At 41.0% G+C, this 122,247-nt stretch overlaps 1 protein-coding gene across 1 annotated transcript; it reads left to right on the top strand.

The window, feature by feature from the left end:
• The first annotated feature begins 2,564 nt into the window (after positions 1 to 2,564).
• prkcz (protein kinase C, zeta) lies at positions 2,565 to 116,443 on the top strand. Its single transcript, XM_071896400.1, has 18 exons — positions 2,565 to 2,696; positions 14,918 to 15,039; positions 16,297 to 16,386; positions 18,587 to 18,637; positions 65,973 to 66,058; positions 75,515 to 75,646; positions 78,453 to 78,543; positions 82,923 to 82,978; positions 83,355 to 83,549; positions 88,120 to 88,217; positions 88,662 to 88,748; positions 91,122 to 91,257; positions 91,484 to 91,571; positions 92,836 to 92,955; positions 97,882 to 97,961; positions 99,578 to 99,667; positions 108,547 to 108,662; positions 116,356 to 116,443. The coding sequence occupies exons 1-18, from the start codon at positions 2,620 to 2,622 to the stop codon at positions 116,441 to 116,443; spliced, it is 1,803 nt and encodes a 600-aa protein (XP_071752501.1). The 5' UTR covers positions 2,565 to 2,619.
• Positions 116,444 to 122,247: the final 5,804 nt, after the last annotated feature.

The raw sequence follows: 122,247 nt of genomic DNA, 5'->3' as shown, positions 1-122,247 counted from the left end.
TCTGAACATGCAGCACAACTCCTAGTACAGGCTTTTGTAATGTCACGCCTTGACTACTGCAACTCCTTACTGGCAGGGCTCCCGGCATGTACGCTCAAACCTCTGCAGATGATCCAGAACGCGGTGGCGCGTCTGGTCTTCAACCAGCCCAAAAGAGCACATGTCACTCCGCTGTTCATATCCCTCCACTGGCTCCCAGTTGCTGCCCGCATCAAGTTCAAGTCCTTGATGCTCGCCTACAAAGCAGCAATCAAAACGGCTCCCACCTACCTGAACTCCCTCATTCAGGTCTACGCTCCCTCCCGCCCACTACGCTCTGCCAAGGAACGTCACCTGGTGCTGCCACCACAACAAGGCCATAAGTCTCTAGCCAGACTCTTCTCTTCTGTGGTTCCTCGGTGGTGGAACGAGTTACAAAACTCCATTCAATCCGCAAAGTCCCTCTCAATCTTTAAGAAAGGGCTAAAGACCCAGCTCTTTAGCGAACACCTTCTCACCTGACGGACTGTGTAATTGCTAAAAAAAAAAAATAATAATAATAATTTTTTATCTGCCTCTATGCACTGCCTCGTGGCACCTATGTCCTGTTGGACTAGAACTTAGCTTTATGGCACTTAAAAGCATCTGCCAAATGGGAAATTGTAACTGTCTGCCTGAACTACCTCGCAGGCTTCACTTCATTAGTTTCAGAAAATAGTCAGCTATATACATTTGTGTTGCACTAAACATTTTTTTTAAGATTTAATAACTAATCTTGCTTTAATTTCAAGACAAGTAAAATTATGTTTGGTAAGCCTGCCCAATGTGGCTTTAGTGTTTTTGGTAAAAGTTGGTGAACTACAAAATGTTTTTTTTTTTTTTTTTAGATTAGATTCAACTTTATTGTCATTGCACAGAGTACAAGTACTAAGACAACGAAATGCAGTTTAGCATATAACCAGAAGTGCAAAAGAAGCAGTAAAAGTGCAGTGCAATGTAATGTACATATATATATATATATATACATATATATGTGTGTGTGTATATATATATATATATATATAAATAAAATAAGCTATAAGGGTAGTATGAATGTGCTAAGATATATACAGTATGAACAGTGGATATGAGAATCCAAGATATATGAATATGCAAGATGTATATAATAATATATATAGTATGGTGTATATACTGTACAGTATGAACAGTATTAACAGAATTATTATATAATATATATTGTGATTTGTAAATTGCACTTTATAAATACTGTATAATATAATTTGAAGAATTTTACACGCAATAATGCAATAAGACTACAGCACTACCCTGCACAAACTAGATCGGACAGATATTTGAATGGTAAATTAGTGACTGAATTGATTGTCTGCAAGTTTATTCTTCAACCAGCAGGTGGTGTTAAATAATCTACTTTATTATTTTAGTGGAGGCCTCTTGCACCTTTTATCTATTCTCCATAGATATATTTATATTTATTTGCTGCACTATTTAACTTAATCTGTTGTTTGTCCATGTATTGCACCTTGATGTCCCAATTTTCCCTGTTGGCATAATAAAATTTTACCTTACCTGTTACTGAAGTGGTTCATGGCAAAATTGATGATTGATCCATTGATTGGTGGATGATCTAATGAGAAGAATTAAAAGCATTATGTCATATCATATAATCATTCACCAGCTCAAACTGAAAGTATAATCTCGTTTTGTAAGGTAGAAAGGTCAGATAGCCCACACCAGGTTTACTTATTATTCACTCAGTCCCTGTATGTAGGACTGTCCTTGAATTTGTGTATTATTATTATATGACATGTTATTTTTTCAATGTCCTGTCAGAATAGGTTAATGTATAGTAATAGAACACAATAGGACAGGCTGTTAAGTTTAGACTGAGGACTGGGCTTTGGAATTGGGTGAAAAACTTTTGAAACATATTCACAAACAGGGACTGGAAAGACCCCGCCTTAATATTATTGGAAAGTTACCGTGATGAGATACACAAATATACCATAAAGGTCAATAAAGTCACTATTAACTCATTGAGTCTCTATAAGAATGTTATAGTGATACCATAGGGGAAAAATACCATAGGCCTAATGTATGAGTTAATTATAAAGTTTCTATTGACTACCGCAGACATATAAATCCCTATAGGAATATTATATTGATTTTTGTTAGGGCGAACAATAAGCCCCATTAGAAAACAGTGGGACAGGTGCATTTGGATTCCGGTAACCATAGTGAGCCATAAGAAACGGCGTCAAGTTAGCTACAATAAGACCAGAAGTACGGCGGTTTTGCTTTCAAAACAAAAGCATCACTACCCTAAAGACCGTTGCAACACATCTTCGTCCGTAAACGTTTTATTCTGAAATGTGTAATCGGAAGTGCTGTTGTTACTCAGGCTGGCTTGACAACTGCTCCCCGAAAGAAGCCTCTAATGTTGACTAAATGTAATTTAGAAACCTCCAGGTAGCCCAACAAGTTCTCTATCGAGTGTATTGGACGAAACTTTACTCTTGGTCGTGTCATGGAAACTTTTCTCCTTCGACGAGGCCTGGTGATACAGCTATTCGGGCTTATCTAGTTAACGTTCGGCTAGTTGTGAAGTAAAGCTACTGTACAATGCCTACGCCAGCCTCAAACGGATCCATAATGGACTTGGACTCGGAGTTGGTGAAAATTAAAGCACACTACTGCGGGTGAGTAGCTGTAGCAGACGAGTTTGTTGCAATGTAGCACACAGTAGCTAGTGGGGACGGTGGAATGGTGGAAAACACCTGTGGAATGGAGACTTCCAGATATATGCTGGAGTAACGTTATGACTCCACATTTAGCATCTTAACATTTTCATCAGGGTTCCATCATTAAGAGACAAAGCTAGGTTCGTCAGGGTGAGACACTTCACTCCTACTGTACCTGAGCCATGTCAAACTTTTACATAGAAATAATCAATTCTACACTGGTTGCCTATGGAGAAGTCTTAAACCCAATCAGATTCCACACACTTATGCATTATTATGATGATATATTTCTATACAAAATAATATAATATAATATATATTTATTTATTTATTTTATTTTATTCCGCTCCAGTGTGGGAGCATTTTAGTCAAAGTGGGGTGGGTCACCCTGCCTTTAAGGGCTGCTGACTCTAAAGTGTTTTGTGAGTTTTAGAGTCCCATAATGGTCTAAATGCTGTTTCAGAGGCTTTTCCAGCAACTATTGGCAGCTTAAATATTAAAGTAATGGTATTGGTATATTAATTTAAATAAAGGTTTAAAATGACGCACTTGAGTAAGTATGAAGTTTCTATCATATTCTTGACTCAGTTATCGTGTTCAAGAATTTGTCTACACACAGGCAGACAGACACACAGAAAGCACCATGACGACGTAATGTCCCGCATACCATGTACCATGGTGGCGGGACATAAACATTGACAGAATTTCTGTCATAAAGATTTATGTCAATTTATAGAGGTGGGTAAACGGTATGCCGCCAATAAACAGGTGGGTAAATTGAGGTGGTTTACCCTCCATTAGCCCACATGTCCTTTCAATACCAATACACAGGATCTAATGTAACTATCCATTGTATTGTGCTATTTTGTTTAACATTATTTGTTTAGGTAGATCTATTTTGTATTTTAGCATTTTCTTCATTTCATTTCGCCAAGATATGTAAGATAATGTCTGGAAAATGTACGCTTTACTCTAGCGAGCTAGCTAGCTAAGTGGCTACAGCTGTTTGGACGTTATGTGGGTATGTGATAGGTAAGCTAGCTACATGTTGCTAGCTACATGTTGTAAACAACAAAATAACGTTGAATGGGATATCTTCCCGCACAAATTCTATTTGTGAAAGGACAATAGAGGGTATAAAAGCTCCTGGTAAGAAATCCCGACATAGCTGTAATACATGACGAACAATACAAAATAAAAACAGCAAGACCTAGTCTCAATTTTTACGGAGCCAAGTTATTATCTTGTGCGCACAAGATAATTAACTTGTGCGCACAAAGTGATATTTTTTTTATCTTGTGCGCACAAGTTAATTATCTTGTGCGCACATGATAATTAACTTGTGCGCACAAGATAAAAAAAATATCACCTTTCGGGACTTTAGGGGCTCCATACAATTTACCTTTTTTATTTTTTTATTTTTTTTTGGCTTCATCAGGCTTAATACTTCTCTCTTCCATCTTCCATTCAAAGACAAAGTGAGAAACAAAAATTTAATGACTGGTAAAACTGAAGAATCAGCTTTTTACCAAAATGTGATTGGTTCTCATGACGCCACCAATGTGCTAATTTGCATAGGATTAAGTTTATTCAACATTTGCTCTTCATCGCTGGCCTGGTTTGTGTCACCACCTGTCCCATCATGCCGTGCACGTGCAAGTACTCACTTCTCATAGACAATGAATGGAGGTGAATTGTTGGCTTGGTGAAGTTGCATCTAGTATGCCACGAAACAAATGGCTGTCTGGAAGGTAGGAAAAATGCATTCAAACATCCAAAAAGTATGGTATGCTTTGGAAAATGGTCGGTAGTATGTAGAGTATATGTGAATTGTAGTAAATGGGCTAAAGCCATAGACTGTAGGCTAAAACATGCAAAAACACCGGTCACGGGGCCTTATGCTCTGGTATTGAGTAATGGTAGGAGGTGCATATGCCTTATGAAGAGAAGTGTCTGAAAGCAGGTCAGGGTACAGTGTGTATTTTAATGGGGAATTCAAGACAGAATAGGGGCCATTGCCAAGGGCCAAATCCATTTGTACGCCTCTTTAGTTATGCTATATTTCGTTTGTTGGAGCCTAAAAAGACTGATGTCATAAACATGTTATTCAACATCACTGCTTTTTCACAGATTATCAATGTAAAAGTCAGATATTTCATTCATTACAGCTTTTAAATGACTGATTTTTCTTAAATATGCACCTTGCTTTTACTTTAGGAATGTCTGCTATCTAAATCATTTTCTTCTGACCGCCTTTCAAAAATGTTATCTGTCTTTAAAGGAGTGCCCCATTGCTCTGTACGCCACAGTCTTTTATACTTCACCATGTTAGAAATCAAGGCCAAATGTGTCAAATGCAAATCTTCATCTCTGGGTTGATGAAAAGAACCATTCTTGTTGTGCTTGTTAAAATCCCTTGAGAATGTCCAAACTGCTTTTATCATTGTTCAGGCTATCTTATGTCAACTGAAACTTGTTCTGAACGCTGACAGGCCACAAAATCTTCCACCAGTTGTGAAGGCAAAGTGATTGAGACTGTTGTATCTACATATTCAGCACATTGTAAAGAAATGAAATGTGAAATTGGGATTTCATTCATTTATTTTTTAGGAACAAGTCATGGTTTTCCTTTGAAGCTAGAAAGAAAGTGTCTATCGCTACTTTTATGCCAGTTCTTGATTATGGCAGTGTTTTATATTCTCATGCCTCCTCCCAGTGTCTTCTGCCTTTGCTACACTGTGTGTCGTGGTGTGTTAGGGTTTATTACTGACTGTAAAGCTCTCACTCTTTATTGTACCTTGCATACTTACTATTTTTGCAGACTTAGTCATCAGTGCACCTCTATAAGCTCATTCAGGGTCTGCTTCCTTTTATGCTGTTATATCTCTGGAAAAGTTGGTGAAAATCACTGTCTGTGGTCACAGGAATTGTTTTTGCTATCTTTCCCAAAAGTTTCCTTGGCGAAGTCTCTCTTGAAAAAGAGAGACTTGGTTGAGATTTAAAATCTCAGTGGGGGTACCTGGTTAAACAAAGATTATTACTGCCCCATAACACTAAATAACCATAACATATCATAACTCTCCACCCCATTGGAGTTCAAGACACCCCAACATCATACCCAAAGTATGTCCAATTCTTAATGGTCCTACAGAGGCCATAGATTACTTAATATTAGGGATGGGGCGATATGCTTATCTCCCAATACGATTTGATACGCGATACTGGGTTCAAGATTCAATACAACCACGATACAATGTAATAAATAAAAGTTCAGTGACAACAAAGTCTGACTGTGCAGAATTCTGTTTATGTCTGAGACACATCTTTCTAGCAATGACACTGGCTTGCTAGAATGTAAACAATTTAAAAATGTCATTACAAAGTGCAAATAATGGAGAGCTGGGCAAGCCGTCTCATTTGTGATTACTACAGTAGAATAAAATGTAGCTAATATTGCAATTCATTTTTCTTCCCTACAATACGTATTGTCACATTTTTGTATGAGATATATTGAATTTCAATATATCGTCCCATCCCTACTTATTATCCCTTTAAATAAGTAAAAAAGCTACAGTGAATAGGACTCAGACTAAGCTCAGTACACACACTGATAATAATCTGATAACAACAGGCTCCATTAAATATATTGAGTCTCTATATGTAGGCTATCTCTTGATTGATTATGAGGTCAGAAAAGATGAAACAGACCAAAATATTGAAGCAGGAGAATGAATAGCCACCTTGCTCATTGGTGCTCATTCGGTCAATCTGCATTGAGTTTTATGTATTCTGTTCTTCTATCCATGGAGGAGTACAAGTTTTTAAAAGGAATTTGAATACCTAGGCTACTTTCTGTGTATTTGGAAAGCTTTCGAAGGTCAGAACATTTTATTTGTAAAATCCAGTCCATTCACCACATAATCATGGTGTGTTAATAGGAAGCAGTTTACTGAAGTGGAACTTACTTAAAACTCTCTGAATTGGGTCACAACTGGCTCTCAACCCTCATCTTGGTAATACCCCCATTCTAAATATATTTAAAGGCACAGGAGTTGGGGGGCGGCGGGGGGGTTAATGGTGTGGCCCCATTGGACTCACAGACAGACTAATCCTGTCAGTTTCTTAGCAACCCGATATGAGCAAGAAATAGCTTACACCAAAAATCAATATAAGAAAGGAAATTACCACCAATATAAAATGTTATCATGCCCAGCTTCCATGTTCAATTTGACTTGAAGGAGGTCCTCCTCTGAGATTTTCCAAACATGACGTAGACATATTGATATATTCTCTGGCAAAGATTATGTGCGTTTCCCCTTGGTTGAACTTAACTTATAATTAAGTGTCCCAGTACCAAGGAGGTAATTTTACCAGTCTCCTACACAAAATGGCCAGATTTAGCCTCATATCATTTAAGATTACTTACTATTTACTGTTGGAGCTGTTGCAAGTTTTAATTTACTTACTTTTAAGGTAATGCTAGTCGCCTACTATCACTCAACGTAGTGTATGCTAAAGTGTTAGCTTGGAACACCGGAGTCAACAATCTACCAGAGACACATGGATGATTTTGGTATTCTCATCACTTAATGGCTAAGTTGACCAACAGGACAATCTCTCAAAAACTTGGTGCATTCCCTTCATTTATTGTGTTGCTGGTGGGCTCAATAACTAATGTGCATGGTTCATGTAAGAAAATAATTCAGAATGTAAGTGACATTGTACAGATTCCAATAAATCCAATCAAGTATGATGCATTTAATGCCCCGAAGGAAATTCAGTGTGTAAAGTCCAGTACAGAAAACCCAGTGCCGATCACACACAATGTCATACACAATTCAAATGGTCCTCCAGAACAGTGTTCCCCAGGGAAGGGTTAACATAACCCCACCATCACAGATCAAAAGGTTAATGGATAAATATCAACAGAACCACCCGCAGAGGCATCCATCTTAATATGACAGATCCTTGCCATTAGGCTCTTAAAAGCGTTGTTTATTCTCAAACTTCATGACAAATGCCTTGGTTTACTTCACATAGATGGCTTTGGTCACAAATTATGGAGGTGCGTTACCTGTGTGTTGTCTTAATGGGATTTTCCCCAGTAAGGTTAAAGGTGAAACAGTAAATTTGTATTTGACGAGGTGTCAGTTGTGCTAGGTGGAATAAAAACAGAAACAGCTAATGTACTTTAGAAATCAAGACACAATTGACCATTTTGTTTGGGTAAGAGCTTACAGAACTACATTTTGATAGAGGGATCAGAGATCACCATCTTGATAGGTAGACTTGCGCTCTTATAAATGACCAATCCCTTCTCGTGTCGAACGCCCTTGAGTATGTGCACTCAGTAAATAGTGCAAGGGTCACCTATTGTGTGATAGGTACACGCAGTAGTGGAGTTACCTCTAGCCACAGACTTGCATTTTTCCATCTAGTTAAATCACAACCTGTATTTGTCAGTGGGTGGAAAAGAAAAGTGTTGTGGCCAATCAGCAGAAGTCGCAGCGTGTTAGTGTTCGTCCATATACTGTATGTGAATGTGTTTGCGCGTGCATTTAGGTTTAACATATGGGTATTTAAAGGCCGATACAGATATCAATATTTTATGGAATGAAGCTGCTGATAACCACTATTCAGTATCTTTAACAGTGACCATTTTCATGCCATAGAATAAAAAATAAAAATAAAAAAAAGTATAGACTGTAGTGTTGCTGTCATTTTGGGGCTCCATTAGCTTTAACATGGGGGTTATTTGGTTCTTGACCGCCATGAAAACCAGAATATAAACTAATCACCAAGATCGGATGCAGCTGGACGAGTTTGTAGCGTTCAGGTTTTTACTTCCCATTCATTTGAATGAGGCCACGAAAATAGACTGAAAACTGACATTTAACACGTTGGTGAACAGATTCAACAACAGATCCTGCTACTGTGATTTTCAATTGACGTTTGGTCTTACTTTTTAGAACGTAATTTCGGCAAATAGCATTTTTATTGATAGAGGAGAACATAGTCGAGGGATACCATTTAGGAGAGATAGTTCCTGTTTGAGAGGCCGGATCTACTTTTATGTTCAAATGTTAATTTTAGTGTAAACCAAGAATAGAAATGCAAAATGACCACATACTAATTACTGCTTTATTGTCTTAAAAGCAGGATCTGTTGTTGAATCTGTTCACCAACGTGTTAAATGTCAGTTTTTTCAGTCTATTTTCGTGGCCTCATTCAAATGAATGGGAAGTAAAAATCTGAACACTACAAACTCGTCTCAGCAGCATCCGATCTTGGTGAGTAGTTTATATTCTGGTTTTCATGGTAGTCAAGCTAAGACTAAGTGGACTATTGCTTTAAATGAAAACTGAAATAGGCCTTTTCAGTATATGATAAGCAGTAAATCAAATCAAATCAAATGAAAAGTAGCCAAACAAAACAAAGGTTGTGATATTTCTAATTTACGTTTAACGGTTGAAAGATACTGTGCTCTTGGCATCTTCCACTTGGATCAATTAGCTGGCAAAAGCCCACATGATTGCTCACTTCCTAATCTAGAGTTCATGTTTGTGTGTTCGGTGGAGATAGGCACTTAGCCACCAGGTGTTGCAAGCCATCTGAGCTATTTACAAAACAAGAAAGAAATGGCTCTAATAATTTGAAACCATGACATTAGAAATATCACAGGGCTAATTTATGATATGTGTCATCGTCGACTTATTTAAAAAAAAAAAAAAATTGCTAACAAACTAAGTGTGGATAGAGCCATCTCTTTCAGCAGGTGACATCAGTATCAAATGCTTAAATGCTAAACTAGTTAATGCTAGCGATTTATTTATTTTTTTTTTCGCTTCAAAAATGGTGCACACCCGCCTTAACAAATAAAGAAATCTATGTTAAATCCAAAGATCTTTAGCAAAATTGTTAGTGTTGGCATCTGACATAGAGGCAATCATTTTACAGCCCTATTCATTTTCCCCATCAGTCTGACAAGGTGATGGAACCGGAATCCCTTATTTGGGCAGGAAATTTACATCACACTTCCGTGGTGTATTGCTTCCCCCGGAGTTTTATTCTCGTCAGGGTGGAAAAGCCTGAACAGAATTTAGACCATGGGACAATAAAACTCTGCATTGATGCCCGCATGATAATGTATTCATGCATACTTGTGTGCAATCTAATCAAAATGATGCATTAGCATAAGTGTAGTATTGATTAATTCTACAATAAATATGGAATCATTCAAACTGCATCATATCCATCATATCCGAGGTGGACGACACTGTCTGGACCAGATCCCATTTTATTAAAAGACCAATATTTGGTCGATATTGTATAATATCGGCAAACCTATATACAGGCGTAACCCTAGTGTGTATGTGTGTGTGCTAGATCATCCAGCATGCACTTGTGTGGGTGCTGACTGTGTGGAGCAGTGCCTGCTGGGAAACAAGCTGTCCCCGCTCCTCCTTGTCAGAATCCAACGAACACTCCATAAATACCAGTCCACACCCAGAAACCTGTCAAACACCAACAGCTCGGCCCATGTACTGTAGCTCGTCCGCCGATGCATTTAGAAGCATGCTTTAGGTGGAGATATTTGTGCACAGGATAAAACACGCTGGCCATGAATGTCCAGGTCTAATCTCTGGCAGTACATCTGCCTCTTCGCTCTTTTCAAGCCTCGATTCTGAGGAGCTGCTGCGTTCTGAATATGTGCCGCCAACAACATCTGATTCAGCCAGCAGTCGTGCAATGAGGGTTGATGTTGAAAGTGAACACGCTCACTGTTGTTTAGAATAGGGTTTGACTGATAAGGGTATTTGAAGGCTGATACCAGTACCAGTATTTATGGATTAAAGCTGCTGATTGCCGTTATTTTGTGCTGCTATTCAATATCTTTAAATTTGACCGTTTTCATGACAGAAATGACAGTGTGTTTCCCCCTTGTTAGAGTGGCACTAAAACTCTCCATTGAAGCTATTACTACTGGATCAGATCCCAGTTTGAATAAAAGAGCCAATATATTTGTCTAACCCTGGTTTATAACCCTCATTCTTTAAGGTGTACATGCTGTCATCATGGGAGGAAATTACGGGGGGGGACAGGGGGGTCCGGACCCCCCCTTCCTGGGAAAAACAGAGAGTTGTCTCCCTCAATATATCATTGTAAACATAACTATATAATTTTAAATAATATAATAATATGCATTGAAAACACTTGTTCTAATTATAGACACAAAACAATGAGTTTTTAAGTTTCTAAAGAAGAGAAAAGAGAAAAGAAAAACAGACATCCGATCATTTTTCAGTGCACCGAAACGCCAAGTAATATCAAAGGCAATTTGATAAAATCTTCATAAGAAAGGAATGAAGTGCTTATGGAAATGTTTCATAATGGACCTCTATACAACAGTACTTTTGGCGGCACCTTTGGTGTCCCCTTCAGGAATTGCTCTTGAGAAATCTTTCTGTTTATTGTCCCCCCCAACAGTGAAATGAAATATCCGCCCTTGGCTGTCATTGATAGCTGAAGGCCAATAAACAAGTAAGGATCAAGTCAGATCTGGGTGTTTTTTTTTTTTTTTATATGACTGCAGTTTAAGTGGTGTCAAGGCAGTGTAGTACTAACCGTATCCATTGGCCCAAGTACTAGATGGCCACCATTTTACACCAGCAAAAAGGCCTCTCTGAAGTGCCAATTCACTGCCATAAAAGCTGGCCAACAGCTAAGACTTGGCACTGACCAGACCCCACAGTAAATGCAGTGAATGTTATGCAGTGAAACGCTGCACAACAATTAACGAGCCCACCGCATGCCCAGCGAATCGCGTGGTTTAGCAATCAATTTGTAATTAACTTTCCTGTCAGCCCAGCCAACCTTTTCCTCCATCCTTTACTCTGCGAAACCTGTTTATGCTTCCAAATATTCTGTAAATACCCTGCCAGACATCTAACAGCTAATTAGCATCTGACTGTGCTCTCCCTTCCACCTAACATGCGCACAAATTGAGGGGATTTGTAAGCTGCTTGAGGACTGAATGTCAAAACTATATTCAACTTGGCCTACTGTTTTATCACCAGTAAATTAGGAATGAACCTCCTCTAATGTGCCTCCATTAACTTCCTCTTCTGAAGCCTATAATAATAAACGAGGGCACATGGAAAGTGTACTTTTAGCTGCAGCTGTACATCAGTAGAAGAAGAGTAGACGTCTGTGTTTGTTGAGCCACGTTCTGTCTTTGGCTGTCAAAGTGTCTGTGTGGTCTGTCTTTTGCATGGTGTAAATGTCATTATTATGGACTATACATACCTGGCTATACTGTAGCACCTGCTGCCACCCAGGGTTATCAGCTCCACCCTTGTGAGTTAACAACTTTGTTAGTCCCACTTAACCAAGCAACCAAAGACAAGCTCTCCACCTATAAAGAGAGACTATTGAACAGAGAGGAAAACACCAGGCCAAGAGCAAGTTGAGTGTTTCACATTTAGTCTTTTTTAAACAAACCAAACTCAGTTCTCTGAAGGCGAGTTCACACCAAGGATGTTTGGAGTGATTTATTTTAACTCCTTTAGTTTGTTGCATTTGGCTAGGTGAGAACAATGGCATTCAAACTCTGGTGGCACTAAATAACCGCACTAAGATGCTCGAAAATGCCTCTTGGTCTTCTTCCAAGCGAACTGCCGTGCGTTAGCCGGCGTAATCCGAGCCAACTGCAGAAAACGACCCCAGAACACAAGGTTTTATGGGTATAAGGAAACGGATGTTGATATCTGATAGCCAGCAGTTCCTCATGTTTGAAAAGCCTAGCATAACAAAATGAACCAAGGGCAAACTTGGCGCCAAAATAAAATGAACTCAGTCGTCTTTGTGTTCACATTGTCCACTGGTTTTAAAGAGAAGAATCAGGTCTTTTCTTGGTTCTCTTTAGCTCTTATGAGAACTCCATCCTCTTTCTGTCCACACCTAGAATTTTCTATACAACTCGGACCCTTTATGGCAGTTATCAATAGTAATTTGTGCTTGATGATATGAAAACAGTAATAATATCAACATTATAAGATCAAAGCAGATTGGCCCATTATGGAATTCAGGCGTATCCTAGGCTGAATCTGATCAGCTTATCTTTGATTGTTTCCAACTCTAGCCATGGCTGTCCATTATTTATTTCCAGCACAACGAATTGCAAGATGTTTTGCAAAATGCATGAACTCACCAGTTGAGGCCATAGGCCTAGTCCCTCGTCAACAAAGGCAGGATGTAGCCTAACGTCAACACTCAGATGGTCAAGTAATCGGTGAAGAACAGTCTGCACACTGCAAGGCTCCCTTCAATTCTTTTTAATGCACCAGAGAAGTGATGTTTTGAGCATAGTGGCTCGTCATCAGACTTAAAAAACAACATACAAGGGTGGCATCTTAAGTACCCATACATCCCTGATTCAATCACATGATCAGTCCATGCAGTCACATGATTAGCTGATGATTATGATTAGCTAGCTACATTCCGTGTACCCAAACAAGTAGATTTCATGTACAATACACAAATAGAAAAATCTATAATAAATACAAAGTAAAAAAATGTCCACCAGAGTAGTAAGACAACATAATAATATATAAGTATATACAACAATATTATCAGTGACATGCTGTATAGAGTCATGGGCAAACGGTACGGCAAAGCTTTCAGAGTCTCTGGTAACATGGTGGACGGAGTGAGAGGCAGATGGAAAAACAACTTCCAACATATTTATCTTCTTCAGTTCCAAAGAAGCAACATGCTCTTTGTAACAGGAAGCAACAAGGTTTACAGGAAATGTGGTCTTAATTTTGAGAAATACTAGCACTAACAATACCACTGGTGTGAGACAGAGGCTACCAATCATCTCCACCATGGTCTCATTTGTTTATGGTAACCTAATTATACAAACGTATCACATGTAATTTGACAACGATAGTGACATGTTTAAGATATACCAACAGCTCTCTCTCTTTGACACTATAGTGTGAGAAAAGTACTCTTTATCTTGAATTGTGGGCTGTAAAACTCAACAGTCAAGTCAGTGATCAAGCAAGGGGTGTGCCATAGCTCAATGAATTGCCGCATTGTACTAATACTATCTTGGAATTTTGATCTGGATTTGTTTATTGAATTTTGGCTTTGGATTGCACTCTTTGGATCGTCTGTTTGGATTGTCTGATTGGCTTCTACATTGCCAGCTCCCATTCCGACCTAGTATTTTCCATTTTTGTGGTTGTTTGAGGGTGGAGAGGCAAACATCCAGCATTTGTCCAATATCCGCCATCATTCCTGTCTCGTGTGTCGAGAATCTACACCCGGCTCTCTTGTATCTCTGTCATGCATTGGACTTGCCTCTTCTCGCTTTTTATACTTCCCTTAGGTCATATTATTCGTAAATATAACATTTCTTTCCATTGCTACGTCGATGATGCCCAAATCTACGTCCCAATAAAAACTAGTGCTTCTTAAAAAGTACTTAAATGAACAGGCCTTTTGTATTGCCAATTTTATACTTTCCTCTTTCATTTTATTATTTTATATTGTCTTCTGTTTTTTACTTTCTGTGCACCTGTGTTTTGTATGTTGTTTTTTTGTTCTTTTATTTTATCTTCCTTGATTTAATTTATTCAGTTGTACTTTGTACTTTGCACCTTTTCTTATACTGTAGACTTTGTAACATTTGTATTGAAAAGATAGATAGATATCTTAGAATAGAATAGATAGATAGATACACTCATCCTAGTCAGGGTTTCTGAATCATGTCACAGACGCCCCAAACCCCCAATTGTTAAGTCCCAGATTTAATCCCGGTGGCCCAAATGGGAAGATTTTTGTTGTTATTGAATTAGTATTGAATTGTATTGTCTACACTATAGGTGGGGAGATAATAGTCATTCTTATACATTCTCTAATTGGGATCATTTCTAATTGAGTTCTGGTGAAATTAAACTATTCCTCATTTTGCTGGGGACTCCCTGGACCCCCTGAAGGACCCTTGGGTGTCCCTGGATCACACTTAGAGAACATAGCAATCCAGTTCACTGAAACTGCTGAAACAATGCAGTGTATTTCCGGTTGTTTCCAATGGGAATATGTTGTTCTGGTTCCCTTGATTTTGTCTCAGTGTTGATGTTGTTTGTGTGTGTGTGTGTGTGTACATTCAGGGACATGTTGATCACAGACCTGGCTGCCACGGTAACCTTCGTGGGGTTGTGTGAGGAGGTGAGGAAGATGTGCAGTGTTGCCCAGCAGCAGCCAATCACACTCAAGTGGATCGATGATGAAGGTGGGTGTGCCTCATGGTCATAAAAAGCAACATAGGCTGCCTTTTCCTGCAGGCTCTATTGCCAAACTCTGGTTTCAAAACTACAAACATGGTGGCCAGAAACCCCACTTCCTGGCCTTCAAACTGCATGGCCAGCAGAAAGTCAACGGGTGGCGTCACAGTCTATGCTAATTTATACTACGTCACAACAGGCCTTCCATCTGTTAGCCCCATTATGAAGGGCTTGGCCTGGAGCTTTTGTGGTGCTGAATTGAGGGGTTCCATGTGCCCAATGAGAGGGCCATAACTTTTGGGGCTTGCCTTGCCTCGGTGGTGCCTTACCCAGACTTGGGCCAGTCCTAAACTAAAGTCTCCATATGCCATATTGGATTATTGGACCATTTTAAGTTTCTAAAAACAATTTCCCTCCTAAAGCAATTTTTTTGTTCCCAGACAGGGACTAAATAATTTGTAGGAGATTGTTTACTAATGGTTTAAGGTTGTTGTTTATCTTAATTCTGTGATGTTAATGAACCAACAGAGTAATGGATTAAAAGGAATGGCATAGGTGTGGCATCGCTGTTGTCATGTGAAAACCTTGTATAACTTCAGCTTTGGAGATTTTCATGTTTTAACTTCACCTGAAGGATTACATGATCCTCTATAGGCCCCTGGGCTGATGAAACCCTTTAAAACTCATTGAATAAACTAAAAACAAGTATTCTCATTCTTATTTCCTGCAGTCCCTGACATTTTCGAGATACAAGGCTTTCACACGGGACAGAAGATGCTGTCAAAGTGGGGCTACAACAGAGAAGAGCGTCCCATCCCCACTAATTGAGATGCTGTAGATTTGCCTTAATTGCCTAAATTAGACTCTAGTGTTGGGTATGGAACTGGCTGTAAATCTTCTCCACACACGAAGTGACGAATTGAAACTTAAGAGCTGGACTCACCAACGATGGCTGAACCTCTTCATTACCTCCAGCACTACCAGACATTTAGTTTACTGATGTCACATTAGAGAATTTCTGGGTAGTGAAGTCCTCAAAATTCAAACAGTTACCTCTTCCTGCCATTTGGGGCCACCAATGCGCGAAATTTCCTAGTGCAGCTTTAAATGGACGACCTCTGAAAGAATATTCCAATGTGACCGCTACACTCATTTAGCCAGAGAGAGATGGTTCACGCTCAGGGGGTGATGTGGGTTAGACTCTAACCTTTAGAGAATAGAATCAGATGATGATGATGATGAAGTGTGTGTATGTGTGTGTGTAGGAGACCCGTGTACCATCTCGTCTCAGATGGAGTTGGAGGAGGCATTTCGTATTTACAGCCGAGCCAGGAGGTCTGGACTCCTGCTGCACGGTGAGTCTTTTTTTTTTTTTTACCACCAGGGTTGTCACGATACCAGAATTTTGAATTTTGATTCTCATAACAGTTCAGTATCACGATTCTCGATACCTTTGATACCACAGCAAAACCCCAAAATTACCTGAACACACATGTGTCTCAAACCACCTTCGGAGGTTTTTTGAGACGCATTGTATCCTCAAGTTTGCCAAGTGTAAATGCATTGGTCTTGTCAAGCCATGTACGTCAACCATCAACTCCTCCCAAAAAATGTCTCTCAACAACGCCCTTAATGAATACTGATGCATGTAAATGTGCTTGTCATTCCATTCTCTGTGTGAGAAAATGACAAAGACGGAAAAGAGAAATTTCCCCGGTGGCCTCAGTTTGGGCATCACTGCTGAAGTAAAGTTTGAGTGGCAACATGTCACAGCAGCAGTTAATGCCACCAGCTACAAGAGCCGGATCGTTTATAAAACTAAAACTAAAAATATATATGAAGATGTAAGGATTGACCCCAAGAAGCTCATTGCGGTGGAGAGCTGGCTGTGGAGGACGGCTGTGCGCTTGGCACTGGCATCTCCAATGTGCCCCGGCCGTGCGCCACAAAACCATAACGCATCATTCATTTATAACCGTATGACATTAAGTCCAATTGCTTAACACCTTGAATTTGTCGCAATTATTTGGAACAAATTGGGGCTCTGATAAAAGACTGCAATGCACTTGGGTTAGGGTTAGGGTTAATTCACACCATATGAGCCTATAATGAAATGTAGCTGCTTTTTGGACAAACGATAGGTAACAAAGACACTATTTAGTTGTAGACGTTCTTCTGACACGGAATATTATTATTAGAGGGATTTCTAATTTGCTGTAGAGTAGGCCTGGAAATGAACTGCGTGTAAAGTCCATTTTTACTTTATTTCACTACTTTGCCATAGAAGTCGCCATTCCCTACTAAATGTGCACACGCTTGGGTCAGCTTCTGTAGCGGTACGCACATTCTCACTACAAGTGTTTTTTTTAATAATCTGTGTGAAGTAGTGCCTGCCGTCTAACTTGAAGAATACACAGAAATGCATACAAAATCGGAATTTCTGTGGCTCCTGCTATCTCCACATTTGCATACATCGTGGGAAAGCGGGGAGAGATGCAATCAGATTTATATCTGGCTAACGGAGACGCATTGATGTAGCCAGGTGTAAATGGAATGTGGATAAATTAATATCTGGATACTATCCGGATAAGGGATGCATGAAATGACAAGTGTAAATGGGGCCAATGTTAACTTAGCTAACATTAGGTGAGTGCTAGCTCAACCGACACTAATGCCCGACAACCCTGCTAGGACAAAAAGGAAATGTCAACTGTGTAAATTGCTGTATTCTGAATTGAATGGCACAGCAGACACATTTCACATTCAACAGTTTCACATTGTATTGATGCTTTCAGTACTTTCAATAGATTCAAAGCAAAAAAATATGAGATCACAGGAATCGTCGCATTTTGGTATCGCGATGGCATCGAAGTTTCGATGCATTGTGCAGCCTTATTCACCACAGCATCGTGGTCTTTAAGGCCCCATTTAGTAAAATACAATCTATCTGGATATCTTACCAGGATAAGGAAGAACACACATTAATGCAAGACCATCCGTTCCTCCTCAAATAAAGTAAATCCAGACCACGTATAATGACCCTGTTTGTTGTTGTTGACAGTGCCTTCCCACCAACTTGATCACATTTTAATACCAGGCGTAAATGGGCCTAAGAGCCAGATTGTCAGGATGAGACAATTGACTCTTTTCCACTTGTACACTATCAAATGACATCACTCCTTCAGGGTTTTTCCTGGCTCAAAAAGAGGCTGAGGTGGTGCCTCAGCATGGCCAGCCTGGCTTTGTCATCGCGGCCAACTAACACCCAAACCCGTTCTATTCCAATGTGATGCTTTTACAGACACCAGTTTTCAGCATAGAGTGACATAACACTGTCCTAGTTGAGCCATTCTAGCATTTTAAATCCAATTTTATTCATATTTCCATGGCTAAGAGGACCAGAGTTTGTCAATATTAATTAAAATATGATTAATACATTTTTAGAAAAAATGTCATTATGCTATGATAAATAAGGCATGGGCACAGTTTTCCAAAATGTTTGATTTTTTTTTTTCTTTTGACTTACTGTGTTTCTTTGTGATCTATCTCTTGCAGTCTTCCCCAGTATCCCGGAGAGGCCTGGCTTGCCTTGCCCTGGAGAGGACAGTGAGTAAACCAGCCTTGCTTTCACTCTCAGTCCTAATACTTAGTACTTACCGATACACAGGATCCAATGCAATGTGACTAGTGCTGTTAAACTAGGGTGAGCACCTATGTAGAAACCTGGCAGATAAGTGTTTGGGGTTATCATGTTCTGATAAATGTTTTGTTGAATTGGACCCACAATACCCCCAGAAGACTCAACAATAAATTGTCCCAGAACCAACCCACCTCGATACCTGTACTGAGCACTGATGCAAGGTTCCCACTGGTCACGGAATTCCTGGAATACCATGCAGACAGGCTAAATTCTCTGGGGAAGTCTGGGAATGTCAGGGAAATTTACAAATGGGTGACTTTACAGCAATATAGCAGAACATATTTTACAACTTGTTTCGCACGTTCATTGCATTCGATGGTGGTTTTCAATCCAACTGCAGTGGAAACCAGACTGTTTTGTCAAAATGTGATCAGTGGCATCTGAGATATTCCTCGACAAATGGACAAAACAAAGATGCAGATTGATGCAGATTGATGCATCATTTGTGGCTTAATATTTTGTGCAGTAGAACTCTGCCTGTAAGTGGATGCCAACCATTTGGATTTTATAGCACATTTATTCGTGGATCATAGCCTGCTGTTTCATGAAAGCCTGTAAGAGTTGACTTCTCTTGTATAGCTCATTTATTAACTGATCATATTTTTCTGATAACCTGTTAGTGCGTTGTTAGTGTTGACTTTAGGTTTTAACATGAGGCGCATCTTGTCATGCTTTTATTGACCACAGCTATTTAGTTAAAGCTCACCTAATCCTAAAGCCATGAATTTGTTTCATTAGATCTAAATAGTACCCCTAGCTTGTAAAATCATCTATTGAAAATAGACTATTTTTGGCAAACACAAAGCGCATAAGTTTCTTTAATTTTAAAACAAACAGAAAATCAATCAATCAATCAATCAATCAAAATACTTTATTCATCCCTCAAGAGGCAATTCAAGGCAGTGAGTTCATAAACAACAAGATACCACAATATACAATCATTCAAGTCATTGCAGGTTTAATTACATGTAGTGAAACTCCCCAACACTGCAAGTTACAGTCGCTTGGTGACACTTTGTAATCTTCTCTGCATCGTCTCATTTAAAGGTCCCACCTGGCAGATTAGAGCTCAGCCTGTCTCAGTCAGTGGGGTATGTGTGTGTGTGTGTGTGTGTGTGTTCATATGACCGAGCTGTGTGGATTCTGTGAGGCATAAACCTCTAAACTCAATTTCGAGGTAGTGTGGACGCACCCGCTGATGTGTGGATCCATTTCCAGTGGTATATTTGTGTGTCTGTATTCTGCAAGCAGGGTGTGTGTGTGTGTGTGTGTGTAGTCATGCAGGGCCTAACAGCAAGTTCAGATTTGTCCTGTTCCTCCTCGGTGGGGGGGGGGTGTTTGGTTGTATCACTAGTGCAGGGTGGGCAGGAGGTGTCAGACGAACACTGTCTGTCTCCCATAAGCCATTAGACACATGGAGAGAAAACATGGCAACATTATAACATTGAACTTGAAAAATCACTTACGTAAGAATTGCAGTTCTTCCTTTTGCGAATCTACAAATCAATCAGTCAAGTCAGTTTTTTTCTTGGTTTATAAATGTGTAACTTTGTATCCCTAAAAGAAAACATCCACCACATTTTCATAGAAACAAATAGTGATTCATTCCATATCCAGTTCGTCAAATCTCTTACATTTGCTGTTCTAAACACCCGGTGTCTGGTAGCTCTTTCCTGGAAAAATCCTCTGGTGCACAGGAAGTGATGCATTTTACATTTCCGGTTTGTTTGTAATAAATAGAAGAAGAACTGGGTAGTTAGCATGAGCAGTGATAGCCACCATGGCTGAACAGACAAAGAAAAGAGCGCCACCTACAGAAACTCAAACTACATCACAAGAAAATCCAAGGAAAAAGACGTCACTGGACACACTGTTTGATTGACAGGTGATCTCTGGGAAGAGCAGTGCAGCACAGCTTATACACAGGATGTGCAAATCTGTGTGTCGTATTCACATCAACAGCTCTGCAGAAGGCCATACATATGTATAGAAAGTGTCTAGCAGTGCAGACTGTTCATTTTTACTCTTCACTATTAATCTTTTTTTTCTGACTTGTAGAGAACACCAAACGACACTAATGAGAAAACCTGCTGTTCTCACTTGATAAATACATTCTGGCATCCTTGAATTGTCGAATTTCTGTAGCAACAAAAAAAATACAATAGCTTACATAAAATTACGAAATCTTAAAATAAAATAACATAAAGAGCAAAATAAAAAATAGACAGCAATAAGTAATAAAAATAAAATATGAAAAATAAAATAAAAATAAAATCTAAAATAGAAACAATAGAAATAGAATAAAGTAAAATAAAAGATCGTTCTTGGAAATTAATATCTATTTAGGTGGTTTTGTAAAACCGCTAATGGTCACTTTCTTTCAAGCTACTCTCTCTCTCTCTCTCTCTTTCTCATGTACTCTCATGTTGTTTGCTGCACTCCCTTGCTGTCAAATTGCTGCGACAGCATGTTTCGCAAGCTTGTGGGCTGCAGTCCTCAGTGTGTGTGCGTGTGTGTGTGTGTGTGTGTTTGATGGGAGGGGATGCCTGTGCTCTTGTCCTGAGGCAGACCATTGCTTTACTGTATGAAGAGAACACAGTTAGCAAAGTATGACTGCCGTTCTATAGGTAGGTGATGATGCACACTCACACACACACACAAACACACACACACACACACACACACACACATACACACACACACTTACTCGCACTGTGTCTCTATCCTGTGTCCAAAGCTCTATTTTTAGCCTCATTTGCTTGCTGTTGATATCTGGAATCATATTTTTGTACATGAATGAAGAGAAGGTGAGGATGGAACAATTCTTGTGAGAGAGGAGGAGGAAGAAAAAGGAGGATGAGAATGAGTGGAGGAGGAAGGGTGTCCCCTGTGTTTTTTGATATTAATTCTTAGAGTTAGGATTTGATACTGATATTTTTGGATTGAAGCTGCCAATATCCGATATTTTTTGCATTTGACTATTTTCATGCCAAAAGATTACAAGGATCCAGTGTTTCCCCCAGAATGTTATTCTGGGTGGAAAAGCCTCTGAAATAACATTTAGACCATGGGACACTAAAACTCCCCAGGTGATAAAAACACTATTAGTACTACCACTCCTCCTAATAATAATAAATATAATAATAAAAATATATTCATGCATACTTGTGTTGAATCTGTTCAAAATGTATCAATTCAGGATAAAGGCTTGATTGATCGATTCTACATTAAATATGTAATAAATCAAACTGCATCATATCAGAGGTGGATGACACTGACAGACAATATCTATTTTTAATAAAAGGCCAATATCAACCCTACTTAGAATGTTATTGACATTCACGATTAGAAGATCCAATCCATGCCTATCTACTAACTATCCAATGCATGCTGAAACAATTATATATGACATAGTTATGCCATATAATTTTGCAGGGTTTCCAAACAATCTGAAATCATGGAGAAATCAGGTGTGGGGAAAACAAATGGAACAAAAAATATATGGTGTTACTGTTATCCTTATGATTCCAGACTTTTCACTCATCCTGCATATTAGGCTACATATTTATATGTTACATATAACAAGAGTCCCTCTGTGTGTGAATAATAATACTAATAGTACTAGTACTACTACGACCACTACTACCAATAACACATTTATGTAACACACTAACCCTAAATCAGTTAGAAAGTGTTTTATAAACAGGCAGCAAAAAGAAACATAAAGAAAAAAAACAAAAAACAGCAACAGTGAAATAAAATTAAATATAAAACTATATGCATTTTGCTCATATACAACTGAATGAAAGCATAATGCAGCATTTTAACATGAGAAATCAAACCTCTTGTCTATTTTTTTTTTTAAGTTGTGGATGTTTGCATGTGGACACTGGCTTCAGAAATACATCAACCCCTTATTTTTACATCCCATAGGATTTTGACTAATTCTCCTATGACTGCTTCCTTTTGCAGCCACTAGTTAAAATCTGAGCTAAAATTAGAGGTAAGCTTTTCAGTGTTGTTGATTTGACCAGGGTTCCTGTTCTCCAATTTTGCATATTTCCTTCAGACGTTCTTCCCAAATGGATGTGACCATGTGTTAAGACCTTTTTGTTTATTAATAAAACATTCAAAAGTACATAGTCCTTGCTATGTGCCTTTGGTAGGTGACCACACTGTTCCATAGTTATTAATTCATAAACGTCTCTTACTCTACCCTGTTGCCATAAATACTCAATATCATGGAAGTTGAAGCGTGAATGTTACATGCATTTAATAGGAAAATATTATGGATATACACAAGATTGGAGGAATAACTGACCTATAAAACAAAACAGCAGAAACTGACCTATAAAACAAGATAGCTTCTTCTTGCTTGAATATACAAAAATAAATATATTTATGAAAATAAAAGAAAAATTCTAAAACTATCAACTGTAGATAATCATATATTGTGATTTTATATTTTCGCAATTAATAATTGTGTAATTCAGTGATATGAAGTGTTTGTTTTATTTTCAGTCCTCCTGAAAGTCCCTTTGAATGCACAAAGTTAAGGTGGAGAAGCAGCAGAGAAAAATGTAGTGACAAGCAAAGTGGAAAAGAACGGATCAGCCCAATGTTAGAGAGGAAAATTCTGAAAAGTTGTTTTTGTCTGTCATTTAGAGATATTTTGGTTTTAAACCAGATAATGACAAACGAGTCGGATTCTGTGCAAAGTTTTCCTTCGGGTTGTAGCTGCGCCCCAAACTAATAAAGTAGTCATTATTTTTAATTTTGTAAATAAGGACCACATTAAGAGTAAGACAGTAAGAGTGGAAACAAGACGTTCTAACTGCTACTACTTTGAGAAATACTACACTGAAAAAAATGACAATGGTGCAAAAGAAGATTTTGTTTCCTGAAACTGAGACAAATAATTGTGATTAATAGTTGTGACCACAATATTTAGCAAAATAATCGGGATTAGCTTTTTTGCCATAATTGTGCAGCCCTACTTTCAAGATACATGTAATATAGAACAATGAGAAAAATATGAGAATATTTAGAAAAACAAACATGTCTACAGAAAGTGCAGACGTATAAAAAGCTATTCACTTCAATTCAAGATGTAGACAACATTATGTACAGAAAGTGCAGTATGAACAGAAAAAGTGACAATGTGCAAGGTGCATTTGCAATGCGCAATGTTGTCTGTTCTCATTTTCAGGTTATATTTACAGCTGGAAGTAGCAAACATACAGAAATGTGTCCAGATAATATGCATAGCGCTTAGTAGTTAGTTGCTCAGGCTAACTACCCAGTTCTTCTATTTATTCCAATTAAATCGCTGTTGCCGAAAACGTAAAATGCATTACTTCTTGTACACCAGAGTTAAGAACAGCAAATAAATAAACTGGCTTTTGGCAGGCTGAATCACTTTTGTGTTATAGCAAAACGGACATTTCTTTACATGAAAACATCACAGATTATTACATTAAAGGCACTACGTATATATTTTTAATTGATCAATATATCCTTGTCAAATTAATTGAGATAATTGGTATAATTACCGTCAAAAAAAAGAGACTGTGGTTGAGATGATTTTTAGCCTCTATCTCACACCAGTGGTGTTGTTAGTGCAAGTGCTAGTAAAATTGCAAGCAAGCAAGCAAGTATGTCTATCTGCAGCCCTGCTGACTACAAGCCACGCCCCCTACAAACCATGCCCACCACTCCAAGACACGCCCTCTAAGGCAGAGAAAATCCTATTGCTGATGATAAAAAAAATAGAGAAAGGTCCTGTTTGCTGATGATAAAAAAGGTCTTATTTGCTGAAGAGGAAAAGAGAAAATGACAGAGCAGGGCAAGCAAAATATTCTATTATTTTATTTATAATACTATATTGTAGTAATGTATTGGACATGAAACCACCAGATATTTAATTTTCCACCAGAGCAACATGTTTATTCACACTGAAGCATGTCTAAGACTGACGTCACTCCCTATATCATGCCCAATCTATCACACAATAGCAACATGCTGGCCTCTGCTGGATGAAACAAAATCTGACTTTTTAGGCTCACTGTGATACATATATAATATTTTACATTTAAATAATATGATGCATAAAATCCCTGTGCCAGAAAGCATCTGAAACAAGGAAACTGAAGGCCCATCAGCTATAGCCTACTTGCAGAGTCTGAGGTCTTAAACATACAACGAAAATACAGCATTCAGTGTTAAAATTCTAACAGCAGTGATATAGAAAGAGCATTAGCAATAATATGGCAGCTGGGCAGAGATTGTTGGCAGTGAGAAATGGCCTCATATTACAGAGTTCAGTCTGCTGCTGCTAGTTAACTAGCATGCAGGTGACAGAACGGCCTAGAGGGACCTCAGAGTGTGAAAAGTCATCACCTCACATATGGAGCATCTCTCGCTCTCTGCAACCTAAACATCTGTTTTGGTGGAATTCTCCATTAAAATTATTTAGGTTCTAGCATCAGTCAATGGAAAAAACTAAGCTCTAACCTCTAACTAAGCTCTAATTCTGGATTAAATTCCCTTTAAAAATAACAATCATTTCTCAGTTACATACAACTGTGTGTCTAGACAATTTTAAGATTTGTGTTAGCAATGAATGCACATTCAAACAAATGAGGGCTTGTTTGTTTTTGTAACAGTTGCATCAGTTCATGTTATTGCACATTGTCAAGATACAGTACATAATTAGATGCCATCATCTTGCATTCTATATGCTGAAGTTATAGCTAAATGCTAGCTAGCTGCTATTCTAGCCAAATGAAGACACGTTAGCATAGCACATTAGCGTGCTAGCATTGCTAAGTTAGGACACGTTGGTGAAACTTGACAGCCAGATATGAACATTGAACACTCATCAGCTGGATACATCAACCTTGTGGGCAAAAAATAAATATTATACATTATATACATTAAATACATAAATTTTATGTCCTTCTGTATCCGGCTACCAGCAACCACGACCCACAACCATATTTATGCGTTCAACTTCCTTCACGTTCGGTTGCGGCCTGCAGACACACCCTTCTGAAATTAAGACAGCATTTCCCATAAACCCCGTTGTCTGCTGTCCCCCCTCCCTGGCATCTTTTGCTTTACTGAAGAGAGGTGATTTTTCCTTCAGCCATTCACTCCTTCCACCATCTGCCACTGCCAGCAACTCTCAAAGCTTTAGTACCGTTTGCGCTGGAAGATCAGCGCCCTCTTCCTGTTTTATGCTGGAAAGCAATCTCCCTTTGTGCTGTCAATCAATGCAGCAGATTTCCCGCCAAATCCGACCCAATGGCACACAATGTGAAATGCAGTGTAGAGGCCGATCTTCGTTGCAATGGTCTCATTTGTTTATGGTAAATATACTAATGTAGAAATGATTTATTGATGTTAAAATGCTACATGTAGCACCTTTAAAGGCTTTAAAGGCTTGACAGTATACTACTGACACAAAGTGTATAGAGTTCTTATAGTCCTCATCAGGAGGTAGAGCTGACAACAATAGACAAGGCTCCCCCCCCTAAGAAGCAGCTCGCGTCTGGCTTACTGATCTGGGTTTTTTTCAGGCTTAAAGTGTGATTTAACGTGTGTGTGTGTGTGTGTGTGTGTGTGTGTGTGTGTGAAGAGTGAACAGACCCCCCTCTGTCTGGAGAGAGAGGGGAGGGGAGGGGATGGAGGAGAGAAGGGTAGAGAGAGGGAGGGAGGGAGGGAGGAGGGGAAGGCGGTGGGAGGGTTGAAATCCAGGATGCGCTCAGGCGTCAGAAGCCACCCTGCCTTGCACCGGGCTCTCCGGCAGGGACCAGCCCCCCCGCCTCATCCCCCACCCCACCCCTCCCCACCACCACCACCAGCACCAGCACCACATTTTCCCAGCATCCCCCTCTCTCAGCTGTGACTGTGGAACCGCTGTCTCTCCAGGGAGGAGGCTACAGCACTGCTGCATCACAGGAGAAACAGAGGCGGGTGAGGGACGTAGAGTGAGAGAGAGAGAAAGAGAGAGAGAGAGAGCATTGTACCGTGAGATATCAGCTCTTAACGTACAAGGCAGGCACTCCCTTTTTTCCCTTTTTCTGTTTTTTTGGCTCTGCCTGCCATCTCCCCCCCCCCCCGCCCTCATGAAAGGAGAGATGAGACTTCATTGAGGATAGAGAGAACGAGATATTGAAGGAGAGAGAACAGAAAGAGAGGGAGAGAGAATTAAACAGCCTTAAGAAAAGCAAGGCAACACTGTCAGCTGTAAGGCAGCGAGGAGCAAGAGAGAGAGAGAGGGCGAGCGAGGGAGGGAGGGAGGGGAGGAAAATAATGAAATAAATCCCCGGGAGGAGAGCGAAAGAGGGAGGGATCGTTGGTGAGAGAGAGAGAGGGCGAGCGAGAGAGAGGAGGGGATGTAGCGGTGTGTGTCCTCGCCGGCTCGCTGCACACACACACACACACACACACACACACACACACACACATACACGCGCGCACACTTAGCCTGGATAATGTGCTGAAAGAGGTGGAGAGAAAGGAGGAAGGCAAACCGGTGAGCTATCTATCTCTCCATCCATCCATCTATCCATCCATCCATCCGTCCGTCCGTCCTTTCATCAATTGGTCTTGTGTTTCCGTGCCGTACCCCGAGACAATGGATTTGGACGAGTGTGTGTGTTAAGCGGTGGGTGTGAGCGTGGGAGATCTATCTGCCTCCATGATTGGTATGTGTGATCGATTCATCGTCATCCTTTCTCATCTTGTTGCATTGCAAGCGGGGGACTGTGTGCATGGAGACGCATGCGACCGGCTAGCGCGGCTAGCATGGCCGATGGTTTTACTGGTGGTCGTCTCCCTTCGGTGTGTTATAGCCCCGGACCGCCGTCTCTTTGGCAGCAGCCCTGTCCTCTCAAAGACTGCACCTGCGAAGGAGTGCGACATGGTGTGCGTGCGTGTGTGTGTGCACTAGGGTTACACCGATCTATTGGTTTGCCGAAATATCAGGCCAGTATTGGTCTTTTATTAAAAAATCCGATCTGGTCCAGTCAGTTGTCATCCACCTCTGATATGATGGATTTGATGCAGTTTGATAGAACTCATATTTATTGTAGAATTGATCATAAATACACTGTCTATGGGTTGTCAATAGGAAGCCCTGAGCCTGATTCTGATGCAGCATTTTGATCAGAATGCATGAATATGTTTTATTGTTATTATCCTGGGTTTCAATGGAGAGTTTTAGTGTCCCATGGTCTAAATGCTGTTTCAGAGGCTTTTGTACCCTGACAAGAATAAGATTCAGGGCTGAACACTTGTTTTTTTTTATGTTTTTGGCATGAAAATTGTCAAATTTAACGATATTGAATATCGGCAAAAATACTGGCTATTGGCAGCTTCATTCTAAAAATATCACTATCAATATCGACCTTCAAAAACCCATGTCAGTCGAACCCTAGTGGACACATGGCTCGCAATGGCAAGTCAAGGTGTGTGTAAGCGTGCAATGACAAACTAAAATGTCTGTCTGTCTGTCAGTCAGTGTGTATGCGTGTGTGTGTGTGTGTGTGTGTGCCTACCTGGTAGCGGTGCTCGTTGCTACAGAGGAGAGGCAAGTCTCTTATCGCCTATTGCACAGAGAATACAACAAAGAGACTGGGCTCTTTCCTCTTCTCCACTCCTCAAAAAAAAGAAGATAATACATCCTAAAAAGTGTGATAGTATATGAAATATGTTGCCATCTAAGAGAGAGAACATGTCCTATCCCTATCTGGAGAATTTGTGCATGTATGTGTTGTGAAAGCATCAACGAATCAAGGTATCATTCACATTGGATATGATATGGAGGTTTTATGGTGTGTCTGTGCTCCAGGCTTTTTGACTAAAATTGAAAGCTAGCAGTTAAAGGAGGGGGGAGGGCACCGACTGTCCTGCCTCTCAGCGGGGGTTCCCTCTAAACTGCTGCTTTAAATCCATAATTTAACCCCCTTGGCTATCATTATTAGCGTACGCACCAATGATAACCAAGCTAACTTTGTTAGCACAGCACAACAAACACAGAGCTGCGTGTGCTAGCTTTCGGCTACAAAAGAGGAGAGAGTGTTGAGAAAGCACTCGCATTGCTCATGGCGGAGTGGTATGTCACTTAGCAGATGTACAGGCGGAGGACAAAATAACACATAACAATGTGTGTGGTGCGATATTTCTTCAAGAAGGAAAGCTTCCAGTTCTTTGAGGGATGGAGGAGGTGGAAATCTGCTTTCCATCAAGGTTCAGTGATGTGTAGATCTGTGACTGGGGCCAGTGTGTGACTAGTGACTAGTTTGACTTCACCCTGCTGTAATGAAACCACTTTTGAATTTGTTTAGCGGTGTGTATGGGGGCATTATCATCTTGAAATGTGGGGTTATGATATAGATGTTATATGTAAGCAAAAACCTTTGAGGACAAGTGCATGTGACTTTACCTTAAAACAAATTTTCTCTGAAACTGCCTTATAGGCCTATCGCTTGTTCACTTGATCAAGGAACATGTTTAAGTAGCATCCTTGGGCAAGTGCCCACCTGCAAACTTTCAATTTTTTGACCCAACACCAGGCTGAGCGCTCCATCCTCATGATCTCCCATGATTCATTGTCTGGGTGACATTCAGTGCATAATGCATTCCTATGCTGCTGTGGCTGGTGGCGATGGTTCAGTCCTCTTTCCTTCAAAAAGGTTTCTTTGCTTAGGTGACATGGCACTTTTACATTCCACATCTTTGTCCTTGGCTTGCTCTCTGCAGTACTGGGAAACGAATATAGAGCTGGAATATTACAGTCTCAGGGCCTAGCTATATCTGGTATTGGGGTATCAGGGCTGTTTTAAGCTGTGGTGGCAATACTCTATGCAACCTGAGTCATCCGGTGTATTGATCCCTGGGCTATTTCCCAGTATTTATGAGCCTGTGTGTGACTATTGGTGTGTGCCTGGTTAGAAGTTACCTTCCCCTGTGTCAGTTTTGCTGACTTGACTCTGGCCTATTAATAGCGCTTTATGGATAGCGCTTCGTTGAATTGCTCAGTCTGCAATGCAGTTGTTGATATATAATGATACGTAATGATACATTTGCTCCCATTTCCAAATGTGAGTGGATGTGACTGTGTATCATTGCATATCAACGACTGCAACTCTCTACTGCTTTTCTGCTGTAAGGATTTGAGGGGGATAGAGATGAAGGAGCACTATATGGAGCTCCAATCTGCCTGTAACTAGCCAATCCTGTTAACTGGAGATCACCAGACTAAAATGACTGCTGCCTTCAATGTGTGGCTGGCTGTGGCAGGAGGAACATCTAATGGACACTGGAATTGTTAGCTTTTGGATTGGACTGGCACATGAGTGAGCCCTGACCCCACTTTTCCACAATAAAAGTCTTTGGGCGCTGAACAGGGAGCTTCTGTTATCTTCACGTCATGGCCTGTCATGGTCATGTATATGCAAATGACATGTAATAATACTTATTTGTAGGCAAGCCCATGCAAATTGAGATTGCGTCAAACATCAACTAGCACATATAAGGAGGCGTAAAGACTTTGTGCAAAGAGTTTGTCCATTCAGAATAGCTGGTGTTATTGCTGCGTGACGCAGGCATCGTCACCAGCAAGTCAGGCAAGCAAGGGACAGGGTTTTCCATCCCAGAATCTCAGATCAGATCAGACAACGCTCCAATTATAAAGGGGCTTTAGGGCGTAAGGGTGCCAGCCTTGGTGGACTAGTCTTACAGCTGAAGCACACAATTTGCGTTTGCAATTGGGGATTGTCATGAGAGACTATTTGCTCATTTTGAGGGCTTGTTTGGGCCACAACTTGATTTGCATACATTTCTGACCCCCTCTTCTGAAGAGGAAAACTGCACTCAGTAATGTAATCCACTGGGATGCCTAAACTCAGCGATGTAGTCTGATTACGTCAACCAGTTGTGGATTCATTTGTGTGTGATCCCATTGTCAAGATGCCTCTTTCACTTTTATCCTAGTAAAATTTAGTATATTTTCAAAAGCATCTGTCATCTGATTGCTGTGTATTTTTCTGTACCTGTAACGGATTACCATTTTTCTGTATTCAGATTACTGTAATCCATCAATGGTAATAATCCCATCAACTCAGCGATGTTTTCCCCTTCCCTCTGCCACACCATCGTTCCCATTAGTGAATGTAATGGACGCCCTTGCTAAGTCAAGTCTAAGGGCCAAGCAGATTATGATCAATAATGATAATAATATCCTCAGTGATTTTCAGGGAATATTGTATCTGTGCATAGTAAGGCACTTCCTCTAAAGCCTGTCCTATTTATAGCACAAAGCTGTTTGGTTATTGTGATCATGGATGCATGTTGCCCTGTATTCAGTTTTCAGTTTTCATTTTTATTCATATTTGACATTCATTCACTGCAAACTTTTACTGCATTGGTGCATAATATGATGTTCCAGTTCTCTTCTAGTCTTTTTATGGTTTTTGATTTTTGCTAACTTTTTGTCAGATATTGTACAACCGTTGACATTTTACATTATTTTAGAAGTTCTTTGTGATTTGTTGAATCAGTTCATACTTTTCCCTTTCCTTCTTTTCAATCTTTTCATCATAGTAAATTCTGTCTGCTTCAAGGTATCTGCATGTCCAAAAGTATTAAAATTTTCTAAATTGAACGTCTTAAAATGTATTGAAATGTCATAAATACAGCTATTAGAGGTAGAATTTTTTCACCATGCAATGACAGGTTTCTTTGCACTGCATGTCCACTGGGTCAATTAATACAAATCAGGGTTAGTAGTACAAAGTGCATCCTACAGTATCTGCTTTACTAAACTATATTAGACTTCATGTCCGTTAACAATTAATTTCTTGTTTTCTTTAAGCTGCTCATTTCTAGATTCAGAACCTTCCTTAGCTGTGTTCAGTCAGAAATAGCCAGGTTTTGCCAGCTTTGTTAATTTATTATTATTATTTTTTCATTTGCTCTTTAATTCAATTCCAGGTAGCATTCAAAAGGTCTTAAACAGTCTTAAATTTGGCATTCTGAAACCTGCAGATATCCTTCGCCGTATGTAAACCAAATGGTTTTCACTGATCACTAAGGATGTGGCTTTGAAATGATAAAGATACATAGTCCCAACCTTTGGACTGTAAGTCTTTCAGGTCTTGTTTTACACACAAATAAAGGTAGTCCATATATTATTTAAACTCTGTCTTGAGAGCAGCTTTAGTATTGTGTACCACTGCTTCAGATAAGTCAGGAGATACATGCGGAAAGAAGTTGGTTTCAGTCCGGCATTTGGAGAAATCTTTCAAAATGTGTTATACATGTGAATGACAATGTCGAATATATCATTTGTTGGCACTGGAGTAAGATTAGAAGACCACCTTATTCAAAGATGCTGCAGGTGAGTGCACCGCTTCAGAAGAGACACTTTTAGCAACTAGCAGTGGGAATTTGAAGCTGGACAATGCTACCTTTTGTCTCTTGTGTCAGGAAAGCAATGAACAAAGTCAGAGGGGCTTTGAAAGGAGAAAATGGAGAATCAGTGGAGGAGTGGGATGAAAACCCCCATGCCATTCCTCTCCTCTTTCCTAGCCTCTCCACTCATCTACTTGCTCTCTCTGTTCAAGGAAACTGGTGGCTTTTTGATAGCGTCTTGGGTGGCAGTGAGATACTCTTGCTTGTTTCTTTGTGACCGTTTCTTCTCTCTGACACCCACACAGATCCAGTATGGAATCTATAGGATGTGTGCAGAGGCCTACGGTGTACACTTGTTTCTTAGAGAGAGAGAGGGTGCGTTCGTTTAAGAGCTCGCAGTCAGGTGGTGACATACTGGCTGGGTGGAGTTTGACCAGTAAAACCAGACATCAACCAAAACACATACCCATATTCTGACCAGTTAGCACTCTGCAACTCAATGGCTAAATATATCAAAAGGAAACAGTCAAAGTGGATGTATATTTCCTTTTCTCTTGACTTGTTAAGATCCATTTTTTATGAAAAGCTCATAAGAAAGCCATGTATTTTCGTGTTGCTGTTTTATTGGGAGGAGCACAACATTTAGATTAGGCATGAATTCATAGAATGGGTTAAAGTTGGTAAAGGTATAGGCCATCTAACCCAGTTTAACTATGGTAAGCTAATTTAAACTTTAGATTCCGTGAACATGTTCTGGGTTGGTTTGTTTTGCCACTGCCGCCGGCTGTTCATGCACTCAATTACAGCAGCACACGCCGCCCTTGCCGGTGTCTGCCTGTCACGTGACTGGGCACCTTTAAAAGAGCCCTCATCAACAGTCATCTCAGAGAAAACCCCAAAACCCTCAAACGCACACTCGATCACGATAAAGCCCCTGCACCAGTCTTGCGAGTACAAACGCACTCGAAAAAATGCTTTATACAAGCAATGAGTCTTTTACAGATTTGAACTCATTGGGGAAACGGTACCAAAAAGGAAGCAGCTGTTGAATTTAGTTTTGTGGCGATTAATTATTTAAATCCTACACACTCCAAATGATCCTAATGCATATTAATGCTTACTTACATCTGCTAGGGGTTGATCTAAGCCGATTTTGTTTTTTGTTTTTTTGTACTATTGACGTCTTAAGAAGTGAGCTTCAAATCGCTGGCGAATGTCAATGGTTGGTGAATGTGGAATATGTGTATGAAGGATGTAGGAGGGCTTCTGTATTGCCTGGCACAGCTCTGGTTTACGTCTTACGCAACGTCTTCCGTCCGACAGTCTCCACCAAGACTGCCTAATCAATCTCCGAGTGATTCTGCGCTGATTGCTTTTAAAGTTTCATGTGTGTGTGACAGAGCCAATGAAAAATTTACAGTGACGAGCAGATTCATTTTGGTCAAAACATCTTCAATTACAGTGGTAGACATTATGAAAATTAGTGCCAAAAAATTACTTTTAATTATTATTAATTAAAGTATTCAGTGTTTCCTCCAGAATGATACTCTTGGCAGGGTGGTAAAGCCTCTGAAACAGCATTTAGACCATGGGACACTAAAACGCATTAGAATCAATTCAGGTTAAAGGCTTCCCATAGGCACCGAGTGAAGTATTGATCAATTCTACAATAAATACGTAATCAAGCAAACTGTATCGTATCAGAGCAGCAGTGCAGCAATGATTTACTGTCGCATGCAGTGCGTGGAGTATAAAGTGGGACTAGTACAATGGCTACATCGGTAACAATAGTGTTATGTAATGCACTAACAGGAATTGATCATTGGACTGAAACAGTGTCCAAACCCCTGAGGACGAAAACACGACAGGCTTGGAACAGCACAGTACAAACCACAGCACCGAGCTGGCTGCCGGGGGAAGAGCAGTGGATAATTGCCTTGCTCAAGGGCACACTGTCAACAGCCAGAGTTTCCTAGTTCAACACCTCTGCTCTCTTTGATGTTAATCCTGCCATTAGTCATTTATCAGGAGCTACAGTGTTTTCCTTGGTGCCATAGACTGTTGTTTGTGTACTCAAAGAAAGCTTAACATGGACTTGAAGGATTTACCGATCTCAGCTGTCAACATGGTCGATAGGAGACATACATAATGCCATACGAAGAAAAACTGTCTGGTAATTGTTAAAGGAAAAATCCACCCTAAAACGCTTTAACACTGTTTTACAGTAGTTGGTGATGTGCCTTGTATTTCTCGGCCCATATAGGTGTTTGGTGGTGTATTTTTCTTATTCGCATGCTGGATAACTGCAGCTACAATGGAGTTTGATTGCAGAACATTTTCCATCTAAAACATCAACAGTAAACTAGACTTTCCCTTTTCCTGTTCCTTTAAGTCGAAAGTAGGTAAAAACAAATTGTGTAAATGCCTGTCTGTAAAAAATGTGTTTTAAGAAGTGATTTAAAAGAGACCTAGCGTTAGTGAGCAGTGTGACACGGCCAGCTGAGCAATTATCTGGGTATAATGGCATCTTATTCCTCATCACCCCTCATCTCTGTCTAAATGAGCCCGCTGTTTTCTATTCCCCCATTAATAAATGGCTCATAATTGACTCCATATCTCCATGGAGGTCAACCACCCCACCACACACACACACACACACACACACCTAGTTTTACGTACTTGTGAGAACATTGCATTGACTTATGCACATACTGTACTAGGGTTACACTAATAAATCAGGCTGATATTGCCCTTTTATTAAAAATCAGATCTAGTCCAGTCAGTATCGTCCACATCTGATATGATGGCTATGATGCAGTTTGATTACATATTTATTGTAGAATTGATCAATATTACACTAGTTGTCTATGGGAAGCCCTTAACCTGAATGCAACATTTCGGATTCCACACAAGCATGCATGTATTATTATTTATTATTATTATCTTGTGTTTCAATGGCGAGATTTAGAGTCCCATGGTCTAAATGCGGTTCCAGGCATTTCCACCGGAATTTTTTGAATTTTGGGATTTTTTTTGGCATGAAATCTTTGGCATCAAATTTAAAGATATTGAATATCGGCTATATGCAGCTTCAATAGTGGTACAGCCTTCAAAAACTCACATCTTAAATGCTGTACAACCCTATGATGGAGCCTTCACAACAGCCAGCATCCAGGTAGCAGTGCAACAAGCCGGGAGAGAAATGGCTTTTACCCCATGTGTGTTGTTGCAGTGCCAAGCCAGCGGGGGAAGGGTTAAAAGTATAGGCTGCTTCTTGGCCCAATTATTTCACCATCGCAGCAGCAAACTCCCATTTACCCAAACCCAGTTAATGGCTGCTCCTAGCCAAAGCCCTCCCCCTTTACATAACAGCCCCTTAACGTCCATGTAATGAGAAGAAACCAACAGCTGAGTGAGTAACTAGTTCTGAAGGGTCGGTACTGAGCATGCTTTGCCATTCATTGTGCTAATAAGGATCCATCAATGTGCATTGGAAGTGGCTCATGGATTTCATTTATGTTGTTTAATGCAGAATGTACTACCCTAGTGTATACCATTCTTTTCCTCCTCTACCATCCACACTGCTATGATGCCTCTCATCCATAACCTCTCTCTCTCTTAATCTCATACTTTTATTATGAAAAAAAAACAATCCTTACATTAAACAAAAAGGAGGGCATTGTAACAGAACAGATTTAAATTAAAAGAAGGGAACAGATTGGGTCATTTAAAACCCAATCACTTTTCCATCCTTTAGCCACATCCCCATGAGCCGTAAACCAACAGAATTAAAACCCACCTCCTATGTGTGTGGAAAACAGGTCCTCATTTTTCCTTGAACATTTCATTTTATTCACAATTATGGCTGGCCATCCCTAATTGTGAGAAGGGAAATAGGCCTACATGCATTATATTTATGTATTAGGCTCTACTTTTGAAGGAACCCTTGTACCTTACAGCAGCATTCTCAACCTTTTTCATATCAAGGACCGCTAAGTTAGTCCACATTAGGGCCACAGACCCCCATTTGATGAGATTTTGTCTCAGCCCCAAATCTGAGAATTTGTCCAGAATTCCATGACTATCTGTATTGTAGTTAGAGAGATAACAGTGAAACTATGATCAAAACAGTCATTCTTCTACATTCTCTAATTGTGTTAACTTCTTGTAAATTAAATAATGGTGAAGTTTAACGATTTATCAATTTGCTGGGGGCCCCCTCATGGACCCCTGGTGGTCCCTGGACCCCACGTTGAGAACCACTACCTTACAGGACTGGTTAGTTTAGTTTGTTAAAAGGTTTTTGGTACTATGAACCTTATAAATGGAACAGACTGTGAAGCACTTTGAACTGAGAATTTCTTGTCCCCCTCAAAAAATGTAAAGCAACAATATCGCACATTTCTATAATGTTTGTGATAGCTTTTATTAACGTATGTCCCTGTATGTTACTGGAATGTGTGGCTCAATTATATTGTGTATTTTCCCTGCCATCTTTCTGATTTTTTTTTCTCAGGTTGCTCTTGAAAAACAGATCTCAATCTCAATGAGACAACATGATTAAATAAATGATAAAATGAAAAATGAAGGCACCCTGGTTAGCCGTAGAAAGACGGTCAGTTTAGCTACATATGCTCTGAAGAGAGAGTCATATGCTTTTGGTGTGAGTATCATGGAATCTTGTCAATCAAATTTTTACTGCATTACTGGTCATACCACTGTAAATACAGAAAATGGTCAAAGAGGTTTCAGTTGTCCTTTCCTTTTACTTCACTTTTCTTTAGCAGGTATAAGGGTATGACTGAGATTTTACTCACATTAGCGCGCCATTCAGAATCCTAGCTATGTTGCACTTACCAATTTGCGACCTTTGCGTTCATACACTGCTAAACACGCTGAAAGCTTCTTAAAATGGGCTTTGTAAATTGACGTCTGAGAGGACTGGTACTCAAATTGTTTGACGGACTTGGGTGAGAGGGCTGCCTGTGCGCCATTACCTCCACAAAGTGCTCCTTTAAGCGAGCGAGCAGTTTTTGGCCCATCCTTCGGGTAACATTGAATCACCGCAACGCACAAGTACCAATCAATATAGCTGAGTGATTATGGTTTTCCTGACACACACACACACAAACCAGTATAGCCTATTCAGGAGTAGGCTATTCTTCACTTCTCAGCACTACAATAATAGTACTATCATGGCAGCCAAAAGGAGGGACAACATTGGCTAATTGAGTCTTCACCATAGTCTTTATTTTCTTGACCCTAGACTGATGTTTTTTTCCTTTTCTTATCTCATGAGATTAGGTGTGTGCATATTAACCTTTACTAAATCAGGAGGGCCCAGCTGAGTGTTTCTAAATGATGGCTGCTCACACTGGACAGAGGTAGCTACGCTGCTCTAACAACCCTCTCCCTTTGGATTCATACCTATCTGGGGAACATTTATCTTAAAGAAATACACCAAGTTTTTGGAAGATTAGCCCATTGGTCAACTCCTGTTAAGTGACGAGAACATAGACACCAAAATCATCCATAGCTCCAGTGCTCCATGCTAACACTTTAGCACTACGTTGAGTGATAGTAGGCTCCATGTTAACACTGTAGCACTACGTTGAGTGATAGTAGGCTCCATGTTAACACTTTAGCACTACGTTGAGTGATAGTAGGCTCCATGCTAATACTTTAGCATACATGTTGTTGAGTGACAGTAGCCACTAGCATTATCTAAAAAGTGAGAAAATTAGAACTTGTTGCAGCTCTAAAGCTAAATGATAAGTAATCTTACATGGTATGAGGCTATGTCTGGCAGTTTTGTTTAGGAGATTGGTAATATTTACACAAAATATGAAAAAAGATATACTGTTTTGAAATACCAGGGATTACTTTCCCTGTTTCCATAGGAAGTGAAGGTTGTGGGTAAGGTGAGACAACTAAGAATAACAGCATAATGGATGAATACGTGGTTGCTCACCTGAAATTGTTCCAAAAATAAACTTGGCTACATCACCTATATTGAGTTAATTATATTTTATTTTTAAAATTCTAGAATCTACAGGCCATACAATTTTATTATTAAAAGCTCATTCGTCTTTCTTTGGATAATGCTAGTAAACATAGTGTAGGCTAAAGTGTTAGCATGGAGCCTACTATCACTCAACATAGTGTATGCTAATGTATTAGCATGGAGCACCAGAGCCAACAATGTACCGAGGACACTTGCATTATTTTGGTGTTAATGTTCTCATCATTTAACAGCTAAGTTGACCAATGGCCAATCTCCCAGAAAATTGGTAGGCTATAGGCTATTCCTTTAAGGCTCCTTATGACTACTGTCCTTTCTCTTCATATCACCATTGTCCTGCAGATATCTTCACGAATTGTAAAAACTGGTTGATTTTACCATTGAAAGATTGGAGCTGCAAGATTTTTACATAACACTGACAATGTGATGGTCAAGCCCTCAGCCTGTGGGCTGTGTATTACTCTATCCACAAAACACCGCAGCATATTTTAACATACTTTTACAGTGTCCCATTAAGGCTAACAGAGCATGACTTTATCAACAGTAGCTTCCGGGGCATGTGGGTAGGCTTACGCTCCCACCCTAATAGCACTGCTGGCTGGCAGCAAATTAATATACAACGCTTAACAACTGGCTCCTGGTTTGACTCCATCTGTCAGAACGTATACGACAAAGTAGGGTCTAAGCAGGTCATGGTGACAGAGAAAGGATGAGGGTCTTAAAACCGCTGCTTAGATCTTTGAGTCTTTAATCTGCCAGGTTCGAGATTTAGATTTACAAATGCAGCATTTGTATGACATCTCCATGCAGATCAGTTCAATAGAAACGCACCGTTAGCGCTTAAATAACAATCATTGCGATGCCGTGTGGCAACAGAACATCCTCATTAGAAATATGTGTCAGCAGCTGCTTGCGTACCAAGTGACCAGGGTAAAATATGCTCTTTTACAATATGTTTCTTTTTAATCTCTTGGCTCCTGAATGGCCCAGAAGCCCCGAAAATGTAATCTAGGGGAGAAAGAGAGCGTGCTTCAAGAATAGATATCTTCTGGAGCAAAAAAAACCTAAAAAAACATGAACTCCACAGGCGATACGCAAAAAGGATTAAAAGCCTGCACATCCCACAAACAAGTTTACTGAAGGGCACACAGCCATTTCGGCTAGTGAGCCTTTATCCAAGCATGTGAATAGAAAAGAAGTCAGGACATCAGTACTGACATAAATACAGAATTCATTTATTTCAGCGTGCCCGGTTCTTAAAAGGTCTGGAAAAGTCTAAGATTAAAGCATTGAAAAGTATTAAAATGTCTTAAATACAGTAAGTAGAGGTCTTTTATAACCACGCAATGCAGGCTTATTTCATTTTGATGCAACTATAAAATTAGATATATACTGTACATATTGTATATTCAGTTATATCTCTCCATCGCTTTCTTCCTCCCTTCATTGCTCCCATTCTTTCCAGACTGCACAGACAGACTCCACCCTGAGGCGCTTATGTGATAGTCCTAGGAGCCTTTGCAGAGTGTGTGTGTGTGTGTGTGTGTGTGTGTGTGTATTGCAGGGCCGAGTAAGTAGGCATTGCTGGTCACTGAGTGCGTGGTGCTTTCACTAGTACACTGTTAAGCCCCAGTGGGAGAATGAAAGAAAGTAGTTTGTGTATTTGTGTGCGTGTGTATGAGTGTGTGTGTGTGTGTGTGTGTGTGTGTGTGAGACGCGTCAGCATGCAGGCCCTTCACGCATCACAGACCTCGACTGTCAAAGCATGGAAGCCAGTGCAGCAGTGATGACTTACTTTGGTCGGGGACACGCTGGGCACGACTGATGCGACCGGAGAGTGAACGATAGAAAAAGTAATTGATGGAAAAGAGAAAGAAGAAAGGGAGGGGGGAGAGAGATGTAGTGTGTGAAATCGATTGGATCAAACCAGTCAAATATTTATCCTTCCATACCTTGTAAAATTGCCCAATGAGACTAGTTAGTTAGTTGTTTGTAAAATCACTGCGCCGTGGTGTAACTAGAGCATCCTTAAAAAGTCTGAAAAAATCTTAGAGTTACTACCAGGACAATTTGAAACTTGATGACCTCGGGGACCCCCTCAGTCCCTTAGTGGTAGTGTTTTACATCACTTTCGCAGACACTCTCTACTTGTTCCCCCCTCTGCAGAGAGAAGGCAAATAGGAAGACAAAAGAAGAAATAGATAAGAATGGTGATGACGCGGCGTAAAGGTCACGCCTGCAAAGTGCGGTACAAGTGCGTAACACTATTAAATTTCTATGGGCAGAACAATAAATAGACATTTTCTGTGTGTGCTTTTTCTGTGTTCTAATAATTTATGTGAAAAGTATATGGTGTAAATAATTTGTCGTTACCTTTTTACGGTTGTCAAACAACAGCATGATCATTAAAATGTTTTTTCTTGAAGTCTCAAAATGCAAACACGACTCCTCTTGAACGGAAGTTTGCATGGAAGTTTGCTAGCTTGTTAGCATTTTGTGACTTACAGAAAAAAACATTTTAATGATAATGTAGTTCTTTGATAACCGTGGAAATGTAACGATAAATTATTTACACCATATACATTTGTTATTATTTTTTTATTATTATAAGACTCACTCACCTCATACTGAGTGATGCTTGCTTGCCCAGTATTAGGTAAAGCTTGCGTGGTGAATATTTTAGTTACAACTAGATTGAGCTAGCAAAGCTGTTTTTCGTGTAGCAGGTGTGGAATTTATTCAGTTTGGAACGGTGCTGTATCACCGTATATTGAGTGATACTTGTTCGACCAGTGTTTGTATATCTATGTGAGTTTGTAGCTGCAGTAGCTAATCTAATCTATGTGTGTGAAAAAATATTTTTGCTGGCAAAAATTGTTTTTTAGATTGAGCTAGCAAAGCAGTTGTCGAATTTATTAAGTTTGGGCAATGCTAACAAAACACTTTGGCTAACAGGCTACTATGACACTGAAAGACAGCTAACCTACCAGAGCATAGCTGTATAGTAGAGTGAGTCTATTCTTCTTGACAATACATTGGTGAATGATGTGGTTATCAGGACTGTAACTTCAACTACAGCAACAGTTGCTGCAGACCTAGCTAGTTGTCGTGGGACTGGACAGCATCTGGACTCGTCTGTCTACTTGTTTGCCTACAAACAACTAGTGAGGCAGTCGTCTTTCTATTCTGGTTGAGGCTCTATCTTTTCGCCATAAATCAATCCTGCAAATTTCGCCTTGAATCGTACTCGGGGAAATGTAGAATAAACATAAAAAGCAACAAAAAGAATAAACCAATTTTCACCGCCATTGTCTCATTTTCCTACAAAATTAGTTTGAGAGTGATATATTGGGGTAAATATTCAACACATAGGGGCTTTAAATTATTTAAATTTAAGAGCTTAAAAAGCATTAAAATGTCTTTTTTTCACCATTTAATGAAAGGCTTATTATAAAAAAAGTTTTGATGCAAATATAAAATTAGATACAGGACAACTCAAATGAAATAAGGCAAATGCCATGAATTGAACTGTATTACTTTATTTGCACTTTTAGGTGATCACAGTAAGTCTGATCCACATATACACTGACTTTATGACCCTAAAAATGTAATTTCCTGGTGTCCTTTTTCTTATACTGCTCATTTATAGGTTTAGAATTTTTATTCAATTGGACATAGGCTGATTTTGCTAGGTTTTTGGGCCTTTATTTTGGTTATTAATTTGGTCTTAAATTCAGTTACAGGTAGTGCTTTAGATTTTTCCCGAAACCTGCATACCGTGAACTATATAAGTGACCTCTTTGGACTAGTTTAAGTCACACTGAAGACTTTTGTCATTACTCAGTCCTGCTCTACTGAAGTTATTTTTATATAATTTGTATATGCCTGCCAGCAAGCATAACTAATGTGCTGTGGGGTAGGTTCATGTTAGGTTGATTCCCTTGAAGCACTGATTTTCCACCAGTTAGGCAATAACTGGCATCTGTAACAATTTTACTAAATGCTAGACACAGACATCATGGTTTTCATTTTTATTTTGCTCAACAGCCTTTGTGCCAAACTGCAGTTTTACCCAGTGCAATGTTCAATATCTGGCTGACTGAGTCAGACTGAATTACAGTGCAGTAGAGTTTGAATACAAAACTGGATCACATTGCTATGAACATTTCACTGTGGTGGGGAAAGATGCTCAGTTGCATTCAAATATACAGACTTCATTAATATGGGAATACAACTCACTTGTTCCGCTTTCATTTAACATCTAGACCGAGGCTGTTGACCAATCGCCCCACTGCTCATCCCACCCAAAATGAACATTGGTGATCTATAAGAAATCTATCCATCTGTCTGAAGTTAGGAGAAGTGTCAGACATTCTCTCCCTCACCTTGCCTTATTCCTCCTGCTTCTCACAAGTCAGCTTCTCATTTGGAGGGTATAAATCTAACACTTTGAAGTGTCAAATACGGTTATTAATAATGAGATGAGCTCGACATGCATCCAGGCTCCACGCCCATAATACACAAGACACCTTTTAAGTTATATATGAGCACCTCAAGCTCCTGAAATAGCATCTCCTTAACAGTGGTTTTGTAATGTGTCAGGCTAGCTGTGGCCTTCCCTGCTGCACTGCAGCACACCCACATGTTCCACACTGCTGCTGATAACAGAGCAGCTGGGAAGCTTTCTAGCATTGATCTGAATGCGGCCGCTAGCTGGCTCCGCTAGTGTATACTTGATTTGTAGATAACACTGTGTGGGCTACTTTGTGATTTGCTATTAAACGTCATCTGCATTAGCTGTTTGGAGTCATTTCTAGAGTGTATATATAGTTTGTTGTGGTGAATTCCTCACTTGAAGGCAGTAATGTATCCCAGAGTTTCCTCTACCGTGGGATAGGTGGAGTGGCTTAAAGAGCAGCTAACCCCAAAATATAAGGGTTTCAGTGGAGAGTTTTAGTGTCTTAATGCCGTTTCAGAGGCTTTTCCACCCTGGAATGAAGAAAATTCTTGCGGAAACACTGAACCCTAATTTTTCAGCCTCTGTGAAAAATATTGGTATCGGCTTTTAAAAACCCATATCAGTCTAACTCTGTCCTTTACCTCTATGGTCATTTTTTTGGTGAGGTCATTTGGACTCGGGCCGCTCTATTTTAGCAGCAGCATAGCTTTCACCACAGAGCTAACATAGCCCCGAAGCTGTCAATGCTAGCCTTGTCAGTGTATAGCTTTGACTGTGGCACAGCAGAGCGCCATTGTTCTGCCTTTAACACACTGTGCTCTCTTATACTGACCAGAATGATCCATTGTGAGTGATAGAAGCAGTCTCCTGGGACAGCATTGGGTTTGTGTTAAGACTATATTTCGGTAGGCCTCAGAAGAAGGCTTTATCCCAGAACGTCAGTAAAAAATATTATGCATATGGAGCTAGAGTGTGTGAAGAAGAAAGTCTCACCAAAAGCTGTCTTTTCAATGCACGTTATACTGAAATATACAACATTCAAACCCCCCCTTTTATTTTCTTTATTTGCCCAGTTATTCAAACAGTGACCTGCAAAGCAATTGTACACTGACATCAATCAGAAGTGGAAAAAGCACCTTTGGACATATCAGCAGGTTAACACTATGTAAATGGATAATGATACATCACTACGGTCAAAGCCGGCTTGGGTTTCTGACATTTGAAATGCAAAGCTGGCTTTCCTCATGTGTCTAGTGAGTAAATGGCTTTGTGTCCTCGGAGTGCCGTGCCACATATGAAGCCTCTTTGTGAACTTTGTCTTACTGCTGTGGAAACGCTTGTTTAAATGGACCAGGTAGATTTCAGAAGCCTGTGTCCATTACCACCTGCCTGAAAGACTACAGACTGGCACTGGCTTCGGTAATATTGAAGTGCCTTGAGCGGCCGGTCCTGTCCTACCTTAAATCTGTCACTGACACACTCCTAGACCACCTGCAGTTTGTCTATAGGCTAAACTGTGGATAATGTGGTGAAAGTGAACCCCCAATTCGTCCTGTAATACCTGTGCACCTCTGCCTCCTATCCTTCAACACTATAAATCATCACAGAGCTGTTGCAACATAAGCCTGCCCATCTCTAGCCCAGAAAGCAAGAGCAAATGTCAAGTACATAATTCTTTCTAAGGAAATTCTTTTTACATTTTATGCATCATCATATGCACTGTCCTTTATTGGCGCCTTCTGGGATATGCAGATAAACCTTGTGCGTCAGGCCGAGGAAATAGAAGTGAGCAGAAATGAGGAAAGTTACCGAATGGAAAATTGCGCCGAGTGGGCACACCTCCCCTGGCTGAGGCGTTTCCGTTCAGCGAGCCTATTCCTGTGTCTGCTTATGTAAAGAATGAATTGTAATGACTTGTTGCAGTGCCGCGAACACCCACGTGAGAGCGTGTAGGTCCTCACTCGGGGAGGGATGGAGTGTTCCGCAGTAAAGAACACACTTCTTCACATCTTTGCACAGCCTGCATAACAAATCTTGTAGCATCCCGGGAAGCAAATTACTGGAAACGACAAAGCAGCAGATGAATTCCCACCCGTTTATTGTAAATCGCCATGGTTTTGACTGTTGACTTGTATTCAGCAGTGCCCCCCCCCCCCCCCCCCCCCACTCCATCAACCCAGCCCAAGACAGACACACTCAGTCACACACACTTGTTTATCACTTCTCTGATGCCATGCCACTCAATTGACTGCCTACTCAGTCTGTAATGGCTCGGATGATTCAGTTGCCATGCAGATGAAAATGATCCTTTGGAGACTGCAGTGTGTGCATGTGTGCGGATGAGAGAGAGAGAGGGGGGGGGGGGGGGGGGGTGCATGACTGGGTTTGTAAGAAGGCAGATGAGGCCTGTACACACCATGAGGTAATCTGGCTTTGATTATGATACACCAGGCACTGACACCTGCTCTCTGGACTGAAACACCACGTTTAGCTTCCGCTCTCCAGGGGTTTTTCCCCGGCCCCTCTCTCTCTCCCATTTGGATTCTGTGGAAATATTGCCAAATCTAATAGGGTTTACTGTGTTTGTGTTCAGATGTGGTGGCGTACAAACACTGGCACAGCCAAAAGTCATTTGTTTCCCCCCTCTTCTCTTCCTGTAATATTCTCCCTCTGTCTCTATCAGGATTTCAGTTCTTTGGAAATACAGATCCCATTCATTTCTAATGGGTTTTCTAGTGGGTGTTATCAACAAACCCATATATCGGTCTAACCCTAATCAAGAACAATCTTTAGCGTTTTGGGTATAATTTCTGTTTTGACTAGGACTTAGAACTCAATAAGTGGGTTTACATGTACTCTACACTGTATCTTATTCAGAATACACCGCCACGAATAGGCTAGATGCTATGCATAATCATATCCCCATCACTAATATCCCTGTATTTATGAATATGCAGAATATTCTGAATATTACCATGGAAACTGACCTTAGGCAACCACAGAAACCAGCAGTAAATGGGATAAGGTGTATACATGCCTCAGTATCCTGGCTAATATCAGCATATATAAGCTATCTTGCTTGGGGTTCTCCTAATCAGAATGAAAGCTTATCTGGATTATTGTAAATGGGATATGGTGTTGTTACTGAGCCAAGTGGAAAACAGAATACGTGAGTATCATGATTTATTAACAGGATATTGGTGTGAGTGTAAATGCACTCATTGTTTGCCGTGTCTCCTGTAGAGACACTGTGTAAGAGCATCAGACCGTAATGGAGTAACTTGTCTTAAACGCTATATCGCTACCACCATCTATGTATTGTTTGACTGGGAGCTCAATAGAGTGAATACGCCGCAGTCGTAGCATCGGAGCATTTCAGTGATGTGATGCTAAATGCTAGCTAATACTCTCTCTCTCTCTCTCTCTCTCTCTCTCAATCTCTCTCTCTCTCTCTCTCTCTCACACACGCACATACACACCTACCATGACGTAATCCAGCAAATGGCTCGAGGAGCTGATAGCAGGAGGGATCCACCGACTGAGGAATCCCTGACTTCCCAGGAGTGATTACTCTCCACTGTCAGCTTCAGGAACCGCTGGATTGATTTCTCATTACGTGATCATAGTGAGCTGTACGTAATGCGCACAGAGCTGGGGGTCCATCTGAGACGGGTTCTTGTTCGAGTGGATTGTATGTGACGTGCTGGCCTCTGTCTGCATGGAATCGCTATTATTTTCCTGACACCTTGAGGTTTTTTTGTTGGCCTTTTCATATTCTAACTTCTCTCCACTAATGTAATGTACTCATCTTCAACAGCGGAAAATCTCTCTCAAGGGAAGGCTGTATTAAGAGGCACCTGCGCCAAAATTGATTTCAGTCTGTCGGAGATGGCAAAAGGCAGGAAATTGACATTTCGGTCCGATCTTTGGGTGGGGGCAGTTCAGCCTCTGTGAATTCAATTTAAAAAGCCCATAAATGGGCCGCCCGGCCGTGAATAACTCGCCGCTCGGCAGATTTCATAACAACATCATAGCCCCTGAAACCACCCCCACCCATCCCTTCCATCCCAAATCCCCTCTTTAATTTGAAGGAGTGCACAAGATTGGAGGGAGTTAGATTTTTTTTTTTTTTTTTTGCTTCAAGATGCAGGCCTGTGGATAGAGAACTGGGCCGATGATAAGACATTTTCTGGGTCAGGTTGAAGCGCACGGGCTTAGCTTGCATGATGCTGGAAAAAGCTCTGCACAAAACCAAACAGTCCAAGAAGAGCAGCAAAAAAAAAACGCTTCTGGATTTCAGGTTTTTTTTCACATTTTGTAAACATATTGAGCAACAATTTGAAACACATTGTATGTGTACTGTAATGGACATAAAGACTATAGGAAGATGAGGAAAGCATTCCTGTGCTTCATCATCAGCACAAATGGCCGGCACTTATCAAATCCACATGTTACGTTATCTAATGCTGGCTGCAGAATCAAAGCATCACATCCCTCTTTGCCCACATTAGCTGCAGGACAGTTTGGGCTCGCTGCGTCTCCTCAGGTGACGCTTCGTCTTCTGAGCTCTCTAGCTCTTCATCTTCTTCAAACACGACTTGTGGATCCTCTTCATCTGACAGGTCTGCGTCTGACTCTCCCTCCGCAATTCTCGTTAAAATTCTCTCCGCCTCTGGCTGTGAGCCGTCTCCTACAAATTTGGGTGTAACAGTCAAAAAAAAGGGTCAGTGAATCCTGATTTCCACTACGGTGTAAATATTATAGTCTCTTGTTTAGTGTAAAAATGGTTGAACTTCTCTCAAAACTGAATGGAAGGGTTCCTAAGAAGTTCAGATACAAGAAAAAATTGAAAATGTCTGGAAGAGGACATTCCCAAGGTCCCACCCCCATAGGTGAGGTATCACTGAAATGCTTAGGATGTCCTCTTCAAGGTGCAACAGGATGCAGCATGGTAGCATATAGGATTTGGGAGATGCACGCAAAAGCAAATGTTCTCTAAGGTGGACAAAAAAGAATGGCTTGGTCTCAGGAGGATAGATAAACACAAAAGGCGACTTAATTGCATTGCTCTCTCTGCTTCCCTTTTAAGCAAATATAGAATAGAATGGAATAAAACCTTGTTAAGGCATCAGTATTATGGAGTGAGATTAATTAATAAAGGGAAGTTTGTAGAGTGTGACTGTAGTTGAGGGACTATTGCTTTTACTGGAGTGTGACCTCTTGTGCCAGAGTGATTTATTAATAAACACACAAACGCACATTGCATTTTAACTGTAGTTTCAATACAAAGCTGTGATTATGTCAGGATGCAATGTAAGAGAGGAATGTCATCCCATCTTATTGGAGCATAAAGGCTTGGAGAATGCTATATTTGAGTGCTTCTTTTGACCGATATGTTTTTCCTTGTTTTGTTTACAAGATGGTAGCATCCAGGTGCATTTTTAGGTTTAGCAATTCAGTAATTTGATCACGGTGATGCATTTTATTATAGTTCTTCATAATTCAGATGAGTGGGAGTGCTTACTTGGTTTAGTAAGCCTTCTTTCCAAGGTAAAACGATTTTTAAATGTTTTAAAGGGGCATTCATTAATCTATGACCTTTATTTAGCTCCACCCACCCCTTGTGTCTCCTTGAATAACGGTGGCATGTATTTGATACAAATAATAAAGTCACATTTTCTAAATAGAAATGAGTAAGCTAGCTAATTAGAGCAGAGATCCAGCAGCAACGTGGCAAAAGTCTCTTGAATTTCCAGTGGGTGGGGAGTGCGGGCTGGAAAGTGAGTTTTGAAAGCCAGAAATCTCAACACCTGGTGAAATAATCATTGAGCCATTTGTATTGATCAATAAGCCTATCAACCCCTTGCAGATATACTATGGTCATTTTGTGCTATGGGGCATAAAACCCTTACTTATGGCCCCTTTAATTCCCTTAAGATGTGTTGGACCCTTGCAAAATAGGTGCTGAAACAGAAGTAAGAGATGCTGTCTGTTCCGGCAGGATCCAGCACAAACGACTTGGTTGGTCTTAAAGATTACGCACAATGCAAGCTTCCACTACATTCGATTTTTTTCCCCCTAGATCTTCAAGTGCACAGTGTACTATTGATTTTCAGATGAGTATAATATCATGATTAATCATACTTATATTCTGCTGGATCCTACAGCATCTGATGTCAACAGAAGCTACAAAGAGAAAATGCAGGCCTCAGCTTGTAGCGACAGACTGGGTCATCATAACATTTCTGCATGCTGCCGTCCCACTCCTAATGAGTCCTGCTCCCTTGGCACACTGGCATAAATGAGTGCCTCTTCATCTTTGCTTGATTGATTTTTCTCAACGTTTGTTAATATTTTGCTATTTAATACACTGGGTGACAACAAATTGTGATGCTAGGAGGTGGTAGCACCTCCAGGGTTTGGAGGAGGTTGTTTCCCACTAGGGCCTAGTCCACTAAACATAAACTGTATGCTCTCATAGTACTGCACAGTAAGTCACCTTGAATAATGTGTCTGCCAGATGGTATATTACAGAGTAATACTGACTGATATTACATAATAATAAGATCCCACTGACCACCTTTTTGGCAGGTAGCAGCTATTTTGAATCCCCCTAACTTGATATAATTTTACTTCACTTTGACATGAGACTCTGACTTAAAACTTTGGTGATTTTGGATCTATATATAATTTGTCTCTTACATACCTGTAGTACTTGGACCCACAGACAATATTGGCTCCGGAGTCAGCTGTCGGTTAAAACGGCAAGATCTGTTGCTAGGCCTCTTGCTGCTAACAATGAGTCCAAATAGGGTATGACATCAAATGCTGAAGAATCCAGTAGAATATAAGTATGATTAATCATGATATTATATTAATCTGAAAGTCAATAGTACACTGTATTATAGGTCCAAAATCGCCGAACTTTACTCCCATCCTCCCCTTGCAAGAGTGACTTGATTTCTGGAAAAGTCCAGGCCTCACCATACAGTAACAGTACAGTTTTTTAAGTACGCTGGCCTTCCTTTCCACCTTTTTCACAAACTGGGTTAGTTAAACCTTTATGTTACATTGCATTTGTCTTGTCTGACCTGAACCTGATTCATATCTCCTCAACTCCCTTTAACCTGCCCCGCTTACACCAATCCCGCCCTCTCAAATCCACAGGAAAAAGGGATAATGAGAGCAGAGTTTGGGCAGAAAGCGAAGAGATCTGGGGCATGGTATATAAAGGACGCCCCGCTATGCTGCAGCCCACTGTTGTGGACCGGCTTATGGATTGCATTTAATTTCTATCATACAGCTTTCTCTCTCACACATCTGTTGGGGTTGCCCCTGCCGCAGAGGCCTCCCAGGGAAGAGCTTATGAGCTTACAGTGTGTCGATTGGTTCATGCAAAATTAAAGAGCGATGTTTTCCTCCTCACAACAAAGAGAGTGAGTGAGAGATAGAGGGTGAGGGAAAAAAATGTTACCTACAAAAATAGCTCTGCCTCACTGCAGACTGTTAGGAAGGCAGTCATGTTTCCGCACCAATGGGACATGATGGGGACAAAGCACTAATCTTCTAGGCATGAGCACTGGATAATACTAGCCCAAACAAAACACAAAAAACAAAGCCTGCAGAGGGGACTTTATAGTCAAATCCCTCATAACTCTATAAAAGTAATGCTGTAACATTACATTTTTATCTTTTTGCAATTCACTCACTTCGTTCACTCGTCACACTGTGGAAAAAAGTTTCACTACTGGCACTTAAATTAACTGTGAAATGTCTGGTTAACATTATCAATAGACCTATAAGAAACCAATGAATACCTCTTGCTGCAAGCTAACCAGCTAGCTGTAGCTCGTTGTCCTCATTAGCTTTCACTGATTAGAACAAATAGGCCCTTTTCACAAACATGGCTGCTGTACTTCCACAAGGTATAGTTCTCACCATTGCCCGCAATGTTAAAAAGCCAACTTTCTGTCACCCGTAATTCTGTCTGTGATAACTTATTTTGTGTTTCAGCAGGTGCTGTCACTGACATATATTTCTGTTTCTGTTGTCAGATGACTGGGCGGGGTCATCACTATGTTCCCTCAGCCCTATGTGTTTAGGCAAGGAGCTCGTATGGTTGAGGTTAGGGTTAGGGTTGCTTATGGTCGAGTGGTTCCAGGGCAGATGAGGTGGTTGGGTTGAGGCATGAGGTCACTGAGGTTAAGGTTAGAGCAAGCTTGCGGTCAAGGCTGTCAGAAGGTAAGTTGGGATAGGGTTGAGGGAACATAGACACGATCCCGACTGCGCAACTATAAAAAAAGTGATTTAATCGAGGGTCACAAAATGCTAACAGTACAAAAATTTGCGTTAGCCTTGGTTAGCCAGTTAGCATTTTGTGACACTTGTCGTCTGACAACAGAAACAGAAAGATATTTCAATTACAACACCTGTATTGTGTTTGCTTTGCCTGTAGAAAGTTTGCTTTTTAACATTGCTGGCAATGGTAAGAACCTATACCCTGCAGAAGTACGGTAGCCATGTTTGTGAAAAGGGCCTATGCTACGTGCCAACACAGTAGCAGCTATCTGACGCATGTCAGATGAAGTGAAGCAACATGCCAGAATGGATGACTCAGTGGTTACAGAGTCATCCATTCTGGTTTGAATGCCATTACAGCTAATGCCCATCTATATCAAAGTATCCTTTAGCGAAACTGAGCCCCTGTCTGCTCCAGGGAGACGACAAATAGCTAACTAGGCATTCAGACCCCTCTTGTAATATGCATATGTCTCTAAGGAATAGCAGCAGCTGTAGCAGAGGTAGTAGTAATAATAGTAGCAGTAGTAATAGATAGTGCTGGTACTTACTTTTGTCCAGTTCAGTACAAAGATTCGAATCACTGACTGACGTGATTTGTTCAGTTCCACTTCCATATGGGTTCTAGCGTTCATTACGCTGATTTAGTCAGCTCAGCACGCGCCTTGTGTTCTAGCAGCACATTTAGCTCACCTCACTCCTAGTTTAGTATCAGTTGACAGTGTTTACACAGACGTTCCTGTCCTAAGCGCTACAATTGGAAGTATCTTACCTCTGGGGAATCATGGGGAAACTAGTGTGTATGGGGAAAACAAGTGGAACAAAAAAATATATGGCGTTACTGTTATCCCTCTGATTCAAGACTTTTGACACACCCTGTAGTGGTAGTAGTAGTAGTAACAGTATTAAGTAGGAGAAAAATGGTGTTAGTTACTTATTTACTTACTATATGTGACTCAAAAAATATGGTGTTACATTCAGCTCTACCTCAAAGCCACTTTCCTCGTCCCTTGGCTACCTCAAACGCTGTGGACGAGACTGTGGCTGACCTCATTCTGTTATGGCTCTGGATTTGGAGTGTTTGGCGTGTCCTACTATTGAACCTCTGCAGTGAATAGCGCTAGCCCCGAGCACATCTGTGCAGAAGGCTAATCCACAAAGGGCTGGCCCCTTGCATAATGCTCCCACTGGGCAACCACTTTAGCTGGCACACACCGACCGCACAACAATGGTGTCGGTTAAGCGAGGCTAGGCTAGGCTACGTGCACTGAGCAGAGAGGGAGGTTCTGCTAAGCTGCTGAATTGAGTGCTGTCTGTTGTACCGGTGGAGATGGTCTCATTTCAGACGCTTCCCCCCGGGTGGGTTTTTCCCCTTTATCTTCCTTCCTGTCTGTCTTCTTCCTCAACTCGCCTTGCCCCTCATCCATTAATCCCTTCCTTTCTTTTCCTCTCTAATCATCTCTTACGTTCTCCTTCACATCGGTGTTTTTCTTTTGCCTGCCCAGTGCAACACAGGCCTGACCAGGTCACCTTGATATGCCTTGTGGTTTTTTTGTTATTCTGAAACCAATGCATTTTTGCACAAAGCCCCGCAATCTTATGTAACGCAGAACCAGATAGACTGACAGTACAATGGCCCATCAAGGTTAAGTCCATCATAGACAAAGGGGCTGAAATTTTAGTTTATCATAGGCGGAAAAGCTAGGATTTAGCCAGGCCGTTACGTAAACAGCAATGGATTGTGTTTAGGACTGTGGCTTGGTGTGTGTGTGTGTGTGTGTGTGTGTGTGTGTGTGCGCGTGCGTGCTTTGTCTGTGCATGGTCTTATCCTGGCTCAGCTGGCTGAGCATGAAGCTTGCAAGACCATTGTTGCATTTCAGTACAGGACACACAGTGAGCATTTGATATCCAGTCAAGACAAGTGTATAGTTTCAACTACTCAAGGTGCTTGTTATAGATGGGTTATGTGTACTGTACATTTGCTCCCACATAAGCACTGATAACTCCCAATAATGGTATCTCCCATTCTCAATCGCTCCAGCAAACAACATACCTCAAGACCTCCCAACGGAGCATCACTTTAATATCATTTAACTCCTGTTTTCTAAGCCGTGGCATTGCTTTCACCCACAGAGTTGATTCCAAGTGCGTGACTGGCAGATATAGCCGCCCATAGCTGCAGTATGGAGCCTGCTTTCAGTACTGATAAAGAAAAAATGTCTTGAAGGTTGCTTTGATAAAGCTCTGGGTCCAGCCTAGGGAATGGCCTTACACCCTCACTGTGAAGGAATGTAGAAAATGCTTGCACAACCTCCCCGGTGTTGCAATATTGGCAAGCAGGGATAGAAGGAAATCTGTCCAAGTCTCTGGTTGGCTGCAAGAGGGAACGCTCAGTGTGTGCCTGTCCTAGAATCAAAGGCTTTATGGTGTCAAAGGTGGAATTTATGGGGTTTAATCATCCAGTCATCTAAGGCGTAAACTTTTCTTTTTGTGCGTCTCGCCTGGTTTCTTTTTGTGTGACCTACAAACATGTGCTGATAAAGGCTACAGCATGTTCAACAGATTCAGTCAGTGAAGGAAATGGGTTCATGACGTCGTCATTGTATATTCTAGTCTTTTACAACAAGCTCATTATATGTATACTATCGGTTGAAAGCAAATTGAGCACCTCAGTTTCATATTTTACCCCACAGTAGACTATTGCTTTCATCCTCACATCCCCAACTGCATCTAAATCTCTGGCTTATATAGAACTGCATAACATTAACTGTCATAGGCTGTCTGTACGGTATGTGTTCCCATCTGAAAGGAGTGCTAAAAATGCATCCGCAGACAGGTCTCCAGGAAAGTATAGCTGTCATCCAGGATGTGCTCCAATAGGCGCAGTGCAGCCACTAAAAATAGTCCACAAGGTTTAAATTTAGGTGGAAATGTGTTGTGTGCACAAGATGCTGCTGTTGGATTCATGGCTAGGTCTGCCATCTTGTGGGTTAAGTAGTGCAACTGCAGCATGGCAAGACACCAAAGGTTCCTCAGAAAAGCCTGTAACTATGTGGTACGATCCAATAGGCTGTGCAGCGAGGAACATTTAATGCACAAGCAAAAAGGAGAAATGAAAATAAAGCTTTTGAAGAGAGAGAGGCAATTTGCATGTTTGCCTCCTATGATGTGTGCGAGTAGAAGTGTGTGTGTGTACGTGTGACAGATAGATGAACAGAAGCAGCCTGGAGGGGGAATGAAAGCAAATAAGGAGGGAGGGAGGAGAGAGTGACACAGAGACACGACCGAAGCTGGTTGGTAAGAGGAGGAGGAGGAGGAGGAGGAGGAGGAGGAGGAGGAGAAGGAAGGCAGGATGAGGAGAGGAGTAGCGGAGGAGGTGCAGGGAACTACCATGAGATCCAGGGGGTAAAGGCAAGGGAGCACGGCTGCGGAGCGATCACGTTCAGCGGGAGGGATGCTGCTCACGCTACTTTTCTACCTTCGAGTCAAAGGTAGGGGATCCGGGGTCAGCATGTATGATTTTCCGATTCCGATTTTGGCTTGGCTCCGGCTTATCCGAGGTCTGCGGAAATAGACTTTCAGTCAGCCAGATAGCATTCTGTGTGCGAGTTTAAGAGTTTCAATTTCTGATTTGTGACAGTCATTAGATGTGCAATGAGTTCGATGAAGGCGGCATCATGCGTAACAGATTAATTACTCAGCCAGTGATGGAAATGGGTTAATTTGATGAAGCACATTATGCCTTTTAATACTAATTATACAAAATACATTGGGAGAACTGAAACACTTTTTTACATCCTATTACAACGCTGTCTCTTTATGCTTATCCTATTGGTTTAAATAGAGCACCTCAATCGCACTACGAGCCGGTTGATTTTACCCCACAGTAACTCTCAAACAGAGTGTGGCTTTCATCCTCGCATCCCCAGCTGCATCTACATTGAATATCCTCCATTTTCCTTTTGCTAGGAACATGTGAGCTGCTTACTGTCAGCCTTGACAGCTCCTGCCTCTTGGTTGTACTCAGTACCATGGGGACTGGTGATTGGGATCTGTGTAACCTATTTAAAAGCCTTAGAGTCTATCTGTGTCCTCTGAGAAGTGACTACCAACATGGTTACGGCCCAAATATCTTTTTGTCATCTTACTCTTCAAGTATATACACCATCCTAACATTGTTATCTATACTACTGTAGCTGTACTTTATGCTGTTAGTGCCTACTATTTAGTTTGTACATGCAATACATGAACAATATCAATATACTGCACTGGAACCATACTGATGCCCAGGCAGTGACACAGGTCTTGGCGTCATGTTGTTGTTTTCTGTGATTAATATAACCGAAATTCATGTCTAACAGCATTATGTTTTGTTTATATTTGTACTTTTTTTTACTACTTCAAATGAAAAGCGATACATAAGCTCAGTAATATTTATATAGTACAGAAAGGAACCTAAAGGAAACAAAGGGTACCACACAGAGCAGAATATAAAAGAAGGAAGCAAGGGAGAGAAAAACAAATAAGACAGGGAGCAGGCTATACAGTAAATTGGGCTTTATTTTAACTTAAAATAGACTCAAGTGTATTGGTCCAACCCAATACTCGATATTGTGTGTGTGTGTGTGTGTGTGTGTGTGTGTGTGTGTGTGCTTGTGCAGTTTATCCAAGATATCCTGTCAGAGAAGGTGCAGGTTCATAGATTACTGCAGCTGTTGAATAGATACTCCAGCTTGTTACATAATCTCACTGATGAGAGCTGCTTTCCCCAAATCAGTTTAGCACAGCTTGTATTGTGTGTGCGTGTGTGTGTGTGCGTGTGTGTGCGTGTGTGTGCGTGCATGCGTGTGTTTACTGACAAAAGCTGAGCAGAAATGGAAATAGTTGCTTGCTGCCTGTGGCAAATCTACCAGGGCCATGCTGTTAAACTAAAACACAAGCCAATTTAGGGCATGTTCAATGAGAGAGCCTAACACATGCTTATCACCACACACACACACACACACACACACACACACACTCACTCACACACACACTCACGCAACACAACTGATGTAGTGAAAATGGATATGCTGACTGAGTGCTGAGATCACAAAACCCTCTACCACTCTCTGGAACCTCTATGAAGCTTTCCATTCAGCACATAATGTAAGGAGCCTGCTGTTTGAATACTACTAGTTTGCACAGCCACATAGCTTAAGCTCAAATTGTACTACCAACGAGTATATAACAACCTGCCTCCTATTGCTGCACCCAGAAAAAGCACGGTTCTTCAGGGGTAGAGGTTTCATATAAAAACATAATGACTCAAAGAAGCATCTGATTGGTTGAAATAAAAGCAAAAGTGACAAGTCAGACAATCTACCAAAAACTTGTATATTCATTCATCATGAGGAAGGACCCATGTAACTGGTTTGTGAACTGGATTATTAGGGGAGGTGTCACTTTATACAATCATGTAAACGGCTTAATCTCTTGTTGGGCTTTAATCAAGGACGCTAAATCATAATGCCAGTCACCGGTGCAGTTCTCTAACCAGGCCAGGTTAACACATACTATTAGTGAAGAGGATGAAGGAGGTGAGATGACAGAGCGCTGGATGATTCAAGGAGGAAGGCAGCAATGAGGGATTGTGAAATGAAAAAGACAAGGGGGAACAAAAAGTTCCTGATTCATTAGTGAGAACAGCTTCGTATGAAAAAAATGTGAACTAAATGGTATTGGAAAAGAGAGATTTGGAGTAGATTCATGAATCATATTGGGGGAAGATGATGGAATCAATATAGCAGCCAACTTGTATCATAACTTGCCATCTAATATGTTGGAAAGAGGAAAGAAATGCATGACTTTCTAAGGTCAGTGTTGTGTAGATAAGTATTTTTGGTCGTTTTTGTTTGGGTAGGAATTCATATACTATATATACATATACTATGTATATGAAGAAGAATATGTATAGAAGGGCTGGGTGATTTTGGGGGAATGTCTGGTTGCGATTGTTTTGATTGTTTTGACTGGTGTTGCAATTGCGATGTGATTTGCGATGTTAGAGGGAATGATGATTTTTTGCATCGTTGTTCTCGTTTTCATTGGGAAACGTGTTGAGGTGATTGTGGTGTGGTTTTTGCGGTGATCTGTGCCGGGCGGGGATGTTTTCTTGGGTCTGTGGAGTGTGGTGTGTGGGCCGGGACGTCTCTGCAGCGCGACAATGTTTGGTTTGAGGTGGTGTTTTGACACGCATTTGACGGAAATCCTGCGATTTGGGGGTTGCGGTGGGCCATGTTGCAATTTTGATGGGTTTCGACTGATTGTTCAGCCCTAATGTATAGTAATATGTTTGGGAGAAAGGATATTGTTAGTTATATTTTCTGATTTTAATATCATTTGGTTGTTTTGTCTGTAAGTGTCTTATCTGTTGTCATGCTTTTATGTTTTGTGTGGACCCCAGGAAGAGTAGCTGATGTTCTGCATTAGCTAATGGGGATCCTAATAAAATCCTAAATCCTATACATTACATACACAGTAGGCCTATATACAGTATGTGTGTGTATATACGTATATACCTCATACACACACACACACCTGCTTTTTAGGTTGTATGCATGAGGTAGCCAAGGTATCAATGATGGTAGAAATAATCTAAAAGTTTGAAATCAAAGCATGCCTTCAAGCCGAGGGTGAAAGCTCTTATATTTATCTCATCATCATCAAAGGCAGCAGACACAGCACTACGGATAGAAAGGAGCTTTGCCACAGTGTTTGTGTCCTCATCTCACTCAGAAATTAGACCAGAAACTATAGTAGTGGCCTAGTTTACTGCAGACCAATTCCAAAGTGAACAAAGTAGGGTTTAACTGATGTGGGTTTTTGAAGGCCAATGTGGATATTTTTGGAGTGAAGCTGCCGCTGTTTTGTGCTGGTATTCAATGTCTTTAAATTTGACCTCCCAATAAATAAAAAAAAAAATTACATATATTCAATTTTTCCCCCCAGAAATCTATTCTTGTCAGGGTGGGGAAGCCTCTGAAACAACATTTAGACCATGAGACACTAAAACTCTCCATTGAAATAGTAATATAGTATATAGTATAGTATAGTAATATAACAATAGTACTACTACTACTACCACTACTACTACTACTACCACTACTACTTCTTCTACTACTACTACTACTACTACTACCACTACTACTTCTTCTACTACTACCACTACTACTACTACTACCACTACTACTTCTTCTACTACTACCACTACTACTACTGCTACTACTACTACTACTACTACTACTACTACCACTACTACTTCTTCTACTACTACCACTACTACTACTGCTACTACTACTACTACTACTACTACTAGTAAAACTACTACTACTCCTACTACTACCACTACTACTACTACTACTACTACTACTACTACTACTAGTACTACTACTACTACTAATAATAATAATAATAATAACAATACTACTACTACTAATAATAATGATAAAACATACATACTTGCATACTTAATCAAACAAACTGAAGTCTATCCATCATATCAAATTTGGACGACACCGACTGGACCAGACTGAATTTTCTAAAAAATGCTATATATCGGTCCGACAAACATCTGACCTCAACTAACATGCAGAGCAGGCTAGTAATGGCATGCAAAACATAGTATGCACCATAGATATTTGCCAAATTGTAACCAAACTTTTGGGAGAAGACAGAAATATGATGCTGCTAGGAGAGATGGCCAGGTCAGTTAGTAGGCAAATACTACAACATGAATGAGCTTTGGAGTATAAGTTACATTTCCTCATTGTCCTCATCAGCTGATTTTGGCATAAATGACAGCTTTATATGAAGAAATGATTCCATAGGCTGCCTTGCCTGTTATGGTGTTCTCATCTGGACCTCAGCTTCCACTGGCCTGATATGGAAGTGGAAGCAACATGGTGATGGATGTGTTGCCATGGTGTCACCTAGAGCTGCTACTCATCAGCACATGGCACCGAGCTAACCGCAGTCCAGGGGATCCCACACACTGTGAATATACATGTGTGTGTATGTGTGTAATACAGCCAGCTACCTTATTCCTTCCAGAAAGCCCAGAGGAGCCTTGCTAGACTTTACATGACTTCCTTGTCCAGATCAAATTTCAGACCAGCGATTGTGACGGCAAATTGGACATCTTTTGTAATTTCATGCACCGAGCAAAGTCTTTCCTCTCCCAATTTATCTGGTACAGGGATGATTAAAAGGACAATTGAATGGACGCTTCAATTAAAAGTCCAGCTAACGAAGTCAGTCATGCCACTATTGAGCATCCCATATCACCGAGGTCTAATTGTGTCTAAAAACGCCTCGGGGCGGTTGCATTGATCCCTCTCTGCTTCTTTGGAAGTGGATGACTGTAATAACCTTGCTTTATATAATGGCCTTTAATGACTTCGCTAGCAGGAACAATGTGTCCAGAAAATAACTTGGCACTTTGCAAAACTCGACAAGTGTTTTACTCGCTGATATGAAAACAGAGAGCGAGATCCCTCCTTAACCGAATGCCAAGAAGGCTCAGCGTGTGTAATCGCCACCCTGCTGATTGCTGCTGATTTTTCAAGAATCCACTGAAGACCTAGAGTGTATTCCCAGTCTGTTGGTCTAATGCTTTCTGTTTTTTTTGAAGGGGTACTTGAGGGAGGGTGGCGAGTGTTGTTGGTAGCAAGTATGTTATCGCTTTCCTGCTAGTGAGAGGAACAATGTCTGGAAGTGAGTCAAGCCCTCGTAAATGTCCTGTCCTAGAGCCGCTGTGTAGTACCACCCCTGCTCTCCAGCTACACGGCTCCCCACATACATTACCACCAGGCCGTCTGTTTGTCTTTGTACCTCCCAGGGACAAAATGGCAGGACTGTGCGCACTGGCGTTTGCATCTGGAGGTGTAGTATATGTATTTTGACTCATCCTCTGAGAACTCGCGCGACCGCTCTCCGCCGCTGCCTCTCCTCTTTCTTACTTTCATTCTGGCGCCTGGCAGGAAAATGGGGCGATGCAACACTCGTCACTCTCAGGGGGGGGGGATGCTGTAATAGGTCAGCTCTTTGAAGGTCTGTTAGTCCGGTGGAAGTGTGTGTTGCGAGCGCATGTTCTAGGCGGCGGCGCTCTGGTTTACATCGCCTTCAAGCTGCGAGGGAAAGGTCTCGGCGAGATAGAAACGAGAATCGATCCTCCCCCTGATCCAGAAATTGTCTTTTAATTGGACGCAGTAAACAACAACAGCTAACTTAATCAAGGGGGATTTCTAGAGGATGTCATTAGCTTTGCCACATTGATAATCTGATCATTGTGGTTAAAAAAAGCCGGCTAAAGCATGCAGTAACAGTTAAGCCTGACTGATGCCCTTGGTGCCTTACTGTATGTATTTCTCTTTTGGTGTCATTGACATGACCAAGAATTGGGTCAATATTGTGGCAGCGTTTACTGTATAGTGCTGACTCACACACCCATAGACAGCAGGAATTGACTTTAAAGAGAAATTAGTCATGAAATCATAGATGACGGACGATGATGTACCACTTCTGATTCCCATTTGTACCTCTACTTAGTCATGTCATAGTTTGCTCCTGGATGGGTTTCTAGCTTATGATTCTGTCACTTCCCACCAGCAACACACTCTCCCTCTCACTCGAGTCTAATTTGGTGTGTGAATTCACACTTCACACAGACCGACCTCATCTGGAGACATGTGCTGATGATGGTACACCCCGGGGCCGCATGAGTCAAGTTGTTATTTCGCTCAGTCTACATCAGGTTGAATTTGTAGTCCGCTTTAGCTCAGGCTTCAAAGAAAAGACAAGTAGACCTGCTCTTCTGATTTGAAAGTACATTTCATTGGCTACAGTCACATACAGAATAAAACAAAATTTGACATGCGTAGTTGAATAATCCCACATTGCACACCAGATTCAGATTCTGGTTTTCACTTCTTCAAACAAATCTATCGACCAATGAAGCATTCAACAATTCTTAAATCTTTCAAAAGTTAAGTTGTATCACCTGCAGATCAGTTGGGATGAACATGCACAGAAAGAGTATTATTTATTCCACCCAAAGAAAGAAGTTGAAAGAGTTTGCCTGGCTTTTAGCCACTGATGCTCTCCCGTTGAATGGATTATCAAAGGTTTATACCTCCGCTTTCATACCCAACAAAATATCATGAGAATGTGCTAGTCCGTTTGAGGCATTTTTATTCCAATTGGGCTTTTATTCAGATTATTAATGGAATATTCAGCTCCATTTAAACCTAGAGATTGATGCATGCAGTCTGTAGACGGTTGCCTTTTGTGCATTGTCATGGCAGCCAAATGTGCAAATGAGGGGGAATAATTTACTCACATATTTTAACCTCCTCATTCTCTCTGTCCACTCTGTAACCACTCACCTTTTCATCAACACTCCGCTTAATGGCACTGAGTCAAGAGCTGCAGTTTTGCAAAACATCATGCCTAGCAAATACCTAAACCAAATCTACTGTTTTTAGCATCTGACGTGGGCACCGACTAACTGTAACATGATGTGTAGGTTCATGTATGGACGCCAACACGCCTCCTCGTGCAGAGTGAAGGTAATTGGCTAATGTGTGCTTCTCTGCAGTGGCACGTTGTGTCAACCCCCGACTCCCCCACCCACTAGTACGGGCGGAAGGGATGAAATACTGGGTAGCTATGGAAACGCGCTGCAATGATTTGCCGAGACAGGCGGCGCTTTCCTTTGGAGGCCTCGAGTTAACAGGATTAGAGAGAATTCACAGACGAGACGCTAAAGAGCAGGACCTCTTTGTGTCTCCCCCTCTCTCCTCTCCTTCTTTTTGATCTCCCCAGCCTCCGTTCGAGGTAGAAAGGTGCCAGGATCGGACTCAGTCGGCAAACTGGTCCTCAAGCGCGCACTGGTGACATGAAAAACAACTGCCATCCATAATAAAACACGTTCGTCACAATGCACGGGAAAGTACGGCTGTTGAGGATGCATTCAAGATGGAACAGAGCCGCATGACAATACTACTTCTGTGATAACCGACATTAGACTTTTGCGATGAGGATACGTTGCTAGTCTGACAGGAGTTTTGTTGTTGTTCCGCCCCTTAATCCTCATTCAGTAGCTCAGTTGCCAAGTGTCTGGTAGAGTGTTTAAATCCCTTTCTCTCTGGCTGCCTGGTAGGAGCTGCATACAGAAATGAGCACAATGCAAATTCTAGCTGGGACAGCACAGAGGAAAAAAAAAAAAAAACAGATATTCAGTACATCTCCAATTCACCCACTGCAGGAAATGGAGACAAAGCTTTATACTGAATCTCACTGCGATTGTCATTATTGCTTGTGAGAGACAATGTGGAGTGAGATTTATTTTTTGGCTTTAATAATGTCAATATTGCGCATTGCAGACAATAGTGAGGGATGGAGAGAAAGAGGGAGGAAAAGATTCTTGGCTTAAATATTTAAGATGGTGCGGGCTCCCCTATTTAAACCAACTGGGACAAGAGTTCACCCCGGGGCATGAAAAATTAAACAGAGAGACCGGCTCTGCACCCATTTCACCAGAGATAAACAGAAAAAAAACCCGGACATACAAGCACGTTCCATCTGAACCTGCACAATGGCAGCTTCGTTTGGCAGGAGAGGAAGAAGGAGGAGGGGGGTGGATTTGTTTTTAAGATTCACTTTTATTTGCAGACAAGGCTAACGTCATCCTCACTGCTAACTAACCACAGCTGGTATATGGTGGGCTGGGGCTACCATGGCAACAGAGGCAAAAAAAAAAAAAGAGTGAGCAGAGGAGGATACCACAGCCGCACCCATCACCAGATCAACCAACCAGACTGAAAAACCAGTCCAGACAGGGCGAGGTACTGGGAGAGCAGCTAGTGAATAATTTGTAGGGGGGGGGCGGCAACGCGTGATGCGGTTCAACCAACTGGTTCACCTCATGCTGTGCTGATTTTGTGGCATCAGTATTTAACGATTCACGTTTAGCAAATCTCAGCTAGTAGCCTGCTGTATGTTTGACAGCCCATAACAGAAAAAATATGATATATCCCAAATCTCTTTAGGGATAGCTTTAGTCATTACGGTTCATCTGATATTGGTTTTTGAAGGCCAATATGGATATTATTGGATTGAAGCTGCTGATAGACAATATTTTATGCTGACATTCAAAATGTTAAAATGTGACCAAATTGAATGTCAAAAAATGTTGTCAAGAATTTTATTCTTGTCAGGGTGGAACAACATTTAGACCATGGGACACTAAAACTCTCCATTGAAACACAGGATAATAACAACAATAATAATAACAATACTTATACTACTACTACTACTACTACTACTACTACTAATAATAATAATAATAGTAATACATTTTCAGGCATACTTGTGTGGAATCCGATCCAAATGTCACATTAGAATCAGGTTAAGGTCTTCACATAGACTAATAGAGTGTAGTACGATACTGACTGGCTGATATCAGATTTTTGCTAAAAATCCATATATTGGCTTATTTCCACATATTGGCAAACCCATATATCCGTCTAACCCTATTGGTTATGTCTAGTATCATGAATCATTCCCTGCTTTTGATGAGCTCCTCTTTGATGTCCAGTGCTGTATTTGTTCAATACTGTTCTGATAGCACATTGGACTGAAGTGTTATCTAACTTGAGCAACATCTGATATGATTCCCTGGAAACAAAACATTCCACCGCTAATAGAAATAAATTGGTTGCCTTTAATCATATCTGACACCAAGGTAATCATTCATTAGCCTCTGATTCATCTCCCTTGTTGAATGATGGTTTCATACCCTGAATTTGAATCAGGATGGAATCAATACAATATGCTCTTCTATACAAAAAAATCTAACTGGCTTTATTACGATGGCCATTGTTGGTGAAAGTTACTTTTAAAAGCAACTAGTTACTTTACTTTGCTATTCCAGAAGTAGCAAACCTTTTTATGGCAGTGGTGTTTTGCTGAGTGTGGAAGTATTGAAGAGTCCGGGAGCAATGATTTTATTTAATCTTGGTTTTTCTTATTTTATTAACTGTAGTTACTTGATACTACAGCAGGTGAAGTGGCAGTTGAGAGGGTTGCTGTCAGCAAGTGTCGTAAATGGGTCATGCGAACACGAGAGCTAGCTACTTATTATTCATGAACCCTTTAGCCAATGAGCGCTGATTAGCCACAATGCTAGCCTGGACATGCACAAGCATGGATTCTCAGGAAAAAAACAAGAAGAAATCATCTCGACATTTATTTTTTTATATGCATTTACACTGAAATTATGTTTTCATTTTAGTTTGTACTATTTCCAGGCTAACAACTTTGTAATCATACAATAGACCATATTAGCTTTTTAGCCTCATTGACTTCCATGCGATCATGGAATCAGATAAAATAGGATGGTTCTGCAGGTTTCATCGAAAATGTGGTGATGTGTAAGAAGAGCAAAGAGCCTAGTCTAGCTGTTTAATCTAAAGCACTATAGGAGGAACTGTAGTGGCCTTGCTAGATAGGAATAGCACAAGCTAAAATAAAAGTTACTAGGCTCTTGGCTCGAGTATAAACTAAATAATGTTATCACAATGTGTGCTGTAATTCAAGACTATTGCTCTGTTTTTAAAACAGTAAGGCAATCTCATTTATATCAAGCATACTTAGATTGTGATTTTTCAATTAACAACATGTTGTTTGCACAATACAACAGAATTTTCACTTTTTTCTAGTTTTTAAATTTGTGCTAACAAGTATGCTCTGATGATGGCCTGAGGCCAAAAGCTCAGCTGTTAAATGCAGTGTATTGTAATGCAGTCCGTGTATGGAGTTTCTGTTTTTTGACTTGATGAGTTTGCTTGACTCCTTTTGCGCCAGCGGTGAGGTTTTTTTGAAGGGGAGCAGATACCATGACCCCTAAATTTGTGCTAACATAAATTAAACAATATAAAGGAAAGATAAAAGTAATGATATTCTAACTGTAAAAGTCACTAATAATAGACTACAAGAATTCAAAAACAAATGTGCTACTAGTTACCACAAAAGAGTAATCTGAGTACTCTAAAGCATTATAAAGTAATACAAGTAACCCCTAACACTGATGATGGCATACTAAAAAGTAGTTAGAAAACATAACACATATATTTGGTTTGAGGGCGCTTATTAGGGCATGATTACACCTTGTCAAGTTCTATTATAAGTAATCAAGTTATCAGAGTTATGGAAAGGTCTGGATATTATTTTTCTCACCTCACCTAATTATTTTTCTCAATCAAAAAGAATTTGAAGTTGAAACTAATGCCACTTAAGCTTATCATATTCCCTTCCTTGATAAGGATTAATGACACAAACTGTGTCAGAAATCATTTTGGAAGTAGAGAGTAGGTCACTTTTTTTTTTTTTTCAAAGAGTTGACATTTTGGAAATAAACATTTCACATCCACTTAGGCGAAGTATATGGACAGATCCACCCTATCACCTAAGCACACTGCTCGCCTGTTGTTTATGCCCAGTGGTTTATTAATAGCCGATTACATCATCCTAGTATAAATAGCTCACACCTTCATGGTCTCATCTGAATACAACGCATTACGGAGCACTAATAAGTCCACCCATTACCCGGGAGAACAGAGGAAATGGAGAGATGAAGGCTCGGAGCTAGGCAAGGAGGAAGGAAAGAAGGGAAGAGGATGAAGGAGGAAGGAGAGGGTGAAAGAAGAGAAGGGGAGGGAGGGCACGGAGAGGGAGGGAAGCGCTGAGCATGTGTGTGTCTGTGTGTGTGTGAGCATGCGTTTATGTAGCAGAGAAACCTGATGGTTGTCTTCCCCCCCTCACACTTTAACAGGAGAGGGAGAGAGAGAGGCTTAAAGGGCTTTCACCACTCTCTTCCTATCGCTCCATCTCTCTCCCTCCCTTTCTCTCTCCGTTTAGCATACAGTGCCTCTATCCCCTTCTCCGTCGCTTCATCCATCCCTCACCATGCTGCTGCTCTACAACTGTTTCCTCTCTCTCCTAGAGTCGATCTATCGCCGCGGGGCCAGAAGATGGAGGAAGCTCTACCGAGTCAACGGACACCTCTTCCAGGCCAAGCGCTTTAACAGGGTGAGTGTCCTCAAATCTCTCCGGTAGTAATCCCAATGGGGAAACATGTGCAGTAAATGCCTGAGTAATAGTCCGATTAGTTCATGTAAGTTTTCTAAGCAATCTGCAGACTCTGATCTACAGCAGAAGCAGTTCAGGAAGGAGGAAAGTTAGATGGTCTGATGGAGAGCACAGTGCTAGGTGTTCATGAATTTACACCTTGAGGGAAGCTTTCAGTGTGTGGACTTTTGAGAGGAAGTTTTAAAAATTGATGTTAGATCAGTGTGGTATTATGATGTTCAGGGTGTCTGCAGGTTTCAGAAAGACTTTTTAAGAGCTTTTAATACTACCCGTAAATTGGATTCAAGACCAATTTAAAAGCCAAAAAGAAGAAACAAACCTGGCAAAACATAGCTAATGGATGTTCTGAAACTATGAATGAACAGTATTGAAAAAAGGACACCGGGAAGTTAAAGTAAAGTAAGTTTAGGGACATAAAGTCCAATTGTGTTTAGTAAAGCACATGATAGTGAAAACAAAACAAGTTTAGCATATTGTATAACTATGTTCTGTATTAATTAAGTGCAAGTAATGTAACGCAACATAAGAAAATAAAATCAACACTAGTGTTGGGCCCATTCACATCTTTTGGCAAAACTACACAATTCATTTTCCACCTCTGTCTTGACTAAACATCACTCAATCTGTCAAAATCTCTATCTAATTTTATATTTGCATCAAAATGAAACTTAATTAAAAATAAACCTGCCATTACATTATGAAAAATTAACACCTCTAATCACTGTATTTAAGATATTTTAATGCTTTTTACACTTAGATCATTTCAACAAAGACTCTTCAAGCAAGAATCAGTTACCTTTATTCAAAAGACTACTAATATGATAATTTTGTCACTATGTGTTCCTAAAAATGCACAAAGCACGAGAGTGCTTTTCCTCTACTGTATGGATTCTTTCATAATCATACTGCAGTTGAATTATATATGACAGGTAATCAAGTCACTGCTACAGCTCAGCTATCTGGATATTGATGCATAATTCATAGTGTCCTAGTTATGGCTTGTTTAGCAGTTGTCTCATTTCAGCTCCATACTTCACACACACACATGCACACACAAATATACACACACCTCAGCTGTGCTATTAGATCATTAGTCTCCTTGCCCCAGCTCAACTTGTTTGAACCAGTATGTCAGAGAGTCGCCGTTAGCATATGCCCTGCATTGACTTTGTTCTTATGCCATAATGCACAATGACCACTCTGGAAGGCAGGAGAAAGACGTTAATGTTATTTCAATCAGCTCTTAAGTAGCTATTACCTCTGAAGGGGAGCTGGAAGACAGCTCCTATTGCTGCGTAAAGAACACAGACCCAAGTTGAAAAAGAGAGAGCTCTCTCTTCCCTTATGTGTTGTAAGCTGTCCTTTAATGATAAATATTCCCCTTCCATCCTCTTTAGTTTATGCCAGATTGTATCAGAATGTTTTTGTCCCCTTTTCAAAAGGCTAGACCTTCAGGTTACGAACACACCGAAATTAGATTCCTGCATGTAATCAGGTTGTCTCATTGTGATCGAGATTTCTTTTTCAAGAGAGCCATGAAAACAAGAAATGAAGATGACAAAGAAAATACACAGTATAATTCAGGCAAAAAGCCAGTAACATACATACAACATGCGTACATTGTGATAAGCAATCGCAAATGTGTCAGAAAAAGTGAGATATTGCTTTAGAATAATTGCGGGGGGTAAAAAAATTCTCATTCAAAGTCCATTTAGAAGGTGCAGAGTCCCAGAAAAGAGTCTCGTTAAGCAGTCCTGTGATGTGGGAGCATAATTACTAGATATAAAAGCCAGTAGAGATGTGAGGTACAAGGCTTCAGAACTAGAGCTCTGTAGATTAATATAATTGGTTTCATCTTCAATATTGACTTGTGTCACTTGTGCTGTTTTACTGGTTAAAGAGGTTGGTTAAAGCGGGTCTCAGGATGGAACGTCTCCCGTGGGTGCTACGGTCCTAACGTCTAGACCAGACAGAGGACGAGATGAGTGCATCGACATGATGCCGACTCAGCACTCAGCTGTGGTCGAACATCCATTACTCCATGTGTTCGCTGCTATTGATGTGCTGTTAGCGGTTGGATGCTGGAGCCTGGCTTATTCGATACAAACCTGGCATAGTTGGCACGCCCCGCTAGAGTAGTAAACTATTCATCTTGCCCTAATTCTTTCACCAAGGCCAGGTAGTGTAAGGGCCTGCGTATGTGCAGCTTCTTAATATCATTTCTAGGGATGGAACGAAATCTCACGATACAATTCAATACGCAATATGGGGTTCATGATTTGATACAACCACGATACGATGTAATAAATAAAAGTTCAATGACAACAAAGACTGAGCAGAATTATGTTTATTTATGAGACGCAAATCTTTCTAGCGATGGCATTGGCTGCTAGAATGTAAACAACAATTTAAAAATGTCATTACAAAGTGTAAATAATATAATTTGGATGGAGAGCTTGTGAAATTGTGATGGTCAAGCATCTCATTTGTGATTACTACAGCAGAATAAAATGGAGCTAATATCATCATTCATTTTTCTGCCCCACGACTCGTGTTGTTGCATTTTTGTATTGCGATATATTGAATTTTGATTCGAATTATTTCAGCTCAGAATTTGTATTACGCCCTTTGGTATCTGACCCTACATACAACACATTTACGTACAAATATGTACAGGCAGCGTGAATGCATGTAAGTCAATGGAAAGAGATAGACGCCACTTCGCTCTTGGCAGCACAAATTGAGGTGAAGAGAAATTCATCTGATGCAGTAAGCAAAAGCCAATCAGTTTGAAGCACTTAGTATTTACAGCAGGAAAAAATGTCCATTGGGTGTTTGTGACCAGTAACACTGACCGATGATTCTCCAAAAAGTGGTGCTGCTGCCAAGCCTGGCACCAAAGCATTGAACTGCAGCATAGAACTAAAATATAACTAATCTACATTATCTCATCAAAAAAGATGTCAACCATAACCACTAATCACAATGGCTGGGTAACACTTTATTTTCCGGGTCCGCAATTTCTCAATAATTTCCTAGAAAGGAACTGTTAATTTCTTAGTTTCTTGGAAAGAAATATGAAATTATGTTCTACTTATATAATAGATAAAGAGTTCAATGGTAGTTGGTAAGTTCCTCCAGTTGCTTCTGTTGTTTCCAAGACAGAACCATGAAATGATGTAGTAGTTATATAGAAAATTAGAAATCAACTAAAATTAATTAAGAATTCAACAAATAACTATATTATATAATTCTTCTTCTTCTTCTTCTGATAATTGACCTCTGCCTATTATTTTTCACCACCAGACTGCTTACATTTTCTATATAACTACTACATCATTTCATGGTTCCTTCCAGGAAACTTCCTAAGAAATTAACAGTTCCTTTCTAGGAAATTCTTAGGAAATTGTGGACCCGGAAAATAAAGCTATGTTACCATGGCTGGACTATAGAAAGATGTCGACCAAAACCACTACTCTAACCTGCTGTGGCTGTTGCTGACATGTCGTCACGCCAGATTAGGTGCTGATTTTTCAAATCAAGCGATCAAACTCATGCGGGTGAAGTGAGGTGAATTTTCGCCTCGCTACTTGTCTTAACATGCTGGTGAATCTGCAACTATGCACTAGGCGTTTGTGCTGTTAACCAGTTTGTTTTTGGACTGGGATTTCTCTGACTGTTGTTGCTATGCCAGTTTTCCAGGCTTCTGGTTGGTTCGCCGTGTTGTCCTCCGCATATAAATAAGCCAAGGAGAAGTAGGTCAGGTTTCTCCTCCCTCCTCTTTCTCTTTCTCACTCCATCCCTCTCTCCTTCCTCTCAGTCTCCCTCTACATCCCCTCACTACCCGTCCCTCTCCTCTTCCTCTCCATCCTGCTCCGTCTCCTCCTGACATCGCAGCGGAGAAAGATGCTTTGTGAATCCCTCCCATTAGACATAATGGGGTCTCTTTAGCTCCTCTCTTCCACGTGATGAAGCAGGATTTGCTCGTCCCCGTCGGCCGCTCCTCTCTCCAGGCGCTCCATTAGGGAGATGACTGACACCGGCGTCCCGCGGCACAAAATAGAAAACCCAAACAAAACACAAAAAGTCACGTTGGTTCAAGCGCTCCGCTGAGAGCTGAGGGGGAAAGCGAGAATTTCCCCTTGTTTCGCTGGTACTGTTATGCAGGATTTGTTTCTATGCAGAGTACACTGCAAAAAATGATCAAGTTATCAAGTGATTTTCTATTGTTTCCAGACCTATCAATCTTATTTCATGATTTTTTTGTCAAATTATCTCACTGCACTGGCAGATAATCTTGCTGGTTTCAGTAAATTTCACTTGATTCATGCCAATATGACTTCTTTCAAGAAATTGTCATAAAACAATTAAGACTTTAAGTCTTTCACCAAGACAATTTCACTTTGACCAAGTAAATGTCCTGAAACAAGTTACATTCTCCTGAAAAAACAGTCACATTTGTTGACACTAGTAAAATTATCTGTCAGTGCAATAAGATTATTTCACAAAAAAAATCCTAAAATAAGCTTGATAAGTCTGGATACAAGATAAAATAGCTTAACAAGTCTGTCAGTTTTTGCAGTGTAGCTGACTAGAGATGTGTATCAGGATGAGAACTGAATAATAATGAGTTGATGCACATGATCAATAATGTTCTAATATTGCTCAGGATACTCCTTTATTGATTCATCCTGGTCATCCATATTATTATTTCCATAATAGCTCAACTGAACTCATATTTGATTATGAGAAACCTGAATTTGAAGTTCACTTTCCATGATAATATTCAGAAAATTGTTTTGGATATTGGTGAGTGGGATTGGCCTGCTATCCTACAGCAACTACTGCTGCTATTTTAAGCTTCCTGTTGAAATCCATACTTTTTTCCATTCATACATTTCTACATAATATGTTTGAGTGTTGGAATTTGTGTAATTATATCACTTATTCTTCACCCTATTCTTCTTTGCTGTATCCTTTTACTATTTGCTGCTGCAACGGCCCAGTTTTATGGGGATCATCAAAGATTCATCTAATCTAATCTAATCTAATCTAATCTCATATAAAAATGCATCTAAACATTTTATCTGGAATAAGACCTCAACCAGGTTATGAACCACTTGCCACACTACTGTGTGCATGTAAAACAAACTCATTAGTTAGGTCTTCAGTGCAGAGTATGAACCGGTTTGTAGCTTATGGGCAGACTCAGTTGTATTCTACATGTTATGACCAATTTCGTGAGAGACGCAAGTTTCTTTTAATCTGCCCCAGGTTTTCGCCCGAGGCTCGCTCTGTGATAGCCTTCGGTTTCTTTGTCAGCAGTGAATCAGACAGCTCATCATTTCTCAGCATATTAGCCAAGTCGCTTTCCCGGCACTCCTATGACCTGCAGTGCTGCCTGCTACGCTGAAGGGAGGACTGCCAATCGATAAAAGCCTCTCTCATCCTCTCATCCTTTTATTCCCCGGCTACAATCGGCTGCGTGACTCTGGACCTCCAGAACGAGCTGTTCCACATGAGGAAGACAGCTGGAAAATGATGTAGTGTTCAGCGGCACTGGCTTCAGTCTGGCGGCCACTGTGCGGTTCAGTTTGACAGTTTCCCCAAGTAATACCATGATGAAAGGGTGTAATTCCTGTTCATCCTAGCTGACTGACTGTCCAGTTTTTTGTGTGAGGTTTTCTCTGTGAGGCAAGAGAATATCCATTTTGCTGCAGAAGCTGGTACTGGTGAAACTGGTACATCAGTCCATCTGGTTTCTCATGCATTTGTGTTGCTCATGTGAATGTGAATATGTGGAAAATTCTATCCGTTCAAGATAGCTGAATAGAGCAAATGAAAACCCCAAGCTCCAGCAGACTTTGCTGGGATTACATTAGCCCTAACATCTCTTACAAAACCGAGCTGTGGGGAGTTGTCAGGCTGGGTCAAGGGCGTCTCTGAGCTTCAGACTCCGCTGCTTTGACTCAGAGCCAGCAGTGCATCCAGTTAATGTACTTCAAATGGGGTTTCAGTCCACGTTGCTTCCCATAGCAATCCCCTCGCTTAGCAGCACAGCCTGGTTAGGAGTTTTATGGGGCCCAGTAAAGGTCAGTCAGTGTGTAGCACATTAGCTGTGTTTGGCTTACAGCGATCTGGCATAAGACTGAGACTTCTGGGGGCCCGTCACTAAATACTGACTGATAGAGGGATTGAATTTGTTGCTTAACAGAGGTGGAAAACAGTGGTGTCCACTTGGGGGGATGCATCTCTAATACACCTCAGTATGCCAACTCAGAAATAATAGGAGCTGAACTTTTACCAGACAGTTCAGCTTTGAAGTATAGAGAGCTTTCAGGTGACGTAACTCCCTCTGGTGACCATAGTGGAGGTCCACAGCTCTTGGGCAACAGTGGCTGTCAACAGTTTGGTTGTGTTTCTAAATGTACAATTTGGCAATCTCAACAGAAGTCAATAAACATGGTTAACTTCTGTTCTGTTTTGGACTGGGAACTGATCATTTCATCACAAATACACATGATCGATTTTATGTTTAGATGTCAGCTTGTTAGCAAGCTAATCCTAGTATCTAGCCAGCTAACTATATCACTCTCTTGTTCTAATCTAATTTGTATGGAAGAGGATTAGGGCCACATGTGAAAAATGTATTTGAGTTCTGAGTTTAGTCAGAATTGTGAGATTAAAGTCAGAATGTGAACTTAAAGTCAGAATTCTGAGAATAAAGTCAGAATTCTGAGATAAGTCAGAAGTTGAGAAAAAAATAAGAATTCTGAGAATAAAGTCAGAATTCAAGTCAGAATTCTGAAAATAAAGTCAGAATTCTGAGTTTAAAGTGTCAGAATTCTAGTATTTAGTAGAACCTAGCATTAGCAGTGGCTATTAGTTGCATGTTAACATTAACATGCTGGCTAGTTAGCTAGCTAACAATGCCAACACAACTATTTGTTGGTTAGCTGAGCTGACTATTTTCAAGCTAGTGTTTTTGAGTAGATGCTAAAAACAAGACAGTGTCACAGTAACTTAAATATGCAAATGAATCTATCTTATCAGACTGTTCACCTTTACTTACAGCATTACTGAATTGTTCTACACCCACACCATGACAATCTTTTTCAGATATCTCTATTTTCTAGCCCAGTTTTTATATATTCATCCATTGTTTGCACACAGCCAATTCTCCAACGGACCTCCATGATGACACCAGCTGTGGTTGCTAGGAGATTTTTTAGTACACTCAAAGTACACTCTTGAAAAGCTAGCTTAAAGATGTCATTCTTATTCCATTGCTTACTTATCAATACTACAATACCGAACTTGAGGATAAAACAGCGTGAGAGTGGACGTCTTGTAAGAATAAAGGGCATAAGTAATACTCTCTGGTGTTCTCCAGCCTATGGAAATGGTCTCTCCAAAGCCTGAAAGGGAGCAGCGGGCGTCTTCAAAAGTTTCTTACCTCGCACTGCTAATTACTCCCAGGCGGTGAGTGCCGAGCAGGGAGGACAACTAAAAAAAAAAAAAAAAAAAGCCAAAAGTTTTGATTAATTTATAAATATATGCCCGAACCTCTCCGTTGAGTTAGATTAGTTAGACTGAAGGAAGCCTTTGAAGTCTCTCTGAAGCATTTCCATAGCAACAGTGCTTTGACTGGAGTGCTTTGTTCCTCATACTGTTAGCATGCACACCCTTAGAATGAGTGTTGCCGGTACACCAGGGTACATACGCTGCATCTTAAGTGTTTAGTCTCCAATGAAAAATTTGGTGACAGATTTATTGATGTCCGGGGAACAAATATAGCAGTGTAACAGACAAGCTCAAGAAATATTTGTAAAAAAAAAAAAAAACAATCAAGGCACACTCTGAAGACCAACTTATGTAACAGGGAATGAATTTCAGTGAGGCTCAGCTCTACAGTAGGAGTGGATGAGGTAAAGGAAGAGCGTCAGTTCATATTTGCTTGCCTGTATGAACAGCATCCTCAGTTTGCAAGACATAATAAGTGCAACAGTAGAAAAGGACAGTGTCTCTTAATTCCATAATCAGATGCAACTTATAACTTATTAACTTGCTGTGTGTAGTAAAAATTGTCATTGTCAAATTAATTGTAATGCCATGGTATAATTACTGTAAACAAATGAGTCTATGGTCGAGATGATTGGTAGTCTTTGTCTCACACCAGTGGTATTGTTAGTGCTAGTGTTTCTAAAAATGATGGTCTCGTTTGTTTACGGTAATTATATTACATTTTCAAAATAAATGTGGTAATGATTTGTTGATGTTAAAATGCTTCACATAGCACCTTAAAGAACAAATGCAAGTGACCAAAATAAAATGCTCAGAGAATGTAAGATACAGGAAACATTAAGTAATATACAGTGGGATAGAGCAAGGACAGTACAGACTGAGTCCAAAAGTGTGCAAGGGCCACCAAGAAACCAATATACAATGCTATTAACTTCATCTGCAAGAAAGGAAGAGTAAAAATCCATTGGATAAAAGCAGGTAGTTTATGTAAGGTAGATGAAACTTTGGGAAATTAGGTGGTTGCAGCAGCAATAGTAATAGAGTAAAGCAAAGAAAAGTAGAATATAAACATAAAAATATAATATAATTTCAACACGATAATTTGACTGGATGATTGGTAAGTATGGGGAAAAGTATGATTTTCTTAAATGTATGGATTTACTTAGAGTTGTTATTTAGATATGTTATTGATTTCTTACTTAAGTATGGATTGCTAAATCTGAAAAATGCTATATACAGTATATGTAAAACAACATTATAAAAATATACCAATATGAACACCTTTTTAATGCCAGAATGAAATATAACACCAATTCCACCACTGAAATGAACATGAAAATGAATAAACGATTGTCCTATCAAAGTATGGGTCTACATGACTGGGCTCATTTCTCATTAGAAAAACATCAAGAAAGCATCAAGAAACCACAAAATGTTCAAGACCTCTACAACTGAATTGAAGACTTAATTAAAGACAATATTCAAGGACTTTTGAGGCATTCAAGACATTTTAGGACTTTTTCAGGACCTGCAGACACCCTGCATGTGCACAGTATGAAATGGTGGAAACATTATGAAAAGTATGAGTACATATCGAGTATGTAGCAATGAATAGAAAAAGAGGAAAAGGAGAACTCATTCCCAAATGAGAATCCAAATGAGATGTGTAATCCGCCGCAGGTATTGACTTAATCTGGAAAGAATTGCCTTGTAGACTGTCACTTTAATTCCATCACATTGTGTCATTTCTTATTTATCAGTGCTACCTCTTAATTAATACATCAATAGTGATTGTGTCAGCCACTATGTGAGGTTAGATGTCTGGTTAAAGAGTAACGGGTCAGTGTCTCCTTTCTTGTGTCTGTCCTATAGAAAGCCTACTGTGGCCACTGCAGTGAAAGGATATGGGGGCTGGGGAGGCAGGGCTACAAGTGTATCAACTGCAAACTGCTGGTCCATAAGCGCTGTCACAAACTCGTCCCTCAGACCTGCCAAAGGCCTATGGTGAGTACTTCATCATGTCCCAAGCATTAGACAGAAGTGTCGGTCTGTCATATCCAAAGCCAACACAGTCCCACAGTCTCACTTTATTTGTATAGCACTTTTCTAAAAACACTGTTTACAAAATGCTTTACATACAGTAAAACACAAAAAGACAGTGATCTAAAAAGTACCACAATTAAAGTGATGTTGAACTTTGGTAGTACCTTGGGTACCTTGGTGCAGCTTCCTCCATGATGTAACCCTAAAATCGGTGATTCTCTGTTATCTGTTGCTCCGGTAGAGGAGATTGGAGAATTGCGTTTTTTTCTCTTTCCATTCACTGTCATTGTATGGCGGAACAGTCTGAAAAGCACTTCTAGCACATAAACGAATGTGAACAAAGCAGATTCTGACAGTATATACAAAAATTTGTCATGCTGCTGGTTTGTGGTTAAGCGAATCACTTTCTTTATGTTTATTAAACCTTTCAGTTTGAACAAATGTAACACCGAAATCCAGTCGGAAGAAATTATTTTGCAGATGGAACAAAGAAAATAGTATGTTTAACAATATTTGTAAATAGGTGAAAAAATGTGGGAGACAGGACTTTGACAAAGCAGATTTTGCCAATATATAAAAAGCAAGTCTCTCGTTTTTTTTTCACCTATTTACAATTATTGGTAAACGTACTATTTTCTTCATTCTTCTCTTTTTTTTATATATTGTCAGAATCTGCTTTGTTCGCGTTCGTTCATGTGCTAGAAGTGTGATTTTCAGACCTGTTTCACCATATAATGGCAGTAAATGGAGAGAGAAAAAAAATGCAATTCTCCAGTCTCCTCTACCGGAGCAATAGATGACACAGAATTGCCAATTTTGAGGTTATATCATATCCAAGAAGCTACACAACCCAAGCTACTACCAAAGTTCAGCATCACTTTAAGTTAGATAAAAAGTATGGAAAATTAAAACAAGAAAAAAGAATAGAAAAAGGAGAATACAACAAATGGTAATGACACATTAAAGGATAAGGCTGGTGTTTTTTAATGCATTTCTTACTGTCAACAAATCCTATGAAAATAACAAAATCAACAATGAATTTGTTTTGCTAACAAGTCTCGTCCATGTAGCCGATGCCCAACAAAGCCATGTCCCAGTAGCCATAGAACTCCATTGTATTAAAAAACTATTAAAAACACGTAAAGAGCCATGCCGTTGCTCTGGGCAGCATATTTCATCATTGCGATGCACCGGGCAAGCCGACTTTTTCCTCAAACAACTTAATAAGCCGACCGTAAACATGCTTTCCATCTCAGGAAAGTAGTTCCGTAGCACCGAAAATAGTCCCCGCCGTAATGAAGAATTTGTTCCCATTTGAATTGACAATAGCCTGACTTTTAATGGTAACAGTTAGCGATTTTTAAAATGGAAACTATGTCTTTGTGAGCTGTATTTAAAGGTTTTTAGCTTACAATTGGAGCCAATGTCTTCCGGGTTGAAGGCTAAAAACGGTACGTGGGAAGTCGGAAAGTAATGGGAGTAGAGCAAACGCATTGTTGATTTTGTTATTTTCATAGGATTTGTTGACGGTAAGAAATGCATTAAAAAACACCAGCGTTATCCTTTAACTGAACACCCAGAGCACACCCATCACCCACAATGAACACATTGCACTAACCCTAACCCTAACCCTGGCACCACAACACCTTGAGAAGTACCTCAACAGCAGACATCCACAGCAGCACAGCAGCCAACACCACCATACCTGCCTCCACTGTCCACACCCCAACTCAATCCCAGCCACACCCAGTGCAGCACCAGTCCTGCCTGTTTCTAGTCGTGGCACGTAATCCTTTCATGGTGGGAAATGTATCTGTTTCACTTTTCCCGCACAGACCACAACATTTGCCTTTTAAGACATGCTCATTTTACAAAATGTTGTGAGACCAGGCTGTCCAAGCTGATGCACCCTACTGTGTGCTGCTCACTGTACTTGTATATCGAATATATCTCATGCAAAATTTGACCCGTTTACGTTTGGGTTCAAGTCTATGGTATGATTTTGTCAGAAAAATAGTTTGCGCTTTAATATAATCCAACAGTTTAAGCTCTGCATCTCACATTTACCCTGAGCTTCTCACAGTGCCTGACATCTTACATTTGAGCTCATTAATACATAAGAAGTGTATATTACTGATACTGTATTATTACGGATCAATGCATTCAAGCATAGCTTTGAAAAGCTTTCCTAACACATTTTCTGTATATGAGTGCAGACTGTGTTTCTGCAGGTCTTCCTCCTAACACTTGATATTCTATATTGAAGTAAGACATCACCAAGTTACATGATAGTGACAGCTTAACAATGTGCTATGAATCCCTGTAATCAATCCATTTGCCCACCAACTAACCCTTTAACCAAATACAGAGACCCAAAATTCAGCTCCACAAGGCCAAAGTCCTGCCTAGAAGATCAATGTCGTCAATACAGTATTCGCTGCTGTAATATAACTATGACCTTTCAGCAGTAGTAGCCAATTGTAATGCGATCTGGAATTTCCCTCTTGATCAGCTTCAACTCTATATCTTCAGTGCTAGATAAGTGAGCTTGATAACATGAAATGATTAAGTCCCTTCTCTAGTGAAAAACCCCACATCGCAATTGTGTCTCCGGGCAACACCATTTTTGTATATTAGCTGAGAACATCTCTCCAAATAAAGCATAGTTTGCGCTAAGATGAATTATCATACACTCTATCAGGAGTGTAAAACAATGAGCGGATATTTAGTTGGATATTTAGGTGGATTTCTGACTTTCTCTCTTCAGGATCCAGTCATGCCATCACAAGAGCCCCCTTTAGATGAGAAGAGCGAAGAGGTGGACCTTCCACCAGAAGACACTGAGGACACAGATGGGAGTAAGACTCTAAAGCCTTTTTGCTTTTTATAACAAAAGAGTAGAGTGCTAGCATTTTTAATTTCACAGAAAAGAAAATGTTATGAGGCCCAGTTCTTGTTTGTCACTTCTTCAATGTACAATAATTGCTTGGAATGTATGAAGGTAAAACATCTGAGATGACAAATATATTTGAGCTTGTGTCAAGAGTCACAGTTGCAGCTAGTGTGTGTGTGTATACCATAGACCAGGGGTATTCAACCATGTGCTATGGAGGCTGTGGAACAAAAACCTGCATACACTCGGCCCTCCATGGCACATGGTGGAATACCCCTGACAGACCGTAAAAAATACTCATACGTACCAATTTGGCTGCTGCACATGCACATACACAAAGCCCAAAACAGTTAAGAGGTGATGTTGAAAAGAGATAAAAGAGAAACCTGCTCACAGGGGGTCAGGCCTGGCTCTACATGTGCAATATCTAAACTACATCAGGTCCTTCTAGAACAGTCTGACATCAACGCAGCGAGGGTCAAGCAAGAATGGGAGACAGAGCTAGGGTTAGAAATTCATGATCAAGTCTGGGATACTTGCTTGGAGAATATACACAGCTGCTCTATCAACACCAGACACAAGATGATTCAGTTTAAAACTGTCCACAGGCTGCATTACTCAAAGCTTAAGATAAACAGGCATTTCCCAGACACCTCAGCAACATGCAATAAGTGTAAACCCGAAGCAGATACCCTCTCCAATCAATACTTCACCTGCACCAAACTCCTGCCCTTCTGGTACCTCTATTTTTGACTTTTTCTCCAGGGCACTTGAAAACAAGACTAGGCAAGCCTAGTTTAGCTGGACCGTGAATGCAGCCTGTGGGCAGCATTGTCTGCCAGGAAATGAAACATTTGACCCATGACTTTCTGTCCATAAATGGTGTTGGACACTTTCTTCCTATTGGAAATCAGTGAGACGTAGGGCAACATTTTGAGGCTCTTGGGCAATGCCCTGTGCCCTAAAACAGCTGCTGTGGCATGGAAAATGGATTGGAGTGCTCTAAATCTACATATATAGTAGACACAGTGCAATACTTGTGCATCGGCTGCCGCTATATGTCATCCATACCTTAATACATCCATACATCTGTGCATACAAGCAAGGACACACAAGTAAACTCAATGAAATGATGATAGCTTACCTCTCATCTGCAGTTAGCTATTTCCAAATAATAACAAACAATGACAGCTAAAGGGTAAATGTAGATTAGTTATATTAATGGCCTACACAAAGGGACTTACACGCATATGCGTTTCAACGATGGGGAGTCAGTCAGCTAGGGACATAGTATTCTTGGCTGGCCTGCTTGGCAGTCCGGCAAAAATTGGGAACTAGACCCCCTAGTGGCCATTTTATGCTCATCAGATGATATTGAGCAAGCCGCTGGCAGCAGCAGATGGGCCATTTACCTTGATATGCTTATTACCAGGAAGCTAACACTGTGCTTGTGGAAATGGGTCCTTCATTTGACATGGCTCAGGGAACTAGGAGATGTCCTCCATCTTGAAAACATAAGACATGATCTATCTGGAAAGGATTTTATAAGACTTGGAATCAAGTACTCTGCTGCTTACAGGGCTAACTTGATGAGGGCAATGTCACTTACAGTACTTACATCGAATTATAGCTAAATGTACTTGTATGCTGTCTGACTGATTGTCATACTCACGTGTGTCCCCTTCTTTTGCTTGTTTTTTTCTTGCTCAGTTTAATGTTCTTAGGGCTGGATGGGGAGGGGTACTAAAATCAGTTCTTGCTAAAAGACAAACATTTTTATGAACGTTTGTCACGATAAAGATAATTTGGAAATAAAAAAAGAGAAAGGCATTGGCTTATAATATTTGGATCTACTATGAAATCGAATATTCGTTGGCAGTGAAGTCTGGGGCCCCTTATTAAAGTTCAACTACAAAACCTGGGATAAAACCCCAGCAGGACAGCTGCATCCTGATTTCTGCAAACGGTTAGTGAGAGGCTGCTCTGTGCTACACTTTGTGCAAGTAGCAGAGCTGGGCAGCAGGTGGGGATGAATGACAGCTTGGATTTCATCTGAGATTCTGTGCATTAGGCAGGAGAACGCAAACACGACTGCTATAAGTCATTGTCATTGTCTCTTTAGCATGCATGTCTGAGGACTGGAGTCTTCGAATCCTAGATTTTAGGGTTTCTTGTTTTTCCTAAATGCTTCTGTAGTGATAGGTGTCCACAAGTGATTAGCCCATGGAGTTTTGCCAGAGCCATGTTAGTCAGCTTCACCTGCTCCCGGCCCTCATGATGGGGATGTAGGGTTGGACTTTGAGAGGTGCAGTGGTTTGAGATGCACGGAAAAACAGAAGCAACTCTGAATCCGTTAACTACAAATGTCAGTGTATGCTCAAACGTCACAAACAGGGATCCTATGATCCGGCTGCAGTGCATAAACCCCTTCTTAAACTTCAAATCAACTTCTGCGGGAGAAGTGGCGCAAAGAGCACTGAGCAGTGGAAAAAAAGGAATATGGTCAGATGAATCCTTCACCCTGTTCCCAACAAGCTTACGAGTACATGAGTGGTGCACACTAACAGAAGTTTATATACCTGAGTCCTTGTTTCACATGGTGAAGGATTCTGGCATATTTGTTATGATGTAGGGTTCATTTTCCTAGCATGGTTTAGACCTTAGAGGGCAAGGTAAATGCAAATAAATAAATAGCCATTCTGTGTGATGATGTTCATCCTGCGGAGTGTAATCTTCCAGGATGACAATGCCTCCATCCACAGAGCACCAATAGTCACTGAATGGTTTGATGAACATAAAAACCATGTAAACCATATACCATGGTCCTCCCAGTCACCAGATCTCAACCCATTTGAGCACTTATACAATTCTCACAGTGTTTTCCACCACCATCGAAACCCCAAATGAGTAACCAATTTCTCGTAGAAGAATAGTGTTGCATCCCTCCAATAACACTTCAGACAACTTGTAAACTGTATGCCAAGTGGTAGCCCCTATTAAAACACTTTATATTGGCGTTTCTTTGGTTTGGCAGTTATCTCTAGTCTAACTCAGCAAATGTTTCACAGTAATCGCACCTTCTACTTCCAACTGGAGTTGGTGGACAGTCAGTTATGTTTTAGCCCCATTCCATCTGTTTGTCCGTTGGCAGAATATCTCAAAAAGTTATGAATGGATTTACACAAAACTGTGTGGAAAGGTTGGTCATGGGGCAAGGAAGAACTGATTTCATGCCAATTGGCCAAAAGGGGCCGTGGTGGTGGGCGTGGCTTCTCATAAAAAGGCGTACAGATTCACCTAACACCATCAAACGTTGTGTCCATCAGCAGACACAAGAAGAGGCAAAACATCTTTATTGGCCCAATTAAACAACATGGGGGCACTGGAGAGCTCATTTCCAGTTTAGACATAACCACCCTGCTTATTTTTCCAAAATTTGGTCCATTGAAGCAGGCCAGCACTAATGGAAACTGAACAGATATACTGCTGACTGGCTACATGGTGTTTAACAGGTATATCTCATGTCCCATTTCAGGTCCAGCCATGAAAATGTGTGCATTTCCTGATGTGAAAGTTGGTAATGGGGCATGGAAGAAATTGTTAACTGGCATATCTTGACAATTGCATAGCGTTCATGGAGATATGGGCCTACTGAGTGGCATCTAGTTTCCAGTTGATTCCCCTCATCCCTTTGCCACAGCAACAACCTACTCCTCACATCTCGCCCAGTACAAGTCTGACTCTGAGTCCCATGTGGTTGCAAACACTAACACACACACAAGACAACACAACTCCCATCTACCCCCAGAAAATTGGGTGGACAGACTTAAAATAGACTTAAAATACACTAACAGCCCTTCTCTGAATTTACTCACAGCATGAAGTAAAGTTCACTTTACTTTTAGAACTTTTATAGAAGAACTTTTATACCAACCAAGGAGTTGACCTCCCCCATAATAGAGCAGACACCAGTAGACACTATTTCTATAGTAGTTGTACAGTACAATCGTCTACACATTAGTGGACTGACCTAGTTTTGTACATCCAGTTGATAGCTGGACTTGATTGTGCATGCTATACCGCCCTCTGCTGGCTAAAACAAACATGTTAAATCTCTTGAGTGCAGACATACAATTGGCTGCTAGGTGCCACTTGTAATTGTAATGTTTTTTTCAATGTTGCTGCTAAGGTGTATTACATGATTTACAGTATGTAATATGGGATTCAGTGAGTTACCATGAACTTTTAGGTGTGCCTGATTCAGTAGGTTTATTCTATCACACTGTAATTGGCCCCAACTGACCTTAAATCAATGAATTGTTCTCTCTATCTGTTTTTTTGCAGTACCTTACTTACCGCACAATCGCACGTTGGATAAAACAGAAGATGCAGATCCAGAGGTGAGAAGGGCTCTGAATCGAGTTTCCTATGTAAAATAATACTGTGATTGTTAATGTTATACACTAAGCATTCCAATTTATAAAAAACATCATGTTTGGGACTGCAGTCACAAGCTGAAATAAAACCCCTTATCAATATATTACTCATATTACACATTTGGGCGAAGGCAATGATTTTGAATGAATCAATGATTAGATGAAAATAATTTGATACAGCATCATTACATGATGACTTTTCTACCCATAAACTTGAGATTAGATATTGACTCTTGATGTGACTGTATCAATATATTATCATAGGAAAAAGTATGATATTGCATTGATGATACCTTGTCATCGCAAAAAGCATGGCCTCTAACCCCTTCCCCCCCTGCAGGACATCAAAGCAGTGGTGGATGGCATTGATGGCATCAAGATCTCCCAGGGCGTGGTACTGGGCTTGGGCGACTTCGACCTGATCCGGGTGATTGGGCGCGGCAGCTACGCCAAGGTGCTGCTGGTTCGGCTGAAGAAGAACGAGCAGGTTTACGCCATGAAGGTGGTGAAGAAGGAGTTGGTTCACGACGACGAGGTGAGAAACCGAGGAGGGGGGGTGCATGGGATAGAGGACATTAGGGGTTAGGGTTAGGCACAATCTTTCAAATGACTTCAAATGCTTCTTGCATTTCTCTTGATGACTGTGCTCCTGAAAACTCCAGCACTTTAGTGGCACTGTAGGAAAATTCAGCTCTCCGCATCCACAAACAAAAAAAAAGACCCCAACTGGAATTGGCCAAAAGTTCTGGTTCCTCTTTGTTCAGTCAATCCTGGACAGAGGTCCTGCAGTCCAAAGCACTGTCCACTTCGTTTCGTTTCAGTTGGTACACAACCTCGTGTGTGACTCCAAAGCTCTGAGTCATTTTGGCCACAATGGCATCATTCTGACCACGCGCACTCCTTCACGTGCCTTTCTGCATCAAGCACGAACCAGCCTTTACATAGTAGAGGCACGTCAACCAGCTGTCTTGAGCCCAGTCTGAGGTTATAAACTGCTTATCCACAAGGGGGAAGCAAAGCCACTAGGCTGGAGCCAGTGACCAGTGTTCTATTTCTTTCTGATTCACATGAAGCCGTCACTTCTCGTTTTCTACTGCGTTCCTGATGTGTCCTAAAGATGCTTGTATGCCCAGATCAGTTGAGTCTCCTCAGACTGTGCCACCACTGTGTTTACTCCTGGAAACAGCTACTTCATTGTTTCTAGTTGTTCATTTAGCAGTATTTAGCACTTCTACCTGAAACACGTAACATTGTAGCATGCGTTGGTGGTGCTTTACAAAATTCAGACTACACATTTTGCTACATGAGAAGAATGCGAGAAATGTCCCTTTGCCTTGCTCTTTTCATGCATTGCTTGCGTAGTTTACGTCATTGGTTCTCAATCCTGGTCCTCGTGACCTAGAGTACTGCTGGTCTTCTATCCTATCAGGTAGTTAATGGCATTAACCTTGCATTCCAAGTGTAAATCAGGCCTTGATTTGATGGCTAGAATGAAAAACAGCCGGGCTCTGGGTCCCAAGTACAGGGATTGAGAACCACTGGACTATGTAACAGGCCTAAGAGTAGGAATCAGTAGGGAAAGAAGGGAAGGAAGGATAAAGTGAGGGATAAAGATTGGAAAGAGGGGGGGTGGAGATAGACAGAAAGAGAAAGAGAGAGATAGGGCGATATGGAGAGAAGGAACGAGTGAAAGAGGAAGCACTTGGGAGGAAGACTGAGTCAGGGACGGGTAGGAGCTTCTGAAAGGAAAGGAAAAGAATAAGGCATTGGAGAGGGGGGAAAAAGAGGAAGTGGGGGTGGAAGCAGCACAAAGGTGGGGGGGAGCTTATGAATTGCAGAAGAAAAAAAAAGGCTTAGGAGGAAGGAGCAATAAGTAAGAGTGGATGACTCACAGGAGGTGGAGGAGGAATAGGAGAGGGGAGGAGAAATCTGGGGGATAACTTTTTTTGCAGAGGTGAATGTTGAGTTGAACACGAAGTGAAATTCATTTTAGAGACAGAAAAGGCTCCATTTTTACTATTCGTGGCAGCCACAAACAGATTCTGAGCATGTTTAAGCGTGCGTACTTGGGTTGAGCTATGTCAGTTTTTGAGTTTTTCTCATTGATCCTATTGATTTTGCAGTTTCATTGATCCCTGGAATGAAACTTTCCTTTAAATCTTGTGTATCTTGACTTTTGTTATACCAAATAGATATGCCATAATAGCTATGGTACACTTTATTCACAGAGGTGTACATGAAAAACAACAATTACAATACTTCCACATTCAATATCTTATCAACAGACCCACTGCATCACTCTACTGTTATGTTGCTCTAACATAATGTCAATTTAGTGTGCAGGCCAGCTAATCCAAACGGTAATCAGATAAGCATTGTTCCCTGATAAAAACCGACTATCTTGACAAAACCTGAAGGTGTGTTTTTCAAATGAATAAGATTGTTTTTAGGATTTTAAACTAAGGTTGGCTGAAGGCTGGGGCTGCTGCTTAGTCCAATTCACAATCAGAATACAGAGTGGAAAATGTGCCTGAAAAAGGAATGGGGCACACCTACCCAGTGCCTGCATGAAGGTCTGAACCATATCCTATTGACTTCAATTTCTGTCTGTGTTGTTTGGAACCACTAGGTGGAGCTATGGTTCAACTGAGTAAACACAGGCTGTAGGCTTCATTTAGCCAGCCTCCCAGATAGATTTAGGATCCAGGATCCCTGTCCACAGCTACCTGATCATCTGAAATTTGCAAAACTGATCCAAGATTTGCAGTCACTTCCACCTCTACTAATTTGAGACATAGATTATGTTCCAGGAACTCCACTTCATGTTCCACCTCCATCATCATCTTTTCATTTCACTGACAAAAAATGTAGACTCAAATCCAACTCAACTTTCAGTGACAATTGAAGAACAAAACAAGACAAAGTTTGCCACCGTAACATGCTAAAAATGACATTTTGCCTCAATACTAGTTTTTAATATAATTACAGATTTTAAGAAATCAGTGTTGTTAGGCCTATACATTACAGTTCACCATTCAGTCCTCCCAATGTTTTGATTGGACATCCTATTTTCATTTATTCATGAGCCTATTCATGCATATTAGTTGAATTATTAATCTCTTTAGTAGGCTAATGCCTGACATCAAAGGAAGCTTGTAAGAGGTTCGCGGAGACAGACTACAAACTACTTGTAAAGTAGCTGAAATGACCAATAGGAATGTGTTATGATATTATAGTATGCATAATTATATATGCCTGAAATACTGATGAATTGACCAGAAGGACTTTGGTATCATGTGCACAATATGGGGTCTGAATTGTGCTGTTATAATTTAAGCATATGGTGTTGGAGCACAGCATGGGGAACTCAAAGTTTTGACAGACATTATTGTAGCTCACATAAAACATTAACTAACATCAACTTATTGACAATATAAATCAGCATAAAACATCCTTGCCTGAGGCAAAGCACTGTCTCAAAGCTTCCTGTAACTAAATTATACAAAAGTTAAAGGACCACTGACCTATAATAATGCACTCTAAAACATAATACGTTATTCTAGTGATCGTAGATTTGTGAATAAAAAGACAGATTTGTGATATAATCGAGACACTTGATGGAATTGCTTTGCTGACAGTGAGGCCGATGCTGTGTTCACTCGTTTGAAGCTACATTTTCTGTAGACTTTGTGCTCCTGATCAGCTTTTTCACACTTAATACACATGAACTTAGTCATGATACATGTGAATTCCTGTTTTACTGCAAACCAAACATTACAATGTCAACCACAAACCAAAAATCCAGCAAGTAGTTGTGTCCTGTCTTGGTATTTTAAAAGTTGTAATGACAAAATTACTTACGTAATGAAGAATTCAGGAATCAGGTCTGAGTTCCAAGTCCTAATTACCATCAGTAAACTGAAATGAACAGTATTTTCAAGCAGGAATCTTGTATCTAGCATTTTTCCCACTTTTCCCTCTACAAAACAGCATGAGTTTTGTGGATACTGTGTCACCATTCTGAGTCCACAAAGTCAGTCTGCCAGTCATTGTCAATGGCTCTACTGACTTTGGCTCCACAAAGTGTCTCTTGACGGCATCACAGATTACAATCTTGGTTCTCTGGTTTCTGACTAGTTTACTGGTATTTATTTGACAGATGTGGATTTGGCTTTACAGAGAACTTTCCCTCAATGTTGTCCCTCTGCATTACCGACAAACGTGACACATAATGTAATAAGAGAGAGTTCTATGTCTGTTGTTTCTAAAAGGGGATGTTCTGCCTCTGTCAGTGTCAAGGGCTAACTGGTGGACGCTTTAGAAGATAGGCTTTGCGTTTATTCAGCCCAGTCTCTTAGCTGGGCTTGCCAAGGATGGCTATTCATGTTTTTTTCTAATGAATAAGGAGTCCTCAAGCCAGGCAGTTCGTCCTTACATTTGACTGAAATTAGAATGGATTGTGAGGTACAAACTCCATCTGTGGGGTTTCTTCTGGTGGTAGGGTGGGTCCCATTTATGCGGTCCTTCTCCCAATAGGGCAATAGTTTCAAATGGAGTCTTTCTCAGTGTTTTGATTTGACAAAGCTTTTTGAATTCTTAAACCTATTCTCTCCTGATTGAAATAACCCTACAAAACACCATGATAATATATCCTTTTTTGTTCATTTGTTAAAATCAAATAATGTAAATAGTGAGTTTTTAATTATTTACACAGCACCCCCCAAATTTTGGCTTTGTTGTTTGCAAGGGAAAGTGTTTTGTACGATGCAGGTGATCTCAGAACGTAATATTTCCCTGACACTGACTACAGGACCAATCTCAAGAAGCCCAATGTGCAGCAGAATGGAATTCTACACACAAAGCAGAGGAAGCAACTTGGTGTTTTTTACCTCCCTGTCTCTGGGGAAGCGGCTGGTTGACTAAATGGGAGGATTGTTCCGAGACTGAATAAGGTTTCTTGTCTGTGGCATTGTGTATCTCCTCGTCTGTTTGACCACATCGCAGCTCTTGGCAGCGCTCTATTGATCAGACAAAATTGATTGCTAATATGTTATCTTTCCCTCTTGTCGTCTCCGTCTCTGTCTCAACATCACCGTCATCTCCAGGATATCGACTGGGTGCAGACAGAGAAGCATGTGTTTGAGCAGGCGTCCACCAATCCATTCTTAGTAGGCCTCCACTCCTGTTTCCAGACAGAAAGTCGGTAAGGACCTGATCGACACTCCTTGAGCACTCATGCTGTATTTAAAGCCAATGCACTGCACCTACAGCTCAGCAACATGCCTCACAATATCTCACACTACCTCAAAATCTTACGCTCTTATGGTTATCTTGGGAGACATTTCTTTTGGGAGAAAATAAATCTATATAAAGATATGGCATATAGTGTGACTTCTAAAGAAATGTAATTAAAGTGGCATGAGCACACATAGGAGATATACTCTTTTGTTGCTCTATACTGGTTTTAATGAATAACTGTGAAGTCCTGTTCACCCGAAGGACAGGTCATTTATATATTCCTGCATTTTTCCTCAAGATGTTCAGTCAATTCATTTCTTTACAACTGCATCTATTCCTAACACTTCTCAAAAGACCCGGAGAATACCACTGACACACTGATGTTTTTTCCCCTTTTGCTGGTTTCTAGGTTATTTCTTGTGATTGAATATGTGAATGGCGGGGACCTGATGTTTCATATGCAACGACAACGGAAGCTCCCTGAAGAACATGCACGGTAAACATCCAAAACTTACTCCAACACGCTGTGTACGTGACAAGACAAACTTAAATCCCAATCCAGAATTTATTTGAGCATATATATTTTAGATGTAGTCTTGACGCGTATGACCCGCACAATGTAAAATACAATGCAGAGACAGTCTTCTTGGTGATGGTCTGATTTGTTTACAGTAATCATACTAATGTCTTAAAATTAATTTGGTAATGACTGAAATCTATTCTGTCGATTGTAGCTGTTTTAGGAGCTATGCCCGAAGCTATTCAGGGTAGAACTCACCTTTTTTAAAATTCTGCTTAACAGCAATTAAATGTATTACCTTAAAATGGCTCAAACCCAGCCCCCCACTTATGCAGAGTGGCTGCAAGAAATCTTTGAAATATACAGCATGGAAGAAATTAGTCTTTAGCCTGGACACAGGAACGGTTAAAGCCTGGTCATCTTTAGTCTTTAGCCTGGACACAGGAACAGTTAAAGCCTGGTCATCTTTAGTCTTTAGCCTGGACACAGGAACGGTTAAAGCCTGGTCATCTTTAGTCTTTAGCCTGGACACAGGAACGGTTAAAGCCTGGTCATCTTTAGTCTTTAGCCTGGACACAGGAACGGTTAAAGCCTGGTCATCTTTAGTCTTTAGCCTGGACACAGGAACGGTTAAAGCCTGGTCATCTTTAGTCTTTAGCCTGGACACAGGAACGGTTAAAGCCTGGTCATCTTTAGTCTTTAGCCTGGACACAGGAACAGTTAAAAGCCTGATCACAATCAGTCCTTAGCCTGGACACAGGAACAGCAAAAACCCTGGTCAAAAGCCATGTAAAACTCAGGTTAAGCTATCTCAAACTGCCAGTCAATCAAGTTGAGAAACAATGTCTTTAATCCAATAAAACATTTCATAAAGAAAGCCTGGAGTGGGGCAACAGTGTTTCAAGAGTGGATACCATACTGTAATTATGGATTGGAGCTTTAAGCTAGTTGCATAGCAGTTGGAAACTTGCTATAAATACTGGAAGAGTATCCAAAAGCAACATTTTTCAATGTTTGCAGTCTCTATCACTAGATACAGTCTGTATAACCTTCCTGTATTCCACCCTTTTCCTCTCCACTCTCTCTCTCCTTTCCCCACTGCACATGTAATTGAAAAATGTGAGGAACACGGCAGAGTAATGTGGAGTGGCCTACAGGAATAGCCTCTATTGAGCGGAGGATGACACGGGGGGGGGGGGGCGAATTCGTGATTGGATTTCGGTTAAGTTGACATGGCTCCGTCAGCTCGTACAGAGAGCTCCTGTTCATGACAAAATGACAGACTGACTGCACAGGGAACAGCATGGAGTGCAGACTACTGACTGAACTGCGCCACATGGTTTCTTTTGGTTCTTTAGTATTTTACATCATCGTGTTATGTGAAGTTCAGGGTGTGTGCGGTTGTTGCCTCCTGGCTAGAACAAAAACCATCAGTTTCATAAAAGCACCTTCTGTAAGGCGTGCTTGGTTGAAGATGCTTTCTCAGACTCTGTCGCTCAATAGCGTTCATAAGTACGCCTAATAGCATACTTTACCAACTCTTCATGGACATGGCAACACTTGTCTTTTTCCCTTTTTTTTTTCCACCTCTGAAAAATATAATGAGCACCCATAATTCATTGTGCCTGTCTACTTGCGGGGGTACTCCAACTGCAGCGCTGATAAACGCCGGATCAAAGGCTGGGTAATTTAGAGAGGCACCGTCGGGCCCCTATCAGCCCCTGCGATCTGTATTCCGAAGACAGCGCCGCGCATATGCAAAGCAGCATGTTAATCACTCGTAATGATCGTACATATTCATGAGCGGCGCTCCTGGAGACAGCCCTGCCGCATTCCCCTGCGCTTGTGGGGGAGGCGGGCCGGTGGGCAATGGATGGTGCCGCTGATAGGATGCGGCTTATGCCAGTCTGGATGCCAGCGATGAAACAATGGTGTGGAATTGGGACTGTCACTGCGAAATGTGGGGGTGCGAACATCTCTCCCCTACGCTCCTTCCACCAGTCAGACAGAGAATGGCTCATCAGGTTTAATGCAGGCTTATCTCCTTGAGACAGAGTACATAATAACTACGCACATGTATTGACTTATTAGAGAGACAGAGTACATCTCATCATGGCAGGAGTCAGGCACAAAGTGTTAACAGGGTAATGTTTACTATAAATATATCAATATGCTTACCATAACGAGATTAATCGTGTTAATATAAATCTCCTTAAACCAAATACAGGGTGGAGGCTTTGAGTTGGAACCAGAGTGACGTTCTGTCTGTTAGGCGTGGGAACGTTTCCCCCCTCCAATTAAAAAAATATGACGCATCATTCTCTGGCCGTCGCTCTCGCTTCTTTCCAGATTTTATGCTGCTGAAATCTGTATCGCTCTGAACTTCCTGCACGAAAAGGGCATCATCTACCGGGACCTGAAGCTGGACAACGTCCTCCTGGACCACGAGGGACACATCAAGCTCACAGACTACGGCATGTGCAAGGTAAGATGCGTATAGATTCTTTAGTAGACTGATGCCCGGTGGCTGACGTAGGATTATTAATAATGTAGCGGATCAATATTGACTGGAAGTACTGAGGGAGCCTCTCCTTTTTTTTTCTTCCGCCATTCATGTCCTCGCCCTTCATACCTTCCCCCACTACTACTTTTTTCTCTGCGATTACTATTCCTTCTCTTGTGCTTCCTTCCCTTTCTTCTTCTTGTGTCAGGAGGGGATCAGACCAGGCGACACCACCAGTACTTTCTGTGGAACGCCCAACTACATCGCACCAGAGATCCTCCGAGGAGAGGACTATGGTGAGTGCAGGAGTCACGTCGGGTTGGACCGATACAGATTAGTCAAGGCCAATACCAATACTGATATTTTTGGATTGCAGCTGCTGATATTCAGTATCTTTCAGTATCTCTAAATTTGACAATTTTCATGCAAAACATTCCAAAAAAATGACAAGTAATCAGTGTTTTTCCAAGAATTTTAGTCTTATCGGGGTAGAAAAGCCTCTGAAACAGCATTTAGACCATCATGGGACACTAAAACTCTCCATTGAAAGGCAGGCTAATGAAATTCATGCAGCTGGGTTTCATTGCAGACTGTTGAGTAAAATCCTCCCTCACCACACTGGAATGATTTCTCTGATCAGACTTCTGGTATAAAAATAATAATAAAAACATATTCACTAGCTGTGGTCATTGAGGAACCTACATTATATCAGAGTAAGATGTCACCGATTAGCTGAAATCCTTTTAATAAAAGGCCAATATCAGCCTGACATATCAGCAAACCAATGATCGGTGTAACCCTAAAGTGAAGTTCATGAAACAAATTTTCTTACCCAAGATACTTCAATTACTGATTGTTGATGTAAGCAAGGTGTAGGAGTGTTCATCTCAGCAGAGGGTCAGTCACTCATTGAGGGATCTTGGGTAAGAAGTTTGCGTTTGAGTTTCACTGACAAAATATACCATATAGAAAGCGAGGATCTTCACAAGAGACAGTTTTTTAATCACATTTCCTGCAATTCTACACAATTTTCTACGGCTATGTAGTAACACACTTTTGGAAACGAGATTAGAATATAATCAGTGTACACATGTACTTCTGAATCATGAGATGCATTTAGATGTATTTGTCATGACTATTTTACATTTTGAAATAAAATAATATTTGACATATTACACAAACTAAGACATGTAGACTATATTTTTACTAAGGAGAAACTACAAGAGATTCAGTCAGAAAATGAATTGATTTAGCTAACATTGTGCTGTTAGCCACACATACAGGAAACCGTACAAGCTTAGACTGACCAGCAATCTTGTAAAAATAATTCATGCTCTGCTGCTTCAAAGAAAAAATGAAAAAAGAGAGACAAATTTCATCCTGCATCACATTATTAAAACTGCTCCAGGCAAATCTGTCTCAAAATCTTGAATTTTGAGCTCCTTGCTTTTACATAAAAGTCTCGCCAAGTGCAGCTATAAACAATCTTCAAAGCCACACCCAAATGATTAATGAAAGCCTAAAATCAAGATGGCGTCTTGTTGTTCTGTCCTCCCCCAGGCTTCAGCGTGGATTGGTGGGCTTTGGGCGTGCTGATGTTTGAGATGATGGCCGGGAGGTCCCCGTTTGACATTATCACAGACAATCCTGACATGAACACAGAGGAATACCTCTTCCAAGGTGAGACAGAGGAATTTTACAATATGTATGGGTTGTGCATATGACTTACACCCTGGAAAGGGAGATTTCATGGCAAAAGGGAGAAGCTCTTTGCACTGGGAAAGAAAAAGTTACCATTTTGAAACAAAGTGATGTTTCACTTGGGTTGAACATTTTTACTTTTTACCAGAGGTGGGGACTCGAGTCACATGACTTGGACTCGAGTCACAGTTTTCATTGCTTGAGACTTGACTTGATGCATGAAGAGAAGACTTGAGACTTGACTTGACTTGGGTTCTGGTGACTTGGGACTTGACTTTGACTTGTATTTTGATTGATTTGATTGAATGATTGAATTTATTGAAGTTGAAACTGATTATAGAAATCAAACTCATGATGCTCTTACCAAGTTTCTATCCTATTAAAACCATATTGCATTGAAAAGTCCTAGATATTTAGTTTTCTTTAAGATATTAAATTGATACTGGACTCTTGATTGTTCTGACTTGACTTGGGGCCAGTTGCATAAAGCTAGTTTAAGACTAGTCTAAGCCTAAGACTGGTCTTAGATTCTCAGGTTGGACTAGTCTAATTAAGACTGTCTGTTACTTAAATATTACGACTGACTTATTTTGAGGTAGGAAAGATAGCCACCTTCCCCCTGGCTAATCTTGATTTAAACAACTTTGTTGTTATGGCAACGAGTCGGCCTAACTGTCAGAGTGGGAAGTTTAAAAACTGAAGCTGTTTAAGAAAAGATGGCAAATCTCTGGTTTTTGGAAAGAGCCTGAAGAGGAGAGAGAGTCTATAGAGACAGAAACAAGCCATTAGATATCTACAACAATCAAGAAGTAGTAGGAACAGGTAAATATAAGTGTCTATAGCAAATGACTTAACGTCACATTTGAGTCTAAGACTAGCTCCATCTTTATGCAACTGGTACTTGGTGTTCTACATTCAGACTTGAGACTTGACATTAATGACATGGACTTGACTTGGACTTGACTTGACTTTTATGGATGTGTGCATGTAAAAAACACATTTCTACAACTCATTTTAAAAAGGACTATTGTTTTCTGTTGGGTTATACAGGCTTTGTGGATATTTCTCATCCTGCCTATAGTGGCCTATATAGATCCCATCCCAAATTGTAATATACTGTTCCCAGAGGAGAAGAGAACTAACATCTTTCTGTTTGGGCTGTAGGTTGGGGAATATGAATATAGAGGAACATTGGGAAGTCAAATATGAATATTGAGAGCAGATGGTGTGCTGTTTGGTGTCATGTAAACAAAAAATGTTAATTTAACCCTTTGTGACGCACAACTGATTTTCTCACTGTTGTCTACATATAGCAAAAAAACAGATTCCATGTAGTGGAAAAACAATCAGTTCTCGGCTGTAAAGGATTAAGAATGTAGTTTTTGTGCCTGTGTAAATCCAGGCTTAGATGGTATGCTTCATTAAAGATGAGAAACCGCTAATTTTGGCAGCCATTTCATTTCGTTTAACACAAATGTTAATTAGTTTTAGTCACGTTTTAGTTGCTCAGTCCACTTTTAGTTTTCGTTTAGTTTCAGTCTGTGAAATCTCTTGACAAGTGTCTCATTCACTTCAGTTGTATAGTTTTAACAATCTGTGCATTAGGGAAGGAGATGCACTATGTGGGTGAGAGCCTGGCTCAGGCCAAGGGAGACGATAAGAGTTGGAGAATACAGATTTATACTGTCTCCGCACATTTTCTGTTGATGAAAATTGAAAATCACTGAAGTTCATCATTATGTTCTTTTGTCCAGTTGTCATTTGAATACCTTGGAAATCCTGTTTTGGTGATTTTCATGTTTTAACTTCAACTGAAGGATTACATGGTCTGCTATGGGACTGAAAAAATTCTATCCTTGGGCTGATTTGTGTTCCACCCTTTGCCTCGCTTTGGCTGCTCTGGCTCCAAAAAATGTCAACATGGCGGCGACCGTAAACCCAATTTCCAGGCTTCAGAATGGCCCTTCAGAAGCCAATGGGTGATGTCACACTCACTAGATCCATCTTTTGACCACAAGAACGGTAATTGGCCTGCTTCATATTTCCGGTTGCTGCCCGCCGATAGTGAAGACAATGGAGCAGATAGACGAGAGACGAGCTGAGGGGGGCTGCAAATATTGTAGGACACTTCATCCCCAAATTATAAAGACTACCAGATGTCACTGAATTCATGGTAAGAAATATCCCAGAACATGAGCTTCAGAGAATGTAAACACTACTACGCCTCCAGAACATACAATTTTATGAGTGCGTTGTTTGTTGTTCGACCGTGGTTTATGAGTATAACGAGATGGATGTTGACATCTGATAGCCAGCAGTTACTCAAGCTTGGAAAGCCTAGCTTAACAGGCCAAACCACAGTCTGGACTGATGCTCATATTCAGCTATTTCTTCATGTGTTCTCACCTGGTATGAACACCAGAGATGGTAAATTACAGCAAAGAGCTCAGAGAAGTCCATTATGCTTAGCTAAAGTTACAGGACAGGAGTCAGATTGGTTTTGACTCCGCCCACTGCCAAAATTGAAACCACACCTTACCAAACTTCTGTCCAATAAATAAGCTACATGTGACTTTTGTTTACAAGCCCTGGTTGGCTTGTCATTGGACAGTGTGAACCCAAATAAGCCAAATACAAAAATGCAACAAAGTCAACTTCTTCACCATGGTTTTGACCAAAGAAAACAAGCCCTAGGTGTGATTGCACCCTTAGGGCGGAGGAACTTCTACAAACGTCTGCCATTGTATTTGCATTTGTGTTTCCTCGAGCCATATGGCACCCTTATATATTACGCCCCCTTACCTCTTCCTCCCTCCCTCTCTCTCGCCCACACAGCACTCCTATAACAGAAATTCCTCCATACTACTGTAGCCTCCTGTGACGCATTATGTCTCCGCTGTGCCCGTCGGTGGCATAGCACGGCACCGCGGCTAGCAGCTGCCACCAGAGCCGTCCTCCTGGCAGTCCGACCGGCGGAGCAGCAGGCTCCTGGACGAGCGCCTGCCAACGGAAACCGGCCCCTTCGCTATAGGAGCCGCCCGGCCATATGCCACCTAGCTAGACCTCGTGCCAGGCCTTGCTCCGGGTATCGGTGCTGCCCATGCCAACCCCAGAGCTTTAGACAGACAGCCACACAGAGACTGGCAAAGACTATATTCAGTGGGGGAAGCAGCCGCAAGGTGCCATGCTGGTCCCCAATACATTCGACTTTTATGTAGAAACGTTTACATTTAACAACTGATTTTGAAAAGAAAAATCCACCCTAAAACACTTAAGCACTGTTAAAAACAACAGCTATTGGCGATGTACCTTGCATTTCTGGGTTCATTTTGCTGTTTGGTGGTGTATTTTTCTTATGCCTGTGGATAAGTGGCCAAACGTAGATGTGACGTCACGTTGAGATATTTCCAGCAGCTACAATGGAGTTTAATAGGAGAAAGAAATTGTGTCCATTACAGTAAACGTCGAAAGTCATTTTGGGAAATGTAGGGAATCACTGACTGAAGTAGAAGTAGATGACAGGAAAGTGAGGGAAAGTGGATACAACAAAAAGGTAAATTACAATACAATACATCATAGATTGATGATATCTTACCGTCAGGATGTCATTATTCGGGCGAGCATGAAAAATGTTACTTTTAGCTGGGGTGATGATGATGGTGGAGGAGGGCAGGAAGGAAGGGTGAAGGAGGATGAGGAATTGCAAACTGCATCGACCATTATCTGTTTTCCTGTGTTTTGGGGGGATTTGGGATAGGGAGAAATGATTTGCCCTGGCAAGTTGTACTGCAAGTGGATTTTTTTTTTTTATCAAGATGATCCAAAGATTAAAATTCAGTAGGTCCCGGGGTCAGGAAGCAAACGAGCCTCTGATCTTTTTGTCTGCACCGCTCATGAAAGACAATGAACACTAATGGCTTGAAAAAAGTCTCTGGGCCAATCTTTGAAACAATATACAGTATATCCAGAGATGACCAGGGTTTTTTAGAGCAGTGATTCTCAACCTTTTTCATATCAAGGACCTGTATTTTAGTCCACATTAGAGCCACAGTAGGACCCCCATTTCATGACATTTTGTCTCTCAGACCCAAATCTGAGAATATTAGATCATATTATATATGATTTTGTCCAGAATTCCATGACTATCTGTATTGTAGGTGGAGAGATAACAGTGAAACTATGATCAAAACAGTCATTCTACATTCTCTGATTGTGTTAACTTCTTATAAATTAAATAATGGTGAAGTGTAACAATTCATCGATTTGCTGAGGAACCCCCTCAAGGACCCCTGGTGGTCCCCAGACCCCACGTTGAGAACCACTGTTGTACAGAGTATATTTCTTTTTAGCTCGGCCGTCCGTGTAAATAAGAATTTATTCTTAAGTGACCTGCCTAAAAAAAATAAAAATAAGCTACTTTCCACTCTGTTATTGCTATTGGCACCGCAGCCACTTTTCTTGTCCGACTAAACTGAAGGATTTTGTTGAGGGGGGAGCAACCGCTTTCATATCCCTCCGATGGTCACGATTCAAAAACGCCGGCCACCGAAACGTGAAGCGCCGCTCCAACCTTGGATTTGGGGTTTGAGGGAAAAAAAACAGTATTTTTCTGTTTTTTTTCCGTTATTATGACATTGTCAAATCGTGGGAGTCTCAAGGCTGTGTGAACGGCAACAAAAGCTTGCGATGGAAAGAACAGAATAGAGTCCTGTGTATGTCCTCCCTCCCTCCCTTTGACTCCCACGCAGCAGACGTGGTCACCCACAGGCAGGCGGGCCGGCCGGACGATGAATCATCAATTGTCTTTCCTCCCTTCTCACGATTGTCCTTTTCTTTCTGTTTCTCTCTCTTTCCTCCTCGCTGTCCACCCCCCACCCCCCACCCCCCTCTTCTCTTCACCAACAGTTATTCTCGAGAAGCCCATTCGCATCCCAAGGTCTCTGTCGGTGAAAGCTGCCAGCGTGCTCAAGGGCTTTCTAAACAAGGTGAGGAGCTGAGGAGCGGTCCGTTCCCAATCAGATGCCTCTCTTTCCAACGCGCGGCGCCGCGGCCAAGAATTGGTTCTGTGTTATGGACGGCCAACATGGCAGCCGCTCTCTCTGAAGGCCTCTTTCGTTTGGCTCCGACCGCCGGAGTGCATATGTGTTTTGTGTCTGTGTTAAAGATAGGCTGAAACTTGAATGATCCTTGTGGTGAAATTGGCTTGTTAGATACAGCAGCGAGATTGTAATAATAGGATACAGCACAAGAGAAGGAGAATATAGGCGGTTAAAACAACAGGACCGACCGTTCCAACGTGAGAATACGGTTAAGTGGAAATTAATGAATGAGAAAATGTATTAACTACAAAGTCACGAGGGTGTGCAAAATAACAGCAGCGGAACAAAGAAAAAAGAATGAAAAATGTATGACATAAAATATGCAGTATTGAGAGTGAGACATTCTCACAAGAATATGAGGAAAACATATGTGAATTTATAAGCCAGTGATTCTTAACCTTTTTCATATCAAGGACCATAATGTAGTCCTCATTAGACCCCCATTTGATGAGATTTTATTTTTCTGACCCAAATCTAAGATTATTTCTATTGTTAAATATGATTTTGTCCAGAATTCCATGACTATCTGTATTGTAGGTAGAGAGATAACAGTGAAACTATGATCAAAACAGTCATTCTTCTACATTCTCTAATTGTGTTAACTTCTTGTAAATTAAATAATGCTGAAGTTTAACACTTCATGAATTTGCCTGTGGACTCCCTGGAACCCCCTCGAGGACCCCTGGTGGTCCCTGGACTCCACGTTGAGAACCACTGTTATAGGCTACACAAATGTGCTGATATTCATATTAACAGACCTGCAATACTACAGTTCTACAGAAAGTGTCTAGGTGTGCATTGTGAACAAAAAAAAAAAAAGGATTTACCTTATCCAATATATTCACAAATATATGATTGAACATAAGTACAGAACATGCAGATTTTACACTGTGTCTACCCTCATGGTGTTTGTGACAGGGTTTTATGTGTGTGTGTGTGTGTGTGTGTGTGTGTGTGTGTGTGTGGTATTGTGGTAGCGCTCCTGTTTATGCGAACGGCCTTGTCGCTTATTACTTTGCCTCTGTAAGTCATTGCCGTAATTGTTGTGATGAAAAGAGCGCAGTGCGAGTCTTCAGAGTTAGTGGGGGGCAGTGAGACACATACATTTATACACAGGACATGATGAAACACCGGGATAATTGGCAACAAATTTGGCCATGCGGCGATTGCTTCAGCCTCTTAGGAGCCGTATAACAACTGGAAACAGTAAGAGGAATGCTATCTATTGACATGATATTACCCCCTGGACTTTACTATCCGCATAAAGTGGAATAGATCTGACAGTAAGCCAACCATATCAGTTTTATAGAAGAGTAGTTAATTACCAGAGATATTTGGGTAACTGGGATTTACTGTACATGTATTTTTCATCTTTCTCAATCCAGTGGATATTACAAGATAGAGCAATAAGAAACTGCAGCAGAAGGATAAAAAAAAAAAAAGAATAGAAAATAGAAACACTCCCTTTTTCTTTCCTGACCAGTTTGTCTTCGTCCCAACAGGATCCTAAAGAGCGGCTGGGTTGCCAGGTCCAGACGGGCTTCACGGACATCAAGTCACACACATTTTTCCGCAGTATAGACTGGGACCAGGTAAGAGCCGACTGGAATGTAGGCCAAAAAGCAATAGCTGAATGACAATGACACATGGCCTTGTTGGGGATAGGAGGGCTTTCTGCTACTGCGGCTCTATTCAGTCGATTTGTGTGAAAACCTTTCAATAAGCACACAATAGGGTGCGACTGATACTGGGTTTAAGGCCAATTCGTTTGGACTTTTTAAGTAAAAAACCCTAACCCTCAAAGCAGAGTAAAGAGTAAGTGAAAAGAATATTTCTCTCCTAAGTACAAAATGTTTTCAGCACTCTTTTCAGCACTTCTTTTTAATACACATTTGATACAAGGCTACTGCACCGACTGGTCTGACTGCACTAACTTGAAAAACTTGAAACATTAAGTATAGTTACCATAAACAAGACCATCCAAGAGACCGTCGCCATGAGACCATCGCAAACAACACCGGCCTCTACGCTGCATTTTACACTGTGAGCCACCAGGTTGAATTTGGCGGGAAATCTGCTGGATTGCTTTACGGCACAAAACAGGAAGAGGGCGCTGTTCTTCCAGAGCAAACAGAGCTAAAGCTTTCAGAGTTTCTGGCAGCAGATGGTGGAAGGAGGGAAAGGCCGATGGAAAAATCACTTCCAACATGTTGATCCTCTTCAGGGAGGGAGGGGGGGCAGGAATCAAGGGGGTTTATGGGAGTGTGAGATAGAGGCTACCAATCGTCTCGACCATGGTCTCATTTGTTTACGGTAATAATACCAATGCATCACAATTAATTTGACAGTGATATATTGATGTTTAAAATGCTACATGCCGCACCTTTAAATTCAACATATTGAATCAACCTGCTGATCAGCAGCTACTAACACACATGAGGCGGAGGGTGATACACCACCTATTCCACTTAGTATACTGTACAGCGCTTGTGTTATCAGGGCTTGCGTCGCTGTAATGCCAGCTGCACTGACAGACAGCTGCTGACAGCTGATCTGTGATTTGACTCCGCAATCTGTCAGTTCACTTAGAACAAATGCAGCAACAACAAACACAGAATAAACACCGCACGCCCACATTTAATGCCAATCAGCGCTGACAACGTGTCACAGCTTTCAGTTTGGATCTTGATTTGCCTTTGTCAGACTTGACGGAACGTGTCTATGATATAAAGAATTTAAACAATATGAAAAAGCATATCCTCCGTCTTTTTGTACGATCTTAATCTGCACATCAGTGATGGGTGGAGCCCTTTGTGTGTGTGTGTGTGTGTGTGTGTGTGTGTGTGTGTGTGTGTTAAAAATGGATGAAATAGTTGTAGACATGGTGTGCAGACCACCGCTGTGTGCAATAAAGTGCCTTCCCCCCTCGCTGCAGCAACAACACAAATAAAAGTGAATTCCTAATCACACACACACACACACACACACACAGTGAAGCATTAGTATTGTGTGTGTGTGTGTAGGGTAGCAGTTGCTTGATTGATGGCATGGGTGTGACGTACACAGCTATTTGAAAGCAACATGAAAGCGGGATATAGGCCATACAATATTAAGGGGCTTTCACCATGCCAAGCTAATGAAGTCTCTGTGCATATACTGTATGCACTAGCCCTCCATATACACTTTTATACACTCTGCTGTCATTTACACTGATGATGTTAAGACTTTTAGGTGTTAAAGTTCTCCAGGTTTAAAGATACTCAATATCCAACTGTGTGTTCAGCCAACATTTTGGATCAAACTTGTTTAAATGGGAAACTGGAAAATCATGTCATTTTTAACACATCCACATGGCTAATTTGGGAAACACATATACTTTTCAGCATAACCGATGTGAATAGCCAACATTGTGCCAATATGCCAGTTGCCATTGACATACGCTGTGTTCAGTGTGCTTCACATAAAACACAAAAAAATACATAATTTGTCTAGTAAAATGACATAGTAAGAAAGAAAGAAAGAAAGAAAGAAAGAAAAAATAGGAGGTTAATAACAACCTCCTAGGGAGGATAATAATAAAAAATATAAATATTCTCTTGTCATATTCCAGTATAACAAACCTATGATTTACCACATTGGAATTGTTGGGACATGTAAGTGTTGGCTGGTCCTTTTTAACATCGCAGACTTTTTATGTTTTATCATTTGAGTAAATAATTCAAGGGGATGCACTTATGATCTGCAATAAATTTGCTCCATTACTTTCTACATGTTTTGTATACAACAGACAATAAGAATGAATGGCTATAAGGAATGACTCTAATGGACCGTGTACATAAAGCCTGTTGGTCAACTAGACTGACATTCAGTCCTCCCGGTCCATTCCACATTACAACCCACACCAAGCACTTCCACTTGAGAACGAGGCGACTGAATCACAAATGCTGGGTGTGTGAGTCATGATGGGATAGGCCAGGAATAATCTATTGAACTGGACAATGTGAGTTCTTCAAGGCTGATACCAATGCCAGTATTTTTTAATCGAAGCTGCCGATAGCTGATGTTTTGTGACGATATTTAAAATCTTTAAATTTCACCAGTTCCATGCAAAAAAAAACCCTCACAAAAAAACAAAGTATTCAGTGTTTCCAAAAGTGGAACGGCCTCTGAAACAGCATTTAGACCGTCATGGGACACTAAAACTCTCCATTGAAACCCAGTATAATAATAATAATACATATTAATGAATACTCGTGTGGAATCTGATCAAAATGCCAGGCTCTAACATCACTCGTAGCGTCAGCCCAGCTCTCCTCCAGCTCTTCGTCACACTCTTCCTCCTCTGCCTCCTCTCTCTGCACTTACGCAAAATGAATCTCCGGTGTCTTTTCACAAAGCTGAACCCAATAAGCAAGCACACGCTTTTGTAGCCAAATGGAAACAAATGACAGTGTTGTGGGAGAACGAGAGAGGGGCCCTAAAAGGAAGACCCTAAAATAATCCTTCCGATGCCGAAAAATCCTTCCAAACAGAGGTTTTGTGAAAACTGTACAAAGCTGTACTTCAATTCTACACCATTTTATTTGTGCCACATTTTACTTTTGGTTTTATTATTGCTCCCTCTAATTTTGTTTTGTTCTTTTAAAGCTGCACCAGGCAAGAATTTTATGTAAAAATACACCCGATTTATCAGCCTAAATCACAAATTGGGGCTGCAACAGAGAAGAGTGTCCCATCCCCACAGACTGAAACACCGTAGATTCACCCTGTTTGGCCAAATTAAATTCTGGTGCTGGATATGGACACTGGTGGGAAATCTTCTCCGCACAGGAAGAGACAAATCAAAATCTAAAACTGTCTCCTAAACAGCAGTGAGCAGAGAAAGCTGGACTCACCAACGTTAGATCTTTTTCCTCTTTGGTCCCTTTGGTTTCCTTTGGTATAAAGCATCACAGACCGGCCGGATTGGTAGTTCAAGTTCATGTTTGTTTATCACAAGTATCTCTCAAAGGACTGTACAGAGAATAAGCCTAACTAGGTCTAACTGATCAACAATCAACCATAGAACAGAATGATATCGGACAAACATCAGGAAGAGTTCTCAAACAGTTACCTCTCACTGCCATTTGGAGCTGCCAACGTGCAAAGTTGCCTAGTGCAGTTTTAAGTCAGAGTAACACTTTTCAGTAGGCTACTAACTGCATCATAGGTTATACTTTAGCGTCTCCTCGCCAGAATCACTAATTACTTAATTCCAAGCCATCGTCAAACAAATAAACCAGTACTTGTCTCGGTTCTAACCTTTATCCTGGAGAAGTCAACAGAGCTCCATGTTCTTTTCCAGCAACGCCCTGCTTCAGATTCATACAGTTCCACACATTCACAGTCTACTACTGTTGACCACTGAGCAGCTCCACTGCTGTTGGGGGTGAAATGCCTTGCTCAAGGGAATAGTGATGGAAGTTGTTGAGGGAAGAGAGAACGTTGATCACTTTGAACCGTGAACAATTGACTATATATGTGATCCTTGTTTGGAAAATCCTGAGGACTTGCATTAAGTTACTACTACTTCAGTTACTAGTAGCATACATTAGTATGCTACTTAATCAGATGTTAGCACTAATGTTAGTTTAAGATGAATTAAGTAAAGCCATTTCCTCATCCTCATTTTTACAGTACAGCGTCCCTCATGGGACAATTAGGCGGGGTGGCAGGTGGGGTGGGGGCATAAAAGGGGAGAAAAACAATTGTCAGGGTCTATTAATGAGTGCTGCCACAGTGCCTGTGAAGTGCACACCAAAGGCAAGCCGGGGAAAGATATCAAAGTGGAGAGACATCCTAAGCCCAACGACAAAGCTCCCATGTAGCGCGGAGGAAAAACAAGTTGACAAAGCTGTGAGAGGTGGAGGAGCGACGCTCTCTGCCCTCAAACTGGAAACCTGTCTCTAGACCTGACAGGCCTGGCATGCCGCTGCTGTTGTTACGACATATTAATATTCATCAGACAGTTCCTGAGGGAGCGCCGGGCTCTCTCTCTGAAGAGGTGACACGTTTGAATATCATTTACCTGCCTTGCTCTTTTATTCCCTCTCCAAATGCACAGTTCTTTACTGCCAGAGAACTGTCACGTGGATGAGGGTGGAGAAGAAATTGATAATTTGGCAGCGAGTAGAACTGCAATTCACTGTGTATAGCGAGTTTTTTTTTTTGTTCAATTCATATCATATTTAGACAGGAGACCAGATTCCCATCGCCTGTTCAACATCGATGCATCCGGTCTCTTACCATTGCCAGGAATCATCCCATTGTAACTTTTCTTTAACTTGCCATGTGGATCCACATTAACACTACAAAGGCCGACTCCGGACAGAACTGTAGCATCCTACAAGCACTACTGCCGAAGCTCTTGATAGGCTAATTAGGTTACTTTACCGCCGTTACATCCTAAACTGTGATGAACTTTTGTAGTTCTGATATAACTTACAGACAATAAAATAACCATTCATCAAGTTTCATCAAGTCTCCTACTCAAAATCATCCCTTATATCGCTCAAACTGCACTTTGGACATTTCATTGTTACGGTGGCAGTTTACTGACACGCCACACCAGTGGGGGCACATGAAGATTAAAGAGTAACTAAACCAAACCCAAATCTGTGGTGAAGCCTGACACCTAATGGTGAAAAGTAGGGTACTGAACTGGCCATCTGCTATTGGCTCTATAGTATAGAGGGTGACATCACCTGGCACCAAAGACCTCCTCTATACTATAGAGGGTGACATCACCTGGCACCAAAGACCAGCCAATAGCAGATGGCCAGTTCAGTACCCTACTTTTCACCATTTGGTGTCAGGCTTCACCAAAGATTTGGATTTGCACCAACGGTTCAAACTTTAGTCCCGCCCACAAAGGCTCTGATTGGCTCGATTGTTTCTCTGAGCGAGAACAAGCCGTTGACTAGAGCAACACCAGAGTCTCTGAATCGCTTGACAAAATCTGAAAAGTGGGCGGCAAGCGATTCAGGCGTGTGGAACCAGGTGATGACAAAGGCGGCTGAAGGAATATGAGGATTTAGAAGCTGTTTTAGTGTATCTAAATCTATAGCTAGGCTATAGCCTCGAAACCACATTGTTAGCACAGCGAGGTAAACAGAGGCAATGAACCAGAAAAGGAAATGGAGGTGCTTTCCCACAAAGCAACAACAACAACCTGTCTGTGATCTCTTAGACCAGTTGAAGATGACCATGCAGTGGAGGCTGGTGTGTGAAGAGTTCCACTAGTTTGACCAGGAACTTTTCTCCGCAAACGTGTCCCTTTGTTCATACGAACCAGCAGAATATATAGAAATATAATAAATAGTATTTTTTGACAGTCTGACTGGCTTCTACAGAAAGTGGAGGGGCATTTTGAACCATATTTCACTTCCAAAATTCAAAACAGCAGTGCTTTCTAATGTTAATCTCCTTGTACTTATGGAGACCCGCCCTGATAGTTGTAGACGACGACGATGGATGAGATGAAGAGAGAAACTGAAGTACCACTTAAAGTGTGTGATTAAGTGCTGCGAGTGTGTGTGTGTTGCATGCCTCCTCATCTGCTGATTGGCTGTAATTAGTCGCCAGTCACATCGGCGGCTGCCTCAGATCAGGCTGCTGTGGCGATGAGTCACATCGTCCAATCCCGTCCTGGAATCATCTTTGCCTCTGGAATGCACACACACATTACAGACACACACACACACACCCTCTCTCTCTGACAAGTCCTGTGATCTGTGGACCCTCGGATCTCCCATGCAGCCCTGGCTCTCGCTCTCCTCTTTCATGTACCCCTCTGGCCTCAGGGCCACTTCCTGTGTGTGTGTGTGTGTGTGTGTGTGTGTGTGTGTGTGCACGCATGAAGGTGTAGGGCTCATTCCTGGCCCTCATCGTGCTTCATTACCACCACACAGAAGCTCAGCCTGCCCCGAAAACACATCAGAGAGAGCAGAGTGGGGAAAGCAGGAGGAGAGAGAGAGGGAGAGAGAGAGAGGAAGAGTTGAAAAGATAAAAGAATCGACAATAAGTGAGACAGAGAAAGGAGAGAGACAAAGAGAGAGAGATGAGAGAGATGACAACGGGAAGCGAGGGGGAGACAGCGACAGAGGGGCGTAGGTAGACGCTGGAGAGGAAGAGAAAGGGATAGGGAAGCGCGGGGAGAGAGAGAGAGATTGGGGGAAGGTAGAGGCCAATTTGAGGGGAGAGCAAGAAAAAAGAGGGGATAGAACGAGAGGAGTGCGAGTCAGAGAGTTGTTCTGTGTTGTTTGTTTGAAGTTCTTCCCACAAAGCGCTTTGAACCAATAACGCTAATGATCCAGAGAAGGTGCTGCAAAACCAGCAGGAGAACCAGGAGCTTTGTAGGAGCTAAACACACACGTACACACACACGCACACACACACACACACACACACACACACACAAGCAACTAACAAGCGGTGCAACTGAAAAGCAAGTTGTGAAGGTTTTTAAGGAGGACAAGATAGAAAGTCGCAAATTCACACAAAGTTGGACTTTGATTGGTGACATATTTATTGTAGAATTGATCAAAATTACACTGGTTGTCTATAGGAAGCCTACGGAGCCCCTCTGGGGTCACATGGTAGAAAAAATAACTTGATGTGTAAATCCGTGCGAACGGATTTCAAAACTGTGCCCTCGGATTCACAATCCGTGCGAACGGATTTGTAAACCGTTTCCGTTCGCACAGTTTACAAATCCGTTCGCATGGATTTACACATCGTTTTGTTTTCTACCATGTGACCCCAGAGGGGCTCCGTAGAAGCCTTTAACCTGAACTGATTCTTCATACAAGTATGCATGAATGTTATTGTTATTATTATTACTATAATTTCAATGGAGAGTTTTAGTGTCCCATGGTCTAAATGCTGTTTCAGAGGCTTTTCCACCCTGAATAATGGTTTGTTTTTTTGAATTTTGGCATGAAAATTGTCAAATTTAAAGATAGTGAATATCAGCTATTAGAAGCTTTCATACAAAACTATTAGCATCTGCATCAGCCTTCAAAACCCCATATTGGTTTAACCCTAGGTCTTATAAATATCTGCCTAAATCCTAGCCTCGCAAAACTCAAGCAAGCCTCTGTACCTGTGTTTTTTTCTGACATCATTCTCTTCTCAAAAACTGTCCTCAGTGGACATTTTAGCAGTGATGGATGAGGACCGATGTGAAACCATGGAAACAAACCAGACAAAAACTCTCCTGGCTGAATCACTCGGCCACAATTACTCCGCAGCCTCACCCCTCTCTACTCTATTCTCTTTTTTTTCCTTTCCCGCTTCTTCATTGCCACCGAACAATGTAGAAACAAGGCATTCATCCTTTACATTGTGATACACCAGATGTGAGCGTACAGTGCTACAGTGCTTGAACCTTGCAAGTCAGCTGGTGCACTATTTCTGTTGTGCGCTGATCTCAGTCAATAACGATTTAAGACTCAAATATCCTTAAGATGCGAGGTATCATTTTTTTCATTTCACTTGTATTTAATACTCGGAAAACACATTAAAAGACGGGGCCCTCTTTATCAAGAGTTTACATACAAGGAGAGAAACATAAACAAGAGAAAAACGCAAACAGTAATTACATTTGTGTCATCAATTAAAGCAAATCAAAACATTCACCAAACATCAATTAAGGCATTCACAAATCAATTAAAACATTCACCAAACATCAATTAAAATCAATTAAATTAAACAAAATTAAATCAAGTTAATCAGGTTCTTTATCATATTTCTGAATTGCATTAAGCTTCATTATTCAAGATTAAACTTTGTCTGTTCAGTGGAAAATAGTAAACAGGTGCAGATCCTGTACAGTCTCACGTCGCATTTCTGTTGATGACATATGAATTCCAATTGGCCATTAATTAGCCACTACTACCTTATTTCAACTTTTAATGAGAGGTGCATCAGTACAAATTTTTCAGAATGAATATGAGTACCAAGTACTTTACTAAGTATTACTCAATTTAGGAAGGAACAAGTGCATTACAGGATCAAGTGCATCAATTCTGATTTTTTATTTATTTGATCAAATGACACCCTGACCATTGCATATCAGTCCTCAAGTAAAAAAAAAAGATTTTTCAATTGATAAAATAAAAAATAGGCTACATAGGATATAGCTACTCATGTTTTTTTTTACATTGGTCAATAACAGCCTAGCCTATTCTTTTTCAGCAAATTGAGATACAAATTTCCAATTGTATCCACCCCAAAACCCCCATGACTCAGGGCCAGTCAGTTACAAATATGTAAATATATAGTGTGGTGCTCCACAGATCTGTGGAGTAAAGTGCATACCATCTGCTTGCAAACTCTGGTTTCGAGTCTACCTTTCTATCTGGAAAAATAGCTTTCTGATAAGGAATGCATTTATATTGCTTATGTGGTGTGTGTGTGTTTTTTCCCCCAGCTGGAGAAGAAACTGGTGACACCGCCCTTCAAACCTCAAATCACCGATGACTACGGCCTCGAAAACTTTGACACCCAGTTTACCAATGAACCAGTGCAGCTAACACCAGATGATGAGTAAGTATTACTTCTCAAACTGATAGAATTCAGACGCAAAGCATTGGAGTTATGCCTGTTGATGAAAAGTCTCGCCATCATTAAAACCAAACCAATGGGAATCATTTCCATCCAATTGTGTCTATCAGTCAAGTGGAAACTACACAAACATTGAGAATGATCAAAGGACCTGAAACTCATAGAATAGAACAAATGTAAACTTATTTTTAATCAATTTATTATTGAAAAACACCCCTCTTTTTGTTACAATAAATGATTTCAATCTTGAGCCATGGTCACCCCCCCTGCTCAGTCAGGCAGGCTATACAACTAGTGAGTTTTTGCCACTTGACTTTAAACCTATTTTCCTTGCCACTGCATCAGTAGCTGAGAGAAAAGTTAAAAAAATAAAATGAGCAAAGCTATCCAAGTTTATATATAGAAAGGATGGATTAAAAAACAAGAGAGTTGGGATTCAGGGGGGCCCCATGCTTGCCCATAGCAGGATTGGAAATGAAAGACACGGAGGATTAGCGTGTTAACCTACCTCCTGGTAAACCACTTAAACCTGCATCACTTAGTCTCATATTTACTGATGTATTCTGTCTGTGATCTTGTATTGACATATTTATGGCGTTTCAGTGATAAAGGAATTACCGAAAACTGCTACTACTACTACTATACAGCTTCACCTGCTGTCTTCTGAAGTGAACCTTGCAGCTTTTATTTTGTCTTTTGCTTTTAAAGAGTAACTAAACCCCAAACCCAAATTTGGTCTTTGGAGCCAGGTGATGTCACCTTCTATAGAGTACAACAGGTGGTGACATCTGCTGGCACCAAAGATCAGCCAATAGCAGAAGGACAGTTCAGTACCCTACTTTTCACCATTAGGTGGCAGGCTTCATCACGGATTTGGTTTAGTTACTCTTTAAGTCATGTTAAAAATCAATCAGGCAAACAATCATGTAGTGTGTTGATTAGCAACAATAAAGAACATCTATAATTGAGGTGCCCTTGAGCCAGTGACACTTCCAATGGAGCCTCTTAGCGGCCATTACAACATTGTGGTTGTACTGGGCAGTGTGAATGTGTCCAACTCTGGGGCATTGCTGAAAAAGAGCCAATGTGCTCAGCAAAACCTTCCCTGGTTAAATAAAGATTTTGAAAGAACCCTCACTTTCCTTCAGCGTAGTGCCATCTCCCAAAACACTTCTGCATCCAATGAAGAAAAAGATCCCCCCCTACAAGGTCCCCTCCCTACAATCACGTCTTTATCCATCGGGGTCAGCGTTGTGATGAATGCATACATGTTGCCTTCGGGGATCTGACGGGAGTCCTTGTTCTAGATTAACTTTGGAGAGAAAGGGCTGAAAAGATCTGGCACAACAACAGACATGGTGTGGGCTCCATTGTTGCGGACCGTCTGCAGCCGGAGCACGAAAAACAAGCACAGCCTTTTCTCCTCCGCGCCGTCACAAAATGGATTCCATAAGGCTTTGGCAGGCGATGCCAATAAATATTACCAGGCTTATGTTAGAAAACACTTTCATTCAAATCAGTGCCGGATTAATTTTTGAGGCTCCAGCGTTTTTTGGTTTGTTCCCGTTAAGCTTTTATTAGACTGATTTTAGCCAGCCTTTTCTCGACCACCGAGCTGTTCGGACCAGAATTAAAAACCCTGGGTACCTCTTTGTAAGATCGGCCAAATCTTGCAAAAATGTGATCCCTATCAGCATTTTCATGAACAGGATGACAACAGGAGTATTATAATCTCACAAAATCTGCATGATTAGACCTCCTCAGTGCCATTTCCTCTGTAACTTCCCTTACATGGGAAAATATATGGGATGGGAATATATTGGAAGTGAAATATGCTAGAGCATTTCATAGAACAGTGGACTAAGGCACATACCACCTACTGTGCGAGTTTGATTTCGCATCCTGACTTGTTACATGTCGTCCCTCTCTTTCTCTCATCTATCCTTCCTGTCTCTCTTGACTTTATGCTGTCAAATGAAGCAGAATTGGGATAATCTTCACAGAAATGAAAGATGCCATTCAAGCTGTCAGTGACTGGCTAACTGGTTTCTGCCGGGTGGTCGACTGCACCAGGTTCTTTACAGCCGCTCAAGTGTTGTTGGTGAAGTGGAGACTGACGCATGAAACGCCACAGCTTTGCCCTGTTTGCGCAACTTGACGCTTTGAGCATGTATGAGCAACAACTACAACCTCGTGAAATGGCAGCGTGCAGAGCCCTAGGAGCTTCCAGTGTTAATTGGAGCCTTATTAAATGCCCATCATCCGCTGCACCTATGACAGATGTCTTTGGGTAGCTACCCATGGCTGTCCCTCAGTATGAAGCCGCCGCACACCTCCGCTGTTCACTAGACGCCGATCTTCAAACCTAGCTGTGGGCGAGCCTCCCAGCTCATTAAGGGGCTGAGGCGAGGCGGCTCTGACGCTCATCTGAGCTAATTTGCGACAGGATTTGACGATGGCGGTCCGTGACAGACTTTGGCGGGGAGGGGGGACAGGGGGGTGCAATTGTGTGGGGTGCCGCGGGGAGGGGAAGAAGGAGCGATGGGTGGATGGGGTGGAGAGCACTCTGCCAGTTCGGTAGGGGAGATATCAACCTGGCATCAAACGCCACGGCACATCAAAAGGAGACGCACGCCTCCTCCCTCTGTCTCACACTTTATCTCCCCATCCCTTTCTCTTCCCTCTGTTACCAAGGAGAGGGGCTGACGTCGCCCACTCCCGCTAGGAGGGGGTGATGCAAAAAAGCACTCCAGTCTCCCCTCTCTCCCACTCGTGATGGGTTTGGCAGACGAAGAAAGAAAAGTGAGAGCCGTGTAGGGAGAGAGAAGGGTAAACCCTCCATGTTAGAGATTTACATTGCAGCATTAAAACCCAGGATTGCTGGGGGCCCTTGCCAACATAGCGAGGGGAGGGGGGAGAAAGGCTTTAGTTGTTCCGTGCCAGCTCCCTGTCTTATGAAATGGCAGCCGCTGCCAGCGCCCAGGCAAGGACACCTTCTTCTTCTATGGCGTCAGTCCTTGGCTAGTCGTTCTGGAGACTTGCATGTATTGTGACCAAGGACTAGAGCTGCTTTAGTTTCTCTAGTGAACCTGTTGCTTATTGAAATTATTTTCTATTGCACTTGCTCATTGGGGGGCAATATCAAATTAAATGTTTTGTCCAAACTAACTCAGCACAGCTGGTATCACAGTTTCACTCAGGCTGCAGACACTTATCGTTATGCTTGTATCTTCTCTTACCTGCTGATAGAGTTGGACAGATATAGCAGTTCGTAGATGTATTGGGCTGATATTGGCCTTTTTAGCCTTAAGGAGCTGCTAACCCACCTTAAAGAACTTTATTAATATTGCTTTCTGGTCTAAATGCTGTGTCAGAAGCTTTTCCACCCTCACAAGAATAAAATTCTGGCCATTTTTGGGCATCAAAATGGTCAAATTTGGAGATATCTAAAGGAAAATGACACCCTTGGATACTCTTACACTTTTATATATCATCAATCTGTGACGTTCAATGCATTCCAGGAGTTATTTTTTGATGGTGTTGTAATTTACCTTTTTGTTGTATCCATTTTCCCTCAACCTCCCTCGTCTACTTCTACTTCAGTTAGTGATTTCCTACATTTCCCAGAATGACTTTCGACAACCTTGCCGGGACTTGTTGCATCCAGCTGGGTTTTACGTGTGAGAGATGGAGGTGGAGAGAGCGATAATGATAACGATAGTGTTAGTAACGGCAAGAGAGCTAGAGCTACAGTTGAGAAAAAGCTCAAGTACAGGCTACTGCTGGTGGAGAGATATTTGCCTCTCCTACAGTGGATTTCTCCCTGTATGATTGTTGAACATTGGTACAAAATGGCGAGTCTAGAAAGAAACCCTGATATTGACACAAAATATCAGTATCGGCTTTCAAAAGTCTATATCGGTTGAACTGTCTAAATATCCTTGTCTTGCTCTACCCTGCTCTTGTTCCCTCTCTCTGTTTTACTCCTTCCTCTTTCCCACCCTCGTTCGCTCTCTCCTCTCTGCATCTGGTAATGCTTTTAAGCCGTGCCTGGAAAAAAAAAAGGGGGCAACATTTGCGCTGGTGACCACACTGTTTGTTTTGGTCGATTCCCAAACCTTCCCTCCTCTCTTTTGTGTCTCCCTTTTTGTGGTCTCTCTTTTCGCCTCTCTGTTCTTACCAAGATAGAAACTCCACGATAGAAAAACGCTATTCTCGATTTCTAATTGTTATATTGGTTGTTGACATTGGTATTACAACCTCCTCCTACTTACATGAGGTTGGACGGAAGAAAAACATTTGTTTCATCACTATTCCAGTCCACAAACTGAGAGATAGACACTGTACCGTTTCATTCACTTGTCCTCATGTTCTATGTGGGTGGGATTTGCAACCTGTTCAGCATTGCTGTTGGCCCCTAAAGGGAGACCCCCACCCACCTGGTACACCGGGGGGAAGTCCAATGAACGCACCTATTGTTTTAACTTCAAAGCCTTCCACACAGAGCCTCAAGGGGAAAAGCCTCTCACCCTCTCCCAGTGAGAGGCCTCCTTTTCTGGGCTCCGGTTCCTCGCTCCCCCCCCCCCTCGCCGCCACCACCACCACCACATATACACACAGATGAGTAAACAACCTGTTGCTGCAGGAAAAGAAGCCAGTGACGTTGCTAAGGGAGTACATTTATTTTTACCCAGCCACTCTGATGCCCACTGGTTCTGGGGTTTCACTCCATTTACCCATGATTACTGCTTTGTTAATGGAAGCGACACACTCTGAGAAAAAAGCACAGTGAGAGTTCCTCCACTGATTAGTCTACATGATGTTCTTTCCGTCTCCCTTTGCATCCCATACTGGGCAGAGAGATGCCGTTTTACTAGGGTTTAAGGATTAATTCTAAGAGCAACAAACTGGCAAATTAGAGCAGCATAGTGGCAAGCTGGTTGAACAGGAACATTACTGGTTTTAAAGTATCAACCCATCAGGTGGGTTGCAGCGGACGCACAATTGTCGGTTGGTACAGAAGAGGAATAGGTCATTGGAAGCGCATCCCAACAACAACAGAGGCGAGGTATAAGAACAGGGCAATGAGCAGATGAAAACGTATGGGAGCCAAGTGCAGTCCATTCCTGTAAAATCAAAGCATTGTTAATTCCTATTTCAGCACAGTTATGCCCTATTGAGTATGAAATCCAAACCTATAAAATACAAGGACCACAAAAGGAATATTGTTGCTAGCCAGCTAAGCTAATATCACTTGCAATAATAGGCCAGTTCAAGATAGGAGTGTAAAAACGGTTTAATCAGATTCAAAAAACAATACAAAAACATATTAGTTATATAGTTTTATGGGGGCGCCTACTGTTACATTGTGAATTCCCAAATACATTGTGAAGTCCCAAATTGCATCTCAAGAGGACAAGGGGTTACGTAGGTTGTAGTTCTCCATTGTTACAAAGTCTTTTCTTTAAGTTTTTACGTCTAAAATAACGTGCAAATCATCTAAAAGGTTATACTACGTAGTGTGCCGAGAGGTGAATCTCAACACCATTTGTTGCTGTGTTTAGTTGCACTAAGACATACTACTCAATACAGAATAATTATAATGCTAATAATAATAAAATAATAAATATAGCTGCTTGGCAGCGATGCACCAGGGTTCACTACATGAGGACAAGAGATGGGAATGACCTGGCTGTTGGGAAATGTTTGGAACATATGGAGTTAGTTATGCAGTTGTGCAGAGCAAGTGTTAGATGAATGTTGACATACTAAGTATTGACTAATAATCTCTTTTTCATGTAAGACATCATCTAGGTGAGATTGAGAAGTGCAGGTGTTGCATATTTCCATTGATAAGCAGTCTGTTATTGTTTGGCCAGAGATCCATAGCATTTATAGTTATGCAAAAGATGGTGAAATAGAAGTGCAGTGTGTGATGTTAACATGGGTCTTTGATTTCACACAAGAATATATAGTTGTATAGAGTATGTGGCTAGTTATAGTTGCTTGAGAAGCACTTGAGTTGTTCAAAGCGCACTGAGCAACAGGGAAAATGCAAGGTATTACGTACAGTTGAGGATGACACAAGGAGACACTGAGCATTCACTGCACATGAGAGGCAAGAGGCAGAAATGTTCAGCATGTCCAGATACATCTCTGCCTCTGTCCCACTGGGTCTGACCCAGTAGTTTCCCCCTCCTTTTGTTCCGTTTGGCCGGTATTTTACTTAAAAAACTTTGTGATTTTCGTTTAAAAATAAATCTTATTTTCTCTCGCTCTTTTTAACTCTGGTCATATAGTTGTATGTTGTGTCCTCCTTTTGAGCAAGCCATGGTTTTGAGGGCTGTGACAATGGAGAATAATAGAGGGCCTAAGATTGAATCTTGTGGAACACCATATATCAAATGAGGGTTCTATTTAGAAAATAAGACTTAAACCAATTCAGAGCTGTTTTTTTCAGGAGAGGGTGGACAATGGCATGTTTAAAATAAGAGGGGACCGCACCAGTAGTTAGTGAGCTATTTATGATGGCTAAAATGTTTGGGCCAATGGTACCAAGGACCTCCTTCAACAATTTGGCTTGGATAATGTCCAAGGAACAAGATGAGGATTTCATGTGAGAAAGTATATCAACAAGGGACTCAAGGGAAACTTGCTCAAAACTGCTAAAAGATGCAGGCCGACGTAGGGAGGCGAACATAACACCTTCAGGAGGGACAATCTGGCACCTAATATTCTCTACTTTCTAAATGCTGCAGAAACTCCTCACACCTTTCTGGGGTAGCCGCAATATTGAGTGTTAAGCAGGATGAGAGGACAGAATCTATTACATTGCAGTTTTTGAAGATTAGATCCTTGGAAATGGAACTGGAAAACAAAACATTAAAAACAACGTCCTTATAGTCGGATACACAGACATCATCTAAAACCTTTAACAGACTGAACCAGATTAAGACTCTATAAGGTTAACAAAATCATGGGTGAGATTAGTCCATGATGAACATGTATAATTGCAACCAAAAAGTTTTTTTTCCATCACCATCATGATCATTCTCAGCTAGACTTTTGAACCCCCATCGCCAGAAGATGCCAACAGACCGCAGTGCCACAGCTGATGTCTGCATCCACAGCAATCTAATCAACTAATGTACAAAGGAAATAACATGTCATGCTGTAAAACTTCATCTTTGGAATAAAACAGCACAACAAAATCAGTCTGTATTTGTTTCTGAAATATAAGGGGTATGTGTGTGTGTGCATGGGGTGGGGGAGCAATTTGTGAAAAGCGTTGGGTCAGTAAAACGCCAGAAAGTACTAAACAGTTAAGATAAACAGCAACAAAGTGTAAGGTATTTAAAAAACATGACAGATTTCTTAGGTCATTGTGAATCCCCTGAATGCTCATCTCACATTTCCTCTTATTCCTTGCAGGTTTATATAGTATAAATAATAAGAAATAGTTTTAAGCATATTTATTACTTTTAGAGTTCTGATTCTGAAATGCTGTTGCAGAGGCAAATGTACAGATATTGAATATTGCCGAAAAATACTGTCCATCAGCAGCTTCAGTCCCAAAGTATCGGTATTTGCCTTCAACAACCCATACCAGTCTAACCCTGTTTGTGATAAAACAATGCCTCCAATCTTAATCTCTCTCTCTCTCTCTCTTTTTCAGGGATGTCATCAAGAGAATAGACCAGTCGGAGTTTGAGGGATTTGAATACATCAACCCCCTGCTGCTATCCACAGAAGAGTCTGTATGAAGGAGAGACCAGCTTCCTCCTTCGCCCACCTACTGTCTGTCCAAGCTGCCGTCTCAGCCAAAACCGACTAGCTAGCCAACTCTGTAAGGCGAGGAAGAGGAGGAGTAAAGGACAACAGGGAGGACAAACTCCCCCCCCCCCTTCTGACCCGTCAACAAGACTCGAGGGCAAAAGATGAGTGTGAGAGTTTCTTTCACGGTGGATCCGCGTTGTTTTGCCGGGGTACCAAACTCTTCTTTGGTGGCATCTACACGAAAAACAAAAAGACACTGGAGTACAAGAACATTTCCCAAACTCAGTTGTTACGTTGTCTTCCCTTTTTCATTTACTTCTTTCCTTTGACTTCATTCCTTTCTCTCCTCCAAATGTCCATCTTTGTGTCAAAGCACGACTGGCTTTGTAATTTGAACGGAAAGCTATTTCATTCTGTGCCTGCCATCATGAACACACGTCAACCCGTCTCGCATCCCTGGATGAATATGACAGTTCTACTTTTAGAACTTGAAAATTTATGTGCACTTTTTTTTGTTAATTCCTTTTTTCTATCTTGTAGGGGGTGATGCCTCAAGCGAAACAAGAATGTACAATGACAAAGAAAAAAATAAGTTATTGTGTATTATAATGTAGGTAGTGAATCCAAAATTGACGATGCCTTTTTATTGATGCAAGTGGCACATTTTCATCCATAACCACAAACCTTCTTTTTTTGTTATCTTACAGCAGTTGATTTTCACGAACAACGGGGAAAAAAACACCAACTGGGAGACAACTTTTTAGTTAAGAAGTGCCTCAAAGTTCCAATTAATTACCATGTCTCTGACTGCACTTATCTGTTGTTGAAAATCTCTTTACCTATCGTGGGATCAGTTGGTGGAGAACAACTGAAACATGTCTAGACTCTGCCATAGTTGGACTAAACTGTAAAATTTCTGAACAGAATCAATATCTCTGGAGCACAGTAGCCTGCCACAGTCCTGACACACACGACTGAATCATACAGTTTTTAATGAATCAATCTTAAAAAAAGAAAAAAAAAGAAAAAAAGAAATCAGTATAAAATGGTATGAGATGATTTAATGGTTCTGACTGGTCTTGGTCTTTTAATGCACAGGAGTAGCCTGCACTACCCCTAAATCGGAAATGACTAGAACTGGTGGCAGTGAAAGTGAAAAATGCCAATGATGAACACTATGGGGTAAAGCTTGATATGTAGGCACTGAATAGGTAAACATTGTATACTGCTCGCCAATGGGTTTCTGAATGCCAAATTAATATTTTCAGCCTATCCTCTTTAAAACACATCACACATCGTCTCATGCAAAGGATGCTGGGTGTTTAAACAACATCCATACGATGCTGGATTTGGGACGCAGCACGGAGGAAGGTGTTAAGGCTGCGGTATACTTGTCGCGCAATCGAATTTTGACAGGTTCGTACGGACAAAAGGACAAAAAACGAAGCGCCGCATCGGCTTCAGCCTCCACAGTGTACACAAGCTTGCTGGCCGAACTGGTCGAATTCTTCCACACCAGCTGCCGCTGCGCGACCGTCTGCAATTGATCTAAAATATCACGCGATTGGTTGCGTTGTCTTATGAAAATGCGTCTCAGTTTCCAGCGAGTGCACACCCATTTGTATGCAGCAACGTTTTAAACCGTGTTTCTATTTCGGGCAAGTTCGACTGCGTTACGAGTATACTGCCGCCTTTATTCACAGTAGGCATCGTGTTCGCATCCAATTTAGGAAGCCTGTATTGTCGATAGGAGGGGATATGATGAAACACATGCACAACACTTCTGTGAATACATTATTCAACTAAGTGCACTGATAAAACTCTTTCCCCCGTTAACAGAAATAACAATTTGCCTCTGAAAAGAGCTTTTGTAGATTTTAACGTCTGTGCGCTTCCCAGGAATAAAAGAGCCCTCTTTTGGATGTGAATTATTTGATGAAATCTGACCCGCACTAATTTGATAACCACGTAATAGGATTAATTAGTTGGTCCCGAGTCAAAGGGTCTCAATTTGCCGGAGGGGCCAGCATGGGCGAGGAAGAAATGAGGATGGATGAGGAAGATAGAGAGAGAGGAGAGATAATAAGGCAGTTGTGCAGTCACCGATTAGTCCACAAGTACGAACACAAACACGAACACACACACACAGTCGTGCACACACATTTCAAGGAGCTAGAAATCACTTCAACAGTAAGGGGAAGTTTATTCTTCCCCCCCCCCCAACACCATCTCCTTTGCTGCTTTTTATTAATGTCACGTTTTTTGTTTTATTTATCTTTTTTGCACACCAGGTAATAACGTTTGTGACAGTTGTTTCTTGAGGGACCAATGGATGAACTGGGAGTCCTTGAAATCATATTACACAACAGTAAAGGCCATTAAAAAAAAAATCTGGAAGAAAGAGAATCTTTATTTAAAATGCGTCAACTTAGTCCATGATTTTGTTCTAACATATGCTGGTTGGATGTGCTTAATTCTGCTTTAACGCATCTTTGTAAATATCTGTAATTATTAAAAATGATACTGGTTTTCCGTGAACAGAGTCCCTCCTTTTTGCAGACTACAGCGAAAAATCTTTGCAGATGCTAAATATCCGTCTGTATTTCACGCCTGGGAATTGGCTTTGCAACAGACTAGGAGATGTGGGTCCTTAGATCTCTGATCGTTAGTTAATGAGTTAATATTGAGAAATTGCCAAAAAGGTCATTTGCTAATGTTCATGTATCAACATTTGCTATATATTTATGTGATATGGGGAAAACAACTGAATTATTTACTCTAAATTGATGTGAAAAATTTGCAAAGCAGTATACGGTGGATGTCATCAGGTCAGACATATTCCAGATTGCATACATTATGGCTAGTATACATATTTATTTGCAGTTCCTTGTGCAAGATAACCATCTATGGTATGCATCCATACCATACCTTCCAACCACATATGTAGGAAATAGATATGACAATGACTGATACATTTTACACTTTTACAGTTAAGACAAATGATGTGCAGGCCTATATTTTTACCTAATGGTGCAATGTCTTTAATGTTTTAACATACTGAAAACTGCAGGAATCCCAACCTAACCTGATCTTAGATGGCTTTGTGAGGGTGTGGTGTTGCTAACACTGGCCCAGTTCCATTTTGGTCTCCCACCTCCCAAAGGACAAAGCGGGATGGATTTTCATTTCAGTTTCAAGATCCTCTTGACCAGCTGGAATCAAAGGCATCGGTTGAAAATGAAAGTGGCCAAGTGGAGCAACTGGCTCAAGTAGAGCCGAATTGGAGGCCGGTGAATTCCAATCTCGCTAATCAGAGCACTCGGGGAAGAGAGGACATTTTCATCAAGCTTTTGTAACCAGGGCTTCCAACGTGGCCGTGATGTAAAATTCCATGACGCTTCCATGACATAAAAAATGCAGTCTGGTGTCCACTCCAGTTGGGCTGAAAACCAGCATCTAATACAATGAATGTGTGTATCAAATTCCCTGACTTTCTATGTCTGAAATACGCCTCTCAAAAATTCCATCCCATGGCCAGTGGGAAGCCTCTGTAACATGTCAGTAACAAGATAAAACAGTAACGGTGTTCTCGGCAAGAGCTGCTCCCTTGGGCGTCACTTTTTGCCATATGTTGCGGTCATGTAGGGTGTAGGGCGTCGGCGTTACCCCTACCGAATGGAAAGCGGCCAGCGTCCTGTCGGCTCACCAGCTCATGTCCACGTTCATCTCCGACAGACACTGGGCCAGGTGACCGTCACAGTCCATCTGGGTGAACCTGGAGAGCCAGGAACAAGGAGATCCACTGTTACTGCCGACACAGTGAACATACCAATCTGTACATGACCATTGACTTGTACTGGGCTTAATATATGCATATTTTATCAAAAACTGGATATCGGCCTGTCAGTGTCGTCCACCTCCGATATGATGGAGGTTTCTCCCTGATCACAGCTAGTGAATGTTTTTATCATCGTTATTTTTATATCAGATGTCTGATCAGAGAAATCATTCCAGTGTGGTGAGGGAGGATTTTACTCAACAGTTTCAGGGGTCTAAAATAATATCATCAATATGGATTTTAATGTTTTAGTGTCACACAATTGCCTAAATTTTGTTTCAGAGGCTTTTCCACCCCAGTGTTGGGAAAAGTTACTTTTGAAACTAACTAGTTTTCATTTATCTGGGCACCACTTATTTGTTTATTTTATTTAACAGGGGCAATGAACAATTAATAACCATCCCAGAATTAGCTAAAACCTAGAAAATGTCATCTGCAGTCCCTGGGAAGGTGACACAAAGGCAAGCATATACATTATACACAAGTCAAGCACATTATGCTCACATGATTGGTTTGATTTCAGCCATGATTTTAATTGTCATTTCAAACTGGTGAAAGTTAAACTCTGTCTAATACTGTGGCTAATATTGTGGCTCTAATAGAGAAAGCTGGTCAGCCAAATTCAGTGGACCTGTGTTGCACTACACAGTTGCCTCACAGTTAGTGGAGGCTCTTGTTTGCCTGATGCTGTCTGGACATAGTGAAACAAATTATTTCAGTGGAGGAGGAGGAAGATTATGGATAATTATGGATAATTTTGTAAATTAAGCGGCCATTTGCAAAGTACACAAAATTATCAAAGGTCAGAACATTGTACTTTCCTACCTACATGACTTTCAGGGTGTTTTTGTACAAACTGTACACATGTTTTTTCCCCACTTTGGACCAGGTGGTGATACAATATGACAAATGGGGCAGAATCGCAGTGTGCATGTACAACTTAGCAGCATCTGTTGACAACTGGTTCCTAATAAATGTAAAATTTCTGAGGTTTGATATACTTATTACCTTTTTCACTTGCTTTTCACAAGGTCAGGTGTGAATCAATGATTATCCCAAGATATTTAAAATCTAAAATAATTTGGAGCTTTTCACCATTAACAAAGATTTCAGGCTGATGGACCTCCTTCCTGCTGATTGAAAAATACATGCCAACGGTCTTGCTAATATTTAAAGTGAGATAAGATTGTGTGAAATAGTTATGTTGGACATGGCTGCTGTTAACTTATGTGCTACCTGTTGTCTTGTTTTGGCATGCACATATATAACTATCATCTGCATACAGCTGGGTCATTATATTGGGACATACGGTAGGTTACAGTAGGCTAAAGAGGAGAGGCCCCAGCATAGATCCCTGAGGGACGCCAGTAGAGCAGTCAAGTGATGAAGAGAGCCTTGTTCCAACCTGTGTGCATTGTTATCTCATTGTTAAGTATGACTCCAAGTTAAATTACATTGTGATTTACAGTGTCAAATGCCTTACATAGGTCTAAAAACACTGCTCCTACAACACCACCTCTGTCCTGCTTGGATTTAATGTGTTTAAAGAGATAGCAATTAGCAATCTCAGTTGAGTGGTGTTTTCTGATCCCAAATTGCATTCGGTGAAGTGAGAAATTTCCAGTGTTCAGAAAATTCGCAAGTTGCTCTGTTACTGTACTTTTCCTGATATACAGTAAACTAGTAAGATCACAGAGGTAGCTTTAATTGATCATGCCTGGACTCAAAATAAACAGCAGATAGCGCTCACAATACAATGACAAGTGTTTTCAATTCCCCAATGCATAGCTTACAGTTACTAATGTTCTTATCCTTTTCTTCAATCATTTCAAAGTAATGCAAATATTTCCAAGTTCTGAAGTTTATTGTTGTGTCCATTCTGAAAGCTAGTGGTAGTCGACAAGCTTTCACTGTGCACCAATAGTCTGATTTTAATAACGTCATATAGCACAA

This window comes from Centroberyx gerrardi, chromosome 14 (assembly GCF_048128805.1).
Source record: "Centroberyx gerrardi isolate f3 chromosome 14, fCenGer3.hap1.cur.20231027, whole genome shotgun sequence".
In the NCBI taxonomy this organism is placed as follows: domain Eukaryota; kingdom Metazoa; phylum Chordata; class Actinopteri; order Beryciformes; family Berycidae; genus Centroberyx; species Centroberyx gerrardi.
This window is presented reverse-complemented; position numbering and strand designations above follow the sequence as displayed.

Coding starts and splice junctions, on each gene's coding strand:
- prkcz (XM_071896400.1), top strand. CDS start 2,620: ATGCCTACGCCAGCCTCAAACGGATCCATAATGGACTTGGACTCGGAG. Junction 91,572..92,835: donor CCTCCGAGGAGAGGACTATG/GTGAGTGCAGGA, acceptor GTCCTCCCCCAG/GCTTCAGCGTGGATTGGTGG. Junction 92,956..97,881: donor AGAGGAATACCTCTTCCAAG/GTGAGACAGAGG, acceptor CTTCACCAACAG/TTATTCTCGAGAAGCCCATT.